This window comes from Pelecanus crispus, chromosome 1 (genome assembly GCF_030463565.1).
Source record: "Pelecanus crispus isolate bPelCri1 chromosome 1, bPelCri1.pri, whole genome shotgun sequence".
NCBI lineage: Eukaryota > Metazoa > Chordata > Aves > Pelecaniformes > Pelecanidae > Pelecanus > Pelecanus crispus.
This window is the reverse complement of record NC_134643.1, coordinates 80340660-80484802: the sequence shown is the minus strand read 5'-3', so window position 1 is coordinate 80484802 and position 144143 is coordinate 80340660. Positions and strand designations below refer to the sequence as shown.

At 41.5% G+C, this 144143-nt stretch overlaps 1 protein-coding gene across 1 annotated transcript; it reads left to right on the top strand.

Moving 5' to 3' along the window:
* The first annotated feature begins 60761 nt into the window (after positions 1 to 60761).
* Positions 60762 to 143338, top strand: KIAA0930 (KIAA0930 ortholog). The gene is made up of 10 exons (XM_075720584.1): positions 60762 to 60897; positions 99753 to 99901; positions 121722 to 121829; positions 123153 to 123230; positions 126017 to 126118; positions 126548 to 126688; positions 128562 to 128756; positions 130979 to 131141; positions 134886 to 135041; positions 138174 to 143338. The coding sequence occupies exons 1-10, from the start codon at positions 60762 to 60764 to the stop codon at positions 138212 to 138214; spliced, it is 1269 nt and encodes a 422-aa protein (XP_075576699.1). The 3' UTR covers positions 138215 to 143338.
* The last annotated feature ends 805 nt before the right edge of the window (positions 143339 to 144143 follow it).

Here is a 144143-nt window from a genome sequence, read left to right as displayed (position 1 = left end):
TAATTTCCTGTAGATATCCTGGTGGGTGTAGCCCTTGAGGTAGGAGCTGAAAGAGTAGGGGAGTAATGCCTTTCTGAAATAATTTTTTAAAAAAGCATTCCACAAGTATGGGAGATCTGGAAGAGAATGCAAAGATGGTTAAAAAAAAAAAGTTGATAAAACAGGTGATCAAGGTTTGGGAGAGTGGTGGAGAGCTGACATGGTTAAAAAATAGGGAAGTACAGAGATATAGCATTGTAAAATATCATGAAAGTGAGGACAAGTTGGAATGAGAATGGAAAAGTTTTTCCTTCTGTCCAGTCACTGTGCTACAGACATGATCTGGCAGGATCTTTAACCACCTCTACTGCTCAGTCATGTGCATCATCTGGTCTGCAGAGGTTAACTGCAAGGGAAGCAGCTGTAGTACTGTTGTTATGGTAAGGACATTTGTCCATCTGAGAGTGGCACTGAAAGCAAAAGATCTATTCAAAGAGGTTACTGGTCAGCTACTACAGACTTCAGAAGTGGTTGTTCTGGGGGCTGGTATTAGTAACAGATTGTCACGGGCAGTGTCTGGAAATCCAAGCTATCCTGGCAATGGAAACTTTAATCTAATGGTAAATAACTTTCAGTCACTACTGCACTGTATTTATATCATAAGGCTGTAGATGAAAGGGAGAAATTTCCCATTTATCCAGGGAGAAAACTCCTCACTGAAGGAGGAAGTGAAATACCTCTTATGACATTTCTCTCTCTGTCTTCCCAGAATACTTCAAGGCAGTAGAATATTCATCTCAGAAGATCTGCTGCACAAAGGCCACATGGATGCCTGGTACGGTTGTGCAGTTCTGAAATCTCTTTGATATGTCTTTGGCTTCCTGGAGAAGTATTTCTGTCCTTTGTTACCCCTTTGAATGCCACAAGGGGCATTCACTTCTGATCTTAAATTCTACACACCTGTTAACATGGTCTCAGGATTCATTTTCAGGGTCTCTCTTCCTCCTTTCCTAATAAAGTCGCTTTGCATGTAGATTATGAATCTCCAGAAGAGCTCTGCAAACCACTTTGTTAAAGAGGGACAGGTGTGCTGGAGATAAACCCCATCCTACATTCACTCAGCAGAGGAACAGACTTAAGTGCTGAGTAGGGGTCCCATCTGTGCACAGATTGGAGCAGCATGACTCACTGAGCCATTGATCTCCTTAAATTAGAAACCTTTCATGTGTCCATAAGGAAATAGGAACGCTCAGTTAGAAAGATGAGAACTTGGAACTTACTTTATCACCTGGTGACACTTAATTTTGTGCAAACCTGAAAGGTCAAGCAGTGGAAACATTAGGAAGGGAAAAATAACTTTCTACATAAGAAATCAGGGCCACACCATCATCTAATATAAATTGGCATGGCTCCACTGAGGTATGTTTCTTACGAACAGAAGAACCGCTCCTCCTTGCATTCCCCTCAGAAATCACGTATAAGATCTTATCACTGCAGTAAACCCCGAACAGTCGCAGAACACTGAAACATATGCAGCTTGGAGGAGCCAGGGGTTAAAACAAAAGGCCCCTTTGTTACACAGAACTTATTGTTTTCTTTGCTGAGGAAACGTCTTGCTATCTACAGTTATCTGCTTCAACTTTCATCTCATACTGTTAAGAACCACTAAGAAGTACTTGTTTTTATGAAAGTTGTGGGCTTACATGATAATATAAATGTCCGTAATAAAAGCAGCCTTCTCGGAACTGCCCCTTGTGATGGATTATTTGTGCCAGGCAGGTCAACATAGGTTGGTCCCACATTTCTTCACTTACAAAATGATAATATTTTCCTACTTCAGTGAATCCACTGTTGGTTGAGGGGCTTGTTCTGAACATCAGTTATAATGAGGAGTCACAATGGTGTAGAAGAGGAAGAAGAGAAAGTATCTTTGGTAATTCAGAGTGGTTGGATAATTGTGTGTTATATCTATGACCAAAGTAACATGGGTTTTGATGAAGAACTAAGCAAAGATGACAGGGGATGGAGTTAATTTTCCGGGCTGTGAACTGGCTACATTCCCTAGGCTGCAGTTTCTGTTAAGTGACTTCATGCAAAAGTAACTTGACTGTTGGCATGACGTGGGTCAATGCAATGACCCTTTCCCTGGCTGATGTGAGGAAGCAGGTCTCCCTAAGCAGTGGGTGTAATCCCTCACACCTTTGTCCTCAGGTAGCTCTTGATTATTTGTATAATGGAGCCCTTTTAATTTAATTTTACCAGGTAAATAAAATTTAGCTTTCTGAGTTTGCAAGCAAGAGTGAATTTTAATAACATTAAACTTGATTAATGTTTGAGGTTTGAGAAGGATCTCTCTGTAATGGCTGAAGAGTAGGCTCTTTCCTCACAAAGATTTTATTAGGGCTTGGAATACATCTCTAAATCTAGAGTCCTGAAATACCACTTTATGGAGCCAGTTTAATACCCTTGAGACTCAGCTGAACTTTGGTGCGATAGCTGTGGTTTTATATGAATGTGAAGTACAACACAACCAGGCTCCTGTGCTGATCAGTGTGCCAAATTCCACTGCAGTCAGACCAGGGTAAAAGTTTTCTAACAAAATGATGAATTAGGTCCATAATGTTGTAAGTAAAAATGGAAAAAGCTTTCTGTTAGGCCTTCATTTACTCACTTAATTGTAACCCACTAGCTAATTCATCGTTCCCAGAAGGACAAAAAGTGTATGCTAGTCTTTATGTTGTAGATTAAATGCTTTACACTACATTCTGATAGACACTGTTTGAAGTTAACAACCAGATAAAAAACCCTAAACCAGAACTACCCCCTAAAAAGAGGTATATGAATCAGATGTTGCTTAGTCTGGATCCTCATTCTTCAGACAATATCACAGAAATGCCCTGTTCATTTGCCTTCCAAGAGGTGTAAAAGGGCTTTGTGAAACAATTCTGATACACAGGTCCCACGGCATTCATATCCATGGTTCTAGCATGCAGGAAGATGGAGTAATCTGTAAGGGTAGGTAATGAATGCCCGTCTGCTGCTAGTCAAAATTTATGTTCTAAACAACATCCATATTTCTGGTTACTTCTGCTCACTTTGTTTGTTGTTTGACAATGTAGTCCTCTCTAGAATTTGCATATATTCCTACTGGTAAAGTTTAAATGGCTCTGTTTCATCTCTGTTTCTCTTCAGTATTCAAAGTACTATATTATACAAAATATGCTTCAGAGGAGTGACTTCTTGTTCAACTCTTAATTGAATAGAAGCCATGAGAACAGGTCAAGCAGGAATGCTCCCAGCCCTGTATTGACTTATCTCTGTAAGTCAATGAGAAGCATCAAAAGATTGCTTTTTCAAGGAGTTCATTCTCATGGTCTGAGAACATGATATACAGCAACTTCTCATCCACAAATACAGTTGGAATATGAGTAGAACAAGAGATTTGGGGGAAAAAGGATCCTGATGTAGTAAATTGCTGTGATTCACAGCTCAGTTGCTCTAGGAAAGGGAGAGAAATGCTTGACTCGGCTGTGTTTCTGTGGTTTGTAGTTTAACATGGCATTTATAGAGTTTCAGTTTACAACAGGCTGAGATGCTTCAGTGTTTTTCTACAGCTTCTTTGAGATCATGTGCATGGTGGATATGCTTGGCAGTAAATAGCTTTGGTCAGTGATTGAAGGTGGAAGAAAAGTCAATCTGATGCTGTAGAAGGCATTTGCAAAAATGCCTCCCAGAATAATTTTTTTTTACATTGAAAAGTGAAACAACCACTCAAGAAATAGTATAAGAGGAAGACAATATTTCTCCTGACTCATACGATTCTGATGTTCTAAGCTTTCAGCTGGTATTAGTGGCAAATGTAAGTTAATAATTGCTAATAAACAGGCAAGATTCAGTGTAAATAGCTGCTGGGAGAGGGATGAGATAGATAAAGCAATATTAGAATTTCAGCTGTGCAGGTGTGAGTTTCTTTACAGTGAACAGATTTAAACTTAGAGCCCTGTAAAGGGAGATAAAACTGAACTAGTAAATCCAATTATATTCATCATAAAAAGATTATATGAAAAAACTAAGCATTGCTGTGACCAATGTCTAAATTGGGAAACTGATGCATGGTAAAATGCAATGACTTGACCAGAGTGTTACAGTAATAAAGAAAGCCCATGTCTCAGCTCTCATGGCTCCTAGTCCAGCATCTAATGGACTGAGCTGACTCCACTGTAAGCTTATTTCAGGGGACTTTATGATTAGATATTTTTACTTAACCTGGTAGGCAGAAACTTGGTTTTTCTTATATAAAGCTATTTAAACCTCTTCTTTCTCCTCTCAAGGCACTTTTAGTGGGATTCAGTGAGAGACATTTTGTTGAAATCTGTTTTCTAAGCAGCTCAGTTCCAATCTTATCCTTGTTTCCAGCCTGCCTACCACTGCAGTGCACTTGTGTCAGCTCTCAGTTGTTAATTACTCCCTTAAGGAAGAGTTGTTTTGTGATTAGGACCAGTAGGATGAAGATCCAAAAGATTATGTACAGTTAGTGGCTCCCTCTGAAAGCAACCTATTTAATCTCTGTTTTTCAGCTGCCCACTTGTAAAATAGGAATAAAGACTATTGTGCTATCAGCTTTTGGTGTTGTCCATTCAGACTATATGTGTTTGGGGAAAGATTATTCTTTATTAACTATGTCCATGTATTGGTTATTTTAGCCTTTAAAAGAAGAATTGTGTAATACAACTCACTGGTCAATTTTGGGCAGACATACAGTACAAACCTCAAACTCACTTTCAGTTTCCAAGCATTTATGCACAGAACCTCTGGAAAGAAAGTCCTCACTATACAGCTTGCCATATGTACAAGCTGTTGAAATATTTTAAATACATTTGGCTTCCAAGAATGAATTTCATATGAACACAGTCTAAACAGATATTCCTGCTCAGGAGCTGAGACCCAACTGGTTGGGTTTTTTTTTTTCATACACACAGAATTTTGTTGTGTGACAGGGCTTGGTTCTTGAGCAATTTGGTTTCAGTACTGCTGCATGCCAAGAGCTCAAACTCTGAAACTCAAGGGTTAACCTATGTTTATACGGATATGCACATCCTCATAGACAAGCTGCTGAACAGCAGACCAGGTAAGTGGACAGCAAGGTGGACTGAATGGCTGGGCTCAGAGAGTTGTGATCGGCAGCATGAAGTCCAGCTGGAGGCCAGTCACTAATGGTGTACCCCAGGAGTCAATACTAGGATCAATACTGTTTAACACCTTCATTAATGACCTAGGTGATGGACCAGAGTGCACTCTCAGCAAGTTTGCAAGTAATAAAAAAAACGAGAGGAGTGGCTGATATACCAGAGGCTTGTGCTGCCATCCAGATGCACCTGGACATGGTGGAGATTGGACCAACAGGAATCTCATGAAGTTGAACAAAGGAAAGTGCAGAGTCCTGCATCTGGGAAGAAGTAACCTTATACAGCAGTACACAATGGGGCCAGTTGGCTGGAGAGCAGCTTAGCAGAAGAGGAATGGGGCTCCCAGTGGACAAAAAATTAACCATGAGCCAGCAATGTACCTTTGCAGCAAAGGTGGCCAACAGCATGTGGGGCTGCATGCAGATCATTGCCAGCAGGTCGAGGGAGATGATGCTTCTCCTCTGCTCAGCCCTGGTGAGACCACAACTGAAGTGCTCTGTCCAGTCCTGGGCTCCCCAGTACGAGAGAGATGGAACTACTGGCATGAGTTCAGGGAAGGGCAACTAAGATGATTAAAGGATTGGAGCATCTGGCATAAGATAAGAGGCTGACAGTGCTGCAGTATTTTAACCTTGGAAAGGGAAAGCTCAGGGGGTACCTGATCAATGCATATAAATACCTGATGGGAGGGATCCTGTAACAAGAAGGTAGCCAAAGGAAAAAGCATGTGGAAAGACAGGACCAAATGGAGTTACTGTACTCTGTACAAAGGGGTGCCCATGAGCAGTATAAAAAAATCAACTAACTAGAAAGAAAAGGTTTTCTCTAAAACTCATTCAAATGATTTAGAAATGCTTTGTCAGGAAGGCTACAATGCAGCATGATGTGAATTTATTTTTAAGTATACTGCAGACAGGTTAATCAAACAAGTCAGATTAGAAAGTGCCCATGTGAAGCTACGCGGACAAAAACTGCTGTAATCTAGATGAGAGACCAAGCAGACTACCTGGTTCACAAAGTCAGGAATAGAGCATGTACAATTTTATTTGAAAACACATGTTTGCTCATCCTTGTCCCTCATGCAAAGACAAGAATGAAGTCAGATCCTCTGTGCTGCTTTTGGTGATAAAACAAAAGCAGATGACTTCTGCATCTCATTTGCTATGCTGCTTTTGGGATTAATAGCAAACATTCATACACAGTGCCTGCTAAGTCCTGAAAATGAAAAGGAAAAGGTACTAAATAGACTGTCAAATGTGCAAGAGCTTTGTCACCCTCTTTCAGTCTGGCTGCAATTCTCGTTCTACCAGACAGGCCAGAATGGTTCATTGCTGTCTTCTGCATTTTACATTTTTAAGATATTTTCCCCTATCTTTGTTAAATATTCAAGAGAAAAGCATAGCTCCAAGAGACCATTTCTGTTTGGTAGAATTATTACATTTCAGCAGAGATAACTCTAGAAGTCCAGCATCCCAGGTCATTACAAACATTAAGGAACGATGTGCTATTCCAGCCTTAAATACTTCTAAAACTAGGAATGAAATAGACCCAATTTCTTCTTTCACAGCAGCTCATATGACAAATGTATTACCTGGTGACTGCATAGAGGTAATCACAGGTAATCAGTAAGCTGCTGTGATTTACCAGCTTCCAGCTTGTCAGCTGAGCCACATGAGCTGGATGTATGTGAGTGATCTCCCAGGCCTTTGCAATTGTGGGGTAAAATGAGTTAACTTAAACCACTTAACCTGTCATGTTTCATTACACATCTGCAGCAGTGTAAGAGCACATTACATTGCCAATTATTCTGTATTACTGATGAATAGTAGAGCATTAAAATGGGGAAATTTGATCATTTGCAACTATCTATACACACAGATCACACATCAATCCCACCGGTAGCCTGAAGTGAAAAGTTTGAGCAAGCTTAATTCATTTCCTAGTGGTTCTAGCTTAAAAAAGGATTACATTTAGCTTAGCACTCATCCAACCTAACAACTTCCTATCGATAGCTCTGCTATTTCAGTGCCCTGTCTAGTAGTGGCAAGACTTAGGCAGCTACAAAAACCCCAAAGCTAAGCTCCACACTTGTACTAAGATCTCAACGAGGCAAAGCTTAATTTATGTCCTGATGCTTATTTCACATGGCAATCCTTTTATTTGTTCACCTACTAGAGCATTGCATTTTGGCTCCTGTTATCTACACGTTTTTTACTCTACTTTCCATTATTCTCAATTTTTCTATTAACAAAGAATTGTACATCCCAAGGAAGATTGCTTATTATAGATCTTTGTTCCATCAAGGTTTCCGTAAGTGCATTTATAGCTCACATAGGCCTAAAGTCTCCTCTTTAGAGTCAGTTCTCCTAAATGCAATGGATGTATGGGACACAACATAGATATTTAATGAGAACCATCCAGCAGCTCAGTCATTTGTAGCTGTGTTACACAGCCATAGTCCTGCTTGGTCAAAGCAATTTTTCCACTAAAAGCTGACTAGTGATACTGACATGGCAGAATTTGGAGAACATTTCTAACACAGGCCTAATGTTATCATGTGTGGCTTTCTACATTAAATACTAAATTACCTTGCTAATCAGGGCAGCAAAAATAGATTTTAAAGTATATAATCCATCTAGTTTTATAACAAGTCATTGCCACCATCCCAGCTGTATTACCACATAGCAATGCATATCTATCATCCAGGAGGACAGCATCATAAATCCAACATCATAAACATGAATACCACTTAGAAAACCAAAAGGAGCTGAACCCAATGGAGCTACATGGATTTATACCAAGTGTTATAGCTGTAGTCTCCTCCAAGCAGTAATCCCTCTTAATTGATGGTAGTCTCTCTTAAGTGTTCTGCAAACAATGGGAGGGAAAGACACAGGGAAAGGGAAGGGAGAGCTGTATTTCCTCTAAAGAGAAAGGTTTGATGAAAGATGTGATACAGCACACATGTGAGGGAGACAGATTTCTCAGCCTGCATAACAGAATTCCATGAAAACTAATGGCTGTCAGAAAATGAACTTCCTTTCATCCAAGAACACAGCATATATAGCACCATATATATAAGAAATGCAAGCAAAGCCTTCCTGAAATAAAGCATTACTCTGTGTGCACAAACCTTTCCCTGGGGAAGGGGTGAAAAAGTGAATGAACTGCACATGCCAGATGTTCCTTGTGTTCCTCGATGCTGCCAGTAATTCTTTAAAAAGGACTGTTGAATAGGAGAGGAGAGAACAGAGCTGAAGAGAAATGGGGGAGAGAGGGTGGTGGAACAAAGATTTTGAAAACACAAAGATGAGAACCAAAGCAAAAAACTCCATGACGTCAGAAACAAACAAACAAACAAACAAACAAAAAAAGAGACAAAGCTTTCCATGACCAACGTGAAAAGAAAGCCAGCACATACCAAGCCAAACAGTTTTTCTCGAACTGTTTGTCAACAAATTACCTTGCGTATCCCAAACGCAGGGACTTGCTCCTGAAGCAACAAGTAGAAAGCAGAGGAGCAGCAAAGACCTCCTAAGCAGCATGCCTGTGGCTGGCACTGCGGTTCCCTCATGTCCCTTTCCGCTGCCAGGAAGCAGAGAGTGGGTCATGCTGAAGCAGTGCTGAGCCTTCAGCCAGGCTGTGGGAATGTGACACATCTCAGGCAGCATTGAATAAAAACACTGCTGCTGTAGGAAGCATTTCAAACTTACAAGCTGGTAAGGCAGTAAAGGAAAAAGGGCTTTTTTGAAAGAAAAAAGGAGAAAGTCGGAATGGTAATCCACACAGAAGTAGAGAGTTATAGAAAATATTCCAGCTCACAGCAAAGCAAGTTGCAAGTGCATTCATAGCCAAGGACAAGAATTTGGAATTACATAAACTTTTAGCTTGAAACCACAATCAATAATAGAATAGAAACAAAAGCCTTGAAAGTCATTAGAAATTTTATTCTCTGTGCAGTGTTCCCAAATGTTGTACGTCATCCAGAGACATTGCCTGCCCCCTCTATCTGCCACATAGTTCAGAGATGACTTCTAGGTGCCTCATGGCCATCCTCGCTGCTGTCTGCCTGTACTCCCACCGTGTCTCAGCGTTTACCCACCAGCTGGCACTGCAAGCCTGAGGCTCAGGTGTGTCCAAAAGGTTGTGGCAGGAGTGCCCTGGAGGTAGAGCAAGGACAATGCCAATGTTTCTTTCCAAGTCCTCAGCTTTGAGATCACCTTTAGTTAATTTTAAATACAGTAATTTGTGAAACAACTAATCAAAAAAAGGTTTCTGGAGAAAAATCTAGCGTTAAAACGGGTTAAAAGAGCACTGATCTCAGCCTTAAGTACAAACGGTGGCAGCATCTAGTGATGGTGACAGGAGGGAATGGATTACAAAGTACAACACTGGTAAGCAGGGTGAAGAACAGTCTTTTCTGCTGGCTGTAAATGATGTTCCAATGAATTTGTAACAACAGGGAATTCAAACTATGTTGTTAATAGTTGAGAAATGATCATAGAATCATAGAATGCTTTGGGTTGGAAGGGACCTTTAGAGGTCATCTAGCCCAACCCCCCTGCAGTCAGCAGGGACAGCTTTAACCAGATCAGGTTGCTCAGAGCCCCGTCCAACCTGACCTGGAATATTTCTAGGGATGGGGCCTCCACTACCTCTCTGGGCAACCTGTTCCAGTGCTTCACCACCCTCATTGTAAAAAATTTTTCTTATGTCTAGTCTAAATCTATTCTTCTTTAGTTTAAATCCATTATTCCTTGTCCTTTCAATGATACTACACAATTTTTAATAGAATAATTTACTAATGACATGTAAGTGCTTTGTGGGTGCTATTTACCATTATTCTTATTATAGATCCAGATCTTCCCCCTCCCCCAATCTTACCACAAGCTAAGTTACAATCAACTTCAGGCAGACATTTATTTGAGCAAAAGCTAAGGAAGAATGGAGGGGTCCATTGTGTTGTCCATCCTTTAAGCAAAGCTTCCCTTATTCCACACAATATGCATAGAGACATTAAGATGTGCTAATAAAACATATTCAAAGTAATATTAAATCCTAAGACAGTGTGCAATAATTTAAATTGTTATTCCAACATCTAAATAATTTCATGGAACAATGAGTGCTATACTAATTGTTTAATTACATTAGAGATCACTATTGAATGTTGAGACAAAGTGTCTGGCAATGCTAATCTAATGAGTTGCATTACATTATCTGTAAACAGAAATAAACTGGTTTTGAGTCTCTTTATAAAATTATTTGCTCTCCAGCCACTCCCACCTCCCTTCCTTTTATAACTGTTTGGGAATGGTGAGTTAGATGCATGTGTTTAAGAAGAAATATGAGTTCTCTGAAATAGGGTATTGGTTTGTAGCTCTTAAATTCATTGCCTTTTGAAATGAACCTGCAGAAATCCACAGGTCATCAGAATCTCTTCTGAAGTATGGTTTTTATGTATAGGTTAGTTTGCCTAATTTCCCCTAACTGTTCCCCAAAGACTCTTGCATTGTACGTGTTTGTGTCTTTGCACAAATGTTGTTCACTGACATTTGCACATGAATGTACTGTTCTCTGGTCTGGTGATCTGAGCAGCAGTCTGAAAGTCAGGATTTGGGGAGAATCTCTTTTACATTGGTTACCTGATAACCAAAGAATATAGTTTCAAGGCAGTTTGTACTTACAGTTTCATCAGTGTAAGGGTGAATTCAACATTGTCAGGAACGTAAGCATACATTTTGTGAAGCTATATATCAGAATTTGACCTTTTGCTTCCACATCTCAGTCTGCTGAGATATGGCCCTTGTTTGATACTCTTCTGTCTTATAGGCATCCAGGGATATAAAACTAATGAAGCGTTTCATGTTGGAATTTACACTGCAACTGCAGAATAAGCTAGTATCTCCCAGGTATCTCCCAGAAAATCTCACATATTTTCTTCCAAAAAAATCTTTTCTTTGATTGAAGTAGTGACATCTGATCCAAAGCCTGCTAAAATGAAGAGAGTCATGCATCTTTAAAGAGATTAGAGTCTATAATGATTTGAAAGAAATGTACTATAAAAGGTGAACTGTAATTTATCTTACCAGCAATATGAAAAGCCTCATCTAAAGAAAAAAATAGTTTGAGGAAGTACAGATTCTTGTTTTTATAGAGCATGTTAACTGCACTGACCCTTTTTAAAACATTTTTTCATCCACTGAAATATTTATGAGCAAAGTTAACATCCCCATTAACATTTAATATTCTTTTCCCCCCCTTGCACCAAAATACCAGATGATAGATGAAGTGATAGCTTGAGGGCTGAAGACACAGGGCTTAGTGATAGCAATCTCTCACCCTTATATAGCACTTTCTCATCCAGACAAAACTGGGCACTAAAGCCGACTTGCTTTACAAGCTAGTTCAGAGCTCTTGAAAGTGGTCAAGGTTACAGTGACTTAAAGAGAATGGTTTCTGTCAGTCCTAATTTAAGAGTGCATTTGTGCGTGATCAGGTGTATACACGCTTATTTGCTCTTATTCTTCAACATGACCTGCAAGAACAGAGTTCTACTGGCTGGCTATATAGCTCCTTTCAATCTTCCAGCTCTTTGACTGAGATCTAAAGTCATAAAAACCTGGACTTCTAAATCTATATTTACACTATTTTAAGGAAATACAATAATTATATTTGTAGCATGAGCTAAATGGATAAAATAATTCACTTCACATATAAGGCTTAGTTATCTAAGCCAGACAATTTTTAATCTGGCTTGACTAGAATTCTATAATTCTATTTTGGACATGGAATGAGAGTTAGATAAACTTTGAATTTTAGGATGAAAGTCTTCCTATAATGAAATAGTATTTATGAGACAGATATATGGCACAGAATACAAATATTATCCAAGTACCATGGACGGAAAAAAAACCCCACACTGAATAAAATAAACTGCATGCAATTCTCCATTATGTATGTCTTAAGTTGCTGCAGTTAATATTTATCTTTCTATTATATTTCAGCTGGACATAGAAATCCTATGAGAGATGCTGTCTTTAGTGTGCAAGTCTCTATACAAACATAGAAGAACAGCCTCCACCTTGAAAAGCTTGCAGTGTAAGTAGGTGAGGAAGGAGAGAGACATGCACAGAGTGTACTTGCTGCCAACAAGAGCATCATTCTTTGAAATACTGTTATCCCATTACTGACATTACCAGAAAAGCTCTGGATGTCACAAAGTGAGATTTGTTTTCCAAATGACCCCTCAGATTTACAGTTTGCTTTGTATACTGATTTCTGAACAGTTTGACCCACGTTCCTCCTTCCCCATTGCAGTATGGTCTGTGTCTGTGGGGGAACCATGCAGGCAGCGTGCCACTCCTTTTATGCAGTCCAACTCCATTATGCCCCACAGGAAGACAGGGTATTTTCTCCTTTTCCCCAGAAATGCTTTCACTCCAGTGCAAGCTTACGAGTTACTCAGATTAGCACAGAATGGCTTTACACCATGCATGGATAGAAACATGCAGGCTTCAGAGTCTCCTTTTTGTGCACAAGAGAGCTATTTTATTGATCCAATCCCTGATTTCAGGCGTGACCTTATTAATCTCTCTCTTCCTGAGGACCCATCTCTCCTGTCCTTCTGAATAAACCCTGTAGTGATCTAGCTTGGAGGATAGTACTTGAAATTGCTGTTATTGCTAAGAAAAACAACAACAACAACAAAACAAACCCCCAAAAAAACCCAACAGAGAAGGAGATTAATTCTGGTGCTGGGATTCTGAGAACAGGTGTTTCTAAATTGCCATTTTTCCATCAGTGGTGTCCTTTCAGTCTGTGGGTGCATACTTAAAGCCATACACAGTGACTTGGTGGTCACAGCTAATGAATGGTCTGCTTGTTAAAGCTGCACTTGTGGAAACAAAGCACTTCAAGCTTCTTAGTGTTCCTTACAGAGTTTCAGACATAACACATTTAAGAGATGTGGAGCAAAAACTTGGAAGGGAAATTGTCTTCAGATAATGAATATCTGGTTAAGAACTAGGAAGTGGAGCACTAAAAAACATAAAGCAGAAGTTCCTAACAACCAGGGCTGTTTCAGCATTGCCTGATCACTGCACTTAAGTGTCTCATAGTTCTGTCTCTAACTAAGTGTAAACCCTGATATAATACTGTGTTACTAATTGATATTCTACTGTAACTACTATTGTATTTGTGCAACATTTTGTATGATATGGTTTATGTTCACTAAAGTCAATGTGTAGGCTTTCCATGGCTGATTAATTTGGCTTATGTGAATATCTTTCAAGATACCTTACAGGGGGGAAAAAAAAAGTCATTGTGCTTACTCATGTTGAGGGGAAGTGAGAAATGCAGCACATGCTCACTCACCAGGTCAGAGAGCTGGGAGTGAAACCAGTAAAATGTTTACTGACATTATAAGCACTTTGTGAGTAGGATGTCCATGACATTAATAGCACTAGCAATTCTAGAAAGGGAGGACTAAAAATTTTCTAGTGAAGATAAAGAAGAAATATAGATAAAGAGTACTGTTACTACCCAAGAATGACCCCATCTTTCTCTGGCTTAGATTTAATCTAGCATGAGACACCTACCTGTACTGTGTTTGCACTTTTAGATTGCGTTGCCATTGCTGAGTCCATGATGAAGGAAGCTGACATTTTTCAGGGGGATTAGGAATGGTTGGCTAAATAAACATTGCATATAGATCTACATCTGAAAAAGACATTTTGGTACATAGTTTCCAGTGTCACTCACTGTAAGAACCCAGCTGCTGATGTACCCAGATATACAGTCCACAGATAGCATTGTCTGGAAGTCCCAGAGCCAGGGGTGGGTTTGTACTCCAGCTGTGTGAGGCTGAGAAGTGATATTCCCATTTTACAGCTGTAGAGCTGGAGCAGAGTAAGTTGACAGGTATATGGGAGGACTGAACAGGAAGGAGGGGGATGGCACAGGAACTGAACACGTCTCTCTTCCATCCTTCATCAGTTGTGTGTTGAGTAGGCTGACATGCCAGAGTAGATCTTTCTGCTCAGATGAGTGGCTGGCATGACGCTAGAAGCCCAGAGGGGCTCTGAGATGTTCCCAAGCTGTTTAGATGAGAGGTGACAGCTTGCCTCCGTAGGAGGCAGCAACTTCAGCAGAGTTGGAAACTCAAGGGGAAACAGGAGCTCACAGCCACTAACTTGCACTGGTACCTCTTTTGAGATATTGCAGGTACCTGGTCCTCGGCCTGCAGTGGCCACATTGTGACATCCAAAAGTCAGCCATGTGCCAAGTTTGGCATTGAGGACAGAAGATCCCAAGCCCTTCGCTGGAAAGGTGGCACCCTTTCCTGGTTTGAATCTGCGTAACTGGGACAGCTAGAGAGAAGGCTGCAAGGTCTGTGAGAAAGCTAATGTTTGGAGCAGACTACCATCAGCAGCAGATTTCAAAGGGACTTCTGCCCCTCATCTCTGCCTGCTCAATAGGGGCAGGATGAGTTGCAGCATGCATAGACGCTGTGGGTACTCCTACCCAGCCACCTTTTCTATTCTCACTTGCTTTCACAGCAGCAAACTTTGCACTGTCTCTAATTCCAGACTTCACATCATGGGGCATGGCACAGGCCATCTGGTCCCTCAGGCCAGGAGCCAAGGGGGCACCACAGCCAGCAGGGCAGGGTCTTCACCAGGCAGGGCCCATCCCATAGCCCCTGGTGAACAGGGCAGGCCTGCGGGTGCAGGGGAAGCAGCCAGGGTCCAAGCCATGAGGGAACGTTGTGGTGATGAAGCAGGTCCAGCATCAAGACAGGAAATCAATTTACAAGTCAGGATCAGGTCCCATGATGCTAACCAGGGTCAGACAGATCCCAGTGACCACCAAGCAGATCCATGGTGACAAGACAGGCGTGAAGTCAAGCCAGAAAAATCAGCCCACAGGTTCAGATCAACAAGGTCCATGGTCAGGCAAGGGCACAGCCACAGCTCAGCTAAAGACCAGCACTCCTACCACACAACTCAGACAGGGAGCATAGCACAAGGCTGGGCTTAAATAGACCCCTGAGCCCATGCCAGGGGTGTGGTAGAGGTCCCAGGTGAGGCTGGTCAGGAATATTTAGGCCTATTTGGTGCCCTCAGGGATTTGACACTTCAGTAGAGTTGCCTCCATTTACAAGGAAATGAAAGAGCATTAAGTTTGAAAGATGTCATGCTGGTATCATACTCTCTATAAATGGCTCACTTCAGTGGTTTACATAACAGAAGACAAAACCTGTATATTTTAACTGAAAGAAAAATATACATTTTAATCTGTGCCATTTTGTTTGCTGACTTAAAGTTGCCATGAGTCTAGGAGAACAAGGGAAGAGAAAGCCCATGTCTCCCTTGGAAACCCATATTCAGTAAAGTGGGAACATTTCAACACATGTAATTGATTTATACTTCAAGAAAACGAATTATTTTTTTTCCTCCCCACTCCTAAGCTGCTTGATTGGAAAGTAATTGCTCTGCTTTCAGGAGGCAAGGAGAGTTACAGATCCAAGGCTTACGTCAAAGCTGGTAGCCTCAATGCCACATCAAAGCCACACAAAGGTGGCTGTGAGTGAAACCAGATAAATGCGGTGATAGTCAGTCAGCGTGAGCACTGGCCAACTGAGACAATATTTATACATCTGCAGGGAGTGTATTTTATTTAGTGTTTAGAAGGTGGTCATTTGATCAACCAGAACTTGAGTTTGTTTGGTGGGGATGAAGGGGCGGGGGGGCTGTGAAGGTCCAACCAGATGTGCTGGTTGAAGACTCTAGTGCTGATTTCTTACTCCCTGTTGCCACCTAGTGAATTCAAAGGTGATTTCATGCCTGCTCTGCATTTGGGTTTTTTGGGGTTTTTGTTGTTTTCTTCGTTTGTTTTCCCCATTTGAGATTTTTTGTTTATTTTGTTTTCTGAGGCAAAAAGAAAATAAAAGGGAAGCCCAGAAAATGTAACCATTGCTGGGAAGGAGTAGAGAGCACCTTTTCTGGTGCATTTCCAGGTCTGATATTCTGCTGTATGGCCAGATATAGGCAAACTCAGGAAAGTTCTCATAAACTCCCAGGCTCATGAATTTTTACTCATGATCCTCTAAGTGCACGTTGGTTGCCTGGTACCTCACCATTACAGTAGGATATGTTGTTGCTTCTTATTCTCCCACTGCAACAACAAGCTTCCTCCTCATCAGCTCCTGCCACTTGCTCATTTTGGCTTCTTTCTTCTCCCTCTCCACTTCTATTTCCCCTGTCCTTGCAAATCTTGGTCTTCATGCTGCCTCCCTCCCACTCTCCCTTACTATGAGCAAGACACCTTCTCCATGTTGTGTTTGGGAAGTAAATACCTCCTTCAGTCACTGTCATGTGTTTTGGCAGGAGTAATGAAACTCCCTTCCCATAGGTCCTAATTCTGCCCATCATGGCCCTGAAACATCAGGAAGGGGGTGTGATACAAGGAGAACTTCTGGCTAAGATGCTAAACTGGGCCTTGGGAACTCCAGTTCCTGAATCTCTTCTAGCTCTTTGTGTGACTTTGGCAAGTGACTTAGTTGTCATATGCCTCAACTGCTCTATCCTGAGAATGCCCCTGGTCTTTATGCTTTGTGAGTCTGCTTTTATTATTAAAAAATGTGGCAACATGAAACAGATATCACATAACGTGGCAACAGATAGAGGGTATCACACTATCTGATATATAATATTCACCCCTCCACACTAAAACAAAGCTTGGTCGATTTCTCTGTACCTTTGTTGCCATCTGACTGGCCTTCCTCATTTATTCCATTATTTTCCTTATACTTTGAAGTTCTCAAGGGCAATATGGAGTACAGAGTAAGTAAAAACCCTGGATTTCTGCTTCTTAGTAAAGTAAGAGTTAATAGACTCATCATAGTTTGACAACATTGCTATTGCAAATAGCAACCTTATTGATTTACATATACCCAGACAATTCCCGAGCAGCGATCGCTGCTCCCCCGCCAACCCCCCCCCCCCCCAGTTTATATACTGAGCATGATGTCATATGGTATGGAATAGCCCTTTGGGCAGTTTGGATCAACTATTCTGGCTGTGCCCCCTCCCAGTTTCTTGTGCACCTGGCAGAGCATGGGAAGCTGAAAAGTCCTTGACTAGCATAAGCAGTACTTAGCAACAACTAAAACATCAGTGTGTTATCAACATTCTTCTCCTACTAAATCCAAAACAGAGCACTATGCCTGCTACTAGGAAGAAAATTAACTCTATCCCAGCCGAAACCAGGACAGTACCTAAGAGATTCTTTGAGAGACATTGCATTTTACACATTAGTAATTTGATCAACAAAAGAAAGATCTCAACAAGGTAATGCCTCAGATAAACATCCCTTGTTCAATTTAATACTAATTGAAGCAATAAATTACAGGAGTGAAACACTTGAAAATCTCAGAAGCAAAAATAATCGCCCCTTGGAAATGTCAAACATTGATTTAACTGTATCTTTGGAGGGGAAAGGTTTGGCTGCAGAGATGCTTCATTTTGAAATTGCAAAAGACCTGCTGATTAGAAAAGCCAGTAGAATTAAAAGATCATTTTCCTCAAAGAAACCACACATTTATTTTAGGAGAACAGTCTCTCTGGAATAGTATCTAGGATCAAACGAATTTATTAGCTGAGGTCAGAAAATTAATTGGTGCTTTCAAACTTTGCAGTTCCAAGGCATTTTACAGCTAAAGATTTCCAAACTCAATACTTACACATGGTTGAGTCACTGTTACATATAAAAACAGCCTGGAACACATTCAGCTTCAAAAAAAGGTCTGTAAGGTACGTATCTTTGATGCACACCAAGGACATCCTGTAAATAGGAGCATTCCAGTTATGTGTAGGTAGTTATTATCAAGAAGTATATAATAGTTCTATAATTTCATTTGCACATAAGAATTTATTCCCCAGTGCCACATAAGTGCTGCTGACAGTTGCGTAAAGGAAAGTAGCAGAAAACTGTCATTTATGACAGGGAATGGACACTGCTGATAAAATTGCAGGTGACACTAAAATCGGCAAAAAGGTGTATAATGGTAGAGGTAAAGCAACACACAAAGTGACCTTGAGAGCCTAGTAAAATGAATAGCCAGATGCAAATATTACATATCTGAACAAGGAATGTAAACCTTATCTATGGATAGGGGAACACAAAGCTTCAAATCAGTCCCTCTGAGAAGGACTGAAAAATCACAGGGAGCAGTGAACTAACCCCAGAGAGACGACTGCCATTAGGATGCTGAGATAAAAATGACTCATGTCATTCTTTGTGAGTGGAAATTGGGAGGTATTTTTACTAAAACAATAAGACAACGTGATGAAGGTCACTGGAAGCAATGATGTCTGCATAAAATTCCATAAATTTCTTATGACAAAGGTTTCCATTTGTCCAAAAATAATGCATGAAGAGAGAACTTGGTTACAGCATGTGAGAGCCTCTGCAGGAAGAAAAGACCAGGTACTCTAATCTCCTACTTTCATCTAAGAGATACACAGGAAGAAGCAAGGAAGGAAAATGAAGCCTGCCAAACACAAAGCCTGGCAAAACCTTGTCCATGAAAAACTGAGAGTAACTTTTTAAGCATAAACATGAACTAATTGAACAAGCCATGACAAATGATGCACTAATGAATCATTGGTGAATTCAAATCATTATTGGATAACTGTAAGGTAGAATGCAGAAGTTACATGGATAATGCAGCAGTGGTTCAAAAGTCATGTTCCATGATATGCAGGCCTGAGACTGAATCATTTAGGTTTAAATTGTACATTCTGAACAAGAATGATTTTCAGATTTCCTGAGAACAGTAGCGTCTAAACCAGTGGCATATCTTTTCCAGCCATCTCCCTGTGTTGGAAGAGTTACAAAAGTAGAGTTTATACTAGTATTGATATTATTCTTCAGGCTTTAAAATTTAATATTCAGGATTTATTCTCTCATAATATAGGATCCAATTCTGTTTTTACTTAGGGGATTTATTTCACTTTATTTCACATCCATTACTGTAACTGAGTTACTTCTGAGGTAGGCAATAGAATCATAGAATCATTGAGGTTGGAAAAGACCTTTAAGATCATCCAGTGCAACCATTAACCTACACTACCAAGTCCACACAATCGTTGGCCTTTAATGACAGTAATTTTTATTTTCCACTAATTAAGAATTTTTGGAGGTTTAGACATTGTCTAACAAAATAAATTACTATTCATCTCAGTTTTCAAGACATACCACCTTTGATTGTAGGAGAATTCTTCTAGTTAAGGTTGTAATGTATTTTTGTAGGAAGAAAGGGAATACTCTGCATCTTGAATGCATTACATGTAAAAATGGACTTAAATTGGATGGAAAGAGAGAAAAAGAGTCAAAGTCTCAAATGAGAGTGAGGTGAATAATGTAAGTACAGAAGAGCCTAGATGTTAATGTTACTCTTGTATCCAGTATTCATCTGACTGCCGGCCTCTCCGAAACTCTTTCTGCCTTTTATCCTGCCTTTCTTTCAAAAGCAGGGGAATTCTGTGTCGTACAGAAGAAAATTCTTGCCTGGGAGGACATCAGAAGACAGTTACTATTCTGTACCAGAAACTGTCTCCTCTGGTTGGTTTTGGTGAAGGAGCTGCTAGCCGAAATGGAATGGCAACGGCTCCCTCTAGTGAATCGCACTCCAAGAGACACGCAGGTGTGCAACCATGGGGACGCCCATTTCGTTTGCCAGAACATCTCCAAAACTCTTTTTCAGATTCAGTACTATCACATACTAATTGCAAAACAAAACACGCAGATCTAAATCATTGGGACTTTAGAAAAGCTTAAAACGCATCTGTATCTAGCTATATGAAGCTGTAGTCCGTATTCTGCACCGGGCCAGTCAACCAAACCATTCTCCTACAGGCAGGATGAGAAACCATTGGGCTCCTTGGACTTGTGCTGATAAGAACAGGCTTGAGGAGCCATCTGTGGGTGCTCCAGTTAAGCTCCTATTTTGCCCTTCCTCACAAACAACAAAGGGTCAGGCCCAAGGGACCTCGGTTTCCATTTCTTCTCTGGCAAGGAGAAGAAATAGGAGTTCTAAGAAGTATGGAGGAAAAGGTTTTTAGCAGAGGCTGTCAAGCTGTCATGCCTAACCATCAGCATCTTAAATATTCCTCTGCCTTTCAGATTGTTCATTTCAAGTGTACAACCTGTTCTCTTCTCTTATGCCAGCTAACACTGCATATTTTTTTTTCCTCTTTCCGAGCCCTGAGCCTCACCTCTCTCCTTTCACTCCATTTCTGCAAATGACAGGTACAACAGTAACAAAAGAGAACTGATGTTTCTGTTTGTCCTTCAAGATAAAACAAACTCCTGAAAGGAATCACCAGTTATTCTAAACATTGAGATATGAACTGTGTCTCCATGGTTATTACTATTTGTGCTGCATAAACCCCTTGCAAAACCTTTTAGTGCAGCTATAAATACAGAAATGTTTTCTTGTCCACTAGTTGTTTTATTGCTTTTCCCTTCTGAATTGATATTAATTAATCAAGATTGCAGGCTGCAAGGTGCTGAATGACACGCTCCATTTAAAGCAGCCATTGAAAGCAAGTTTCCCCTGACTGTGAACAGAATAAGACAGTAGCTGAACTGGAAATAATATTCCTCCAACTTAATTCCTGTGATGTCTTAGATTAACAACATAATTCTGAGCTTCCTCCGAGAGAGGTATAAATGTCTTTACTGCCGACAAGCACTGTTCAACAAATGATTTTGTGGCCATCTTTCATAAGTGTGGCACGATTTGGAGTGTGAATGCAACTATGGGCATATAGCAAGATTCACATATCCTTCCTGTGTGGCATTGGATAGAATTACGCAGGCTGAAAATTAAAGTTTCCTGAGCTGCCTTACCCACTGTGGGGTGAGGAAGATATTTGGGAGTGGTGGAAGGGAGTCTGAGAGCTGAGATTCCAGAATGTGTTGGTCTAGATTACATAGTTAGTGCTAAACTAGGAGTGAATTAAATCAGCCATAATCTTGGTCATATTCTTAGTGCATGTGCAGAGTAACATCTTTTCCCTCGAATTGGGTAGTAGACTAGCTTGCATTAAAGCTAGTGAGGAAGGAAATAAATCATTTTATGAGCAGGCAAAACAAGGGGTGCTGCCATCAACTTCAAAAAGACTGCAGAGTCTGCAGAGGAAAAACTGAATTATAAATCTTCAACTCAAATGTTATTTCGCCCTTTATCTTTGACTATGAAACCTGGAAATCCACCAATGTTCTGAAAAATCTCAGAATGCCTTTTGAAGGCAAGTACCTCAGGAAAACATTCGTTAATGTATATAATGAATTCTTAGTAAGTGTCGAGACTGTCACATAACCCATCAGCTTTATCCAGAGAAGATGGATAACTATATGAGACACAAAGGAAGTGAAGCCAAAGTATCTACTGTGACAAGCATGCCTTTGGGCAGTCCAAGAATAAAAGGAAAGAGGTCAATCAAAAGAATCCCTCTGCTGAACAATACTGAGGAAGGGAAAGTGTATTGATTTTAATCTAGAAAATATGTAAAGCATGGCCCAGGATTAGCAGGGATAGAACGTTGCTCATGACCTCAGCAATGTTCATCAGGCTGGAGAGAAGTGAACGAATAATGTCCTAGTTTTAGTAACCACATTTCAACAAATAGAGACCTTCAATAGCTTTGATTTTGATTTTGAATTAAGAAGGCATTATCTGGGGAAGTTATTTCTGATAGGAATGATTAAAGGTGACATTGAGAAAAACTACTTGATCATTCAGATTCAGATTCAAAATAATTTTGAATGCTTTCTCTAGAGCTTTCTGTAGTAGTCCATCCTGCCTCCACCAGCATCTCAAACCATTTCCACAACTGGCAATGGAAGAGGAAATTCGTAATGGCTATCTTGTTTTTGCAAATAGCTGGGTGCAACTCAGTTGCGCCCGGATGTTTAGTTACAGATATGGGTACTTTGCACATCATAATAACTTCCCATATATTCATCTTATGCAGCCCAACCAGTTGTAGTTTTTGACTGGTACTTCAGCTGATATTTCTATATTATCAACTTTCACACCTTAAAATTGTGTGTAATATGGATTAGTTGTGGGTTTAAGGGAAACCATATTGAAAAGAGTGAGTTTGTAGTCGTTGCTGTATTCCTTTGACTTTTATTTCTTTGTGATTAAAAAAACCCAAGTATTCTCTTTTTTTCTAGTTTTCTTCCTGTCCTGCTTTATTTTTATCCCTTTGTTTTCACATGTTCTTACTCAGCTCTGACACTTCCCAAGCTGTTGCTCCCAGAAGTCACATGATAATATGAAGCATCTGGGTTAGGACAAATCATACATTTTACTGTCATTTGTCCTATTAAAGTGATCAGGAGTGTTTCAGAGAAATGCAAAAGGACTTTGTAATAGAAGTCTGAAGAGTAGCAGTCTGATTTCTGCCATGGAGAAATCTTTTAATAGCAAAACACAGAAGGAACTAACAGAAGTCAATACGGTGTCCAGATTTTCCAAAGGACAAGCAAAATTTATTAATGCAAGTCAAACCTGGTTGATTTGTGAAATAAAATTAAACCATCTATTTCTGTGTGCCACAGGATCATGTGAGGGGGTGAAAAAAGAACAGAATAGTCAGATTTTATATGGTGATGTGTAGTACTGGTTGCATTCTCCTGTCTTTCAGAGCATGTAAAGCATGCAAAGGTCTTTTTTGTTCATCACTTCCTGAGAATGTATTTTTAATTATCATGTATGCACAGATTAAGAGTGTGTTTTAATGTACAGTCTGAGCTGAGATCACAGACAGAAGGTGGGAGAAGAAAGTGACTCAGTAAGGCCTAAGAAAGAAAAAAAATCCCAACAGACCAAGGAAGTCAGTAGAAAAGTCAGACACCAGATTCAGGACTGCAGGCCCTCCAGCAAAGTATTCTCTGCACTGCACTGGATATCTCTTTAAAATGGGACATTTTATCCTTAATAGAGAAAGCAAATGTAATTAAATGAAAAAACAGGAAATGGCTTTTGATAAGTGATTTGCTCTAGGGAATTGTACTCTGGCAGACAGAGAGAAGCTTCATCTTCCATGTTGTAACTGACACTTTCTAGTTTAAAGAGAATTTAGGAAGATGCTTTGGAGAACAATCAGATAATGTAGAATGAAAGGTACTTGATCTGTGTTTGGTAGTATTGTGCAATACCACAGAGATATTACTGACGGATATGAAACCTCAGAAGGAATACATAAATGAATACAAAAATGAAAATATCAGTGAAAACATAATAGCTAGTGCTTTGCATGTTTCAGAAAAATTACATATATACTTCTTAAAATAGCTCTAACAGCTTCTAGAGCAGGTAGACATGTGCCACAGCATGCCGTGATTTCAGATGAGTGAAGAATAGTTGTTGAGGAATTGAATAACAAACTAACGTATGGCACCTTTAATAATTTCTCAAAGCTTAATCGGGCTGTATACCAATAAACATGAAATATTTCTCAATGGTAATGGCACATTCAAAAGATTCAGTGGATTTCTATAAAACATCAGTTAGTTCAAAAAGTAAACACAGATGCTAACCACAGGAAGATGTCAAAGATATTACTGAGAACACAATACACGTTTCTCTTAATGTACAAACCATCTGTAGTATGCAGCTAAGGGATATTTTGAAGAGGAGGATTTCTATTATTTTAGGTGTGAAGAGACTGTTTTGTCAGCCTGCAAGTTTTATTCTTTTTTTCCCCTCTCACGGTGTCGTGGTTTAACCCCAGCCAGCAACTAAGCACCACGCAGCCACTCACCCACTCCCCCTGTCCCAGTGGGATGCAGGAGAGAATCGGAAGAGAAAGAGTGAGAAAACTCCTGGGTTGAGATAAGAACAGTTTAATAATTGAAATAAAGTAAAATAGTAATAATAACAATAATAATATAATAATAACAGTAATAATAATATACAAAGCAAGCGATGCAGAATGCAATTGCTCACCACCTGCCGACCGATACCCAGGCAGTTCCCAAGCAGCAATCGCAGCTCCCCGGCCAACTCCCCCAGTTTATATACTGAGCGTGATGTCATATGGTATGGAATAGCCCTTTGGGCAGTTTGGATCAACTATTCTGGCTGTGCCCCCTCCCAGTTTCTTGTGTGCCTGGCAGAGCATGGGAAGCTGAAAAGTCCTTGACCAGTGTAAGCAGTACTTAGCAACACCTAACACATCAGTGTGTTATCAACATTCTTCTCCTACTAAATCCAAAACAGAGCACTATGCCTGCTGCTAGGAAGAAAATTAACTCTATCCCAGCTGAAACCAGGACACACGGCTATAAACTGCACAATGTGACAGCAGCAACTGAATTGGGAGATGAAAGACAAGAAACAATCACTAATCAGCTGGTTTAGAGAGAAAGTCTTCTGATGGACAGGTTATTTGTGATTTTTCTCAATGGGCTTCTTCCCAGTTTCTTCAGACTGGTCCTTTGAAGCCAGACTAAATGACTGAGGAGACTAGTGGTGTGAACTGAGTGGACAATTCCTAGTGCATGTGCTGACTGTCTGAGGTGCTTCAAGCGCCTCACACACAAGAGTGCAAAATATTGCTAGTTTGTGTTCAGAACAAGGATATTGCTGGTGTTCAACAAATGACTAATATCCAAAGAAGTTTCTGTTAATGGAATGCTGAGTTTAAGGAGAGGTTTTGCAGAGAACCAGGCAGATAAGCTCAGGCACTGTGTCATGTTAATACTGCGATTTGGCTGCCAGACGGGAGTTGGCTCATCTTTTGGGTGACTTGGAGAGGAGGTTAAAAACCACACAGCTATATATGTTCACAACCACAGTGAGCTAGCTACAAAAACTAGAAGAGAGGCCACATGCCTAGATTTCTAGTGCTGTACCAAAATGAAAATAAAAAGGTTTTGTGATTGACATGTAAGATATTAATATATCTTTATGTGTGTTAATGGTAGTTAGTGCTTTGATGGGTATATCACTGCATATTCTCAACACAAAAATGATTGACTTAAAAGAGAGAAGCCAAACCAGAAATCAAATTATGTGTGTCAACCAGCTGTTGGTAAGCTTCACTGGATGCATCTTCTGAATTGGCTCATCCTCAGGCTGTCATGAGCGCGTGGCTGAGAACATGCTTGAAATGTTTACTGTTCTGGCTTTTACATTTAAAGACGGCTGATTGAACCAGCTTAAGTATTAACCAATTTTATCCCCATTTTATCTAATTGGAATCTCAGTAATGGATCATCCCAGCCCTTTCACATCTTGTTATGGAGACACGTATTTCTGGCACAGCTGGATGACTGAACTGTTGCTCAAAACAGCCGTTACGATATTTCTGTCAGCTTCTCCCAAAGAATTCGGGGGGGCGGGTTTGCCTTGTTTTCACGCCTGAGTTGGCATTTGGTACTTATTCTGTGTACGTGCCTTGCCAAACTGTTCTTGTCCTCTAATCCCTGAAGTGGCTGATGAAATGTGTTGTCATTGCAGGGAGGTGTATGTGCCACGGAGGCTGCCCTCTTCCCTTACTTGATATACTGCAGTGTCAAGACTAATGACTGAGTTTGGTTTGTAAGGAGGTTTCAGCCACTTGTACTACCACTACATACCTTTTCCTAGTCAGTGGTTTCCTGAGCAGACTCTTGCTTATGACTTTGTCCATAGCTATTTGCCAACAAATTCCTCTGAAAAGGCCTGAGGGAAGAGGCCCATGAGCCAGTGCTCTTGGGGGATAGTCTCATCTCAAGCAGTTATAAAGCTATAAAGTAGCTTATGGTTTTATGCATCATATAAAGGTTCACTGTGGAAATCAGAGTACCTCGGTTTCAAATGCTCCCATAAACAGCCCTTTCTTGAAGTTTTTCAGTGTACTGTAAGTCCAGACTAACTGCTTCTACCATGTTTCTGCATTTGTGTGTGAGATCAACCTCTTCAATGCCAGAAGAAGGAGGGACAGGAGGGCATTATATGGTCTTCTAAACTAAGCCTTACTGCCTTCTTTCTATTTGCTGAAGCAATACAGTTGTCAAGGTAAAGTAAGACCTCTCCTAAGGAGGAAGAGTCCTGTGATGCTCCCTTGTCCTCTACTGCCTTCTCTTTGCATTCTGTGCTCTGAACAGGGTAATAGCAGGCTCCCATGCAAGCAGGCAGCAGATGAGGCAGTGGGCAGGAGGTGGGAGCTGTAACAAGAGAGTCACTTGCCTACACAAAGGCTGCTGAACATTTCCTGTCAAAACTGGTTTTTGTGGAAAAGTATTTGTTTGGTGTATTTTTTATTTAATGTAAGGTACTTTTTTGTTGACAAGTTACAGAGCTTCTTAGATTATCTGTGTTCAGGGCTGATGGAAAGTAATTTTTCTCCAAAAGACTTCCCAAGCTATTTTTATGAGCAGCTCTAGTTTTCATATTTGATAAGGAAGTTGACTGAGCTTACTGTATGAATTAAATATATACATTTTCTAGAAAGAAAATGTGGAAAAGTTTGTATCATGTTGGAAGTTAGAAACTGTGGAGTGTATCACTGACTCTGGGAAGAGAAAGTGGGACATAGCTGGAGGTGAGATAACCTACAAAAACATGTTTAATACTTCCAGTACCTCTCAGCAGGTCTGGGTCTGACTTGTCAAGCCTAACAAATGTTTTTTAAGTTGGCCCAAACTGTCCCTGCTAATGAAAAAAAGGAAATTATAAGAATTTAAATTCTGTTCCTTTACTCCAAACAGATGGGACAGAGTGCTAGAAAAGGGCTGTAATCTTCCCATTTCCTTCTAGGAGAGGAGTCATGCTGCTCAAGACATACTATTCCTTCTTTGGAGTATGTGTTATCATGGTGAACATGTTTACCGGTTTCTGTGATAGCAGGTCTTTTAGCTTGGACAGAGTCATACAAACTGCATAATTTGAGACTAGGGACCACAAATGCAGTGGTTTTCAAGGTCATAAGCTCAATCATAAGCTTGCAAACTATCCCAGCAGAAACAAATTAAGATACAGGAACACAATAAGATAGCCATTCTGGCAAGCAGCCTGCTAAAATAATGGGTTTTCTCTTGGCAGGCATGATAAGCCTGCAAAAGCTAACTGCAGTGTTGAGAATCCTTCATTTTAAAGACAAAGCAAAGTAGATTTGAGGCATTTGGAAAACTGGGTGCAACAGTGAAAGTTATGAGGTAGCAAAAAATGTACAAATGTTTTTTCAAGACTGTTGGAGGAAGCTAACATCAGTGTTCAGGAGCTGATAAAAGTCATTGGCAGGTGACGATAAAATTGTAAATTTTAAGGGAAGCAAAAGTCAGTATGCCTAGCATAAATTATGGCTTTCAGAACAGAGAAGTGTTTCTGATCCAGAAACCAGCTAACAGCTGATTAGACCCGCATGAAACACCGGCCATGACACATGCAAGATGAATTGTGCAGTGGTGAGCACTCACAGAGGGTGCAGCTGAGGTAGATGCTCACTGGTAGAGTTGCCTTCAGATCCTGACTGACAGCGCTGCTGAGAGGATCATCTCCTCACACTGGAGCTCCACTAACAGTTCAAGCTGGCATAAACCAGTGCTGTAGCTTAAAGAGGTGTTCCTCCCCTACATGCTATCTGTCCCTGTCACTGCATGCCTGTCATCTCTTGTGACTGTACAAACATTTGTGAAGGTGAACAGTGAATTGCTTCTTGTTAAAATCAACCCCCCTGAAAACAAAAGGCTGTAATTAGTCAGAGAACTTCCCTGAGAAGGTTCATTGCAGAAACCCTCCAGGAATGTCTGAGCGTATACAGGTGCTGACATGGAAACCAGAAGTATTTCATGTGTGGTAACATTTGAGATTAAATTAAAAAAAAAAAATACATAAATCCTCAAATCTCTAACATTTTACAGAGGGCAAAAAGTTAACATAGAAGCATAGTGAAAGGAATATAAAATTGAACCAAAAAATGAGATAAGTTTTGAGATGGTTAGACCAGTACAAGAAATCAGCATGGCATCTTTGCTGTGTCAATACTGAGGAAGCCTTAACAATTGCAATTGTTTTCTGGACAAGCAAATCTGTGAAGACACATAAAGCTGTGTGAAAGAAGACCTGCAAGGTGAAGCTAGCATCCATGTCTCAAAAGTGCCTCCAGAAAAAGAAGCGGCCAAAAAAACCCTGTATAATATACATTGGGAAAAAGCAGTGCTAGGAGAAATGAGCAAATACATGAACTAACATTATCACAAAAGCTGAAAAAGCTTCTGAAAGGAAACAATGCAAATCACTTAACTAAGGAAAGCAGAGTTCTGACTGGCAAGTTTATATCAACTGGAACACCTGTTACAAATGAACAGAGGAAAATTTTAGAAACAGAAAAAACCCAAGCCTATGGACAAATCATACTTAAGAGATGGAACACTGGCAAGCAGCACAGAAAACCAATGATGTTGACAAAGGGATTAAACAGAGCCAAAACCCAAATAATTTCACATCACAAACAAAGCTGTGAAAAAGCTATATAAGACGTAAAATCAATGCAGTTTCAGGTAAAGATGAAAAGCTTTAAAAGAATCCAGTCACAAAAAGCTGGAGTTGGTAAGGTTATCAGTAAAATCACCAAACTGCTAAAAAAACCTATGAGATCAGGAGAAGCTTTTACATCAACGTGAAAACAGCATTTCATTCAAAATGCCAAAGATGACCTAAGTGTATGCAACAACTATGCAGGCTCCAGGGTCCCTTCAGTCTTCCACAGGTGAAGACAGTACTGACTTAAACAGAATTAAAGAACTAAGGCAAAAGTAAAGAAAGAGCAAGACATATTTCTTTCCAGAAAACTGTGTGCCCACCAGATTTTTACCCTAAGAATAGTCATCAAAGAGATAATTGAATAGCAAAAGCCACTCACAAACCTCACATATTTTAAGAAAGCTTTTGACAGGCTTCAGCATCAATGTCATTCTGGAACATCTTGAAATGTTATGATATCCAATGAAAATAATAGACATCAAAAATTTTATAGCAAGGCTTAGCTTTATATTTTAAGTAAACATAGTTTCAGTGAACAGTTTAACATAGAACTCAGTGTTAAGTGAAAATGTCTTCTCTTGTTTCGTCTTTATGGAATTGCTTGCTTCATTATGAGAAAGTATTTAACATTTGTTGTATATAGCACCAGATACTTTAACAACAATAAGCTTAATTTAGGTTTTGCTGATGATCCAACCAACGTAGTTATAAAAGAGCTTGTCCTACACTAAGCAAAAAGTAGCCTTAATAATTAGCAATGACAAAAATCTAGGGAGAACTCACCAACTTTCAGTTCCAATTTTCTGAAAGATGTCATCAACAGTGATAAAGGTGTTACCAGAAGGGGTTTAATTAGGCAAGACAACAACAGCTTTCCCCAGCTTAAACACTTACAGCTTAACACTGCTTGGACTTGCAGGCATATCAAAAGCAGTATTCCGTTCAGAGCTCTATCTGCTCAATAAAACCTATTCATCCCTGGGTAACAGTTACGATATGTACATTGCATATTGAATGATGAACTTGCATTTCATATTCATTACACTGAAATAATACAGGCTTGAGAAATACATTCCACCCAAAGAGTCACACATTGACTTCCTAAGTAGTCTGAGCTAAACGAAATTGAGAAAGAGCTAGAGAGGAGGACCTGGGTGGCAAGATACTTTTCCATCTGATTATCTTAGGAATGTTCCTTAATTTGGTAAGCAAATAATTATTTAGTTGTTTAATAATGCATTATATACACATTCCCATAGCTAGGTGTCCTGGTTTCGGCTGGGATAGAGTTAATTTTCTTCCTAGCAGCAGGCATAGTGCTGTGGTTTGGATTTAGTAGGAGAAGAATGTTGATAACATGCTGATGTTTTTAGTTGTTGCTGAGTACTGCTTATGCTAGTCAAGGACTTTTTCAGCTTCCCATGCTCTGCCAGGCGCACAAGAAACTGGGAGGGGGCACAGCCAGAAGAGTTGATCCAAACTGACCAAAGAGCTATTCCATACCATATGACGTCATGCTCAGTATATAAACTGGGGGGGGGTGGCCGGGGAGCAGCGATCGCTGCTCGGGAACTGTCTGGGTATCGGTCGGCGGGTGGTGAGCAATTGCATTGTGCATCACTTGCTTCGTGTATCATTATTATTATTATCATTATTATACTGTTACTATTAGCATTACTATTTTACTTTATTTCAATTATTAAACTGTTCTTATCTCAACCCAGGAGTGTTTCTCACTCTTACTCTTCCGATTCTCTCCCCCATCCCATCGGGGTAGGGGGAGTGAGCGAGCGGCTGTGTGGTGCTTAGTTGCTGGCTGGGGCTAAACCACGACACTAGGTCTACAGTATACTTTAAAAAATAAAACATCAGCTGTTCCCTTGGTATTTACATGAACATATGAACACAACTGTTGAGACTACATGAAGGAGAGGTTAGGCCTCCGGTAGGTGCTAAACATACTTGGACTCCTCCATGCAAACAGCGTGGGTAATTGGAGAGTTGGACTAAGAACAGCCTTGGGCCTCATGCTTAAGTGTCAGACTAGGGTACTCATGGTACTCCTTACTACTTCTGATTTTAACAGAAGAGAAATCAATCCTTGAATGTGAAATGAAAGTGGACTAACCTTTTTTCTAGGTCAACATCATGACATGTAGACTTTAATTTTGCAGTGGTAGAAAATAAGCAAAAGACTTGATTTCATCTTTCAAGAAATGGTTGTCCTATAGTTTCTCCCTAGAAGACAAACACAGAATGGCTTCTTCTAATTCTGCTGGCTATCCAAGATGAACTTCAGCCAGCTCACGAACAGGGAATCAGTTCTGTGGGATTCATGGGATTAATCACTACCAGTCAGTGGGCTTGAAATGTGAAAGTGTTTTTTTAAAAACTTTCTGCCCAGCATTAACACAGAACCACAGAATGGTTGAAGTTGGTAGGGACCTCTGGAGATCATCTTGTCCAATCCCCCTGATCAAGCAGGGCCACCTAGACCTGGTTACCCAGGACCATGCCCAGATATTTTTTTAATATCTACAAGGATGGAGACTCCACAACCTCTTTGGGCAACCTGTGCCAGTGCTTAGTCACCCTCACAGTAAAAAATGTTTCCTGATGTTCAGAGGGAACATCCTGTGTTTCAGTTTGTGCCCATTGCCTCTGGTCCAGGCACTGGGCACCACTGAAAAGACCCTGGCTCCCTCCTCTTTTCACTCCCCCTTCAGGTATTTATACACATTGATAAGATCCCCCCAAGCCATCTCTTCTCTAGGCTAAACAGTCCCTGCTCTCTCAGCCTTTCCACACACGAGGTGCTCCAGTCACTTCATCATCCTTGTGGCCCTTCATTGCACTCTCTCCAGTATGTCCATGTCTCTCTCATACCGAGGAGCCCAGAACTGGACACAGCACTCCAGGTTTGGCCTCACCAGCACCGAATAAAGGGAAAGGATCACCTCCCTCGACCTGCTGGCAATACTTCGTCTAATGCAGCCCAGGATACCAGTGGCCACCTTTGCAGCAAGGGCATACTGCTGGCTCACGTTCAACCTGGTGTCCACCAGGACACACAGGAGGTCCTTTTCTGCCAAGCTGCTTTCCAGCTGGGTGGTCCTCAGCATATACCGGTGCCTGGGCTTGTTCCTCCCCAGCTGCAGGACTTTGCACTTCACGTACTTGTTGAACTTAACGAGGTTCCTGTTGGCCCTGTCAAGGTCCCTCTGGAGGGCAGCGTGACCCTGTAGTGTATCAGCCATTGCTCCCAGTTTGGTGTCATCTGCAAACTTGGCAAGGGTTCACTCTGCCCCGTCATCCAGATTGTTAACGGAGATGTTAAACACAAAGATGCTAGACTTATTGCTATACTAAATATATTCTTTTACCCATCAGTTTTCTGACAATAGTCGTCTTCTGTGAAATTAAAACTAAGTAAATATTTGCAAATATTGTTTTTATAATGGATTACTTTTGATCAGAACTAGATGACTAAGAACTAATTCTCAGAAGTGTGGGGTAGCTGTATTTTCAGTTAATATGAGAGCTCATGACTACTTAAAACTGTACTTCTCATGGATTTAAACAGTTCTTTCTCTTTAAAACTCAGATGCATTTCATGCCATTTCATGCTCTGTTCAACTGGCAAGAGAACAGAGTTATATACTCATATTTTTATGGTGTGACTCAATTAAAAAAAAATCATTATTCAGGTAATGTAACATAATGTATTCTAGAGATTCTGCAATTAGAGAAAACTGCTACCACTAAAATGTCATTTGAATAACACCATATTAGTGTCTTTCACTTTAGTTCATTGATCCTTAGGCTGCTTACTTCCAGCAGTCTCACCTGGGGATTCTAGCTCACAAGGTAATAATGAGTTTCAAAAATGCATCATTAATATCATCCTTTCTTTGTGATAAAGGAGAAAAAGCTGGGAAGAAAGGGGAAGAAGAACCTGTTTTTTTCTTTTGTTCATGGCAAACAAATACTGCTGATAATAATACTGCTGATTCAGGGTCAACTGTAAACTGCGTTAAATAGTCTGAGATTTTCTGAAGCTGTTGATTGTCTTTCTCCTAGTTCATGGAGATGACTTCTCCCCTCTAGCCCATGACACTACCTGCCTCACACTGACATTTCAGCTTTGGTGAAAATATACCCCAGTTCCTCGAACATCCACCTGGTTTATCTGCAGCACTGCTGTCCTGGTTTCGGCTGGGATAGAGTTAATTTTCTTCCTAGCAGCAGGCATAGTGCTGTGGTTTGGATTTAGTAGGAGAAGAATGTTGATAACATGCTGATGTTTTTAGTTGTTGCTGAGTACTGCTTATGCTAGTCAAGGACTTTTTCAGCTTCCCATGCTCTGCCAGGCGCACAAGAAACTGGGAGGGGGCACAGCCAGAAGAGTTGATCCAAACTGCCCAAAGAGCTATTCCATACCATATGACGTCATGCTCCGTATATAAACTGGGGGGGGTTGGCCGGGGAGCAGCGACCGCTGCTCAGGAACTGTCTGGGTATCAGTCGTCGGGTGGTGAGCAATTGCATTGTGCATCACTTGCTTTGTATATTATTATTACTATTATTATTATATTGTTATTATTATTATTTTATTTCAATTATTAAACTGTTCTTATCTCAACCCAGGAGTGTTTCTCACTCTTACTCCTCCAATTCTCTCCCCCATCCCATCAGGGTAGGGGGAGTGAGCGAGCGGCTGCGTGGTACTGAGTTGCTGGCTGGGACTAAACCACGACAACTGCTTTGGCTTCATTTGGGTAGGTACTTCTACAGAAATCAAAAGCATCCCTAATTTGTCAGGCTCAGTGGAATTAATTCTAAGTGGCAAAGAAACTCAAAATTAAAACAATGAGGTTTATTCAAACAAGACAGAGCTAAATTTTCATTTAAAACTGGAAATAACAGCAGGAAACACAGATTTTGAGTATGGCTAACCTTAGGCTTTGGTCCGGGATTGTCTGAGGCACCTCTTCGCTGCAGTCACCAGGGCTTGACTGAACAGAACTCAGCCTCAAGGCTGCTCCCCAAGGCTGCTACCTTCCCGTCTCCATTTATATCCCAGGTTTCCTGATTGTTCTTAAATGTCAATGATGCTTCAAAGTCCACCACAAAAATCCCTTATTTTCAGAGGACCTCGCCTGAGGTGCTGCCTTACACATCTGAGAGATTGCTGCCAGAATGCCCTTAAGCTCACCTGAGAATGACTGCCTTAGAAGAGCAGAGGGATAACTCAGGAAGCCCGTTCCTCTCTTCATGTTTATCTTTTCTTTTAGAAAGTCTTCTGAGTAATAGACTTACTCTAATATATTTTACTAATCACATGATAAGTGTGGGGTTTTTTTATTGTGCAGCAGTTTCAGTCACCTTCAGGTTTACTGACATTTCAGGGGGACCACATTTGCACAGTAAAATGAGATGCCAGTTTTAAGGGGCATCCTGTCTCAAGGTACCTGCATCTAGATTTTTAGCAATCCATAAATGGGAAGTGCTCTGAACAGAAGTTTTGGCTTTAGTATAAAAGAAGATCCATTTGCAAATTAAGTCCCAATTCTTTATAGGTCCAAGCATCTCTTGAGAAAACACCATTCAATGAGTGATATTTAAGTAATATAGCATTCTAATTTGGACAGTTTACTGCAAATTCAACTTTTGACTATTCTTTCAGTTTTTTACTCACTTCTATACCTTTTTTCAAACTTGAACAAAGTTTGCTGCTTCAAAGTTTATTTCTTAGTAAATTCTTTGCCAGCTACCCCCAAAGCAAACTTTCTAGGATGCGTGTGGGGGAAGAATCCACTTCTAATTTGGATTTTGGTGTCTGTAGCGAGCGTCATGTAGAAATCCAAACTTCCAGACTTCAAGCCCAAAAGTATGGTCAAATGATGCATTTATTCTCTGCAAATGTACTTTTTTGTCATAAAAGGATATGTTTAACTGTATTTTAATAAAGTATCTGTTCCATTCCAATGATGGTATTGTTGTTAGAAAGGGTTTAGTAGGATCCCCTTACTCAGAATCTGAAGCAATCTGATGTTTTGTGGTAGTGTTAGCAATGTCCCAATTAGGCTGTAACATAGAACAAGACTCCTGCCTGCTCACTGTTGTCCGTCACTGAAGACCTCACAGAACTGTAATTTCTGGAGCTCTGGCCAACTTTCAGCTGAGAGAATTCTGTATTTTGCTCCTAGTAATTCAGCCTATGTTTTCAGTTGCAGAATCCTTACACCTCCCTTTCTGAACTGTAATGTTACAATAAGTTATTACATAGCTGGTTTCTGCACCCTGACAGCAGCTGTATTTTACTAGTAAACCACATACTGGCAATAGAGTTTTCATCTTCCTTTAAGAGATATTCAAAACTTCAATAATGCTAAAAAAGGTTTTTTGAAAAGTCTTGTTGAAAGACATAATACAAACAAAATATTTTTATTCATAATTGCTATTATTTGAGTCCCTTTTTATTGCACTATGTGTTTCTCCAGTAGGTGAAAGTCAGTCATTTATAGAGTGCTTGGAAAGCTTCTGAACTGTGTCTGTGACAGGACTGAGGAATAGGTAATGAGAAACCTAAGGGAAAATGGGCTTTGTGCAAGAGCAATCCACAGCTTCTCTCTTTCCCTTCCAAACAAAATCATAACATCAGCACATCTACTGCTCACAGTATAAAATAATTTCTTTTGAAATCACCCTTTTCTACAGTGCTTCCATGTGAGCTGTCTCTTTTGTTGTAATAAATTAACAGTGATACCCCTAATGAGAAGTGCTGCACATAGCAGCGAGATCTGAGCCTTTGCTTGAAGGCAGTGGAAAATGAATTTTGATATATAGCAACCTCTCTGAGCGTGGTGCTGGCTGAGGTAAATTGAGATGACTAAGCTGTATTGATTAGAAACAGTCTGAAAGATTAATGTTTTTTAGGGGAAAGACAAATTTAAAAAGCCACTTTGGGATATTGGAAACTTACTTTCTTTTTAGTACACATATTGTGTTCAGGACAATTCAGCATCCATTTTGGCCTATTTTAAAACTATTGGATTAAGTTATTGAGGATTTTTTTGAAGCAGCAATGCAATACAAGGAATTGAAATGTAAACATAGGGCTGGATTGCAGTCTGAGGTATGTGCTGTCAGTGATAGCCGGAAACAAAGTAGTGATAAGATATGAAGAGTTAAATATTTAGCAAGGAAATGCAACAAACACAGTACTGTTGACCATTTCTGCATTAAAGTCCACCTCTTCTTGGACCTTGTCTTCATGGGAAACTACTGTGGAATACACAATGGTTTGAGTATGGGTGCAAGAAGTATTCTGCACAAAACTTTTTCTCGACACAGTTATACATCCCTTCTATTCTTTTTTTAATTCTGCTTGGAATTAAACTAAGTTCACTAAATGACCCTGCAAAAAGCACCCTTGTATTACAAAAATGCAAGCAGGTAGCTAAGGTGAAATGGCTGCTCTGCAGTCAGCCTTGTTGCATACACATGGGCCAACTGCGCCGCCCCGCCCCAGGCTAAAATGTTTTGAGTTAGGTTCATAAAACCTCAGTTTAAATTTAGCATGAAGAGGTTTCTGGAGCCTAAAAGACCTTTTAATATCTGGCCCCTAAATGAATAGCTCAGTCCTTGAAAGCCTAAGCACCTTAAGCATTTCTCACTGACTTAAATATGTTCCATAGGTCTTCTGAAAATCAAATCATAGTGGGCATGCCAAAATATGACTTCAGGGTTCAAACAGTACTTCCGTGTTTTCAAAAGTGCTGATAAAAACCTGTAATATAGAATATCTCTCTTCTGAGAGGCTACCAGTACTCTCACAGTCCATACAGAGAACGCACTGGGTGGTCTATCCCAATCTCTCTTTCTAGACCTGAGCACACTACATGCTGCGCGTACCCAGGTATTACCACAGGTCAGTGATACTGTAGCTCAGAGGGAGCAATGCAGTGTCTCTACAGCCCACCATACAAACCTTGCAGGAACCTCAATTCCCAGCTGCTTTAAGTGACTGTTCTTCCTGCCAGGACACAAGCGTATACAGGCTGGAAGTGGGGAAGGGGTTAAAGCTAATGCCTTTCTGTCATTCAGGTCAATCCTTTTATAGTCACACTAGGCTTCATAAATTCACATTCCCCTTTGTGCTAGGCAAGGGGAAAAGACAAGGTGATACATCTTTAAGTACTGAAGATGAGATCATCTTCTTTTTATAGAAACTGAAATCATCCAAAAGCTGCACAGCAGCAGGCTGAGTGCGTTTCTCAAGCTGCATGGAAAGAGCACTATGTGGGAATTTCTTTCCAGATGAAAAGGGAGCACATACCTGCCAGATCTTATCTTGAAATAGAACTCCTAGACACTGCTTTTATTTCTTGGAGAGAACTGAGGGTTTGCTGGTTTTATGTTATTACTTCCCCAGTCATTTAATTCCATCCTTACAGTCATGAAAGTGAAAACCAGGTCTTCCGTTTTCCACTGGGTACGACTGCGAAATCATTATAACACTTTGAATCTCATCTCAGAAAGGAAAAATCTGTTGCAGTTATGGAGCTATTACTGGTCATGAAGATAAAGCAATAAAGCCCACATAGAAAAGTATCCCACCTTAATACTCTCCATTATCAGATAGGCACATAAGAAAGAGTGAATATTGTTTGTGAAAAAGACCTTGCCCCCCCCGTCACAAGCACACAGGTAAACTCTTGTACAGACAAACACAGACACACTCATATAGTCTGAGTCATATGGGGGTTGAGCATGGCCAGGCAGAGGCCAGAACTGGGATTCCTGCAATAGTGATGACAACATCATAGGGCACATTTGCAGTCATGGCTTACCCCCTATAAAATCTCCAAGAATGTATTCTAAAATTAGCGTACCACAGGTGTATCCATAAATCAAACTAATGCCTGCATTTAGCCACACATTGTGAACGCTGAGCAACGTCACTTTTTTTTCCCCTGACTGTTCTGTACTTTGCATTGCTTAGTGTAAGTCATGCTAGAATCAACTTTTCTTGTGGTTCTTAATTTTAGTAAAGGTTTAGTAGTTTTGTGCAAGAACTGAATATATTGTGAGGTTTGTCTTTGACTGGTTTCATACACCATAGCTTTGCCTGGCAGAGGAGAAACAGCCCTTAAGGCTTAGTGAAAGCTCACACAGATGTGAAGTTATTTGACCAACGACATGTTGCATCAGTGGTGGCCAGAGGTCAGGGTCTAGCTCCCCAGACTGGCAGTCTGGTATCTTGTTCACCAGACCCTGGTGCTTCCGCATGCCAGTTCAGAGGGTAGGGTTCAAACAGGATTTTAATACTTGGTGTAAGTGGGACTGGAGGGGGTGGGGAGTGAGATGTGTTGAAGGTCTGTACTTGCAGTAAAGGGGCAAGGAGATGAGGCACTACTCTGGTGTTCAACGGCTTAAGTCTGGATCCCACCCCTCTCTGTCAGATTCCCTGAGGCACAAAGGAAATAAGATGGCCATGTAGGGTGACAACTGTAAGGAAGCGTTTCTCTTGGTCATTAATGAGCCTGGACTGTAACAATAAAAAAAAAAACCACAGCACAAGGATACGTACTGGGCTGCTGGATCCTCATACAGACCAGGAGTCTGTGCAGCTCCTTAGCCACATCGAGTTCAGGCAACCTCAAACTGCTTCACAGCTTAGAAGCCCCCTTCCACTGTGACCCGAGAGTAACCAGTGGGACAAGCTGCATGCAGAGACCTGGCTGTCCGTAGCCATCCTGCAGCACCACCAGCTCTGAGCCAACAGAGCCTCACACTCAGCCTGTGGGAAGGCAGAATTATACAAACCATGTTGCTGGTTGGAAAGCACTTCAAAAACCAAGTCCTGCATGATCTTTTTGGAGAAGAGTAAAGCAAGGGACTGATGAGAGAAATGACCTCACCTCATTTTCAAAGCCAGTATGTGTGTGTACATGTGCACTCCTCAACAGACATTACTTCAATTTATATTTGCTGAGTTTTACTATGGAACAGGCAGACCACTACAGTATAGTATTACAGTGTAGGGGTCCTATTAGGAATGACATAGATCAGAAAAACACAAAAAGAAAAAGGCAATTACAGTAGAATGTGAGCTTCATTTCTGAAAATGTGTATTATTTTATAGCTGGCCTTTCAGTTTTGACTTTCATAAGCCTCTTAGAAAATCCGCTGTGAAATTTCACTCCACCTTCATTAACAACCAAACCCCAAGTACACTGCATGCTATGAAAAGCAGATAGTCTATCCAGGATAGTAAATACCATAAATTTTTAATATTACTAACACATGGTCATATCCTTCGCACTTGTAGACTGGCACAGCTCCATTGGTATCTAGGCAATACATCCCAGCTGAGAAGCCAACCTTCAAAATCTTATCCCAAGGACAGTCATAGAATAGTCACTATTAATTTAAAGAAGGTTTGTTTTTTCTTCCTTTTTTCTTTTTTGCCTATTTTTTAATCAAAGGGAAAGCTCTCCTTTTATCTGTTTTTGTATGAAACAGAATGTATGTGATGGTTTTCCATTCGATTAGTTTATTATAGTTGCATTCTTGAAGTTTATTTATGGCAGGAGAATGTATTTTATTTGCAAAAATATACAGAAATGTTCAGATTGCAAAGTCAGTCTTTCATTGTATCTTATTTTCATTTTAACTTGGGCCCTAAGTTAATTCATAAAAGATTGATTATGACCAGTAAATTGAATGATTACTGATACCTTGTTGTATCTTCTGTAATCATTGCCTGACCCTCTGTCTTATTATGATGAATTCTAACTCGTTCTACCATGGAATAATCAATAATCTTACAGACATTCTTAGTTTTCATCATAACTGTATCTCATTTCAAAAACAATAACTGCATTTTCATACAATTTATGTGGGTGATAAATACTCATTTAACATTGGAAGGTCAAGGCACAGAAAGAATCAAGTAAAAAAGTTACACTCATCTAGAGTACCCCATATGAGAAACCAAGAACTATGTATTTTTCACCTCTACTGCATTTTGTGCCATTTGTTCTAGGCACAAAAAGCATGGACTTCAGTTTCAACCAAGTTGATCTTCAGGAGACCATATTTACTAGATGCATTCTTAGTTTCTGCAACATCTGAAGCAGAGATATTGTAGACAAGCTAGCTCTTTACACAATCCTAAATCAACCCAAGAGCAGCTCCAGGTTGGGGGTCAAGTGTTAGAAATAGATGCATAAAGTGACAAAGGCTGCTTTCAGGTTGCACAAATTGTGTTAACACAGGCATTACAGAATTTCTGAATGCTTGAGTTGTGCTATGTTGGTTTGTGCTATGTGCATAGTTGTTTTTCTCATGCTTTTTTTATGCCACCCGCAACATTTTAAAAATGTTGACCAAAATTATTTAAAATGATGACCAGAACCCACCAATGTAACTATGTAGTTTTTAGAAGTCATCATCAGGTTTAGAACATCTTGATATGCTGCAAAGAGCTCTGCCACTTCACCTGGAAGGAGGATCACCACTGTAGTCAGTGGCCACCCCTCATACAGACCTACAGTTGGCAGGATAATACTGTTCTTTGACACTAAGTTCAACAGTATTTGTTTACAGAGAGTGGAAAAAAAGGGCTGAAAGGAGTGGGACCCACAAAGACAACAATACAGCCTTGCAATCACAGACAACCCTTCTGCTCATGTTCATTCAGCCATCATGATATTTCTCATTTTGTTCCTCCAATTGCCCAAAACCAGCAGAAAGATATTCCTTATAATTCGCTAAACAGGCAAAGATAATGACAATTGCTACATCTGTGTGATTTCTATACCTTCCAGTCCATTTTGGTACTTAGGTGGAACCCTGGTCAGTCTAAGGTCTGTCACTACTCAAACTGCAGCCCACTTCCCAAGTCTTTGGAAAACTGATGTAGCCTTTAAATAAAAGCATCATTCCACTTTTATGGTTACCACCCAAACTGAACAGCTAAAGCTTGAGTCATATATAACCAGGAAACCAACCTGAATTAGAAGAGAAACCTCAAGTTGGATAACAATGACAACAAGGAATGAGTATATATGTGTGCATGTACATGTGTGAGTGTATGCTTAAAAGGTTTTTGTATGTTTTCATTGACTTTTCCTAAAAACCAGTCATTCTACAAGTTACATTATAACTTTAAAGCAATTATTTCAAAGATATTCTGTTAAATAGTTTACCTTTTTTCTGCTGTCCAGCTAAGATATTGGCTATTCTAAAATTAAAACCAATGTCAATAAAAAGAATGTACGGGAATACATATGGCATCTTGCCACTGAACAATTTTAATACCTCTAAAATGAAAAGCTCTGGCTTTCTTGTTAAGGTTCATTGTGTTGCACAGACAGAAGTTAAAAAAAGACAACACAAAAACAAAGCCCAGCATGACTGATTTTCTACCTTAATTGTGTCAGGCTAGTAAGAGCTGAACTGCTGTAGAGCTATGTGCTGTAATTCCTTTAAAGCCATGCTTAGAGTGCAGTATGCATGTCATTAGGCAATTATATACTGCTCTGGGCTGCTTATCATACCCGTGATATCAGAGCAGGAAGAAGCACTTCCTGCACTGCCCACAGGCTAAGCTTATAATATCCTGTTAAGGTGTGAGACAAATGCTGAACCATCACTGGAAGGCAGCCATAGACTGGAGCTGGATACAGATGACAGTAGAAGAGTTAGTGTTCTAACTTCAACTGCAGTGCCAAGAGAGCATGTTAACTTCAGTTTTCTTTGACTGGTACAGAGTAGGAAAAGATAAAAATTATCCCTTTAAAATGTACTTATCCAGAGAATAAGTTTGGTCAAGTCCTGGCCTCAATTCTTGGTAATCTTGTCATGTTGTAAATTCTAGTTTTATAAGCAGCTAATATGAGAAAACATGCAGAGCCATTGTCCCCTTTAGCAAGATAAATGCTGTCCGAGTCTGAAAAGTTCTCAGCTGTACAGGTCTGGCTACATTTCAGTGAAACACATGACAGAGCAGCTTCCAACCTAGCATAAAGTTTGGGTGAACTTGCCTAGGCAGAGTTTCCTGCTAATGCTGTCAAGTCTGAACTAGCTTATTTCAAGCTAGTTGTGGTATTTCTACACAGTATACACTGTAGACATATGGAATTCTTGGAGCTAGAACTATAAGCCAGATTCAGCACTGTTCTTGTATAGTTACTCAACCAGTGCAGAATAAATAATGCAACCATTTTGATTTGTTGCTATTTTCTGTCAACCTTCCATAATGGAAAAATGTGCACAAAGATGGTAAGTTATGTCTTGGTTTCTTTCAGTTGTTTGGAAACCACAAACAATCATACATTTGTCTCTCAACATGTAGGAAATTACTGTTTCCCAAATAGCCAAAATTCAGAGTTGCGGGTATATCTCCATTTGAATCAAATACTGATGTAATCAAGAATATACATGCCTTAAGAATTTTGTTTATTCACAAAAATTCATCTAAAAGTCTGTGAAAGGATACAATGGTTAACCATTTCTTTGATCAGGAAGAAAATCAAATGTGCTGCTTCATGTTTCCTCATGCTTAACCAATACTTTCCCAAGCTTTCTGCTGACTTTCATAGCCTATTTTATATACACTTAACTTTTTCACAATCCACACAGCACTGTCTTCAGCAGACCTTTCACTGTGTGCAACTGTTTACCATGGGGAAGGAAATATTTCTTCTTTCTTTTTGCCTCTTAGTATATCCATTACTTTGATTACGCTTGCTATAATCTTTGCATCAGATTCACCTAATGGCAGCTATTAGCATGTTTCTAATTTATTTCATTACTGTAATGAAATACATGAGTATGTTATAGCATAGAGACTAAAGAAAAACATATCGACTGTACCATGTCACTGAAGAACAGAAAACCAATTACTTCATATTTTTTGCACACAGGATATTTACTTCTCTGCAGAAAGGTTCTTATGTCTGTGAATCAGTAGAAATCTCAGTAAGCCCTTCAAAATTTAACCAAATTTTCAGAAGTGCTGAAAGATCAGTTTTATCTGACCAACACCAGCAACTCCTTATATTTTTCAGAGTTCAACAACTACAACTAACACTTGTGATATTTGTCATAATTTTTTCAAAACAAATCACTGGCAGATGTACAGAATACTTTTGAAAACCCCACTTAGCTGTGGGCATTGAGCTACTTTGAACATCCTAGCCAAACAATGGTTTAAGCAGTGTTCTGTGCAGTGGCTGACTGTACTGGTGTGAACTTCATGTACAAGTCACAATCAGCCAGAGACTTGATCTCCTCCCAAGTTTAGGATGTTGATTGTCCTACCGAATTCCTACATCTCCTTCTACACTTCTTATTTCCACAGAAACATACTGAATGGACATAGAAATCCATAGCCTGGACTGGCTAGGAACAACAGTAACATCTGTATGGACAGTAAGTGTAGAGGGTGAGGATATAGCCCTGAGCACTAGCACGCAATTGTCCATACAATTAAATTGTTAGTATGGTCAATTTGCATGCTTTCAGCCCAGACCGGCAGCCACCTCTCAGACATCACGACCAAGTTAACACAGCTCCGACCATTCCTAGTAGGGAAATTTGGAAGTGCCCATATTTGAATGGCAAGACAAATATTTCATGATATGTTTCTTTTTCTTGATGCAAACCAAGCACTTGAAATTAGAAGCACAGGAGGATTTTTGCTCACTTTCAGGAGTCACATTGAATTATTGCATGTATTCTCTGGCCATTTTCATGAGGAAACCGTGAAAACAATGTCCTTAAACACCACTAAACTCACAGTTGTTTTAATGGTAATTGTGTGGTTACACATTAGAGGCTCTATTCAAACTATCACCATCACTAACAAGGGAGTTTCAGTTCCATCTTTGAAGGACACAAAAGGAGCCATTTCACTTTTCTTTGGTCAGAGCCAGGTGAACTGTAGTCCTTGCTGCTTTTTCCTGTGCAAGGGAAAAAATGACTGCTCTTCAGTGGGTTTTTCTGCCACTTTCTTCTAATTATTGTCATCCTATCGACAGATTCAAGTCACTCAGCTTTTCTGATTTCATATACGCGCAAGCAAGAAGCTCTCCTGTTCTTAGCCCCTTTCTATCCCTTGAACTTTTAGGACTTGCAACAGGTTCAATCACTCATTTAAAACACTGAAGCATATAGTTGAAAACACTGCAATGTCTGCTAAAAGGTCTATGTCTAGCATCATTCTAGTTAGGCCCAGCTGATTATAGCAATGTACATTTGACAAGGTAAGGGCTGGGAACAGTTTCTGCTATCTACAGAACTTCACATGCTCAGCAGCCACATGAAATTCCACTGTTTAATCTCACCTTTAAAGTAGTTGTATGACTGGCTCAATTTCTTAAATATAGTAGATACTATGGGTTAAAGATGCTGTATCTTCATAGGCCTGTTAGGACAAATTCCACTACCACACTGTTTCCTGAACATAACCACACTAGAACTATCAGTACTTTCTTTGCTCTCAAGTATTATGTGCTAGGTAGTGGGCCAACATGGGAAATCTGAATAGTCATGCATCGTGGATTGCTCCTGAATACCTAAGACATTTCAATAAAGTTAACGTCACAAGCACTGTGCTCATTTCCCCTGTTTCTAAAGCCTTCCTCATTACAGGAGTGGATACTAATGAATGATAAATAACTCCAAGGTCTTCTACCTCAGAACATCACTTCTCCTATCAACTGTTTTGGAAACAAGTGAAAATATCATTAATGTGATCCATTCTTGACTCCAGAAATGGATTGAGACATCTGGATGCGGTTGCCTAATATCATTAACATCACTTTTCATTTTGACCAGATCATAAAGACCTAATATAAGACAAAGCTTTTTTTTTTTTTTTAAATACACTTTTGACAGTGCTGTTCCAAATCACATTCTTATTGGCAATGGAAGGAGCCAAGTCCTACTCTGCTGCTGGGCTGAAAAAGCTATATCATTTGCTGTCACTAGATTTGTCCTTCCAGACCAAGATACAGATATGTTAGTAGGACAAGTATGGGAAAGCTTATATTGAAGTTCCCCATACATACATATCATTCACTGCTTAAATAGTGAGCTTCCACCTTTTTAGTATTAATATTAAGGCACTGCAAAATAAATCACTACTTACTGTCTATACAAGTTTGACACAGAAGAGGTTGGACAGGGAACAGAGGCACAGTGGTCTAAACTGACACATTCAGGACTGACCAACATGTCAATGGCACAGCTGGGAGCAGAATCCAGATTTCCCACATTTCTCACTTGCAAAGGTATTTCTGATCTTTGCCATGTATGGATTGCAGAGCCTCGTTACCTTGCTGTAATGCAAGGTAGCAATCACAAAACACCCAGAACAGCACATGCTGCAGGGTAGCCAGTAATACCTTTGAAGACCAGAAAATTCTCTATTGCTGCAACAAGTGCCAGCATCAGGTGCAGTTGTGTGGAAGGTGGAGTTTCTGCAGATTTAATGAGGAACAATCTGTGAATTCATCTGCCCTGAATGTTTTTCAGCCTATGCTAATGACCAGAGACTACCTGACAGCAACTGTAAATTCTAGTGTAGACAGTTCTGAATGCATTGGAAATGTTTCTGTGATGACCATGCTACTGTTTGGTATTTTGCTGTGCTCTTTTCATCTGTATCTGTTCATTTTATCTTGTTTTAGGGCTGAATCATACATTCTTCGAGGAATAGTTTGTATTTCTGTTCTGTTTGTACAATACTTAGCACAAAAAGGATCTGGGGATAATAATTACCATTATTATGTAAAAATAACAGCATTTTTCCATTATAGCCAGGAAATTGGTGTGCCTCACAAAACCATTTTTTTGTTGTTTTTCCTTTCTTCTCATTTTCCTTACATAGCCATCCATTTTAGTTGTTTATAAAAGAGCTCAGGTTACCTCTTACCTAATTTTTCCAGGTATTATCTCAATCTGTGAGAGAAGGACAATCTCCGAGATGAAGACATATGTTTTCAGAGTGCTCCTTAATCCCTGGTGCACATGCAGGGTGTGTCAAAAGCCATGTGATGGAGCTATCACCATGGCAGAAAAATGTTGAATAGTTCTCCAATAGAAAGTTGTTTTATTGATTCTCCCTCCTCCTGAGAAAGAAGGGGAGGAAAGAAATAAGGGAGTTTCTGTGAAGTGTCAGCTGTCCCAAATAGTCCAGTGCAGCTATATATATAATTTTAGTTATCAAGAGATTTTGGTTAAAAAAGGAATATATTTAGTTTGAAAATAAAGCCTTCTATGGAATTGGTAACAAATATTTCAGTTAGCCCACACTGTCATGGCATCCCCTTGGGGCTGGACCATTTGAGCAGCAGACCCACACTCCTCTACACCAGTGTTAGTTCCAAAACAAAGTGTCCTACTTTCAGGCTGATGTATTTTACCATCAAAAAAAAATCTAAGTCAACATTCACTGTGGCAACCTGCTGTCATTATCCAACCAGCAATATTAGATTGTTACATATAGTACCACATGCAATAATAGCTATTATAATGCAAGATGATGACATTTGTTGCAACACCACCAGACCCTTGTGCTCCTGAGGGCTAAGGGAACATTGCACCAAAGCTTCTTTACATTGGCACACGTCCCTCATGATTGAAAACCTCTCCAAGATCACATGCTGGTGAACGACTACCAAAAGTAGCTCTTGTCAGGGTGCTGAGGCAGCTGGCTGCTCTGCAAGAGGAGAGCCATGAGCTGGAAGGAGATCCCTATGGGGCTGGCAGTACAGGGTCCTCACCCACTGGAGCCTGTCCCACCAGCCCCAGCCAGGGAGCAGAGCAGATCTAGGGGGTGCCCAGGGGCAGTCCATAAACCAGAACATCAGGCAAGATCATGGCAACAGGCTGGAAAGCCAAGACCACAGGTCTGGGCCAGAGTCCAGGTCAGCAAAGTACATCACCAGGCGCAGGCATGGCTGCAGCAAAGCTCAAGCTATTAAAGGTGCCAGCCTCAGCTTGAAAGCAGCTCCCAAAAGTAGTATGAGGAGCCCCCACTGAGGCTTCTCAGCAGATATGTTCAGGGGGAACCTCTGCTGAGGCTCCTTATCTTTCTTTCAAGGTTACCAGCTACATCAACTCTGGGCTGGCCTTGAGCCCAGGCTCCCAAAGTCCCAGGGCTCTGACAGCTCTCCCAAGCAGCTTTTCAACATTTTATGCCACATCAGCTCTGCCTCTTTTCAAGGCTCTGCTTAGTCATATTTTGTTCCTTTGTGAGCTGTTAAGTCTGTTTACATTTTTATTATACCTCTAACATTTGAGGATGTGGTACATGGTGCTTGAATTCAACGACAGCAAGTTTCCCAGCCTGAAGATGCGATCCCCTGATATTTTCCTGGTAGAGTACCTTTCAGTAAAGAGGCTTGGGAGACATGTCCAGTAGATCTTATTGCTCACTAGTTTGAGCTTCCCCTACTGAACTTATTTTTACCCTGAATTCTTTCTGAACTCTTCTGCATCTTCAGTGGCTAGCATATCAAACAGGACAGAGACCCTTCTCTGTCCCCTAGACAAACCGGCACAACTGATGTGCAGACAGCTAAACTCCCTTGTCCTGCAGGACAAGGTGTAACCACCACAAGTCACTGGCCTGTGCAAGCCCCCAAACCACAGCTGGGAATCATTTCCCCAGACCAAAGCTGCACTAGTGACTCTTACCAGTATGGAAGGGTTGTGTGCCATGGTTCAGGGCCAGTCTCACATCTGCTTGGTTTGCCAGTAAAGACGTGGTAAAACATTTCAAGAGTGAGCAGACTGAACTGTAAACAGTTTTTCTTTCTCTCATGGGTTGCAGGATTTATCTAGGTTTGACAAAAAGGTTGGAGAATGGGGGGAAAAAAAAAACAAAAGAAGAAATGGGAGGGAAGCTTGCAGCCATCTACATGGAAGGCAGATTTCTGTGGCTGAAATGTCAGGTGACATCCAAGTTATAGCAAAGACCTGACACTTTGAGATGCTTTCGTTATGACAATTTCTTTATCTTAATTGCTGCCATAGAAGACTTTCAAAAAATCAGACAACATCTAATTTCTAAAGCTTTCTACGTAAGAAAACTAGTCTAATCTCTTCAGGACAGGGACTCTCTTCCTTTGTGCATGCATAATAATTAGACCTGCATAATTTAGAGCCTCTAGATGTTGCATGGGATACTGGAGCATTCAAAGCTATATGCATGGTATTTTTCATTTAGTTTAATTTGAAAATATGACTCCTGTTCTTTTCATACTGCCCAACAAATGCATATGATCTTCCCAAGTGGAATTGTCCCTTTCTGCCTATTGTAAAGACTTAGAGCTGTGTTTACACCTCTGAACATGTGGGCCTTACAATGGGAGTTCTGACCCAAGCTTATCTGCAAAGGTGCAAGCAAGCCACTATAATAAAGCATGACATCAAACAGCTCATTAAGAGAAACTCTAGCAGTTATCAATTACACTGTTGAATGAAAGCATTTGCCAGAGCTAATATACAGCCAGGCATCCATGAACAGACAATGAAGCACTCGCTAATTACCTACAAAATCTTTCCATTTACTTGATTGAGTTTGGCAAGTAGATACAGCATGTGAAACCACAATTCTGCAGGGACTTAATGCTTGCACTTAGAGACATTAGCTCTTCCTGACGGGAAATTGCTTTTCTCCCTTAATATTTCCACAAAGAGCTAGTAAGATGCAGGAAATAATTCTGTGCATTTGGCATCTGACATTCATAAAACTTCAGCAGTCCCTGTAATCAGCTAGGACTAGACCTAAGAGTTGGCATGCACAGTAAAGCCTTCGACTCAAGGCAGCCATAGCAGCACCTCTTGGCACTCCTGACATGCAACACTTATTAGATAAAGGATTTTCCAGGAGAGAAGCTGACAACCACACTTTCGGTGGATTGAAAAAGACATCTCTGAAAGAGGAAGAGACTTTGCAATACACTGTTGCTTTTGGCTTTAGGAATCAAATTCATGTTTCAGGAGTGAAAAGTTTCCAAATTCACATCAAGGAATCACTCAATGCTCTACAAGTAATTAGATCTGTGAAATTCAAATTGATGTTCCTCAGCTTATTTATGTTAAATATGCTAAGGGAAGCCTTCTTTCAGTGGAAAGAGGCATCTCACCTCCTGAAGCTCCTTAACTGCCTGTTTTTCCATTACACTGCATCAGTGAAAGAAATCCCATAGCATTCTGCCCAAGAGAAGCACATAACAAGCTCCCTAAATCTAGCAGGTGTCTCCACCTTTTAAACTGATCGGGACAGCACTTTTTTTAGTCTAAAATATTTGGCTAAGGAAGAACACCACTACATGTAGGAGTGCTGTGCTGGTGGAAACACAGAAACCAGGTATGACCTTAGACTCTGCTGATGACATAAGCCATCTCTTTCTGTTCTGACTGCTTCAGCCTGACATCAGCCTCGCTCCTCAGCACTAGTAGCAAGCAGAGATGAAAACAAACTGTTAAAATTTCACAACAATCATGGCTGTGGGAAAGCAGGGCATCTCATCTCTGATAATAAACAACTTGTAGATATTTGCTTTTGCTATTAACCCTGGCAAAATAATCTTAACATGTAGTTCCTAGAATAGGGTAACTCATTCAAGCCTAGCATTCCCTAGGAAAGTATGGGAATGTACAGCTGGCCAGTGAACAACCTGCCAGGAACAGAAAGAGCACTAGACATCTCAAGCCTTCAGATGCTTCAACTCTTTACTCCTGGTGTGACCCAAGTGCCTTACAGCAGAGCATAAGCTTGTCTACAAGCAGTATAGAATCATAGAATGGTTTAGGTTGGAAAAGACCTTTAAGATCATCCAGTCCAACCATTAACCTAACAAGACCAAGTCCATCACTAAACCAATTAAGGGTAGAGTAGAAATTTCATGTTTCCTGGCTTGGTGGCTGGATTATTTTTTAATGAAAGTAAAAACTAGGAATCATTAAGATTGGAAAGGATCTCTAAGATCATCAGTCCAACACCACCATGCCTACTAAACCACGTCCCCAAGTGCCACATCTACCCATTTTTTGAACACTTCCAGGGATGGTGACTCCACCACCTCTCTGGGCAGCCTGTTCCAATGCTTGACTACCCTTTCCGTAAAGAAATTTTTCCTAATATCCAACCTAAACCTCCCCTGGCACAACTTGAGACCATTTCCTCTCATCCTATCACTAGCTACTTGGGAGAAGAGACCAACACCCACCTCACTACAGCCTCCTTTCAGGTAGCTGTAGAGAGCCATAAGGTCTCCCCTCAGCCTCCTCTTCTCCAGACTAAACAATCCCAGTTCCCTCAGCCACTCCTCACAAGGCCTGTGCTCCAGACCCTTCACCAGCTTCGTTGCCCTTCCTGGACATGCTCCAGCACCTCAATGTCTTTCTTGTATTGAGGGGCCCAAAACTGGATACAGTATTCCAGGTGTGGCCTCCCAGTGCCGAGTACAGGGGAACAATCACTTCCCTGCTCCTGCTGGCCACACTATTCCTGATCCAAGCCAGGATACTGTTGGCCTTCTTGGCCACCTGGGCACACTGCTGGCTCATGTTTAGCCGGCTGTCAACCAACACCCCCAGGTCCCTTTTTGCCAGGCAGCTTTCCAGCCACTCTGCCCCAAGCCTGTAGCATTGCATGGCGTTGTTGTGACCCAAGTGCAGGACCCAGCACTTGGCCTTGTTAAACCTCACACAGTTGGCCTCGGCCCATCGGTCCAGCCTGTCCAGGTCCCTCTGCAGGGCCATCCTACCCTTGAGCAGATCAACACTCCCACCCAGTTTGGTGTCCTCTGCAAACTTACTGAGGGCACACTCAATCCCCTCATCCAGATCGTTGATAAAGACATTAAACAAGACTGGTCCCAAAACAGAGCCCTGGGGAACACCACTCGTGACTGGCTGCCAACTGGATTTAACTCCATTCACCACAACTCTCTGGGCTCAACCACCTAGCCAGTGTTTTTTACCCAGCAAAGAGTATGCCCATCCAAGCCATGAGCTGCCAGCTTCCCTAGGAGAATGTTATGGAAGACAGTGTCAAAGGCTTTGCTGAAGTCCATGTAGATGACGTCCACAGCCTTTCCTTCATCCACCAGGTGGGTCACCAGCTCATAAAAAGAGATCAGGTTGGTCAAGCAGGACGTGCCTTTCATGAACCCAAAGTAAAAGAAACTTTTACTTCTAAGACATACAATCCCTCCAAAATACCATTTTGGGAAGTTTTTATGCATTGTGAAAGAAGGCTAGAAGCCCAGTTAAGATTTATACATGTATCTAAATTGCCTAAACAATGGAGAAAAACACACATACACACTTCAAAAGTAAAACCATAATGTCCAGCCACAGAAAGCTCTACTGTATTTCAGATAACTTCTGGTTTACGTAAACTACCAACATGCCTATAGAAAAATGGAAAACTAAACTAATTTCACTACAGTTCAGATTGGTGGACCCTTGGATAAGACATTACATATTCTAGACTTATGCTTTTATCAACATACTTTTAAAAACTCCACTCTCCTTTGGGTTTATTGAGCTTAGTGCAGGGTTTATTGCATGAAACATAATGGCCTGTGATGTATAGACAGTTAAATGAGATGAACTATTGGACCATTTTGTCCTTAAACCTCTGTACATTGCTAAACCTATAACTACAGAACAGCAAAGTGAACAAATAAGAGCAGCAAGTCTTCTGCTTGTTCAGCAGATGCCAGTTATTTATATTTCCAGGTTTAGCCTTTATCTTTTTCATCAAAGCATCCTTATGGTGAACATGTTTACCAATCAAATGACCATGCTCATGTGCACCCTAAGGAGATGAAATAAGCCAGTATTACTCAAAATTTGTCACTTTAGCCTGGTCATTGTTTAGTAGTTGATGATTAAAGCTAAGCACTTGGGAAAGCATATGCAAAACAGGTGCCCTAGGGCAAAGGGACCCAGGACAATCAAGTTCAAGAAGCAGGACTGAGAAGAGAACAGTGCTTGGAAAGAAAGAAATGACACACTGATAGAAGATGCAGGGTTTGAGGAGTTAGATGCGTGTAGCTTTCAGAAGAGGGAGCAATATTACCTAAGAGTAAAAGGCCAGGGTAAAAGCAACAAAATGGAGACCATAAGGAAGATTGATTTCAGTGATGGCTTGAGAAGCACAGGGAGTAAGAGGAAGAAGTGAAAACAAAGATGTTATCTTGGTATTTAAAAACACTTTCCTGTAGGTTCCTCTGGAACATCAGTAGACAAGGAGAAGTGACAAAGATTAAGCCAGCCATTAATTTTATTACTCTAACTTTCATGATTTAGGGTAGCATTTTTTAACAGTCTGGACATTTATTGAATGTGAAAATGTTGAAAACCTGACATTTTAATAGATCCTGAAAGCATTAGTTCCACTCCAACTCCACCGAGAAGTCTGGCTGCATATGCAGCACACACTTAAAGGTAAGCTGTTTCAGAAAATCTCAGCTTAGTGTTGCCCCCAGCTGTAAATACCAGGCTGATAGGAAATACTAGGAACTTAGCTTAGATCTGTTCATATCAATAGGCAAGGAAGAGTTAACAGGTGAGAACAGGCCATGCAAGCCTATTTCAATTGACACTGAATGTTTACTTCTAAGTTCAGAATTTTTTAAAAAATATTTCTTTTCTCTCAATAGCCTGCTTCTGCTGAGAATTTCAAAGTGCCAGCAACCATTAATGAAGTATTCAATTAGTAACACCACACATGTACATGTATGGGGAACCCAGAGCTCCAAAAAAGGTGGGTAGCACTGAACACTCTTGTCATTATGATTTGTGCAGACATGTGGTTTGTCAGTGACAAAATGCAAGAATCCTTATACTTTTTTTTTTTGCCTCCAAGTCCACTGTTCTAGCTCTTTCATAAAGCTTATATCCTTCATTGTCACTATTTACACCTATGTAATTAACTCAGGTCTGTGCTGAAATATACCTACTACTCTTCAGACTCCTTCTACCAAATGCAGGTGGTCTTCAAAAAGGCTGACTTAACTTTTAGTCTAGGTTTTTTATAGCCATTACTAGAATTTCAAAGTTTTTTTCCATCAAAATAAATTGTCTTTCTGCCTCAGAATAAGCCAATCAAACCAATAGGCAATTTGTACCAGAGGCCAGCATAAAGCTTCTTGCACTTTTATACCTTATAGATTTAGTGCCAACCACTGAGGTACAATTAGTCTAAAGTAATCCAGACTAACATGGTAGTTTAAGTGACATCCTAATTCCTGTGTCCATGTAAAAAACCCAAACCAGAATTATACCAGCTAGAGGCTTGGCTAAGCAAGAATTTAAGAACTAGTGCATGGTATCATTAGAGACACATTTGTCAAATGTACTGGTCTGGGAGGCTAGGCGCTGGCCTTCTGGCAAAGCAAGTTCTTGGTTCTGGACTATCCCTGACCTCAAAAGTCACTGTCCTTCCCTCTGCTGCAGTTTCCCTTCTCACTCTTAAGTTTTGTGTTTAGTAAGGACCAGCATTTTGCAGGTGTGTACTCTGCTTGGATTAGTAAGGTCCAAGGCTTCTTGAAATACCCAGGCCTTACCAGGATTTAAGTCTTATTTTCTTATGTTTCACCTTGTGAGGATGAACTTGCTTAATTTTATTAAATATATGTTAATTTACAGAGATACCAGTGATTCAAATACAAGGCATAACTTTCCAGGCATTGCTGTACATAAAACTTACTGTGTAATACACTAAAAGTACAATGTGTGACTGTCAAGTTATATAGTCTGAAACTTAGGAGGTAATTGTTTGTAATTAAACTGGATGAACAAGAGTTAGGATGATTTGAAGCGATCACAAATTGTTGTTGAAGTCACTAGACGGGTACCAGTTTAATACATACAGGTATAATTTCTGTAATTTTCTGCAAGAATAGCAGATCCCATGATTTACAAAAAACTTTTATTGAAATGAATATGGCTAAGTTGTCAGAAGTCATGATCACTCTGGGCACTAATAAATGCTTTACAAGCCACTAAACCATTGAGACCATTTTCACAGCTGAAGGCTATAGCTACCCTAGCTAACTGCATTTTCTCAGTTCACTGCTGGTGAATCATTAGCACTGGTGGAAAAGTAAGATCTCATGGAGACAACCGAGTGGGCTTAATACCTTCACATCTAACCTTGAGCTAGCATGGAGAAAAACGCATAGTGTCATCATAAATGAGATACTCAAAATCACCAACATACTGTGACAGTTGGAGAACCATCTTCAAAATAAAATTCCTGTTTTCACAGGTTTCCTTCCCCCACCTCTGGCCAAAATAAAGATCTTTGTGTTTTGACTCTTGAGCAAAAAAAGCTACATTTCATATACTTTCCTTGAAGCATGAGTAGTACCTTGAGCCTTCAGCTTCTTTGTTTTGCCTTACAACTTGAACACAACTTCTCCATCACAAAATTAGAGACTGAGCTCCTTGCACATGTAAATGACTTAATACCTTTGTAAGAGACATTTACTATCTATATTCTACAGAGACATAAAGAAAAAGCATCAAGTAAGTTTAAAAATCATAAGTTGAAGTCCCAACCTCACTGGCACCCACTGGCATCTTCCTTTTACCAGCTTGAGTCAGTTAGGCCAAATCTCACCCAAGATCTTCCTGACAATAAAATTGTTTTTTCTAAGCAGGAAAGAATTTCTCTAATTTGAAACTTTATTTCCCTAATTTGTCTATTATATAATATTATATGTATTTATATGAGTACCAAAATGTTTTGCAAAGGTGAAGAAATATTCTGATTAGATGTCAGCAAAAGAAGAGGGTCTGAGCAGAATTCAGCCAAGTGATCTGTAGATAAAACCTTTGTCCTAGAGGTAAAGTGTTGAAAATTACCTGAATTGTCTTGGATGTAGTTGACTCACTCTGAATGTTTGTTTAAGTAAAGAAAACACACCATGCCAAGTTCTTTATCTAGGGCTGCTGCTTGTGCCATTTATTAGAGCAAGCCAGCCTATAAAAGCAGATCTTCTGGAGAGTATTTCTTTTGCTCTCAACTCACAGGTTCTTTCTTATTTTGCCTGTTATTTAAAATACTAATATTCATTAAAACTAATACTGAAATACTAACATAACTATATAATATAGTATAATCAACATTAAAAACAGCAAAATAAAAATACTGCTCCATTACAAAAATTGTAAGCTTTTCAAATACACTTTGGTTAGATATTTCTAAAAAATAAAAGATTCAATCATTACTACTTGCATTCATACAATTGTTATGCATTCTCAAATTTTATTTTGCCCCAGGATTTCTAGAAGTATATGGAAAAACTCAAGACTTTAAAATCTCATTTCCAATATATTTAGAAATTACTGCTGAAAATTCAGTTTATTTTTGAAAGTTATCACACATCTTTTTCCCAAATATACATTCTTTATAAACTGTGCATGATTTGATCACTTCTCTGAACAAGTAATTTCTTTTATACCCTCTATTACTGTCTGCTAGGATTTAACTTTCCCCTTAAGACAGGCTGAAACTTGTTCTTTGTTGTTACAAACAGATCTTGCATAAGCCTTCAGCATTGTTTGATGTGAACAGCAAACATGCAAGATCCCAGCAGCAGCCAGATTGGTGCAGCTTGGTGTTAACACAAGGTCAGTTCACAACTCCCACTCATCTTGCTGAACCACTGCAGACTCACCACCCAGCTGTCTTCAGACATGTCATCTCAGAGGATATAGGTAATACTTGAGCACTCTTTTACACATTCACAGTTCAGAGATCCTGTGTCCCTAGGAGGTGAACTACATTTCCTTATCTGTTACTGCTTATGCACTCAAAGCTTGCAAATATATATATAGGCTAAAGAGCACAGATTCATAGAGACAAGACAGATAGCAGAAGGTAAACACTTCAAGGAGCTTGGCAATATATTAGCATCAAGTAACACTCCAGTGAAAAGCAAAGCTAAGTTTGTCACTGCTTTGGACAGACTTCTCAGCAGATACTTGGCCTGTACAAGCTCCATGTTACCTCTGCTGTCTGAGGCAGCTTCGCAGGCAGTTCAGTTTTTTCCAGCAAAATCCTATACCCTGAATGCAAAGCCATACCCAGACTGGCAGGGGCTGCCTTCCTGCAGTAGGCTTGCCTTTATCAAGGGACTGCCCAATTTCCTCTTAGGCAAGAGCTTAGCTATATAATCAAAGAAATTAATTCCTACTTCAAATTTTCTGAGCTGATGGAGAGCTTGGGGTGGGTTCATAAGTAGTGAGACACTTCTGGATATAATACAAGTACAGCTCAAGGAAAATGGTGAAACATGGAGTCTGTGCAAGCAGCTTATAAAACCCAGGAGCCTGTTATCACAAAGGCTACAGTTCACCTCTCAATCCTATTAAGATAATTGCACTCTCAGGAACAGCACAGAAGCAACCTAGGATAAAAGGCTCAGGTGCAGAAGGCTTAGTGGTTTTGGCTGCAGAAGAGAGGGATCAGGCTAGACTGCAAGCTATTCATACAAGTTCAGACATATGTTTCTACTCCTACAATGCAAGACTGAGCATCTCTGGCTTCCATTCAGCATATCCCATGGCAATTGAATGATGAAAGAGGTGACAGGATGACAAAAGTAGTACAAAGAAAGGGGGAAGGACAAAAGAAAGCTAAACAGGTAGAACACCTCTAACTTCAGAAATACATGACCTTACATACTCTGCTGTGCCTTCAGAGGAATAAATACAAAGGATAATTTTAGCTGAAAAAAAGTCTTTACCTTTCTATAGATAGAATTTTCAGAAGCTTTAATTGTAGTTTAAATCTTGGGAGGAGAATTAGTCCTGTGCTGAACACTGGAAAGTTCCAGAAGTAACTTTGAATTCTCTTTCAAGCTGACCGATTTAACACAATTTATAATGGGAGGCCAAAAACCTCTGTGTCCTAAGTCAAAATGCCTTGATGCTGTTAGGGAAGCAATTAAGTAAAAATTGCAGAATTCATCCTTGCATATAAAGACAGACATTAAAAAAAAATTAGTGTATTTTGCATGCTTGTAACAGGTTAAATAGGACTTTCAAAGCTTCAGAATTACAAAGTCTATTCCTGCAAAAGTTTATGCACGTAAAGAGCTTGAAGCATATAAGTAATGCTGATCTCTTTGACAGGCTATAAGTAGCTCCACAAGTTTTGGTAGGGTCACTACAGTAAGGCATATATAGTATGGAACTTATCCATTAGAAATACATTCAAATGCATTAAATGAGTCCATATCTGCTAACTTGCTAACTCATTTTAATTGTTAGATATTCACACACCATGTGGTCTTATTAACATGCACTGCAGACAATCACTATTAGCTGCTACTAAAATAAACATAGTAAGGAAAATATAAACTTCATATAAATAACTTGCTTAACTTTTGTGTAAGCATAGGAAAGCTTGACTATTGTTGACTAATTCAAAAGACATACTTTGTAACATTAAGTCAGCTGTTTATTTAGGATGAACATTAGTTTTTGCATGCCTTAGGTTTCTGCTGTATAGAATACACATCCTAAGTTAAAAAGATGCATCTAGCCTATCCTCTGGCCCACAGCCTATCCATCTTGTTGATCAATATACATATTTTACATCAGGACACAAAGTGCATTATTATATAAGAAAGCAGAGGGATCTATTGTCAGGGCACTGGGCAGGCTGAAAGCTCCCTGGGGGCCAGGGAACTGGCAGGAGATTCCCAGGTTGGCAGGGCCCTTGGGGGCCACAGCTCAGCACTACAGAATCTGAGCAAGGGAACAAGGTAAATCAGAGCCTAGGTCAAAAGGTACCTCCACGGTCCTGAGGCAGGTCCATGGCCAAGCTGAGAAGTCAATCTGCAGGTCAGGGTCCAGATCAACAGCATCCCTAGCTAAACATAGACACAGCTACAGCAGAAGCAAAAACCAACACCCCTGCACCATAGCTCAGGCAGAGCCTCAGGGCTGAGATTAAAGAGTGTGTGTGGAGGCCCCAGGTGAGGCTGGTCAGGGCCATTAAGGCCTATTAGTGCCCCCAGGGCCCTAACACCTATTACCCCTTTGCAAGATGAAGAATTTATTATTTTGTGTGTAATTGAGTTCAGTGAGAGCATGCATGGTAGGATAGGGCTCTTGGTACCCATTATAGTGATAACGTAGTGCTAAGTGTCAGTGAAGAAGACCTTTAGGAGCAATATGTAAAGATAGAATACAATCCCCCCTCTCCATCATGAGTTTGGCTAGACAGAGGGGTTTGTTGTTTTAAAATGTACCATGGGATCTTTAAAAACCAAAACCAATTAGCATTTCAGATTTCTAACCGATCCTAAGGGTACTCAATCAATAGTCCCTTTAAGAAAACAGACTTTATCCCTCTATCTTCTGATCAAGAGCTGTGATCTACTAGGATGTGCACTTGGCTAGAGAGGCCTACAAGAAGAAAAGTAACTGGGGATTTTGTCCGTGGGCCTGTTTTGGCAGAAGCCAGAGAAAGTTGAAGGTAGGACTAGGAACTGAATAGGGGCAGGAATACCATTTCATTATACAAAAGGCCTGGATGTGGCAGCAGAAGGTTTGATTAATTGCATTTTTAAGCAGGGTTGCTGGAACTTTAGGGTGAGCGCTCAGGGCTCAGCAGAGGGGCTGAACGGCTGGAGGCTCTGGAGGAACTGCTGCAGGGTTGTCTACTGGCTGGTGACACAAGTGTCAAGTATTTCCATGTACCCCTAACATGATAGTGGTGTTGGGATCAAGCAGTAATCTACCGGGGAAAAATGCCCAATCCTTAGCTAGTACAGCATGACGCGAGGTAAATAAGACCGTGAGCTCTTCTGGCAGCAGAGAGATTCCTTCCTCCTGTCTCAAGTGTCATATCTTGGCAATGTCAGGAACAACTTGGAGGCTAACAGTACAGGACAGTCGTCTGCTGCTCTTCCCTGTTGTAAGCCCATGGGATAAATAACTCTAAAGCATGCATTTACAGGGCCAGCGTGTGACTGCAAACCTTCATTCTCTCTGAGGAACAGAACTATCAGATTTACAGTGGAAGAGGTGCCTAAGTCCTGTGATTGTATGTCCATGCTTTCCATTGCTTTGTAAAAAACTAGATATTTTACTAGCGAAATGCTGCGTTGACTTCAAATTTCTCTTACGTGTCTGATTCAGCATAGGGGCCTCCCACAGAAAATACTTGTTTATACCCCTGTAATGGGAAATCAGTATATGGTTGTAAATAGCATTCAGCACGTGTCTGACTTAGTTTATTGGTGTCAAAAGTTGACATGAAACTGAAATTTAGCAAATGTATGCTATTTTGGAGGATGACATTGCAGCATGTGAAAACTTTTCTTTCTTATTAAGCCGTAGCAAAAAGCCCATCTCTCAAATGATGTCAACTCAAGTCTTGAGTCCTCTGTCCCCTTCTCTCCTTCCCACCACCGTCTTCAAGGCCTGCTAAGTTTCAAACAGGACTTCAGAGAGAACAAAAGGCTGCATAAGCCTTACAATATTTTTAGGAACTGAGGAGAGCATAAAGTAATATTATATTATAAACAAAAAAATGTTGCACAAATTATTTGCGGAAGAACTGGGCAGGCAGTTGTATTGCTCTCCATCTGTGGCTTAGTGAATCCTTAATTTATGAGCTGAGGAAGGTTTGGCTGTTATTGGTATCTGCTGGGGACAACCGGCAGCAGCAGCAGGGCTTGGGGTCCAATCTCTGCAGCACAAGCTGGCTTATTCCCTGAGATCACCCATTCCTGATTTATGTTACACTGTGCTAGCGAGACATGCTAACGCTAAGGGGGAGGTGAGCCGGCTCTTGGTAGACACTTCAGGGGATGCCTTAGGTTGGGTTTTGTCCCCATAGTGCTGTACACATATGGTTACGGCTGGCAGGGGCCAGGCGGGCAAGAAGGAAGCAGCAGCTCAGGAGATTTGCTGTCGATGGGGCAGGCAGGAGAGCTCTGCCTGCAGTGGCAAGAGGCTGGGGTCAGATCTGTGAGAGGGAGATGTGAGAAGGAGAGGGAAGTGAGAGGGAAGGATGGAGAGGAAGGTGTCCAGAAAGCCTGACTGGAAACAAAAGATCTTTAGATGAGCGGGACGCAGGACTGCGTGGACTGCCCTGGATGATGGCCAAGCGTGTGGCTCTGCTCTCCTTGCAGACCCTGCCTGCAGGTGGATTTTCTTATCTTTCTGCTTGGCCTTGTGGGGTTACAGACCACCCGAAATACCGTTTCGCATTTTCTGTTTGGACACGCTCGGTTCTTCCTGCAGGAAAAGGTGTTTTTTACCAACGTAGCGCGTGAAAAGCAATACTTGTGGGTGGCAGCATGGGGTAATGAGCCGGGGGTTTAACCCTGGGCGAGAGGGCTCTTGCTGACGCCCTCAGAAGCCCAACCCGTTGATGGTGCCGCTCTGGTTTTTCTTAACGCTGTTTATAGTTTCCAGAGGAAGTTTTTCCTTCTTAACCCCTAGAGCTGAAGGTGTGCTTGTGCGGCAAGGAGTCAGGTCTCCAGCAGGCTTGCGTCGCAAAAGGCCCGCCGAAATATTTTAGGTTTATACCCGGGAAAACCCTGCTGGGGGTGAACCAGGAGCCGGCGGGGCGGGGCCAGGAGCCGGCGGGGCGGGGCCAGGAGCCGGCGGGGCGGGGCCAGGAGCCGGCGGGGCGGGGCCAGGAGCCGGCGGACCCGCCCCCGTGGCCGCTGTAGCAGGAAGCGGCGGAGCGGGGCCGGGCAGCGCCTGTGGAAACGATCGCGTCGTCCCGGGGGGGGGGGCTGCCGGCGACGCCCGGGAAACTTTCTGAGGGGAGAACCGGGTCGTCTCCTCTCGCCGTAGCCGCAGGAAGCGGAGGTCGAGGGTTTCTCCTCGTCGCCACCGGGCGGTCCCCGGCTCCGCCCGCCGCTGCCGGGAGAGCCCGTGCGGGCGGCGGGGGCGGCAGCGCCGGGTGCCGCGGCCGCCTCCGCGGGGCGGCCTGACATGAGATCATCGCCGGCGGCAGCGGCGGCAGCGGCGGCATGGCCTCTGCCAGGAGCGCCGGGCCGAGGGCCGAGGAGGCCAACGGCGACCTGGACCGCTCCCTGCAGCAGATGCTGCGGGCGATAGCGGAGGAGCGGAGCCGCGCCGGCCTCCGCCAGGAGATCAGCGGCCTCGGTGAGTCGGCGCCCGGGGCCTCCCCGCCGGGCCGGGCGGCAGGGGGAGCGGAGGGGCGGGGGGCGCGGCGCCCCGGGGCCGGGCGGCCCTCGGCGGGAGCGGGAACCCCCCCCCACCCCCGCCCCCGGCCCCTCCGCGGCTGCGGGCTGGGTCCGTCTCCCGGTTCGGCGTGTGCAGCCGGCGGGGGTGGCCTGGAGACCTGTTGTGTGCTGCCGGGCTGCGCCGCTGTGGCGGGGCTGGGCCCTTTTCCCTTCCCAAGTCCCTGAGAAGCGGAGGGAGCCGCTGTCTGCTCCATTGTCTGAAACGCCCTTGGAGAAGAATGGTCAGAAGGCACCACGCACATAAGCCGATACATTTTTTTTTTTTTTTTTTTTGAAGTATAAACTACATCACGTGTTTTGGCATACAAACAGAACGCGTTTTTTGTTACTTGTGCCAGTGCACGCGATCGTATGGCTCTCAAATGATCTCTGTAGATTTTTTTCCTCCTCTGAGTCAGACACCTCCCTTCTCTGAGTAAATGCCTTCACGCTCCTTGCAGTGGTCCAGTAAGCGTGTAACGTTGTGGCTCTTGGTGGTCAGTTGATTTTTTCAATCGTGGAGGTTTTCTTCAACTTTCCTGCTATCTTCTTTATTTACATCTCGATCGATGCAAATTTTTATGTGGCACATCTTTATTTAGCTTTTGGCAAAGCCTACGCATTGCGAAATAAAAGTTTGAAGTTGAAATTCAGTTGCCTTTAGGTGACAGAGTGGTATGACAGCTCCCTTAACCAAAATCCTTCGCATCAGGAAACTCTTTTCCCTATGCTAATGAACAGAAATAATTCATCTTTATGTGTAGCAATAAAGATCACAGAAGTTTTTGATGTCAGGATTGGTTTCTACCTTATTCAGAACTTTTGTATATCCTGGACTGGACCTGTGGTCTAAGGGGATGAATGCCCAAAAGTCTTTGCAGGGTTAGGGCTCTAAATTATGAACGCTGATGTGCTGTACTTCTCTTGTTTCTTCCCTGTGGCCTTTACTAACAGCTTATCCTTCCTCAGCTCGTTTATAAGGTCCTAAAAGTCTCTGTTTCTGAGTCTTCCTTATAAACTCAGAATGCGTTTTTATTTGAATTTTACTGGTTTTGCGATGTGGATTGGCATGGGAAATCTCTCCGGTCTTCTGACCTCTGTGCATCAGTTTGCCTGCCAGTGCTTTCTGTGGTCTCCACAGGGAGGAATGGGCTCTCCCTTCTTTATTTTTGCCTTGCGTATAATGCAAGCTTGTGCAAGCAAAGAGAAATTATGAGTCTTTCTTCTTTCTTTATGCTTTTTTCTAATGGAATTGGATCACCGGGCTTTACTGTAGTGTAAAAATGTTACAGGGCCAAATAAACTGTTGTGTCAAACAAACTGTAAACAAAACAGAAAAAAACCCACAAAATCTAAATGCCTGTGAGATTGCATTCATTGAAAAGCTGTTGTTAGCTCATGTTTGGCCATATCACATTTGAATGAAAATGAAGACTTGCAGGAGTAGAAATATCACCATTGCTTTCTTTTACTGAAGTTGGAAAAGGAAAAACTGTGTTGGCTGGTAAGAACATAGAAATGCTTCCTCTCCACTTGTGTTTGAACACATATCCACAACAGCTCATCACGAGAAGCCCTGCTGTGTAACTTGGGGATAATCACGCAAGTAGTAGGACAGTATTGCACCTCTCTTCTACCCGATGAAGGCTTGAAAGGAAAACCTCAGGAGAACTGCTTAGCTCGTTGCACTGAGGGGCTGATCCTGGGTGTGGAGATTTGCCTGTGTATGTCTATACCTGTGTGGAAATAGGTTATCTGTCACCACAGGAGTGCCTTGGATCTTCAGTTTTTATATCCAGGGAACACAGCTGAACTTTCAGCTGAGGAGTTTAGTTTGGGAGGAACGTATTGGGAAGCTTCCTTAAGGCCTAGGAGACAGAGAACCTTGCTGTGCTATAAATCTCTACTTTTGTATATTGAAGGATTTTCCAAGATCTGCATTTTGTTGTGTGCTGCATGCTACCTGATACATAACATTGTCACTCCCAGTGAATGAGTGCTCTTTTTTCTGATTCTGTGATTTATTACTAGGAAACTAAATAGCTTAAATACTTGTCTTGGGAAAAACACTGAGCTTTTGGAGCGGTGCTCGGTAGAAATTGTAGATGAACAGATGGGTTATCAGGTGTAATCCTGTGGCTTAAATTTATGCGTGTCTGATCTGCACTAGCAAATGCTGTTGCAGAGCATGCAACATGGTCGGAATAGCCATAATCCAGCTATGCTGGGCACTAGCAGCACAGCAGATGTAAAGGCTTTTCCTCGAGTTCAGTACTCATGAAAGTAATCACAGTCCCATACGGGTTCAGGTGGCTAACACAGAGGTTTTGTCTGCTCTTTGTGTCTAGGTGCTGATTCAAAACAGTCCCAGTGATACAGCCTGTGGCACATCACCTGTTGGGCTGCAGGACGAGCACCGCTGGTTTTCTGTTAGTGGTGTTTCTTTTTGTAATGGCCAAATCCTTTTCAGCTGTGTCAGGAGGTTAAACCTGTTGTGAGTTTTTCTGAGTTCTCTTGAAATCAGCTGGCAAAGACTTTGACCACATTAAATTCTGGGTTTTCCCAGAGTGCTGTTAACTCTTCAACAATAAAATGGGACTCACTGGGTCATAATTTAGGTGGCCTCTCTCTTTTTGTGTATTTCCATTAAGTGAGCCCCTACTCCCCAGCCTAAGGAGGAAATTGCTGGTTTTGCTGACACTGGGTTTTGGTGAGAGGAATTGCTTTATTTCAGGAATATCACATAAGCATTTGCACAAGTATTGTCCAAAAATGTAAATCCCCTTGCGTGGGATTTTCTGCATTGTCCTGTTTGTGTAGCGTAGAAAATAGAGCAAATCTGACATCATGCTTCAAAATAATGACTCGTACATGACTCCTTACCAAGCTGCTTAGGGGGAAAGGATGATGCCTCTCTGAGAAGATGTCTCGGCTGGATGTTAGTGTCATCCAGTTGTGCAGAGTATTACACTAGTGTTGTGCACAAAGCTCGCTCTGAAACGCCGTTTGTCAGAACATTGCTCTGGAAAAATAGTTCTCCTTCTCGGGGAATGACAGACTTGCTGTATGTCTCCTTAACCAGGCTGCGCATAAGGCTCTGAAGTTATGTTTTTTGGCCAAAGCCCTGAACTGGGAGGGTTTTATTTTTGCCTTGTGCCTGAAATTACTGTGTAATGTTGTCAGATGCGTAATTTACCTGTGTCCTTCTGTCATCCAGTGACAAATTGCCCTGCCTTTAGTGTAGCACAGTGTGCTTGGGTGGAGGTGTGACTTGGTGCATACTGGAACTTTCAATGAGTAAAAAAAAAAAATAGACAGGTAGATCTGAATAATGTCTTGAACCGTGGCTGATTGGTAACGGAGATGTGTAGCCAGGCAAAAGGTGGAGAAGTCGTAAGGATCCTGAGAAGCAGGTGGCTGCCCCGTGGGTGCAGGAAATTGGGAGTAAACAAGCAGTTGAAAACTGCTGCCACCAGGCATTGAAGGTCTGTCATGGTGGTGGTCACAGGGGCCAGTGGAGACGACGGACCCTGCAGAAAGCCCAATAGTCTTACCAATAATTAAATGTTTGTTCTGTTTGGTTTCCTGGTGGTAGTGGAGGTGTTCTCGTATTTGACCGACTGTTGATGAGAGGAGGGTGTACTTGGCATAGGGACAGCAGAAGGAGGAACGTTCATCCTCAAAGTCTGAGGATCGCTTGGACTTGTTTGTGCAGCAGCGCACCTCAGGGCTTGTCATGTGAGTAAAGACAGTGGGGATGATTCATGTGCCAAATTATCTTGATGAATAAATCCTGGAAATAAATAGGTCTCTAGCCTTCCTGAGGGAAGGAGAGGTGAGGTGGCATAAAGTAAGTGCTTGTGCACGTGAGTGTTGTGAAAATATGATGGAAACGTAAAGACCCAAGTGGGGAAACGTGGGTAGAAGAATGAAGAACGGTGGAAGAAATTTTTGGAAAGCAAAAGGGGTTAAAATGAAGAATGAAAAAGAAGAATGAATACTTTGGATTTGAAAGTACTAGATTCAGGCCTTAACTCCATCATAGTCTAATAACTTAATTAAATTATAATATTCAAGAAGGATATATTTGCTTCCGAAACTTTGAAGAAAGTGTAGCCACTGAGTAGGTGGAAGTGTCTGCTGAAAATTTGCTGCAGTACAGAACTGGTTTGACAGGAGTAGCTTTCATGCAGAAACAAAGCATATTCTTCATTCATGGTTCTTCCTGGAGTTAGTTCAGTGAGTTGTCCATTCAAAGGTGAGAAACTACAAAGGCTGGGAAGCTTTGTTTTCTTTTGATCTATGAATAACAAAAAGGTAAGAAAATCACATCTGTCCTGACAAAAACTTGAGGGACATATACAAACAAGTTCACTAACTACAGGTAATGTCCCCTGTAACAAGTTAGTTTTAATATACAGATATGTTGATAAATTTACTTTCTTTTCATTCAACACATTTAGAAGGATTTAAGTTTTTATTACTTGTACCTTAATATTTGTACAAGTTCTTTTGTCCTATTTATAAAATGTTTTGCAGCTAATGAATATGAAATAATCAATAAAGATGAATAGTCAAATACTGAATAGAAAAAAAAAGGTACTAATGTAACTAACTTACAAATAGTAAAATGAAAAAAATGTTTATGGAATAGCTTCCTAATCAGTAAAAAAAAAACCAAACCAACCAAACCCCCCAAAAAACCCCTAAACCCCCCCACAGTGTTCCAGCAAGGAATAATCTGTATTTTGTTCCAGGAAAAGTTCTAGAAAGTACAAATGCAAAGCAAGATCAGAACAGATTATTTAAATCAGAGTTGAAGTAGGTACTTTGAAGTCAAAGTGATTTAACCAGCTCACCCTGGGTATCAAACCTCAGATTTGTGTTGGAGAAAGATGAGCAAATAGCAAAGACATTCCAGTGCAAAAATGGGTATAATGTGATTTTCTTTCTTTTTTTTTTTTTTTTTAAAGAGGTAGAAGGGGAAGAGGATTTTAAACTGAATTTTTGGGGTGGGGTGGTTTTTTTTTTTTTTGGCCTTGCATAGAAAGCTGTCTGAGAGAAATTTCTGAAACTGAGCGTGCATGTAGACATTTGATGCGTAGTTGAGTACTTGGATAGGGTGCTGTAGGAGAAACCACAACTGGAGCCAGTTCTGAGACCCAGTGGGTTTGGTCATGGGATGGGAACGTGTTTCTGCTTGTCCAGCAGCCCTGTGTGCAGGACTGATGGGGTGAGGGATGTGCTTGCTAGGTCCTGCGAGGGATCTGTCTTGCTTTCTATCCCAGCAAGGCGCAGGGGCCAGGAGCAGTGCTGGCTGTGCTAGAGAACAGAGGATGGGAGAGAGGAGCTTCTTATGCTGGTCTGGGATGGGCCTCAGCAAATAGTGCTCATGTGAGGAGTACTGCTTGTATTCCAAGGACATCAGACTCGGGCAAGTTCAATGGAGGGTAATTTTGCACGCTTGTATCAGCGCTGGAGTGGGTATTTTTAAAGCCAGGGTGCAGCGCCAATTTTTAGGGTAATGTAGGCAAATTTCCTTTCTGGCAGGGCTGTGCTAGGTGGCATGCTTTTTGTTGATGAGGTGTCTTTCTGTTGGTATCACAGAGCAGAAGAGAGTCTGTGATTTTGCTGTGGTGTGTTTCTGTGCTGTGGTGGTGGGGACTGAGGGGGACAAATCAAATGAGAATCTTACGTTGGGACTGGGAGATCTTCAGATGTTGGGATAGGATTGTGTAGGATTATGGACAGAGGCAAATAATGATCTTTAATATGAAGGCTGAAGAGAAAATAACTGGTGTCAGAAGCAGTACTGAGATCTTGTGCCCTAGGATCCTGTCCTGATGCTTCTGCAGTCAAGCATAGGATATTTAGGAATATCTGTGTAGGATCAAGTCACGGAGAATGGCAATCTGGGGTAAAGTGTAGGGCTGCAGCCCTCCAGTGTAAATACCTTTTTTTTTTTTTTTTTTTTTTTTTTATGGTAGTTCATTTAAAATTCCATTTTCATTGTTTATTAGGACCTTGTTCATGCTGTTGTCACTAATGGTCAGGCATTCCGTTACACACCAGTGTTTTCAGGGGATTTGTAATTTGGCTATAAAGGTTAGATTCTGTCAGGAGCTTGAGAGACATCATCCCAGATCAATAATATAATGCGGTCTTTCTTTTATTACATCTTTTACATATTTTTTGAGCAGTTGGGTTGTTGGTTTATTCTTTCTTTTAATGGAGATGAAGCTTTATGGGATTTTCATGTCCTGCTCAAGAGTATACACGTTCAAATTATATGAGTCAGACTGGAGATGCTGAAGTTGCTAAGGAGTCAAGATGTTTTAAAAAACAACAAAAAACCAACGCCAAAACCCCATCCCAACAAGAAAAAACATAATACCCTTCAGAAACATTGTTGCCCCAACTAAATACGCTGTTTACTTTTTAAAATGAGGCATGCTGCTGTTCATTTTTGGATGCAAAAGTTGCTAGATACCCATTTTTTTTGAAAATGAGTCCCTCAGGGCTGAATTATGAATCCATAAGCCTGACAATGGGAGCAGTCGGGATATTTTAATCCACCCATCTCTTATGTATGCAATACTGTAGCTCTAGTTGATACCTTAACTGGTTTTGTTGTTCTAGCAGTATACTCTCCCAATCTTTAATAGGATACTAGACGCAAATCCATTTTGAAGTCTGGGTTCTGTTTTGAACTTTAAGATGGATGGGAGGTCTGTCTTAGGGATTAAAATACAGCTTACGTTTACAGTTCAGGATGGGTCTCCTAAGGATTTAACAGTGTATCTTGTTGCGTTCTTTCCAAAGAAATGAAAAATTGAATTTCCTGAAGGATGAAGCATGTTGGTCTCCCCTCTCATTGTCTGTGTTCAGGATGCTGATCAATAGAAAAAGCTCAGAGGATGCTATCTTTTCAATGGTTGAAATACACTGTGTCTTATGTTCCAGCTACATTTTGGGAAAACCAAAATCCTGGTATTAAATAGTTAGTACTGATTGTTGCATCTGCTTATCCTTGTAAATGAGCTAAGTAGGATCAGGGTAGCAGCTCGCTGATACTGAGAGTATTACCATGAAGTGAACGATAAGGTGTAAGGAGAAAGTCTGTACAAAATCAGTTCATGGTCTCGGGAGCCCACTGCATAGTGAAGCTACTCTCTTCCAGTCAGTATTCAAACGAATGTGAAACAAGCTGCTTTTGGTCTGTTTGCAGCCCCTTGGGCTACACAGGGTGAATGTCAGAGAATCAAGGTTGCTCTTTTTTTGTGTGTGTGATCCCAAAGAACATACTGATTACTTTCTCGATGCAGGAAATAAAATACAGTCAGGATACAGAAACACCAGATACAGCATCATACTGCTCCTGTAGAGGAGTTGCGGTAACAACTTCAACACACTTCAACAGCAGTCCTGTTGGCTGAAGTTAATCAGATGCAGCAGCAGTCCTAAGTAATTTTTTTATCTGAATTCTTACTGTTTAAGGCATGAACACTGCATGTAAGGATTTGTAGGGTTTTCCGCAACCCCATGTTAGAAACAAGGCTTTAAAACTGAAGTTCTTGTCATTTTTGGTTTGCTTGGTCTCTAGTACTGTAGTACTGACTGTGCTAGTATTACGCAGAAGTTGAACCCTGAAAACAGTAAGATTCTTTATCTTCCTTCTGTGGGGGCTCCTTAAACATATTTCATTAGGGGTCTCAAAGTTAAATCCCTTTGAGGTGAATGTATTATTTTGCAGGCAGATGGGGTGTTGTGACATGAAGAGTGATTCCTTTTGGGGTCGTGTCCTTCCTGCCACTGCAGAATGAGGAAATGGCTGCTGGTGCTCGTATTTAGGCTGTATCTGGTGTTTCAAAATATTCTTTGCATAATTTTCTGACAGACCCAGTTATAAAAAAGAAAGCATAGGGCATGGCAGGCAATCAATAGTCCTTCACGTTAGGACCAATTTCGAAGCATTCCAGGGTGTTTCCAGGTACGAAAGTGTGCTGGACGTGCAGAAGTGCATTTGAGGCCACCTGATCTGTTGTACTGTGTCTGGTTTCCCTCATGGGAAATTGCATCATTGGACTTTCTGTCTCTCCCCTTTAACCAGGATGTGCTCAGTGAGTTGGGCTGAGGCTGTCCCTGGTTTTGATGTTAGTGTTGGGGTGATGAAAATCTTTATGGCTCAATAGTGACCTAGCTTTTTGTAAGCTGACACTCAGAGGAGAGAGGCACTATATTCAGTAATTGCCAGAGGCTGCCTCCATGCATGGTTTCTCAGTTTCAGGAAATTTGCCCTAGGTGTTGCTACCACTTTATCAATCCATTGGGGCTGCAGCGTGTAGGGTCTTCTGTAGGAAGATTGGCAGCACTTAGTCTACTGAACACTTGGGTGGTGTTTCCCTTGATCAAATGGATGTAGAAGACATATTACTTCTGATTATCTGTATCTGGAAGTAATATTAGATAGTTTTAGCTCCAGTCTCTGTTTGCAGGTCTAACTACCGAGCTTGGATAAAAAGTAGTGAGTTGGGAGCTCTTGGTCCTGTCTCACAGGGCTCCATGTGATCAGCAGGAACTTGAAAGACTAAAATGCCAGTGAAGCTTGAGCTGTCTTTGCACTGTGAAGAGTTTGATTTAACTGCCTTGAGATGCTGAAATATAATCAAGGTGAAGGAAGTGTTTTGAAACAGATTTATAGTATTCTGCTAAGAGCCATGAAAGATTTCACCAGAAATTTTATTCCTCTGCTTTTTCAGAGAACAAATAGAGCAGTTCTTGAATGTCTAGCAATGTTATATTTTCAATAAGGAGTACGTTTACTTACCTGCCCTAAAGGACCTTTAAGAGGTGGATTTTAAATTTCTGTAAAACTCAGTGCTCCATAATAATACGCAGGATGTTTAGTGTGATTTAAGTAATCAGTCCTGAGAAGATGAGTTTATTGCCTCGTAAGGGTCACTTCTGCTTAGTTATTGCCTGAGCTCATCCTTTCGGAAACAAAGCAGCAAGCTCATTGCTTGGAGATAAAGCTCTTTGTAAGCCCAGTGGCTTCCTAAATAATCGTGATCTAGCTTTTTTATATATTTCATAGGTGTGCTTAAATACTTTTTTCCCTTGCTTTTACTGAGAAGTTTAATTCTGCCTAAATAATGAAGATCTGAATGGATGACCCATGTTTTTCATAACAAGGGTGACTAAACTTTAGTTAAAGCATCATGTGAATTGTTAGTAAGCCATGTTTTACATGAATAAATGGGAACGAATTTCATCCTCTTTAGTATTACAAGCATAGATTACATTATGCTGTGTTCTTTAGTCTGACTCATCAGATTCATACTGGATTGTGTTTCATAAGTGACTTTTTTCCTTTCAGTTAAAAAAGAAACAAAGATGTAAAGGTGTACATGAGGTGCTTTAAAAATGTTCCAGGATCAGAATAATTATAGTGAAATTTTTCACTTTCTTCTGTTCAACAATGTCAAGCTAACTCATTTGTTTATACATACATATGTATATATATTTAATTCAGTGTATTGATCCTATGACAAGATAAAACTATTTTTTTATGGAAGAATGATGCCTTTGGTACTTGTTCCATGTTTGAGTGTGCCTAGTTGCTCCTAGAAGCCAATGGGGAAAAAGTGATTGTAAGGCTAACATGACAAAGTAAAAAAGCAGACAAAATGTAAGATCCAAAGTATGCTGTTTGCTACTTTTAAAATTTTGCTGGTTTGCATTTATTTCTAAAATAACATTTCTAGGTACCTCCAATAAAGCTCAGACTTGCTTGAAATCCTGTCTTGAAGCTGACTCTAATGTTTTGCTCTGAGGCTTTATGATTTGGCTTTTGTAGATGGTACTAACAATGTAGGTGTTGCACTCTGAGAAGACTGGTGTCCTGTTTCTGGAAGCTGTGCAATCCTCTACACAAGAGGCAGTCTGCCTTACATCCTTACTGTAGCATGGCCAGGAGCACTATCATGAAAATTTTCAGGTGTTGCCAGGATATAGAAGACTGTCATCCATCTGATGCTTGCCTGAGACTTTGAGTCCTTAGTCAACCTGAGGTTTAATTGTTCGTGGTTCTTTTTACTGGATGTTTCTGGCACTACAGAAGGAGGGGGAGGAATGAGTCACCCTCTAAACTGGAACACAGTTGAAGTCTATAACCCTGCATGCATGCACTGAGGAGGGATATACCAGCCAGTAATGCTGAACTTCAGAGATCTGGATTTAGTGTCTGCTCTTCTGTGGATTTCTTTAGTGATTTTGGGCGAGTTGCTGGCACTCTTTGCACCTGTGTCCCCCGTCTGGGAAATAATAAGCCGTTACCTCAAAGGGAAAACTCTCCTGTGGTTGACAACTCTACTAATACCTTAGGGACAAAGGGTGAGTGGGAGCTGAGAGCTCCCTCCACAAACAACATCCCAGAGAAGTGGAATAGCATAGCCACAGTGGAGTGCACCAGGGAAAGCATCCGCCCAGTGTGGACTGTCCTCTTCAGTCCCAAGCTTGTTGGCTTGGCAGAAAGATTGAACAAATGAGAACAGCAAGGAAAATGGAAGACTGACAGTTCCTGTATTGCAGTGTTAAGTGATTTAATGGCTTTGTTCCCTGACTGAACAAAACTAATGCCTGTAAATAGCATAAATTTTGCCCTATTAACAAAAACCATAAACACAGAGTTGTCTGTGGGTTTTTTGGGTCAAAACTTGAATTCTGAGGTCCTTTCCAACCTGAATTGTTCTGTACCTATGTACCTGCCAGAGATGAAGAAAACTCCAGGTTCAAGTTTTTCATCATGTATTGTTCTGAATGGGGCAAAAAGGGGAAATCAAGCATAGGCGTGTCCTTCCTCTTTCTACTTTCCTGGCAAGAAACTTCAAAAAGAATCACAAATGTTTCTTCTTCAGCAAAATGCTGTGAAAAATGCAGCAATTAAAATGTAATGCTCACCTTTTACTTGTTTGTCTCTTAAACCTGAGGTTGAGGGCATTTTCTAAAATTTACAGAAAACAAAAGGACAGAGGGGAAATGGGAGTTTCTGTGGCTGTATCTGAAGCCTTTATGCATCTCTTCAAATGTAAGATGTATGCTTCAGTGCTTTGATGATTGAATGGAAGAATATTAAGATTTATATTCTTGACTTCAAAACTCTAGTGGCAACATCAAAAGGTAGTAAACTATGTAATCAAAATCACAGGGGAGAGTGTTCATAAGCCTAGTGGTGGGGAAAAGCAGAAAAAGACACTGCTTTCTTGTGCTCTTGCTGAGGAATTTTCTAAATAAGACCTTTCTTTCTCAACTCACATGTTCCTACTTGAGACCTTGTAACTGTCATGAGATAGAGGTAGTGATTTATCAAAAGATAAAGGCTGTGAATCTTTCTGCTTTTACAAATCATATTTTGTAATGATTTTTTAGTCTGGAGAGAGCGACTGGGTGGGTGGGAGAGAGGCCCAGGGAGGGAGGGAGAGCAGAAGAAGCAGAGCTGAAGTGTCAAACTGTAGTCATGTTGTAGGTTGGAGGCAAAAAGCCAGAAGTCATTTAAAAATTTAGTCCAATATCACATTCCCTGTGCCAGTTCACTGTAGTACACCCATGTGCAAGCCTTCCAGATCTGTAGGGATTCGTAGCTGTGCAAGTCTCTTTGGAGGAGAAATTGGAGTAGTGATGCTGGTTACAGATGGAAAAGGATGTCATGTTTTCAGCAGCTAAGGTGTTAATGGTAGGCTAAACCTCCATTTATGAAAGCGAATAGTGGCATTGCAGTAGTTGGTCCCTGTCTTACGGAGCAGGGTGCTGCTGGCTTTAGGGTAGTTGTTTTGGGTTCTTTCTGACTGAAGTTAGTATGTAACGGATGCTGCTAAAATTCCTCTTTTTTTTTTTTTTATCCTTTATCTCTTTTAACCACTAATGACTGTTTCCCCAGAGAGCCAGTTTTTCTTGTTTTCAATGGTGGAAATATTTTCTTGTTTTCTGTTGTGGACTAAATTAAAATCTTGTGCTTTACTTGAGGCTGTCAAGGAACGATACCTTTCCTCACGTGTACAAGATGCCTGCAGCACAAAAGGCTGGTGTGCAGTCAAGGGGATTGATGGTCTCCAGATCAGCAGTTCTGCAAGCTACATGCAGTCCAAGGCCAGCCTGTAGGCACTGGTTTCTTGTCCCTTTGACGGTTTCACAGCGAAGTGATAAGCTGTTAGAAGAAACACTCTTCTTCCTTGTATGACTGTGGTTTGTTTAAAGAGAGGGGCGTGGTTTGCAGTAAGAGGAGGTTTCACTGGGATATATGTGAGTGGGCAGACACTCTTCATTTTTATTTTCAGCTAAACAGCTGTATTTGTTATCTTAGAAGCCTGTGTTAATAATAATGGAAATGCTAGAGGGAGTGCTACCTAATTAACTGAAATATCTAGGCACTGGCAAAGACATTCAATTTATTGGACATAACATTAAGTACCACTTTGCTTTAGCCTGAAGACTTTAGAAAGCAACCCAAAGTGGGATTTTTAAAGGGCTTGTTTTTTTTAAGAAGTACCTCCTTCGGTAGGTTAGTCTTCCTATGTATGCGTGTCAGGTTGGACACCCAGTTGAGCGATGCAGTGTCAAACAGGTTTTTTTAAAAATCTTTGCCGTAAGATGGATGAACATGTTGGTTGTCAGCTTCTAAAAGCGAGTGGGTTTGTGGTCTAGGAGGTAAGTGAGAATTACAACTTCCAGTGTGAAGTTGCCAAATGCTCAGTCAGAAAGCTGCTGCCAATGTTTCTACTTAGAACAAAGAAACTGAATTTGGAAAATACCAGTCTGTGATAGTAGGCATGTGTAGGAAATAGCTCTGCTTCCCTGAAAACTGCTGTTGTAATGATTACTCCTTCCTTCTGCCTTGACAGCATGATGCTAACTAGCAGCCTGCAGCAAAGATAAGATGCTAGGGGAGGTACATACACGAAAACATCAGTAACAACCACACTCTAGCTAGTTTTGTAAGGCTGGAGTTCTTCCAAAATGTGATTTGCTGGTTTTACCTGATCTACCACAATAGTCTCTCAGATAGTGCTTTGACAGTGGTATTTAAGTGTGAAAATAGAGACATTGATGTCATAAATTTACAGGACTAGCAGTCTTTGATCAGAGTGACTGCTTTGGCAGAGAACAAAAATAGCATGTATATATATAGCATTGAAAATGCACATTTGTCCTGCTACAGACAAGTTTCTGCACTCCAGCAGTGCCAGCATGCTTCGTAAGTTACCAAGTGATCTTTCCAGATTGGATTTAGGTTTTGGAAAGTTTGGGGCTGTTGCTGGTAGATCCTGGAAGCAGCAGTAGGGAATGTGTAACCATTTGTCCCTCTTCCACTGGGTTTAAAGTGGTTGCATCCAGTGGAACTAAGGTTGCCTCTGTTAAGGGAGGATGGTTGCACCTGCACTGAATTCCCAGTTATGTCAGTTAGAAAACACAGAAGCTTTCTGCATTAGCTTCTTACGTGAAAGGCATAATTAGGTGACTCCTCTGGTGTTATTGTAATGAATAAATTAAATCTGTGGAAGTGATGCTTCAGTCCCTTTTGGAATTGCACATGGGTTTGAGCGAGGTTTGGATGCAGCTTCTGGGGAACTGAACTAACCACGTGCTATGAGAGGCTGAAGTACAGCAACGTAGCTGATGACTGTTGGATGAAAATGAGTTTATTATTTCTGTTCAGTAGCAGATAATTGTATCCTGTTAATTGTGTTGACCCTTGCTATGATTAGGTATTTAAAGTAAACTGGCAGATGCCTGTAAGATGCTGTCTCGATTTGGTATTTGATACTGTGGTGGGTTGACCTTGCCTGGATGCCAGGTGCCCACCAAAGCCACTGTATGACTCCCCTTCTCAGCTGGACAGGAGAGGTGGAGATAAAGACAGGCAGAGGTCGCTCACCAATTACCAACATGGGGAAAAACACACTTGACTTGGGGAAAATCAGTTTAATTTATTACCAGTCAAATTAGAGTAGGGTAATGAGTAATAAAACCAAATCTTAAAACACCTTCCCCCCCTACCCCTCCCTTCTTCCTTGGGCTCAACTTCACTCCTGATTTTCTCTACCTCCTCCCCCTGAGAGGTGCAGGGGGACAGGGAATGGGGGTTGCAGTCAGTTCATCACACGTCGTTTCTGCCGCTCCTTCCTCCTTAGGGGAGGACTCCTCACACTCTTCCCCTGCTCCAGTGTGGGGTCCTTCCCGCAGGAGAGAGTCATCCATGAACTTCTCCAACGTGGGTCTCTTCCACAAGGGTGCAGTCCTTCAGGAGCAGACTGCTCCAGTGTGGGTCCCCCATGGGGTCACAAGTCCTGCCAGCAAACTTGCCCCAGCGTGGGCTTCTCTCTTTCTCCACGGGTCCACAGGTCCTGCCAGGAGCCTGCTCCAGCGCGGGCTTCCAACAGGGTCACAGCCTCCTTCGGGCACATCCACCTCCTCCGGCGTGGGACCCTCCCCGGGCTGCAGGTGGATATCTGCTCCACCATGGACCTCCATGGGCTGCAGGGGGACAGCCTGCCTCACCATGGGCTTCACCATGGGCTGCAGGGGAATCTCTGCTCTGGTGCCTGGAGCACCTCCTGCCCCTCCTTCTGCACTGACCTTGGTGTCTGCAGAGTCGTTCCTCTCGCATACTCTCACTCCTCTCCTGCTGCAGTTGCGCAGTTCCACTCCTCCCCCCTCCAACCCCCCCGCCAACTCCTTAAATACATTATCCCAGAGGCGCTGCCAGCGTTGCTGATGGGCTCAGCCTTGGCCAGCGGCGGGTCCGTCTTGGAGCTGGCTGGCATGGGCTCTAAGGGACATGGGGGAGACTTCTAGCAGCTTCTCACAGAAGCCACCCCTGTGGTGCCCCTGCTACCAAAACCTTGCACACAACCCCAATACAGTACTGACGTATGATATTTAATTATTTCTCTCTAAATTTAACATCTAGGATTGCTCTGCCTCAGAAAATATTTCTCAAATTATTTGTGATTCCATTTGAATTCCACTTTTTTGAAGTGCTATCTGTAGATGGTGCACAGTAGTTTATGCTTTTAAATCCTGTAGGCTTTGATTCAGTATTAAGTGTTAACTAAAATGATGGTTTCCGCAGTGTATGTAGTAATAGAAGACAGAAGACTGACAGGTAGAGGCATGATCTTTAAGAATACATTTTACGATTTTTTTTTCTAGAGGAGGTTGTATTTGTGTTCTCAGCCATGATTACATGCAGCAATCTTCTGCAGCAGGAGAAGAACAAGTGCAAATGGAAGTGGAGAATTGAAGCAAATGCGGATGAGAGAAAGTAAGGTCTCCCCCACCTTCCCCTTCTGAGTAATAAAGAAACCATGCCAAGGAAAATAAAGGAGAAAACCACAGTGCGCAGGGTCCAAGCACTGAGACTTCTTGATACTTTTGTGTAAGCAAACAGTTGTTTTCCTTCAATATTCTCATTACCTGCATGAAATGAAGTAACAAATGAGCAAGATCTTTTTTTTTTCTTTTTTTTCCCCCCAAGATGGGAGGAATCAAAAGAGGTTCCAAATTTGAGGAAGCTCTAAAACCCCAGCCAAACTTTGTGGCTAGTGTTCAAACTCAGGCGTGTTCAGTTACACCTTTCTCTGTCACTGTTAGTGGTCTTTCAAAATACTGCACAAAAATTTGTATGCCCATTGCATTTTGCTAGCCAGCATCAAATGTATTACAGGACTGTAATACATGATACTATGTGGCTGTCATGTAAAAATAACCATTTTTCTTAATATTTATGTTGCTGAGTACAGGTATTCATATGCTTAGAATATACTTTAGCATGAGTTGCAGGATCAGCCGAGCTGTTCTGTTCACATGACTTCCACACAAAAATGCTTTGAGGTGTTAGACTTACATAATACATGAACTCGTGCTAGACCTCTACAAAGGTAATTCTGTGTTCCTCTCAGTGGGAGAAAACAAAGTTAAAACAAGTATGATAAAGATGATCAAAGTGGCAGGTGATACACAAAGTTTAGAAAGCAGAAATCAAAGTGCTCCAGAAACTGAAGTTTTCTGAGGTGACCAGAAATACTTTAGAATGCAGCTGAGGATGTAGATAAGATGCATTATTGGTATCTAGAATGGTGAGGTGAGTACTGGGCAGGAAATCTTAGTTTGGTAAGAAAATAGGAAGGAAAAAAAAAAAAAAGCAACCCACCAACAAAACTACAAGAGGATGCTTACCAAATTTAGTATTTGAACCACAGTGTCCTTTCTCTCACAAGGTAATAGCTCTTCATGGGAGTTGTTCTACTGGCTTTTAGCTGTTTTCTGTATAAGGAGGTGTCCAATTTGACCTAGCAAAAGCAATTCAGCAGTCCATGAAAGAACTTCTCTTTGTGTTGTGTATTGTTCTCCTTTCACTGTACATTACAGATGCGCTTAAAGCCACACTCAGGATAACTTCTGTGAATCACTTCTCTCATGGGTGAAATTCAATAAAACAGAAAATAGTGGAAGAGAATGGTTTGATTTCAGAAACAGCTGTACAAGATCCTAAGAGTAAGAAAGCAACTGAGAAACATGTTTTGTTGGTTGATTGCTCTTCAGTTCAAGTTCCAAGGGTGTTCCTCAGGTGGGTGGAATTGTTTCCATAGCTGATGCAGTGGGCTTTTATGAATTTAATATTGGAAAATGAAATCAAATTAAATATTGAACTTTCCTTTTTGTTAGGGTTCTTTTCCTGTGTTACATATTGTTGATAGAGGCGTTCAAACCAAAGAACTCTGGGCTGAATTTCCTTAATACAAAGCTGTGCAATTTCATACTATGGTTGTATTTTAAGTATTGCCTGTGGAGGCTGTTATACCCTCTTCTAGGCCTCTTAATGTGTCCTCCTGTGCAAGAACACATTTTAAGTCTTGATTGTTGTTCCTAGCTGTGGATGAGGGTAGATTCTTTCCTCTAGTCGTGCTAGAGCTCTGCAATGAGAAGATAGTTTTGTGGAAAGGCATGTATGTGCCCAAAAACTGGTTGCATTAGAAACTCTGCCACGGGGTTTAGCTGACTTACAAACATTGTGTTCACAGAACAAGTTGGTATTATGGAACTATTACAGCTCCAAAACCAGGTAATAGTTTCTCTGCTCAGTGTAGTCAAAAGAGGAAGTCAGGTGTTAGAAGTTATGAGGGAAGGGGTGCAAATCAGTGTTTTGTCACAGAACAATTCCATGGCTCATGCTTATCTTTAATACTGTAGATTTGAAAAGGTTCAGAGAAAGTCAGCAGAGGTGCTATGGGGATAGCTTCCTTACAGGGGATGTTTCACTCGTGGGCTAGGACTTGTCAGGCTGGAAAAAGGATGCTTCAGGTCTTGTGTGTGATGGTGACTTGTACAGTGGGTGGCATGAATACAGTGTATAGGCAATAGTTGCTCACTGTGTCTTCCTGTGAAGAAAGCCATTGCCTAAAATTGGAAATTGTAGGTTTAAAAAAAAAAACAAACAAACCACAAAAACAACCTCAAACACACGACATATGGTAAAAGCTGTGGGGTTCATGGGCATGGGCAGTTGTAGGTTGTAAAAGCTTACGTGGGTCCAAGGAGAACATGAACAAGTGAGTAGAACAGAGATCCAGTGGGAGCTGCCACATACACAGGTCTTTGCCACAGAAGGTCACTGACTGGTGAATTATTGGGGGCTGTGAAGGTCCTGAGGAGAAAGGTAATGCACTCCTGCCTTTGTCGTCTACTCCTCCCTGTCCATCTACATTGCCTACTGTGTAAGGCATGATACTGGGATAAACAACCTTTGGTCTTGACGCACAGTTCTTATGTGCTGGTTTTGTATTCCTTGAAATTGAGAGGGAAATGTTCTCCAAGGAATGCCCTGTAATAGCATTTCACCAGGTAATGGCTTAATACAGAAAGAATTTGAAATATTTCTTCTTTAATTTCATACGTTACAGTTCTCAGTTATCTAATTTAGCTTCTTTGTGCTATTTCTATGCTGTTCTTTTAGTAACTTTATAGAGTTACTGGATATTTATAACTTTGATCATTAAACCCAATGTAAGAAATTGTGCTGCAGAATAATACCCCAGTGTTAATCCTAAGCAGCTAGTAAGAGATAAGAAAAATAAGCTCTTTTGTGTCACTGTTTAATTAACCAAGGCAGATCAAAGTACTGGCATGGAGCTGGTTTAGGAAGAGGTTAAACTGCAATTTTGTGGTGTCTTGTTGGTACACCCAAAGTGGTAGTTCTAGACAGTTGATGACAATTTCGTTGATAACTGGCGTCTAAATAGATCTTTGGTATCTTTTCTATGTTTCCATTGATGCTCTTAGGCTCATCTATGCTTATGCTACTTTGGAGTCATAATCTACAAAACCAAGAGCATTTTTTACAAAGAATAGCTTAAAGCATGTCTGTCTTTAATTACAAATGAAATACTTGGAGGAGTTATTTTATGAACTGATCTGTCTCCATAACAGGATGAAAATATTGCCTCATCCTGACAGATGGAATAGAGTCAAGCAGGGCTGCTAAGTGACTTACTCAAACCGAAAGAGTTGGTGATGGGGGGAGACAAACATCTTCAGGTGTTTTTTTGACTTGAGCTTTTTTCTGGAATGCTAACTTTTTCAGTGAAATCTTGGATTCATATAAAGGGCAGCATACTGCATTCAACACCTCCATTAATGTGTTTATGAAGTTTGTTTGAAGTTGATGGATTGATTTTTTTTTTTCCCTCTTTTTTTTATTTTAAATTTTTTTTTGGTCAGCTTTGCAAAAGTTCAGTAATGTTATGCAGGCAATCCTGAAAGTGAGGATATCGAGGTTTTCATGCCTCTTACACAAAACAAGATAATTTGGGAATACTTCTTTTTGAACTTAGTGTCTAAATATGTGAAAGTGCTCCTGAGAAATGGTCAGGTGCTATGGTTATAGCTCTCTGACTCTGCTCCCCACTGTTTATCTCCTGATTAGACTCTTTTCTCTTATGATTTAGGTGTGTAGAAGTGTTGTGCCTTTTTCCCCCCACTTTGCTACTGAGGAAGTACTGAAACTTTTGGGCCCTAAAATAAATGTTGAAAAAGACCCTTCAGTCACTGAGTTGTTAAGCCCTGCTCTCTGCTTTGCCCTCTACTTTTTCGCTCCCTGGGGAGGTTTGCAAGACCGTAACTTCTTTTGGTTGCTTTTTTCCTTCCTTGGGGCCCTTTCCCAGGTGAGCCAGAGCTACCTCTTACACTTTTTTTTTTATCCCGAAGTACTGCATTTTGTTGTTGACAACCTGCTGAGACCTTCCCTTTCCCAAACTGAGTGCTGCAAATGGTAGAATTGCTACTTGGGTCTGAGGATTTTCTTTGCCCTGTGCCTTCCTCTTCCTTTTCCAAAAGTCTTTGAGCCTAGTAGTAACATTGGGGATGAATTAAGTCCTGACATGCATTAGACATGCATTAGCTGTTTGTGTCTTTGACTAGAAGTGCTATCACTGTGTTCTTATGCACACTATTAATGTACAGTATCTAGAAAGATGGCATGGTATTCTATTAATGGATCTAGAAGCTGTGGTCTGGTATCATTTCTGTCTAGATGCACAGAAAGGAGGCACTTTCTGTAAGGAGGAGGAGAAGAAGAGGTTTAAACAGTAGGAGCTGCAGGAAGAGGAGGTAGGTAAACAGATTGTAGGTTTTAGAGATGGTTGTAGGGTAGCAGGACCAACTTCTTTAACTTCAGTAAAAACATTATTTAAACATAAAAGGCAAAGTAACTCAAAAGACAGCACCTGACATACGAGCTGAATGTAGGAATTACTTTTCTAGTAATAAACATTTAAATGGAATAACTGGGACAATGTTTAAAAAGATTTGCTCTAGAAGTCAGGATAATAGCTAGTTATACCCGGTAACAGTCATGTATAATTAGGTGCCCAGACTATATTTAAGCAATTTTATACAAAATCTGCAGAAAGTGGTGGAATAAATATACTACCCGCTTTTTCTGTTCCTTGTACAAAATATTTGTTTTGCGAAAGTCTGCAAAGAGGAGGAGGTCAGTGCTTTCTCTGTATTTGGTAGATCATTACTGATACTGTTAATAAATCAGAAATAACTGACAGATCAACAACCTAAATGTCTCCTTTCTGCTAATGCGATACTGACACAGATGAAAGCAGCTTCACAGAGGAACCGTGCTCTGATCTTGCAGCATTGATTGTGTCCGTGCTCCTCTTCCTGCTTGCCAGTGGCTAATTAGGAGGTTGCAAGACAGACCCCAAATGCGTTACAGAAATACTATAATTACATTTATTAGGAAGTCTGTGTAGATGTGTTAGATTAGCACGAGCTAGCCTTGTCTTAATTATTTGATTTTGTTAATTCTGTTCTGCAGCCAAGCTTCTGTTAATCAAGGCAGATTTACACAAAGCCCTGGCGTAATGCTTGACTATGGGAAGGCAACCGGGGGTAAGGATTTTGGTGTTCGTGCCTCCTTGCCGGTAGCTGTTTCCAGAAGGGGATGGGGAGAAGCAGGTTGTGTGGCTGTTGGGGAGCAATGCTTTGGCAGCTCCCCTGTGGAGCCTGCAGAAGAGTCCCTTGTCGTGCTTGGGTAGCCAGGCTGGTTGTCATGATGCCCCAGTCGCTTGCAAGGGCTTTTCCAAAGGCTTATGGCAAGAGCCAGAAGCGTGTCTAAAACAGACGAAGGGATTTGATGGAGGATGGCAGCGCAGGGAAATTTGTGTGATAAACCTCAGTGTGACATCTCACGGAAGAGGAAGGTAGTGCTGTTTTACCAAACCTCTCCTCTGGTTTGTTTTATGCACCCATGCGTTAGGCTGACATAGTGGCACTAAGGCCGAGGCGGGGATCACTTGTGTGTGACACAGAGGAGGAGGGATGCCACCGGCCACGTCCTTCCCTTGGCTCTTGACTGGTGAGGAAGGACTAACTTTTGGGCCTGTGGGTACTTTGTGTTTGTTTTTCCAGGCGGATTTGGTGGTTTGTAAAGGTGAGTTTAAGCTTCCTCCTTGCCCTGCACCGGAGGCATTGAACAGAGAGTTTGTTCGTTTTGCCTCTCTGTGGCGCTTCTGGGTAGATGTTGTCTGTGGCACTCCCCTTCCCCAGCCAGGCGTGGTTGGAACTGGCCCAGGGTTTCGGAAGGCATTTGGGGGGGGGGGGGGGGGTTATGGTGGGAGATGTGCGCTCTGGGGAGCCTGTCCAGGGGCCATGAAGGCAGAGGGGTCTGCAAGGAGAGGCTGTGGAGAAGGGGCCGGCTGGCAACCGCGGGGTCCTGTGCGCAGGGCTGGAGGCCGTGCTGGTGGCCGGTGTCACCGTGCTCGTTGGCACGTGGGCGCCCATTGGCTGCTTGCGCCATTTCCCAGGAGCCTTTGCTCCCCGGCTGGTTGTCTGTGGGGCGGGCGCGTCACCGGGGCCTGGGCCGGCAGCTGCCTGCGCTCCTGGAGCGACCGCAGAGGTGGGAGGAGGCGAGAGAGGCGGCTTTCCCGTTCCCGCACCCCAGGAGCTGGCGGAGGACTTCCACGCCTTCCGCGTGTCCCGTGGCATTGCTGCTGCCACGCCTGTGTCTCTGAGGGGCCTTGGTAGCCATGCTGCGTCGGGAAGGGCAGAGGAGCAGCTGCCCCAAGCACGTCCGGTTCCAGCTCCCCACCAGGGACTGGCGGGAGGAGTGTGAGCGTGCGAGGAGGGAGGCTGCTGCCGCCGAACTCTCAGCCCCAGCGGGTCCGTCAGCTGGTTCCCCGTGTGTCTTCGTGGTGCCTGGGCAGATTGACAAGGATGGCCAGCCACCCAGCAGGCAGCAATGGTGGAGGAGACTTCTCGTTTTTCTGCGTGGATGGAGCAAGCCCTGTCAAGTGAAGACAGCCACCTTGGCACATACAACCCCGCTGGTGAACACAGCCCCCTGGGAGAAGGAAACGCCTTTTGCAGAGCCTGTTTATTCTAGCTTTGATTTATTTTCTTTGTGTCTAGTTTTTGAATGTATCTAATTTCACCTTTTAAAAAAAAAGACAAGCATGCATTTTATTTGTTATGTGACAGGCATAGAGAAACCCTTCTTTGCCTACTGTGAAACGGTTCTTGTGGTACCTGTTGTATTCATCTGTGTGTTAAATAACCAATAAAAGAAATTTCTCAGCTAAAAGCCTGGCCAAATAAATCTTTAAAATCAGCATGGTGGGGGCTCTCATCTACTGAGAACAGAGCAGAGCTTTCTCAGATGCACTGTTAGAAAGGAGCTGTAAGAATAAAGTGGTGGGAATAACCCGAGTTTGTTTTTTTTAGGGAGTTTTTTTGTGAAAATCAGTCACCAGGAAAGTCTGATCTTACTTGCAGTAATTCAGTCACCGTCACGTTCAAAACAAGAATTTTATAACAGCACTTTGTTGTTGTTTTTAACTAATTCGCAGGTCTACCTTTGGGCAAATGATCATTTTAAGTGATGGTTTTGAGTCGATGAGTACTGCCACAGTAGTGGAGAAATGGCTATTTAATGATTAACTGGTAAAACCAATGAGCGATGGGTTGGTGGTGGCGGGCAGAAGAGAAGGATGGCAGGCCAGGTAGGGACCAGCAACATGGTAGCTGTGCTTCCTGCTCTTGGGCATGGCCCGTGCTGCAGGGCAGGGAGGAGGAGGAGGAGGAGGAGGAGGAGGGGAGCGCTGCCACGCTGGGTCCTGCTGGTGACCGGGGGTGGTCCTGCTGCTGTTGGGGTGGGCCGGGTGGGAATGTCCTATGGCTCTGGACCAAAGTCCCCTCCACGCTTCAGGTGCTTGGTGAAGGCAGTGGCTTCCTGAACTTCTCTCCCCTGGGTGCTGGGTTTGACCAGTGGGTCTCCTCTGGTGTCTCGGAGGACCTTCCCCCAGCCTGGCTTGCCATGGCTTGTGCTTATGTCGGACATCTCTGGCCTAGGTGTCACATGGGACATCTCGCCAGATAGACCCCTGTACCGGGCCTGTCTCGGAGGAGTTAACTCTCTTCATAGCAGCCTGCGTGGTGCTGTGTTTCAGATTTGGGACTAAAATAGTTTCCAGTGTGCATTTCTACTTCAAAAGGTCTGTAAAATGTTATGACTCCGTGAAGTACAGTATCCCTGATAACCCAGTTTGCTTATACAGCTATTGTTTGAAACTAATATATATGGGTTAAAGTCGACATGTGTGGGTTGAAATTGTTATTTTTACTTTTGAAAACGTGTGGCTTTTTCATGCTTTGTGATACATTCAGAGATGCCACAGAAGCAGCATCCTTGGGATTTTACATCGAGCTCGGTGTGCTTTGCCTGGTTCCTTTTGAGCTCAGCCCAGGACACTTTGAAGTTTCCCTATCCCGGGGGTTATCCCAGCTGCTGGCAGGAGCCGGGGCCACTTCCCTGTCCCGGAGGTTATCCCAGGCGCTGGCGGAGCCCCCGGGACAGGGAAAGGGCCCCGGCTCATCCCGGGCGCTGGCGGGGCGGGGCGGTGCCGGGGGCCGCTGTCCCTGGTGCTGGCGCGCAGGGGCCGCCCCGCAGGCGAGGGCCGGCGGTACCTGACCAGGTTTCAAGCGGGGGTTTTGGGGGTTTTTTTTGGTTTTTTTCTTTTTTTCTTTTGTGCTTGGCTTTCCTACCCCCTCTCTTACCGGAGGATAAAGTGTTTAGTGAGAATGAGGCGGCAAGGGGGAGATGATACGTTTTCTAAACTGTTTTGTTCAAGTACAGATGATGACAGCAAATCTACTTTCAACTGTTTTCTAGAACTCTCCTCATTGCTGTCACCTGTGTTTTCTACAGTGATTTCATGCAACTGTTTGTGAAGCTTTTAATGCAACTCATCTCAGGTTTTGAAACGGCTTTGCCATTACTGTTGGGAACCTAAATGCCTGTGATGCCTTGAACCGCAGGGATGGTGAGGATCAGCAGCCTGAGCAGGAAAAGATGTAGGTGGCATCTTATGACACTGTATCTTTCCTGTCTGGTGCTGCAGGGCATTGGAAAAATCTTTGGTGACGGGTGGATGCATAAATCTGAGAGGAATGTGTGTGCTCAAACATGCCAGTTCATGGCTGTTCTTGGTGGAGTTTTGGGAGGCTGGAGGGACCTGGCAGGTCTTCTGATGCGATGTCTAGGGGATGAGTAAAAGAATATGATCTCAAAGAGGAGGAGATGGGGGGACATTGAAAATCATCTGAAGGCTGAAGAAAAGACAATTGATACACTTTTTCGATTAGGCAATTGCTACTTTTTTAGACACTTAGTCTTTATGCTGCTGAGTGGAGCAACATAAGAAAACCCTTTGAGTTCTTCAGTATCTGCTTCTCTGTAGTGGTACTTTCTGCTGATCTCCTTTCTGTTTACCTCCATGAGGTTGTTTAGTGTCTGAAGCTAATAAAAAGAAGGAAAGAAGTTCATCTTCCTAGACTGAAGTGAAGGAAGGGGCGGCTGATTGCTTTCTCACTTCTGTGAGGAGAGAGGGGACAACTTCTTCCCATCCTCATTCTCTCCAGATAATTTGATTGGCATCAAACAACAAACTTGGTAAGAGGTCACTGACGCTGTGGGATGACTTCCTGAGTTTATAACTACACAGCTTTATAGCACAGTTCTAGGTATGGATTTCCTTGAAATCAATATTTGTTTGACTGCAGCCAGGTTACCCACCCTTTTATGGATTTCTTGGCTCATCTTCAGCTGTTTTCTGGATAAGTATTAAGCTAGAGATCTCAATTTTTTTTTTTCTGGGATAATACTGAGTCTAATTATTTTATTAGCACAGTGCCTTTAATGTGCTGTCTTTTCTGTGGGCTCTAGAAGGCAGTTCTCCCCTGTAAGTGCTACTGATCTGTGAGATTACTGGCTTGGGCTTCTAGAGGACAAATACCTGGAATTAATGTGAAAAGACATGTAGTAGATGATCAGCAGGCTCATGCTGAGAGGATTTGAGAGGCTGCCAGTCCCAGCTGTGTCCGCCCTGCTGTCTGCTGGAGGTGACTGCCTCCATAGCAGAGGTTGCAGAATGGTCACTGGGTCTGTTCCTCAGGTGCTCACAGCCTGGCAGACTAAAAAACCAAAAAATCAATGTTAGCTCATGTTAATGCTCTGAACTGCAGCTGTTGAGTGCAAATTCAACACCTGTTCTGCTGTCCCTGTTCCAAGGGCAGTAATTTATGGTGGAAGAAGGAACCATCAGCCACAGATGACAGCCTTTGAATTTCTTCCAATATATATTGTGTGAGTGTATTTGGAGTCGCCTGATGCACATAGAATCATAGAATGCTTTAGGTTGGAAGGGACCTTGAGAGATCATCGAGCCCCACCCCCCTGCAGGAAGCAGGGATTGAACCTGTGAACTTGGTGTTATTAGCACCACATCCATGGTGGAAAGGTGATACTTCCATGTGTTCCCTCCTATCCCCCAGGCTACTTGTGCTAGTGTCCAGGATTTGAACTTTAGTTTATCCCAGGAGAAAATCTGTGATCCAAATACTGAAAATAGCTTGGTGCACTAGGTGCTATGCTAGAGGTGCTATGCTGTGCTTTTTCTTCTACTTTTCTTCATTACACATCTTAGCCAAGACATTCATCTAACTGTAAAAAATTCTAATATATGGAAGTGCTTTCCTCCTTGCAATTTATTGTCCTGACACATCAGGTTTAGGAATAACTTTTTCTGTATTCCAGATTTTACAATTATCCATGTTAATATTTGGAGGAGAGAGAATTTTGTAATGAACTTGTGATTTATTTTTATTTTTCTTTCTCCAGCTGGGAATCCTCTTTCACAATGATTTCTGCTATTTTCTTTTCTGTATTTTAATTTGACAGAAAATTTCTGACAAATGCTTTTAGTGCTTAAACAGGACGACGGTAGTGCTGTGGCAGTGATGTGAACGTTAGTCATCTTGACAGCCTGACAACTGATACACTGTGAAGAAAGCTCAGTTTTTTCCTGCAGTAAGAAATGCATATGTCAAAGGTATCAAGATGTCAGATTTCCTACACAAAAAAGAAAGCTGGATGGGAGAGCAGATACGAATTGAGGTTTTTAATTCATGAAGTACAAGTGCTGGGTCTCAGTGGTAACTCTTCCCCCCCCCCCCCCCCCCCTTCTCCCTTTAGCAAATTGGAAGCTGTTTATCCCTACTCTGTCATGCTCCTTTTGTTTCTTCCAGTTGCCTTACATGCCCAAAACACTAGCCACCCACTCAGCTACATTTGCGTAGGTGTATTCTCTAATGGAATGAAATTCTTTCACCAGAAGCAAGAAAGATTGGGGTCCTTGTTAGTAAAACCAGAAATATTTAATTTCTCTTGTCTGCTCAGCACATGCCTTTCAGGGAGATGCCTGGCATTTCTAAGCTTTGTTGAAGGACTGTAGAATAATTGTTATGTATTTATCATTTTTAATACTAAATCCCCTCCTTTTTTTTCTTGCTTTGATCTTTCAAATGTTCTGTATCTTAGTGGTGTTTGGCTGAGAACAGTTGACTCAAGAAATGCATTCCTTCTGAGTAGCCAGAAGTATTTGTGTCAAAATGGCATTCAAAGCCTGATGGTAGATTCCATATTTTCCCCAAAACATGCAGGAACATCTTTTGGTGCATGGTCTCAGGTGGTACAAAAACCAGAGGGAGCTGGATGTTGGTATGCATGGAGGGTAAATGAATGCAGTTTTCACTTTGCGATGGTGCCACAAATCTGGGCTTTATGGGAAGAAAAACAGCAAAATGAAGTTAGAAGATATAAGATTAATTGTTTTACCCTTCCTTTTTATTGTTTCTGTTGTACCCTATCTTGCTTCTTTCACTAAGTGTAAGTTACACTGGTTCTAGGGCAACTTAACAAAACAGATGTTGCTGTGCACTGTGTAGTCCACTTTGGCTACTTGGCAAACAGGCTTGTGTTGAGGGCTCTCCCCTGTCAGTTCCCTGCTTGTTGATGTCACCAGAGTTTTTATTTTATTCTTACTCTGCTTCACCTTTTCTTGAAGTGGGCCCAGGTAACACTCAAGCAGTGTTCAATAAAATCTCAGTAGGGTTTAGATATCAAAGCAGTTATGCATACTAAGTTTGGAAAGGCAATTTGGTTCTGGCCCAGTCTCACAGCTAGAAGGCTAAAAAAGAAAAAGGAAAAAAAAGAAAGAAAAAGTTAGGATATAATTTTGTATCCTTTGCAGCCTGAGTGTAAGGAATTTTAAGATATTCAGACTGTGAAGAGCTGGCATGTAGCTGGTATCACTGTTATGCTGCGAATGGGAAACAGTATTAGCATGTCCTAGCAGCCAGTGGCAGAGCATGCAATCATCCCCATGTACATGTGCCTTAACTTGGCATGTTGTGCAGTTACTGACATCTGTGTGAGTGTCGACTAGAAAGAGGTGTATGAGGTCTTGAAATAGTATCTTAAAGTTTACGGAATGGGACTAAAGTAGGGATGGGGCACGTTTCAGTTTCATCTTGGTTTTTTTAGTCAGCATAGCTTTCATTGCCTGTATTATTATAGTAGTGGAGAATTCAGAGACCACTTGAGGAGTACGAAGACTGGGAAGGGAAAAACAAAATTTAAAAAACAGCTGTTTATGGGTTTTTTTCAACTTAAAGAAGCAAAGCTGACCACAGGAGAAAGCATCCCTTGCCCAGTTTCCTCTCAGGAAAACGGGGTAGCTTCCCAGGGTAGCCAAAATAGCCTGCAACAGAAGCCAAAGCAAAAGCAAAGTGTCAGCGAGTGATGCAGTCCTTGCTGTGATGGCAGCTCTCCTTTGTGCCACCTATTGCTTTGAAGTGCTCTTCCTTCTTTCCTTCTGCATGGTTGGTTTTAATGAGAAAGTAAGATTGGTATGAATGAGAAAATAGAAAGTAGATTGGTGTAGTCTTTTGTTAGCATTGGAGAGCAAAATTATAACTGCTACCTTCAGTTAGCTGTTTGCTGTAAAACTAGTCTTTTTTTCCTCCTGAAATGTATGGATGCAAGGATTTGTAAGACATAATCGTATTCTACCAGGATGTTGTGGTTTTGGGTTTTTTTTACTGCTTGCTACCTGTGAAAGCTTTTTTTCAAAGAAATACTCCTGTTTACTGAAAGAGCTATTTCACGCATGTCTTTTGCATTACATTTTATAAAACATTCAAGACTTCTCAACTCTAGTTTGATCTTGTGATGTAGGTATTTACTGTTCAGTCATCACTCCCAGTCCCCATGTGCACTTGCAACAAATCACAGTCCGTTTGAAATTCTGGTTTTGTAGCCAGAGGAAGTATATCAAATGTAAGAGATTCAAAAGGTTATTTTTTGCTATATTGAGAATAGTTTTCTGTTATTATCTTCTGTTCTTAAGTGACATATATTTTAAGTATGTAGCTACTAGGATAGGGCTGGAATTTACACCAATTCTGGTAATGATGGCAGCTTGCAAAATCTGGCATCATTTGTGGTAGGCTTTGTCTTGGCTTAGTAGATCTGTTAGCATTTCCAGTAACCTTTCCCTTCTCTTGATTTAGCCCTTCATTTTCATCCCAGATGCTTTTGTTTGCATTTAAAAAAAGAAAAAAAAATCTGTTCATTTCTTTTTATGGAAAAAAGCTTAAAATAAATCATATTTAATGGAGAAATTCAGAGCTTTGGAAGAGGAGAAAGTATTAATTTCCAGGTTCCATGCATGAATGTATTAATGTTTCAAAAGATTCTATGCACTTATCTACTGTCTCTTAGTAAGCTGGTTTGATACCCTGATTTTATTCTATTTATTGTGTGTCTTCTCAGGGAAAAGGAGACATACAATGGGAATTTTGAAATAAAGCCAAGGGATAGAGCAGAGGGAAATGTGTATAATATTAATAACAATAATAATGTCACATAATAAAGTGGCACTTAGAAACCCAAGTCCTTTGACTTTCCATGAAACTTACACTTCAAGTGCTTCCAGTTGCTTGGAAATGGGATCTGGATTTCGAAGTTAGATGTATTTTTAAAATATTACCATTTTCCCATGATAAGTGCATTTTGTTGTCTTTGAGAAGCCTAGTATGTGCCCGGATTGTACTTGCTTGTGTCAACAGGCAAATGGCTATGTGTAGCAAAACCACCTGGAGAATATTTTGGCTGTACTCTTAAAATTTGTTGTGTTTGTTCGTGGTCATTGCCCTGGAAGTGATACATGTACCACCTGTTATTAGCAACCAGGAGCTAGTATTGCTAATCCATTCCTATGACAATACGCTTGTTTCTTGTAAGCTGCAAGAGGAGTTTTATCTTCCTCTAGGAATGCTCTAGCTGGCTGTTATGCAGTGTGGTTTTTTTCCAGAAGTGGCAAAGTTCAAGTTTTGAAATAAGCCGTACCACTTTTTCTATTATTCCCCTCATCAAAATTAGCTCTACATGTTACGAAGTATTAAAAAAAAAAAAAAAAACAAAAACCACCCACAACAAAACATCCCACCTCAAAAAAACCCAAACAACCCCATCCAAAATTCCACAGCTCTCTACTTAATTAATAAGAATTAATTAAAGAATTAATGAATCGGGTATGGAAACCTGCCTAGTTCAGAGAAGAATTCCTATATCCATTAGATTTTTATTGAGGTGAATTGGGGTAATTCCAAGGTTCTAGAAAGGACAAAAGTCTTCATATTTCAAGATGCAGCACAAGCTCCTGCTGCTAAGCATTAGTGTGAGACTTGTGTGTGCAGTGGGTTATCCCAAACGTACCTGTTGGCAAACACTTTCTAACACTAGTATGAAAAAAGTATTATCTTTGATTTCACTGAAAGCAGTGCATTATTACATGATACTGGTCTTGAAACATTTGAATTTCTTTAGAATTTTTTGTAATGTAAGAGAAGTTGGTCACTGTCATCTTCAAGTGATTTAATTGGATCTGCAGGTCCTTATCCATGAAATAATCACTCTTCATCGTGTAACTTCAGTATTTATATCCTGTCTACGCTGCTAAGTTCATCATTGCAATATTTGACCTGAAAAGTCCAGAAAGTACCACTTGGAAGCCTAATTTCAGTAAGCTTTTCTTGCCAGTAAGTATAGAACACCTGCTGATTGTTGATGCATATAATGTTAATTGTTCTTTTTTACAATTGGGGGTTATTGGTAGCATTAGAACACTGAGAATTGATCCGTCAACATGCGGAATTTTCCTCCCTGCTATCTTACTGATATGGGTAAGAGCCAAGGCAATGGATGACCAACATTACTAAGTTTGCACCCTTACAGGCATAATGGTCAAGTTCAGTGAATTCAGGATTTGGCCTTCAATTTGTAACTGTTAAAAAGCAGGTTTCTACAGGCCCTTTCCAGAAACATGGCATTGGTGTTTTCCTTTAAAAAAACCAAACAAACAAAAAACCAAACCAAACCAAAACAAAAAAACAGAGGGGGGAAGGAACAAAACTAATTTTTTTTTTTTAATGTCTTATGGGGCATGTTGCTCTAAATTTTAGGCTGAAAGCTGTGTTGAACTTAGGTCCAGTTATTTCTCTGGAAATTATCATCCTTGCCTTTTATTGCTGTTGGAATGCAAGCAAACAGTCAATATTAGAAATGTCTTCTGTGTATAATACACCTTGTACTATTTTCTTGAGACCCTTCAGAGAAGAAGGAACTTTTAGCTAAATGATAGATGGATGTAAATCTTGTTGTTTGATTCTTGTCTGTCTGCATTCTGTTGGGTATTTTGACAAGGTACATTTGTGGCATCAAAATTATTCGTGGATGATTCTTAGTTGGGAAGAATGTGCACTCCTAACAACCTTGGGAGATATTGGGAAAGTTTAATTTGCATGAATTGTTTTCTCTCCTAGGCAGAAAGGAAGAGCTTGTTTATGATACCCAAAGTGATGCTGCAATATAGATGAACTGTTTCATATTTGCGAGGGAGGCAGGAAACTGGTTATAGTTGACATGCATGCCATGTTGAAGAAGGTAGTAAATCGTGGTAACAAAGATAAACTGTCTGTGAAGTGTCTGCTGTTTAGATGTTTGGAAATTGTGCAATATTGAAACCAAAGCTTTCTGTCTTAAAACCTATGGTACAAAACTATCCCATCCAATGAAAGAGCAAGTAGCTAGGTAGGGGTATGGTTATGGTGCAGGGAATCTCTACCTCCTTAAAAGCCATCTCTGCGATGGATGTCACTTGACGCATCAGCCTTGCCCCTGATTGTATCACCTCTGTGGATAAAAGAGAAGACTTCAGAATCTAGGCAAAGTCTGTATCTAATTATATGAATGAAGATGCATTGTATTAGGGTTAGGGGAGAGTCCTGAGGGGTCAGGAGGAGCATAGGGCAGTGGAGAGCCATCACTAGTGAATGTCAAATATACTTGAAGGTTATACTTTGGTCCTCAGAATCAAAAGTTTTTATGTTGTGGCATTTTCCTTCTCTTTTTCTGGAGTGATAGAATTCCATCACTTTGCAAGTAGAGGATAGGTATGGGATGTGATTGACAGGTGCTTTACAAGTATGGACCATGAAGTTGCATCGCTACAACCGTGGCTTGTATACAGAGTTTCCAGGTTAAAGCTCTGTGGTATAGGAGGGAAACTATTGCTGGATAGGGTAAACTGTGATCTTTAGAACGGAATTACATTTTATCTGCTATTGTTTAGTTCAGCATAAGACTTAAGCACAACTTCTGTTTAGTCAGCTCTGAGTCATTTCTGTGTTTTAGGAAATGGAAGTTATCATTTGAAAATGAGCTCAGTTTCCCTGAATTTCAAGTGTTTTGGACCTATTATTTCATTGAATTGTCCACAGGCCTTCATGGAAGACTTTATTATCTGTTCCTGAACATAGAAATGTGTTTATCTTCCCCTCTCCACACAGAGAACCACGTTTGTCTTTGATCCAAGCAGCGGCTTCTGGTTTATGTTATTTTGGGCCTTTGAGTCAATTATCTGGTGTGAACAGGCTTTAAATTTAAGGTGTGTACTGAAACTGCATATTGATTCTGGGGTTTGTAATGATGCCTACCATTTAGTTGTGCATGGAGAAGGTGATAAATGTGAGACAGGTGATATAATCTATTGGCAAATAAGTAAATATGGCACAGCAGCTGTAAGAGTAATTGGCCTAATGTTTTTCTCAGCCTTTTAACATTGATGACTCAATGCTTGAAGCTCAAGTTTTGTCAGCTCCTTTATAGATATGCTATGAAGCCAAGGTTTAAATTGCTGTAAAAAAGTCTAATATATGTGTGCAAGTTTGAAAGCATGATAGAGGATATATTCTTAAAATGCCTACGGAAAGAAAGGAAAAAGCAGCAACATTTCTATTTGGTTTAGACTGTTCTTCATTCAACTTCAAATGATCTTCCATCCATCCTCCTTGTAAATTACTGTCTGTTAGTAAGGAAGCATGTGCCGTATTTGTTATAGAATTATTCTCTCATCTTTAGTTATATTCTGCTTATCCTCTTCATATTACGTTAATGGCTGTGTGCACGCAACACATGATGGGGTAGGGAAACTGCTACCTCCATTTTAGGGCGAGGGAAAGAGGAGGGTTGTGTCTGCGGCAGAGTAGGACTGTGGCATCTGTCTTGTCCCTGTCACTGCTGTTACCACGATGCCTTCCTTTTCTAGCTAGAGTTCTGCCAGGAAAACTTATGTTGAGAGTATATGTTGTCTTTTCTGACGGATTTAGGACTTGTCTGTTTGCAGGAGCGCACTTCTCACTGTGCTATGTCATTACAGCTGGCAGTGCTGTGGAGGTGCTCCTTTCCCAGCCCCAGTATTTATGAGAGAGGAATGTGCTGCCAGGATGTGCTCTGAGGGCCTCTCGCTTGGTAATGCATTCCCTCTGTGTTGCCTGGTCTCGAATTGTTGGTTGCCAGTGAACTTCTGCAAGTTTGGTGAAGTCCTGTGTTTGGATAAGGTCAAACTGAAGGGATTAAATGGTGTCCTTTTATGTAGGCGTGGGAAGAAGGCTGAACTTCAGACTCCTGTAATGATCTAGCTAGCTGGCAACTATCGCTGGATAGGGAATGTACGTTCTGATTTTATGCAGTCATAATTACAACTTTTTAATATCAAAGGTAGCTTTAATCTATGTGAAAGACTTCTCATATTGTCCTTGCAGAATACTTGGCTAAACTCAAACCAAAAATTAAATATAGTGTGAATCGCTCAGAACTCTGGTTTGCTTTCCATGCTGGGGCTGTAAAGATCTTCATAAGCATTTAATTAACCCCCAAACATCTAAGGATGCTCATTTTACAGATGATAGCACTGTTGCAGAATTGGATGAAATGAGTTTTATGATGTTTCACAGTTAAGAGTAGCTCATGGCAGGCTAGAGGAATAAAAGCATAGGAAGAAACCCTGTCTAGCTGAAATTATTGTTCGTCTAAGCTCCAAGTAGTACATGCTGAAAAAATTATCCACCAAATGGGAAATCTTTTCTCCTATTCCTCTGAAGCAAAATAATATGCTGACACTTCTCTTTATCCACTGATTTTTTTGAAAGCATTAATTAAAAAAAAAAAAAATTAAAATCACAACTTCTTATGTGGATCTGGAATCGATTCCCTGAAATGAATGCTCAATATAAAAATCTAATAGGTAAAAAGAAAGACATTTATTACATAGCAGCTGGCATAAATCTTGCTTCTAATGAGGATAAAATTCATGTAAATGAATCATTACGGTAAATTGTTGTAATTAGGATTTATTCATGACAAAGGTCTCATAATTATATAATCAACTTTTAGTGTATTAAGATTTATAGTCTGAACTCTTAATTCCATTTTATTCATTTAGAAGCAGAATTTGCTAGGGGAGGAGTGTTTTCAGGAAGCTGTCTTGCTACATGCTCTTGACTGTAGATGAAATTTGATTGCTTTGCAAATACCATCTAATTCTGGTGTTGCAGAAGGCTCAAATTCTCCTCTGGCAAAACCAAAACCGTTAGCATTTTAAAAGGTTTCCCCAAATACTGAAGGCAAAGCTTCAAGGGCTTTTAAGTGCCACGTGTTTTATTAAGGGCCTTCACATTTTATTAAGGGCATGCACATCTTCTGAGTGTTGTGCAAACGGCAGTGGACCACCGTGATAGAAAGCTGCCACCAACTCATGATTGTCCAGGCTATGAAAAAGTGGCTTCTGTTTTTGATCTGAGTCCTTGCCAGGTGGATAGAAGCAGTATCGGGTATAATAGCAGAGGGTTAAGGTCATCAGCAATCCAGCTGTGGGCTGAGTCTGTGCACTTCTTTGGTGGGTGGCTTGTAATGGAGACAGAGCTGCTCTCTGAGCCCTACCCCCTTGAGTGCAGCTGAGGCCTCTCAACAGGGTGCTGTGGCAAAGCCTTGAGAAATTAAGGCTTTGTGCTTTGTTCTGTCTATTGAAAAGAATAACTTTGTCTGCTGGGCTGGTAGCCTGACAGTTTCGAAACCATTACCCAAAACAATTTTAAAAGCAGTTTCCAAGTTTCTTCTTGGCAAAGCTGGAAGGCTTCCAGTAAGATGCTATAAACCACCAAAATAACCGTAAGGGTATGCCGTGCTTTTGAGGATCTAATACTTGAAGGCAAGCTTGAGTGGACATGTTGGATCTGATGGTTTCTGGCTTGAAACTGGAAAAGATTTTCCCCCCCCCCTCAAGTTTTAAGAATTCTGGATTACAATTACAAATTTTCTTGTCTCCTTTCCAAGTTAATGCTATTTAATAGTAGATTTTAAAGGCTAATTCTTCTTGTGTGCTGTTCTCCATCCTTCCTGGTTCTACCAAAATTTAATAAAAGCAGCTGTGTTGCAGTGATTTGGCTCTTTTTGGCTTCAAGAAAAGACCTTTAGCCGCTGCCATCAGAACAGTTAGAACATCCTCAGGCTGGTTTTAATTACAGCAATGTCTGCAAGTATACCTGAAGCTTGGAGGACAATTTTGCATCTAATCTGTTGCAGGTGGGGTTTTGAATTGATGACCGTCCAACATTGCTACAAGGGTTTTCAGGCTTGTTTGGTTGTTTTTTTTTTTTTTTTTTCCCCTGCATTATGCTGCAGTGCTGAAGTAGCTTCACTGCTGCAGCACTTCTGTCCCCTGGTTTTCTCTTTAGACTGATGTTGATTACATTGAATCAGTTTGTCCTGCATTCCCCAGCAAGGGTAAAAGCACACACAAAGTCCTGGTACCTGTCCTGCTTTCAGCTGGGGTAGGGTTAATTTTCTTCCTAGTAGGTGGTATAGTGCTGTTTTGGATTTAGTAGGAGAATAGTGTTGATAACACACTGATGCTTTAGGTGTTGCTAAGTACTGCTTATGCTAGTCAAGGACTTTCGGCTTCCCATGCTCTGCCAGGCGCACAAGAAACTGGGAGGGGGCACAGACAGGACAATTGATCCAAACTGCCCAAAGGGCTATTCCATACCATATGATGTCATGCTCGGTATATAAGCTGGGGGAGTTGGCTGGAGGGCAGCGATTGCTGCTTGGGAACTGGCTGAGTGTCAGTCGGTGGGTGGTAAGCAATTGCATTGTGCATCACTTGCTTTGTATAATCTTTTATCATTATTATTACTATTATTACTACTTTCTCTTCCTCTGCTGTCCTATTAAGCTGCCTTTGTCTCAACCCATGGGTTTTACTTTTATTTCGATTCTCTCCCGAATCCCACCAGGGCAGGGGGAAGGGTGAGTGAGTGCTGTGTGGTGCTTAGTTGCTGACTGGGGTTAAACCACGACAGTACCTTACCCTGTTCTGCTGTTCTCCTGCATGTATTAATGCTCTGCTATAACTACCCATAAATAGTTCAGAAAAGCATATTAACTCCTGTGCTTCATTGTGTAAAACGTATCTGATGGTGTAAGCAGCTCATATGACAGCTTCTCAGGTTTTTGCAGGTACTGCCAGAATCTAAAAGTGGTTTAACCCTTGTTTATAATGCCAGGTTTAGATAACTTGATGATTTTTGGTTTATAAGGGAAAAATATTCCCCCAATAGAAAAACATTCTTATATAAATTTAGGAGTGGCTTGGCTAGGGTTATTTTGTTTACTCATTTATGAAGCAAAACCAGAGTGGTGTACTTCTGAACACTAGAACTTTTTCAGAGATGATTCTTACAGAATGTAGATTCTTTCTTTCTTTTTCCTTTGATTTTCCTAGAACTCCAGATGAACTCAGGGCAATCCTTTTTCGCCCTTTCCCCCTCCCTCCCCATTTAATTAAGGCTGGGAATTCAGGTACTCAAAACTCATGAGATTTAATAAGTTTCTTTGAGACCATTAATGAATCACAATGAATGCATGCCCTGTTTTCTACTCTTTGCTAAATATAGAGGCGGGACTGGGTCATGGTGTCCTCGGCTGTCACTGGTACTGCATGAACCTTCTTAACCAAGTTGAGCTCTATCTTTACTGCTGGAGGGATTTTTGCCTTCACTATTCCAGCTGAGGAGGCTGCTCCTGAACTTCATGGCTTGAATGCTTAGGAATTGGCTTTGAATTTCCCGCCTACTTATGTGTCGGTGGGTAGTTTAGAGCTATTTGTCCTTGTGTCAGGGGTATATCCTTAAACCTGAATAGTTCTTTTTCTCTTCTCGGTGTTTATCTGTGAATATACTGACTGATGATAATCCTGTCCTTTCTCAGCCTGGTTTTGGGAGTCTGAACACATTTGAATCTGCTCTTATGTGGTACGCTCTCAGATACAGCTGTTTGCCACACAGTCCTGTTCACCTGTGCCCAAGGGATGGTTCAGGTGGTGCAGATGCCCAGCATCCTGTATCTGATCTCTCCAGTGCTTGATTCCCTTTTTCTGCTGGAAAAACTCGGTACTACTTAAGTGCATTGCAGATTTTATTCACGAGTGCACATTATGTTCTATGACACCTTAAGTAATTGAAATGACTTCACTGCAGCCATGCAAATAAAGCAATTGCAGTGTGGCCTGGTATTAACCTGCACTGGGAACTAACTACCTTGGCCTTTTTCTGTTCTCTCTTAGCCTTTTCATTAATTTTCGTTTTCAAATATAATCAACTAGATACATATTTTCAAATACCATCCTACTTGATGATGATTAATGTTTTCTGTGCACAGTCCATCAGTGGAACTTCATTTTGTTTTCAGTATTACTTTTGGATTTAGTTGGAGAGACCTAAGATTTTGATTTCAATCACCCGTTTGTCTGCTAAAAAATTTGAAAGTCTAATCTCCTGCCCACCACAGTAATTAAAGATTGGAAGAAAGATTTATCTTGCAAATATTGCACACACAATGAAGTAGGAAAATGTGCTGCGTTACGCTTGTGGATTAGAAGATTGATTCATTGCTTCATGAAGCCCTGAAGTTAGCCACCAGTGTCTAAGAAAAATCATGTTCATTGTTATGGTATGTGTCAGCTTTCTTGGCAATTGACTGGAAAATCTTCTAAAGCTTAATCCAGGTATTGCTGTAAATAGATGTTGCTTCTGTCTCATGCAAGATTCTTCTCGCTACAGAACTATTTCATACATGCAGTGTACCACTGGGAGGGAAACACACCAACCTGAACGGTAGCCAAGGGCTGGGGAGCGATGTGTGTACCAATCTGGCAGCCAATGTATAGCTCTTAGGGAATAAGCCACTGTAAAGGATAGATGTTCTGGAGGACAGGTTGTCAGCTGCACATGTGTACATACAACACCCCCCGACCTGTCTCGCTGTCTTGTACATAACACTACCGTCCATCATCCATTTCAGGTTTTTGCTGTTTCTCAGCAATATAATTTTTTTTTTAGTGTTTCTCTTTTCACAGGTTTTAAAACAGCTAGACTGTGGCTAACAGCCGCAGTTATCTCTCAGCAGGGCTTCGGGGAGGGAATGCAATTACTCCATCAAGGAGCCTCCAGTAGGACTGAGCAGTAGTGGAGAAATTCAGCTCCCTTGTCACCAGGCACAGTAGACACTTCTCTACTTGTCTGTATAAATTTTGGTCTCTAACAGTGTGCGAGCATTACAGCACAGAAGAGATGTAGCACCTTTTGCTGTTTTATTATAGTTAAGTGCTTTGAGGAGTTTCACAAAATGTGATGTCACCTCTACTGTGCCTCCTTTTCCTGGTGAGAGACCAACTGCCATGCTGTTACTGATGCTGATGTAATTTGTCTGTTTCCTTGAACAAGACTTCATTGCATATTCCTCTTCCCATTTTTCCCTTTCTTCACCTACTTTTTCTTGTTTAATTGGGATTCAGGACTTCAAACCTCCTCGTTTCCTTGAGGAAGAGCTGGGTTTTGTTCCTTGTCAGAGAGAGGGTGAATTACAGTCGACCCTGCACAGGTACATTCTTGTTCCTGTGTATCAATTTAAGGAAGGTATCAGCTGCTTGCTTCTGAAGCATTGGCTATACTCTCTGAGAGCATATAATGAACCTGTTGGCAATTGATGGCTTCACATCATTAACTGGAGTATATATTGGCACTACATGCCTTTCAAATTACTCCTTGAGTGCTTCTTTGATGTATTCTCACTCAGTGCGCTGGTCCTGTCCTTCTCCGTGGCACAGACATAGCCAGGATATACCCATGGGCCCTGATTTTCTATGATTCTATGATTTTGTTGTGCATGGTGGCAGACTGGTTGCTAGAAGGTGGTTTTGGTTGACGATGGCCAAAGACAGGCTGTGGGTTCGTGCCGAATGGCGGCTATGCTGTACACTGTAGAAACACTTTGAGCTGTGCAAGAGTATTTCTGCTACAGTTGGGCTCGACTGCACCATGTGTAGCAAAGACTTTGGGTGTCATGTTAAGCACAATCAAATGTGACATGCTAATTCCATAACTCTTATTTCTCCTTTCTTTTATGCCTCTAAGGGTGTTTCAAAGATGACCGTATTGTGTTCTGGACTTGGATGTTTTCAACGTATTTTATGGAGAAGTGGGCCCCCCGGCAAGACGACATGCTCTTCTATGTCCGTCGAAAACTGTCCTATGTCAGTGGTGATAGTACAGAAGGGAAAAAGGTGAGTAATGATGTATTTTAATCTGGGATATTTAAGGTAACATGGGATTTGGTGTTCTGGAGTACCTGAAACACCTGAAGAACTACAAAGCAACGATAAGGATTCTCCAGCTCTTCACAAGAAGTTATGCAAAATTAGCCTGTAGAGAAATACTGTGGTTAATGCTGTAAACATCAGCAGCAGTATGAGCGAGCTTCACTATCACAGACTTGAGGAGATCGTGGAGTTTGCATGCTTTTTTGGGAAGCTTTTTATGTTGGTCTGCCTGCATTTAGGGGGAAAGGGAAGGCATCCATGCTGATTTTTGTTTTGCTTTTCAATGATGACACTTCATAAATTGAATGTTTAAATCTGTAGAAAGGGAGGAAAAAAGGAAGATGGTCACTGCGGTATTTCTAGAAGAACCCTTCCTGAGATACCAGAGTATTGGGAATGAACACCTACTGGGTACTGAGTAGCAGAATACATGCAGCCTTCTGGAGCTGGGATATGGTAGTGACAAACAGTGAAGCAAATGGCTGTATTCTCATAATCTACACTTAAGACTATGCCCTCCTATAGAAGTAGTGTTTCTTGAAAACACATAATCAGGCAGCCTAGTGCTGCTGCACAGGTATTTTCCCATTAGAGAGCTGAGAAACTTCTCATCATTTCATGGCAGTTTTCATCTTAGGTGGGGGAAATAGAAGCAAGAGAAGTTATGGTTTTATTGGGAATTAAGGAATTGGCTGCAGAGGATCAAAAGCAGGAAGATAAATGGAGGAAGAAAAGACTGGGATTAACTTCCTGACATAAGTAACTAATTTACACTATTGTTGAATCACAGATACACGTGCACGGTGTATGTGAGAGTGTTTTTAAACAGATATACCAGAGTTCTCTTGGTTTAAATGTGGTGCCATAAAGAACCATAGTTGTCAATTCCCTTGAGAAAAGGATCCCAGAAGATTTTCGCATGTTTTTGTTGGGGATACAGGAAATGGGCAGAATTATCTTCTCTCTTCTGCCCACACCTCCAAGTTCTGTCATGACAACCACTAAGGAAAAGATGGCAAAATACTGTTCTTCCTCTGTCAGATTAGTGGTTTAAAAGTCTTTGGCCAGTGTACTTCGAGCTTTAAGACTTTTGGAGGAAACTTTCATCCTAATTGTTTAAATTACTATAAATGTCTTCCTGTTTCACATCAAACAATACTGTGGCTTTGTTCAGCCTAATAAAAGCATGGGTTGTTTAACCTCTTATCCTGGCCAACAAAGGAGGTGAAACTCAGAGGAAGCCTGGTCACTTAAATTCATTCACAGCCCCCTATCAATATGTTTAACTTCTTAATCAGTTTAAAGTGTTTGAACCTCTCACGGAGAGGAGACAGTGAAATAAACCCTTGCATTTGCTCTCAGAGCTTTATTTAAGCCTCCTAAAAGCATCATAAATAATTTTGTGAGGGGATTTTGTAAGTGGTAGTTATTACAAAATCAGCATTAGTGAATCACTTGCCGTAACAACTAAGATGGGGAGTGTGCCGTATAGCACGCACAGTATTTTATAACTCCCCCTTGACTATTTGCATTTTGCTCAGCCTCTGAGAAATGAACCTTTCCTGTGACTTTGAAGTACTTCAGATGCTTTGTGAAGCTTCATAGTTTGGTGATTCTTTGGTATCTGTGCAGCTCTTCCCCTGTTCAGTTTTAGCTGACTGCTTTGCAGTTCCAACTCCTCTTGTATCTAATTTTTGAGCCTGTCCGGTGCAGTGAGACACCAGACAAGTAGCCCTACTCTTTGAATTATGACTGGACAGCTTTTTATTTTACGTTGTAGTTTTGGCCATTCTCTCTCGAAAGATGGTGTCAAAATACCAAAGTCATATCATTAAAAGGGGAAGAAGCTAGAGACTTATATTTATAGAAGCCAAATATAACTTCAAGCATCCCTGCCACCCACCAAACTGTGTGCTCTCATTTGCGTCCCCAGAGGTAGACTGAAAAGGTGGATGAAGGGGAGAGGTTCAGTGTTGTTTGGGACCATGAAGGGCTAGAACTGGAGCTGCACTGTTGGCTTGTGCCTTGTGCCCAGGCTGCGCCGAATAGTCTGGTGATGATTTCTCCATGGGCCTCTCAGAAGCTGACTATTGGGTAACCATAGAAGTGAGTCTCTGTAGCTTGGGTATACAGTGAAGCAAGTTCACTGTAGTTCTTCCACAGACACTATCTATGTGCTCTGCATTTGCCTGGCAACTGTAGGTTTTGACTGAAGAACGCTGGCAGAGACGCGTAAGGTGAGTTGTTGTCCTGTGACATCTCAGAGCATTAGTTTGTATTCATGAAAACGAGATCTGCACAGCTTTGAGCACAGTAATCTTCTGTAGGACTGATGACAACAACAACAAAAACGGATTGAGTGGGGAGGGGCTGTTTGTCTGAGTGCTGACAATGGTGATGTTTGTTTTCTGAGATTACAAGCTAATGTGGCATGTTTGCATCATTTGCATGGCATGGTGTGATGATTCATGTCAGAGAGAAACAAGCGTTGACTTATCAGTTTTCAAGTTTTGATGGCTGTCCTGCGTGTTTAAAAGTTGTTCCTGCTTGTGAGGTTTTTTCTGTGCTTACTGGAGCTGAAGAGCGTCAGCAACAGCATTTGATTTTAAGTTAAGTTTTAAGAATAGGAGATAAGCAGAAAAAACCTGATAGGATCAAGATTAGAGGTTCTGTTCAATTTTAAGGCTGAATGAGGAGGGCTTTGGATGCAGCTTAGTTACAACAGCTTGAAGTAATAAATCTCACAATTTGGTGTAAGTGATGATGGTAAACTGCTCTACCATCATAACTTTTATTTTAAAAGGCCTTTTAAATCATCTACTTTGTAGACCCCCTGGTCTAAGTGACTTTCTGTTTGCTTCTCTTTTTCACCCCACCAATTTCTAAACTGCACATGTATTGGTGAAATAGCAATTAAGCTCTTAATACGGTCTATGTCAGGGCAGAACTGCCATATCGAAATCTGGGCTATATCTGTTACACAGTCTTGGATGCCAGAGAAGTGCATTCAACTTCATGTTTCCTTGGCCTGTCACAGTAACACTCTTGCAGTTTTTCTTGCCAAATTTTGAAGATACTTCTCTCAGTGTCTTTAAGCAAAATCACAGACTCCATCTGTCAGGATCTGTGCAGGCAGGGCACTGTGGAGCATAGCTCTTCTCAAGGTTAAGGGATTTAGAAGGCTTTTTTAAGGTGGAATCCCTTTGACTTGTTGCCCTTTATGTACCATTAAGTTAAGACTCAAAAAAACCCCTTTGCTGCTGCCTGACACACAAGCTGATGTGACCTACTGGAAAACGTAAGCCCTGATCCTCACTTACAAAGGGTCCTGTACATTGCCAAAACCTACAGCTTTAAAAGGTTAAAGTGGTTGGACTTGGGATTCTGATTTCAAAATGGTATTAAATCAAGATTTAATATCTCTGGCTCTTTCCAGTGCAAAAAGCGTTTATAAAGGATTATGCTTTGTTACAGCTGCAAGCTTCTGATCTTTCTGTAGAGAGGAGCTTTACTTTCTTGTGGGACTACAGAAGATGCTAGTATGGTGTTAAGAGAGAGAACTGCTGAGTAGGGAAACAAAGGTAAAACCTCAGTGATAGACCAGCAGAGCTAGGTTGTAGTAGCCCCTTCAGCCTTGCATCATGCTTTGTCAGCTGAAAAGGGTCCTGTATTTATAGGGCAAAGCAATAAAAAAGATAAATTTAAGACACTGTTGGTATATGTTCTGAGCTTGCCTGGATTTTGGAGTAGGTCCTGTTTTCTTCAGCATCCTGTAAATGTGGAGCAGTGGAGTTGCTGCCAAATGCATGGGGTAGTCATTCAGGCTGTTAAGTCTTCAAAAAGCTTAAGCTACTGATGTTGTGGCTGCAGCTTCAGAAATGGAACTAAACAGGAGCCATGGTTTACATGTTTATGTGCATCTGGACCTGTGACACAACAAATATTGGCTGTGGTGGGAGACCAGTTAGTTTCCAAAGCTAAATGACTTTAGGCACATGACTCCCACAGAAAATCACAGGATTTTCATAGCTGAATCTCTAATTCACTGTCGCGCTCTGTCTGGCTGGAAGATTTGACAACCTGAACTCAGCATCTAGCAGCAATGCAAGTTTAAAAAATCTTAGGTTGCTGTCTCTGTGTACCTTTCAGAGGAGTGCTTTTTGGTTTTTTTTAACATTGTAAGCAAACAGGATGTCTCCAGAAAAGCTGTTTGGTATCATTCATGGCAGTGTCTCCCATTACCATCTGAATGCAACAGAGAAACAAATGACCAAAAGATGCATCTTTTTTGCCAACTAAATTCTCTCCTTGTACGTGGATAGTATGTGGGGACAAACAACGATTGCAACGTGTGCAAGTCAGTGCAGAGAGGCAGCTGTTCTGCCTCAACTCTTTGTTGTGCTAAGTTAGTGGAGGTGTTGCAGTGAGTAGGAACAGTGGCTTCTGTGGAAGAGGACAGCATCAACGCATTGCTCTCACTTTGAAACATGAAAAAGGAACACTGGCATTATCAGACTGATATTATGATTTCCTGTAAGGAGCTCAACATCTTAAATGCAAAGATTTGGCTTTTCTTTTACAATCATCCTTCTGAGGAATTCCTGTGCTTTCTTGTGCTATTTTGCTGATGTTTGGTTGTCTAAATACATGAACATAAAGGAGCTGCTGCTTGATAGTCTCTGCTCATGGTGCGTCTTTTGCAAGACCATCTCCATTTCCTACATGTGCTGTGACAGACTGCTTGGCAAAAGCGAAAAGAACCCTGCCACAGGTGTGACAAGAACATCTCTTTCCCACACAGAACTGGATCTGGCTGTCTGTGACCTGGAATATGCTTGTGACATACCTGGCAGGCTAACGAGCATTTGGGGTGGAGATGTTTTCATATTTTGTCCTATTTCCAGAGTAAATTCATGTGTGAGGCAAAGCGAGTGTACAGCCAAAATATCTTCACAATATCACAGGCAGTAAACTCCTGACTCAGGAAGGGGGTGTGGGCTGCAGGGGCATTTTTAATGAACTGCTTTTTACTGCTTCCAGTCTCTGAAGAACTCTTCTTAAGCAGTCAAATAGGGTGACAAGAAAGCCAGGATCAGAAGTGAATTTAGTATGAATTGCACTGAAGCATGGCAGCCTTGAGTCATGTGGCTGAGATGATGCTCCATTCTCTGCAGCAGAGAGAAACTTAGTTGGGAAGAAGCCCAGACCCAGTTCCCCCATCTGATAGAATTGTAATGAATAATTCAGTACTGCAAATACACCATATCTGAGTCACTAGGGGGTTGAGGGACTGAAGAGCACTGCTAGGCTGGGCACCCCGGAAAAGGTAGAAGTGTCTGCTCCCTGAAAGCCTCATCAGGCGACTAGTTCAGCAGAGCGTGTAGTGCGTTTGATCTACGGGCTACACAGTGTCAGCTTGCTCATTAGAGGTATGAAAATGCCTGTTTTCAGTGTCAAAAATCAGTATGCAATTGAATTGAAGCTCTGGAATATCGTAATCAAGTCTCTACTAATGCTAGCAGTTACAACTTAAATGTCTAGTCTATCCACCAGGGTTTTTTTTCCCCCCACGTTTTCTGGTCAGTAACCCAGTTTATGCATTTCCACATCCAACAGAGATGATTTGAAATATGATGATTTATTAACACTCCATAATCTTATTTCTCCCATGTCTTTGTCTGCTGCCTTCATTACTGATGTAGCATGCCTTCCCTTGTTTTGCTGACTGTATTCTGCAGGAGGCACACTACATGTTGTTTCAGGCACTCGTGCTTTTCTGGGGAGGCCTTCAGAAAGGCAGGCAAATAATATTACAGGAATAAGGTAACAGTGAACAACCTGTTACATCTGAAAATGAGTTACTCTGTGGTCTGGGGCCGTGTTTGATAGTGCTTAAATAGTCACACGGGTATCTATACTTTCAATTTTTGAAAGCGGATTTAGCACATTTGTGGAATGTTTGAATTGGGCAAGGAAAGTTGATGTGACTCACAGAGTGCAAGTGTCAGGTAGCAGCTAGGATTACTTTGTCAGTATCTCAAATGCAGTGATTTCTTGCCTTGCTGATACTGATCAGCATGTTTTAAATCCCAGCCTTGTCTTGCTTAGCCACAGTTACAGTGGCTTTCTTGGAGTGAGAGCTATGCTGGGGGAAAACAGTTTCCACACCCTGTGTGTCTGTGATTTGCATGTTGTTGCTTCCCCCTCATTTGTTTGATGAGCATCATCAAGCATTCAGACTGTTCCAGTAATTTGAACAACTTGCACTTTCTCATTTTTAATCTTTTATACCTCTTCTGCTATTGCCAGAATTGCAAAGACAGAACTAGACTTGTTGGTTTCTTTTCACATAAGTAATTTCAATTATGGTTGGTTTAAGTCAGCTTTTAACTCTGTGCGTCCCATTAGCTTTTCTCAGTCTTATAAATTACTCGTTATTCTTGTCACTTTAGATTCCGCTTCTTCATGTGCAATATACAGATACTGGAAACAGCTTGTTAAATCTTTGTTTTCTATGACTGTGACTTGCTGATCTGGAAGGAATGTCTTGTGCTTATTGAAAAAAAGAAAACAAAGTACGTTTGGTAGGAATTCCTTGTGATTAAGAATTATTTTTGCAAGAGCTATAATTAATTTGAAGGCGATTTCTTTAATACTGAGGTAAAACGTACGTAACAATGAAGAAAGAAAATGAGAATTCAGTGAGAAAACACAATCTCAAGGCAGTGCAGGATCTAAAAAGCTAGTGTTTGGTGTGTGCCCTCAAATGAGGGGGCAAATAATGTTTTTTGCTACAGATTGATGAAGTGCAAAGGTTATAGGAGGGTGTTTTCTGTCTTTGAAAAGGGAGGAAGCTGCTGTTTCTAGCTGCCAGCTGACGCTGTAGATTCCCCTGTGTGCCTTTTACTCTTGTCTCATTAGAGATAAATGGGGTCTGACTTCTTAAAGTTTACTGTTCAGTTCAGACCTAGTCATAGACCAAAGTCTGTTCTTCCCCCAGAAGTGCAGTTGGGTGGAAGGAGAGGATGCCAACGGATCAAAGTTGGGGGATGTTTGCAGTGATGCCTTGTGTTTTCTGAAACGGGTTGGGATGATGAGCAGCGTAATTAACCTTGAATTTCAGGGGCTGGACTTCACAAGTCAGAGCACTTCTCATTTTAAGGTAAACTAAAACGTTGACTTTAGGGCAGTTGTATGTCATTAAGCCATCATCTGCAAACAGATTCATAAATGACAGGAGAAAGATTAGGTTGTAAGGAATTACAGTAGCACTGAAACCCATGTGAGCCGCAGGAATAGCTTCTGAATATCAAGAGGAGAAGAAATGGGAGGGAATAAAGGCTACAAGTGAGCTGACTTTGCTGTTTTCAAGCTTAGACTGCAACTGCGCTTGTTCAGTGAACAGGCAATGAGTCAACTGGTCTGTGGGTGCAGTTACTTCTGGTATCCCCAGCCTGAGCCTTTCAGCGTTACTGTGCATTAGGCTATGGAAGGTACAAGAGGGTTGTATAATGAAGTGGTGCAAGATGAGAATTTTAACATATCTTGCTCAGAGCTTTGTCCAAGAAACAAAGCCCTGCTTTGCTCTCCTTCATAGGTGTATGAGGCTTTCTCCCTAAAAGCTGTTGGTTAACCCAAGAAAAAGTTCCCAAGCCATCTAGTTCATGATCATCTTATTCCCTTAATGATTTAAAGCCTGTTTGATTGTTAGAAGGGAGAGTAGTCAGCCTAGTCATCTTACTCTCTTTAAAATCACAAATTAACTATGAGAAGAAAGCATACTTCTAGCTCTTTCCCTGATAAAAGCTAAACTTAAGTGATTGGGAACCATGCTGAACCAGTGAAATCACTGCCTGTTTTAACCTCCTGAACTTAACCTCTTAATCCTCTTAACTAATATCAATAAAAAAATAATATTACACATCATGCAAATCATGCTAATGATTCTCTTTGTAACGGCTGTCTTTCCCAAATGTATCTGTCCAGTTTCATAATTGCAAGTGGAGTCTTTAAGTGACAACAAAATGTAAATATAAATTAAATTTTTATAATGCAATATTTTACTGCCCTTTGTATTTTTGTACTGTTGCTTTATATATTTCCTACATGAAGGCTAATAAACCTTACAAGGTCTGTGGCTTTTAGTGATAGGACTGCAAATAAGTCTATAAATCCAGCAAATTACTTTGGTCCAAAAGAAAAGGTCGTGTGTGGTGAATCTTCTTGTTAATGAATGTTATATGTAATTATTCCTCTTTGGAATATGATCATAGTTACAGTGGTTAGCCTGGTTTTTAAACATTTCAATCTAGACTACTGTAGATACACCAACGTCAAATTTACCTTGAGGTTATGTGTGTATAAGTTACAAATACTTGGAAAATCTTGAGGTGAAATCCCAGCTCCTCTGAAGTTGCTGAGAATTTTGCCATTCACTTCAGCGGGCAAGAATTTCATTCCCGTGAAATATAGAGGGTAGAATAAACTGAGCTGCAGAATAATACAGCCAGGCCTATGGATATGTCTGATCTCTTGTAAAAATTGCCTTCAAGTAATCTTGCTTCTCTTCTCATCTGCCGTGCCTCCATTCCTGCAGTATTCCCTGCGCCCTTCCACAGTACAGCTCATCTCCCCGCTCTGTCCCCAGGGTCCCTCCAGCAATGTCCCATGCCTCTTAACCTGTGTAGTCCTTTTCTGTATTTTTGGATACCTCCAAGGCAAAAGGTAGCTGGTGCTGTGGGTGGTTCATGACAAATGGCGTCCGAAAAAAAAGCAGAGCTTCCATGGCTTTTCTTCAGCAGTAGTAGTAACGTGGAGGTGTTTGATTGCCGATTGTCACGATGATATGATCCGTGAGACCTCTGTCAAGTTTGTCTGAAGTTGGCCAACACATTTGAAAGATGGGTGGGAGTGGGAAGAAACTCAGTTGTCTAAGTCCCATTTTCTTAAACCAGATGTATTTTTTTTTCACCATTATATGCACCATTACATCAGTAACCCTACAGCTTTTTATGCATATAGCCAGTTTGCTCTAAGAGTACAATTGTCTGGTAATCCCACATTCACATGAAGTGATTTCTGCTGTTGTGAAGTCCTAAATACATGCAAGAGATGTGAGAAAGAGGACAGGAAGGGAGAAGACATTTTGCAACAAGTTCAGATGCTTATTTAAACTAACACAGCTTCTTCAGGATAGGAAATACTGCAGCTATTCTTGCAAGCTAGTCTGGATGATTTTGACTTGACTGGGTCTCCCATTTGCAGATAAGTGTGACAAAACAGAATGAATTGTTTGTTTACATTTCAATATAAAAAGCATGCTTGCTGGTAGCCACCTGTGAACCTACTGTTCCTGATTAGCATGGGCTGGAGTAGGAACAGTGTCTGTTGCAGCAACACCTCTTACATGTCATCAGCTGTCCTGCAACTTGGGTAATGAAAGAGGGTAATCCACTGCCAAGGCTCTTATTCCACCTGCAAACACCCTCCTGTGTCCTTGCCTACAAATATGCATAGCATTTGCAGTAAATCTTCCAAGTTGAATGTTGAAGCTAAATGCTGGCATGGTGTTGGCAGACATAGGGCGTAAATACTGCCTTTTGGAATGAATGGGGCTGCAAAGTTTCTCACCTGCAGGTCATGAATTGAGAAGCAGAACTTACAGTCGCCCAGCATTTCTCATGCCAGCAAATGGAAGAGGGAGTCCAAAGCTGTGAACAGACTCTCCTGGGTAACTGCATTACAGAAAAGATGAGCGACTGCTGTTGGGCACACAACTTGTCCCATTTGGACCTTCGAAGGAACCTCTGCAAGACACTGGAGTCTGAGATATCTTCTTGCTCTTCTGATTTATCCAAAGACACTAGAAATTAGTCAGCTTTTTAGGTCATTTACTGCTCTCTCTGCTGGTTTGGCTTTTGATTATACAAAGTGGTTGTAGGGAGAGTATGCTAAGTAATTAATATTAAAGCAAATTTTTAGAAAATGGATTATTTTGTCTGTAGCTGAACTTTGCCTCCTGCACAAAACAGTTCACAGTCACTTTATTGCAGTGGGCTTTGTTTCAGCTTTAGAGCTAAGGTGGGTGTCAAGTTGCCATAGCTACTGGGCGTTATGCTGCCTTTATGTGGGCACCAGAGTGCGTTCCAGGAGGATCAGGTGCAACTTCTAAATAATGAATAGTATCTGGGAAAAGGGAATTGGAATTTTGTTTTGGAGGGCTTTCTTGTTGTTGTCCTCTACAGTTACTGCCAGTGAAAATGACAGTAGCAACAATCCTAAGAAAGCAAGCTCTGTATGACATCTGAAAGAATCTTTCTTTTTCATTTTAGTATGTTGTTGCCTTGTTGAATACAGTTGTCCCCTTTTAAATATTATCTTGGATATAAGTACTCTAGGGAAAGCTTATAATGTAATCTGTTGTCAATGTCATTGTGCCTTCTGCAGCTTCTCTATGTGACAGGACTGGGGATGCACCCTTCTCATAGGGCTTCTCTGCATGCTCCAGAAAATACCAGACTACTTTGATTTTCTTCCCATTTAATAGAGCCAGGTCTGTCGATGCCGAGTGGATGACTGAGCAGATGGGTTTTCATGGGTGACTTGGTTAGATCAGTTCATGTTGTCTTATCGGGTGTATATTCTACAATGATGCTTGGCAGCCTGTTACAAAACACAAAAACACTGCTTCAAATTTGGACAGGCGTAGTCTTCGCTGGGTAAAAAACTGGTTGGGTGGCCGAGCCCAGAGAGTAGTGGTGAATGGAGTTAAGTCCAGTTGGCGGCCGGTCACGAGCGGTGTTCCCCAGGGCTCTGTTTTGGGGCCAGCCTTGTTTAATATCTTTATCGATGATCTGGATGAGGGGATTGAGTGCACCCTCAGTAAGTTTGCAGAGGACACCAAACTGGGTGGGAGTGTCGATCTGCTGGAGGGTAGGATGGCCCTGCAGAGGGACCTGGACAGGCTGGATCGATGGGCCGAGGCCAACTGTATGAGGTTTAACAAGGGCAAGTGCTGGGTCCTGCACTTGGGTCACAACAACCCCATGCAACGCTACAGGCTTGGGGAAGAGTGGCTGGAAAGCTGCCTGGCTGAAAATGACCCGGGGGTGTTGGTTGACAGCCGGCTGAACATGAGCCAGCAGTGTGCCCAGGTGGCCAAGAAGGCCAACAGCATCCTGGCTTGGATCAGGAATAGTGTGGCCAGCAGGAGCAGGGAGGTGATTGTCCCCCTGTACTCAGCACTGGTGAGGCCGCGCCTGGAATACTGTGTCCAGTTTTGGGCCCCTCAATACAAGAAGGACATTGAGGTGCTGGAGTGTGTCCAGAGAAGGGCAATGAAGCTGGTGAAGGGTCTGGAGCACAGGTGTTATGAGGAGTGGCTGAGGGAACTGGGGTTGTTTAGCCTGGAGAAGAGGAGGCTGAGGGGAGACCTTATGGCTCTCTACAACTCCCTGAAAGGAGGTTGTAATGAGGTGGGTGTTGGTCTCTTCTCCCAAGTAGTTAGCGATAGGACGAGAGGAAATGGGCTTAAGCTGTGCCAGGGGAGGTTTAGGTTGGAAATTAGGAAAAATTTCTTTACGGAAAGGGTGGTGAAGCATTGGAACAGGCTGCCCAGAGAGGGGGTGGAGTCACCATCCCTGGAAGTGTTCAAAAAATGGGTAGACGTGGCACTTTGGGACATGGTTTAGTCTAGTCTACCCTTGACTGGTTTAGTGTGGACTTGGTAGTGTAGGTTAATGGCTGGACTGGATGATCTTAAAGGTCTTTTCTAACCTAAACGATTCTGCGATTCTATGAAATACAGGTTTGTGTTACTGCGACTTCTCACAGCTTGTTAAATACACGTGAGGCCTAAGTCTTGGGAGATTACAGTAGTGACCTCCGTGCCATTCGCGGTGATTTATTGTTCTGAGAAAATCCCCTATGTCTGTGTCAGAGAGTCCTTCACGGCTCCTGGGATACTGTCTTTTCCTCCTGAATTGCATCATGTTGTTGATACGTTATAGTACACAGGCAAGGAAGCAAGGAGTGACCTGCGTCTCAGTGGTCTGGAGGTGGAGAGTTTTTGCCCAAAGAAGCTAATGCTGTTGTAATGGCAGCTCCATGCTGTAGGGAGAGTTTGGACATGTTCTGGCAGATTTTTGGCAGGTCGGTCTCTGTGCAGCTAGCCTTGCTCCCATGAACTGAAGGTGCTAAAGCCAGAGACACTGCAAAGATTTCAGCATTTGTCACACAGACCTGTATTGCTGCTGGGTTTCAGGCAGCGGTCTTACTTTCCATGTTTCCTTTTTTTTTTTTTTTTTTATGAATTACCTCCACACCCTCCCCAAGAGCAGGATGAACAGGGATCAGTGCACACAAGCCCTCTCTTCTGGTACTGGGTAGCTTTGCCTCAGACTGAATCTACCCTCTAATACCTGCTAATCTAAGACCTGACACCTGCTGGTAAAAATACCATAAAATGTTCAGACCAGGGTAGAGTGCTTTGCATTAAATCAAGGTCATGGAGCTTATTGATTTCTTTTTTTTTTTAATTTTTTTTTTAGATGCAGAAATCAATATAACCCTTCCTTTTCCCATCATCAGTGTATTAAATTAACTTGAAACATTTGTGAGGCTGATTCAAAACTTAGGGTTGCTACATCTTTAAATTAAATAATATTCTGAAAGTTATAAGGGGATGTGCATGTATTTTTTGCTTTTAGTTAACATTATTAGGAGAAAGCCTACTGGGATTTGAAGTGTTTCAGAGCTACAGTGAAAATAAAACATAGAAAGTAAATGCCCTTTATCATTTGCATTCTAATGTGGGTCCAGTTCTATCAGAGGACCTGGATTGTTCTCATAATGACTTTTTTAGGACTCTTCTAAGCATTCCGATAGCTTATTACAGCTTGATTGCTGCTTCCAAAATGCATTTGTATCAATGATAGGCTTGGTGACATCAGTCATGGAGATGATGCAGAAGTCCACGAATATACTGGGTTTTGAGAATCCATTGAAGGTACTGTATTTTCAGGTTACTGGAGAGCTGAAGTTTGGGAGTGAGAATTGATGTCTTTGCGTAGGTTGGGGAAAAATAGATTAGTTTTTGTGGCAGAAGGAGCCAAAGATGACTGCTTATGCCCCAAAGTTTGTTCTTGCTGTCTAACCAGTTGGTTCTAATTAAAAGCTGCTGTAGTCACAAATTCTCTCTCCTTCCCATCCATAAACTGTCTTGCTATAGTAGCACTACTGGTGCTGTATGAAGTGTTTCAAGTTACTTGTAATGTATGTGTTCAAAGGATCCAGAAAGAAAAGGGGTTTTAATGTTCTGCCCAGCTTGGGGATACAACTAGAAGTTAAATTAGCATTGCAGTTATAGTTAAAAATAATTTTTTTTTATCCTGACATTGCTTGATGGCTCCCGTTTAGCATTTAGCACCACTTCTTTGTTGTACTTTTAATATTTTCTCTGATTTTTTTTTTTTTTATTTAAGACATCTTTCTTTCCCATAAGAGAAAAATTTTATTGTTATTGTTTACGCTGGTAAAAATGTAATCTTCTTTCACAGTCCAAATTTATAATTAAATGCCTTATGCTGTGTGAAGCATGGTATGTATCAATTATGTACGAGTCTGATAAGAAAGCAGCTGAATATCGCACCTGCACGGAGGGGCTCTTCTGATGCCCTGAATCCTAGAGAACCAACATTTCTGCTCAGAGAAGGTCTGGATGGGGTACGTGTGTGTCTGTGACTGCTTGCAGACTGTGAAACGACTCCTTACTTCTAACTTCATGCTGTAGCAGCGGTGCTGCTGCACGTGAAACTGCTTAAATGGAACAAGAAAGCCTGACGGCTCGAGTTGCTGACTTGTGCCAGGCTCATGCTGTTGCAGCTACATCCTTTGGTACCGGTACCAAAGCTAGCCGGTTTCCTACTGCTGTAGGTTTAGTTGCTTGGGTGAGGGGACAGGATGCCATACAAAAATCCCAGCTATGTGATTAGGTGCTTAAATAAGTGCCTGTGGAGGTACCAAATTTTAGGTGTCCAAGAGTAAGGTGTTGTCAAGAGATATGCAGTGCTGCTGGTAATACCAGTTTGCTCTGTTAAAGTCCATCTGGGTTACACAGTTTACTTAAAGGTACATCAGTACTGAAGAGAGATTTTTAAAGTGGGAGGAAGTAAAGCAAGTGGCGGTCGGATAATGCACAAGAAAAGAGCAGAACAGACTAGGACTGTGTTTGGGGGTGAATCTGAAGCATGGGAGAGAAGGACATTAGTTCCTTTGGTCAGCGAGTTTAGAAAGACCATTTAATTTGGTTAGTATTTAAGATGCTGTTTGGGAATTACACCTTTTGCTACAGGGAAGACTAGTAAAAGGAAATAGTTGGATAAATGTGAGAAAGATGCTTCTAATGTTGAAAGCCACTAGGCTTCACAATAGTTGGATGCACTGTGTGATGGGGGCTTTTAAAACTGTGTACTGGTGAGCACACGCTGGGGGATAATTCTGCTTTTGTAGAAGATGGACCGGTTTTTGAAAGTAACTTTTTTTCTTTTGCTGATTTTTCCTGATCTTTTGAACCAAACCTGTCAATGTAAAATCCTAAAAATCAAATTTTAATCTCTGTATTGCATCTGGCTCTCGAGACAGGAGGAGTATTTCCCTGCTGAACTTGTACTGTGGAAAAAGTCTTGAATTCTGTTCACTGTATCTTCTTCCTCTCCCTTTTCATGTTCAGCCTCCTTCCCTTTACTGTTTTTCGGTGAATGTGGTCTGAAAAAACCTGAAGGGTGATGCTACTACTAGACAGACCTGTAAACCCATTAGACTTTTTTTTTTAAACAGAAAACCAGAATCTGCTTTTTTTGGATGGCTTCTGAATGCCAACAAAATAGGGCTTCTTGTTAACCCTGTTCTTATTACCACATGCTTTCTGTGCTGCACAGCTGACAGCCTGTATTGATTTTGGTTGTAGATTTCTTTTCAGGAGTTTTTCAAAGGCTTGCATGCTAAGCTGTGCAAACAAGGTGGTTTTCAATTCACATGGGTTTTCATCAAACAGCTCTAATGCCTGGGGAACTATGTGGAATTAATGCTGTCCTGAGTGAGGGTGTTTTGGAGGGAAGAGCCTAAATATCCCAGTGTTCATGTTACTAATACCAGTTTAAAAGATTGATTGTATTCTGGAAGTTTTGGGGAGCAAATAGGCAGGTTGGAAGAAGTTTCCAGTTTATCACAAAGATTTGAAACCTAGACTGGGGTCTCAGATGACTTTTTCTGGGTTTTGTGATTAAAATGTTCCAGCTGTCTGTAAGTGTGTAATGTGACACGTGTTATGTTGGCTTCCAGTACAAGATCTTGTATGGCTTGAGTTCTTTGTAAAGATACCCAGTCCATATGTGGTGGGTTGACCCTGGCTGGATGCCAGGTGCCCACCAAAGCCGCTCTGTCACTCTCTCAGCTGGACAGGGGAGAGAAAATATAACGAAAAGCTCATGAGTTAAGGACAGGGAGAGACCACTCACCAATTACCGTCACGGGCAAAACAGACCTGACTTGGGGAAATCAGTTTAATTTATTACCAGTCAAATTAGAGTAGGGTAATGAGAAATAAACCCCAAATCTTAAAACACCTTCCCCCCACCCCTCCCTTCTTCCCAGGCTCAACTTCACTCCTGATTTTCTCTACCTCCTCCCCCTGAGCGGCACAGGGGGATGAAGAATGGGGATTGGGGTCAGTTCATCACACGTTGTCTCTGCCTCTCCTTCCTCCTTAGGGGAGGACTCCTCACACTCTTCCCCTGCTCCAGTGTGGGGTCCCACCCACGGGAGTCAGTCCTCCACGAACTTCTCCAACGTGGGTCCCTCCCATGGGCTGCAGTTCTTCATGAACTGCTCCAGCGTGGGTCCCTTCCCCGGGGTGCAGTCCTTCAGGAGCAGACTGCTCCAGCGTGGGTCCCCCATGGGGTCACAAGTCCTGCCAGCAAACCTGCTCCAGCGTGGGCTCCTCTCTCTCCATGGGTCCACAGGTCCTGCCAGGAGCTTGCTCCAGTGTGGGCTTCTGACGGGGTCACGGCCTCCTTCAGGCATCCACCTGCTCTGGCGTGGGGTCCTCCCCGGGCTGCAGGTGGATATCTGCTCCAGCGTGGACCTCCATGGGCTGCAGGGGGACAGCCTGCCTCACCATGGGCTTCACCAGGGGCTGCAGGGGAATCTCTGCTCTGGTGCCTGGAGCACCTCCTGCCCCTCCTTCTTCACTGACCTTGGTGTCTGCAGAGTCATTCCTCTCGCATGTTCTCACTCCTCTCTCCTGCTGCATTTGAGCATTGAGGTTTGGGTTCCCCCCGCCAACTCCTTAAATATGTTATCCCAGAGGCGCTGCCAGCGTTGCTGATGGGCTCAGCCTTGGCCAGCGACGGGTGCATCTTGGAGCTGGCTGGCATTGGCTCTAAGGGACATGGGGGAGGCTTCTAGCAGCTTCTCACAGAAGCCACCCCTGTGGCCCCCCCGCTCCCAAAACCTTGCCACGCAAACCCTGTACACCATAGTATATACATCTCTAAAAAGGTATATTTCTGTCAATAAAATACATCAGTGTTAATAGATGATTTGCTGCAGCTGGAAGTAGCTGTGAGGCTCTCCACGACCTCTGGTGTCACTCTAGAGTGGGCACAAGCATTGTGGCATCTGGCCCATGCAGTCCCAGAGACGGACCATACTAGTATGCAAGAACTGTGCAAGAAGATAGCCAGAACATTTGCCAAGCACGGAAAAGAAACGGGCTGAGGAAAAGCAGGATGATGGTGGGGTGTCCTGGCTAGCAGGAGTGGTAAAATGGAGCGGGCGAAGGGGGTAGTGACCTCAGGTGGAGGTGTTTGTAAGGGGGCTTTGCAGGGATCAGTGACTGGGATTATAAAATTACAGTGGATTCAGATTTGCCCATGACACACATTGGTGCTGCATAAATTATCAGGGCATGACCATCAGACTGCACAGCCTGATCCCTAGGGAACGTGGATCCATTTATTAGTATAGTTCAATACTTCAGTGTCAGGAGTGCACACAGGCTCTGGAAAGGACAGGCGAGGCACAGAGTGCAGGTTATTTAGTGTGCAGTCGTGTTGCTGTGCAGAAAAAGTGTGACCCTGAGGGAGTAGTGAGAGTGCGTACACCAGTGCTGTGCCGGTACCAAGAAACTCCAGTACTGGTGAAATACTGAGAGCATGAAAAAGGACCACAAGTTCTGCAGAAGTGCCCTGCTGAGAGGCACGGAGACCTCTTAAAGGAATTTTGTCTGGTGTATCTGGAAGATTAACAAATGGGGGGGGGGGGGGGGGAACAAACCCCCCAAAAAACCCACCAAACCAACCCAAAACTGAGCATTAAAGAGCTCCTCAATATACTGGAAATAGGCATGACAAGAACCAGAGGCTGGCAAAAGGAAAGGAGCTGAATTAAATGAAGTTGCACACTTTCAGCCAAGAGGATGATTAATCATTGGAACGAGTTCTCAAAATAAGGTATTTTCCCAGGCACTGTCTAGTCAAATGTGATTAACTGGGTTTTGTGAAGAAGTAACAGTAAAATGTCTGAGACATGTAGGAGGTCAGCGTAGCTGATGTAATTCTCCTTTACAGCCTTAGCTCGGTAACCCTCTGAAAACTTTATAAAGGTGGCATAACAGATTTCAGCTTGCTGAAACTGTAGAAGGGTCATCATCTTGACTTGAATGAGCAAATATCCAGCTTGGCTTTTGGATTTAATTGGGTATAAATAATCAGTATTTATGCAGTTCTTTCTATTAATAAATTTTCACGCTTGCAGGAAGGCACATCTAATCTAAAGCCAGATGAACAAGCATATTGGTGAGGCATGGCCAAGTGAATCAGCAGCAGACCTGGAAAAAGACCCAGTGTCTCCTGGATCCTCGGCTGAGACAGACTTGTTTTCTTGGGAGGACTCAGTTGTCTGAAATCCAGCATGTTCTCCAGTCCATATCATTTCTTAACTCCAGAAGGCCAAACATGACAACATGAATTAAGCCTAGAATATCACAAAACAGTGTTCTGATGAAAAGCATGAACTATACTAAGAAATTATATTTTAATTTTTTATTTTTATATATATATCTATATATTATATCTATCATTTTATATATATAAAAAATTAGGCTTACGTTTACCATGTGATTTCTATGTAAATATAAGGCAACAGTTCTATATGGTAGGTGTTCCCCTTCATTTAGGAAGCACTGTGCTCAGCGCTGGCAACACTGACTTACCTAAACTCATGTAATGGTTTCTATTACTGGGAACTCATTGAGATTTTGACAGCACTCCTATTTGTTGATGTCTGAGCACTTAGAGGTCAGAACAGCTAACACATCAGTCTGCTGTCAATCCTAAATGTCTACATTCACTTGAAATTATTCACTTAACTATAAAAGGTTAGTACTTACCCCTTGATTTTTGGATTGGGACTTAAATGAAGAAAATCCCTTGGTGACAGCTAATGTAGCAACTTCTACAGTATTTATGTGATCTTACAACTGCAATTCTTTTGCACATAAGGAGCCAGAGTAACAGGGCTTTCTGAGGCTTCAGGTTTTGATTTTAGGTTCTTGGCACATACGCTGTTTGTACATAGTACCAGTAAGATAAGCGTACAGATGCTGAGCAAGCTTCCTTGGGACATGGACAAATTAGGTCAGCCTGCCAAGAAATCTAGATTGCTGATTTTAAACAGTAGTGATTAAGATGTATGGAACGGTGAAAATTTGTGTTTAAAGTTCTTTATGTGAGGTTTTTTAAATTTTATGGATTTTTTTAATGATTCATTTGGATGTCTCCTTTATGGGCTAATGCTGAACAAGTGGCTGCAGGGTCTGAATAGAGTCAGTCCCAGTCTTTCCTATGTCCTTGGCCCTGCCTGAGACTCCACAGTGTGCCAGTGCCAGTGGGATCATTTGCTACAAGCTGAACTGAGCCTGTTGATTTATTTCACATAATATCGCATGGCTGCCTTCACATGTCCAGCACCGTGGCAGTAGAGGGTAGCTGAGATTAATCTGTGAGCTACAGCATTTACATGGGAAATAGAGCCCCCAAAAGTGTTGTTTGTTTTGGCCAACCCAGATTTTAGCACTTTGCTTTATGCCAAGGTACCGTATGGATGCCTTTTTGTTATTTCTGGAAGAATTGTTTAGAAATGACTAAAAGAGATGTTGCAGATAGAGGTGTTTATGAGGTAAGGGGTGAGATTTTTTTCAAAAGTGACTTGTCATTTGGGTGCCCGCACTGTGAAGCGTATTACCAGTCAGACGGGGAGCAGTGGTGCTGCTTGTTATAGCACCCTGGCGAAGGTTCATTGTGTTTTATAAAGCAGATCCTTTGGTGGTGTGGCAAGCAAAGCATCTGAAACTACTGGCTGCTGTAGCAAACGCTGACTTCTTGGTGTAACTACTGCCCTGGGTGGGTAGGGCTGGTTTGTTCCCCAGACGCTCACCGAGGACGCTTATCTGGGAATGAGCAAGAGCTGCAAAACATGTCCAGCAGATGCCAGCGCCGTGGAGAGCATTTGGAAGTCTATTTTCTGTCTTTCTGAGGTCGGATGAGTGGTGCCTCTGTTGCTTCTGGCTGCTGATGGCTCCTTTCTCTCTGAGAGGAGGTTGCCCTTGTCCTGCCCAGTTTGACCTGTTGAACAGAGATCTATACCCTGTGCGCTTTATTGCCTAGCAAAAAATTGAATTCCTTAAATTCCCTAAATTAATTTCCTTTGGAATACAGTGTGGCTTAAGCACTTGGCTTGGGGAGCAGCTGTGGCAGTGATTCGTGGTGATCCACTGTGCCCTAACCCACGGGTTGTACCGCCTGGGAATCCTACCCTAAATTAATGCATAGAGGAAAAGTGATTAAAGAAAGGCCCTTTTTCTGTCATTACCTGTGACAAGGTTGGGGTTGGGCATTCCATCAAAGAGTTGTTGTGCAATGGCTTTGTAATTGCTGGGGAGAAGTAGTTCAGTGTATGAATTAATTTCACCAGCAGAAAAAATCAGTGGCTGACTTTTGCAAAGGGAGGTTTAAACTTTATCGTTAAGAGATGATTAAGCTCTGCCTGGATTAAAATAAAGGCTCCACAGATATGGAGGCAGAAGAGACTGAGGCGGTGAATGCAGAGCACTTGGTCTCACTTACCCTGGCATTAGTTAGAGCTGGAGTTTTACCCTGCCACTACTCAGTCCTGCCTTCACCCTGGTCTCTCACTCTGTCTTTCCTTCAGAGATGGGATGGCTTTTGTTTCACAAGGTATTTCTGGAATCTTGCAAATGTGATGTGTCTGTGCTTTTAGGCACAAAAGTGCAAATGCCACCTTTGTTTATTTGGAGATTAATTTAAATTAGATTATTTCCCTCAGCTGCTCACGTCTTAGTTTGTTACAGTAACTCTCATTAGTTTGTGTGATTATATTGCCAATAGAAAAATAGAAAAATTCATGGTTAGGAGCTTTAGAAGAAATGAAAACAAAACAAAGGAATGATGATATGTGAGTCTATAGGCGTTTTTAAAAGATATTTGTAAGTAAAAAAAAAAAAAAAGATAGAAAACAGTGCATTCGGTTTTCATGTTAATCTGATGATGGTGTCAACCCTGAAATATTGTACTGTTTCACTCTTCTTCACTATATTTTGGTCTTTAAGCTTTATGCTTCCCAGATGAGTTGAAATCAATACACATTTACTATAGGGCTTAATCTTAGTCTTTTTGATTTCATTTACATATTTTGACTTTTATCACAATCTGTTATCTAACGAATCAGCTCTACCCTTCTTTCTCTGCCTCAATCAAAGCAAAAAAAAGTTTATGAATTGCCCTGTTTGCAGTGATGTCAACTGGTCACAATGTTTCAGATATTTCTTAAACATCTGTTAAAGTATGTTACTGTGTTAACAAAAAAAGATACTTGACAAAGAGAAAACAAATGCTTTCCAGGTATTCTGTCAAGGTAGCACATGGCTTTGACATCTGTTAAGTGTGCAACTTGTCTCTCTGTTTTGTGTTACACACCAGTTCAGAGATTAAGCTGTGCTGCAGATTTTTTGGTAAAGTGTCAAATTACTGTTTAACTCTGTGTACTACATCAAGTCAAGTTTTATATTTATCTCAGTTGCTTCACTATGTTAGCATTGGTAGAGTTGTTTCTGCTTTCTGGGATTATTTGGGATTTTTCGTTTGCTTGTTTTTAGTACACTGAAAATCTGACATGTAGTTAGGTCCAGTCGGTACTGTCAGTGTGAAACATTTAGAAGAGGGGTTATCAAAAATGTCCCCTGTGAGGCGTTAATTAGTGAACAGCTTCTTCCCAGAGTCTCCCACCGCACCTGGGAACAAGCAACAGCTACCAGCTAGACGATGTTGAGCATTAGCCTGGTGACATGTTTCATTCGAAGGGATTGTGTTAAGAGAAGTATATACATGTGTGAATGGCAAATTTTATTTATTTCATTTTTGTTAAAACACACGCATCATAAGGAATAAATGAAGCTACTGTCCAAAACTGAGATTCCCCTGCGCAGACCTGCCTTTCTCACCTGTTCTCCTTCACATCCCCTGTCCCCCAAGCTTCACTTCCATGCAAAGCCTTCCACGAGGGCTGACCTTCCACGGTCAACAAAATCCGATCCTGACAGAAAAATACAGCAGGAAGCTACACAACGTGCAGCCTCTGGTGTCAGCTTTATGTATGCAGTTAGGTACCTTTAGGTAATATTTTTCAAGGACATGTGATATTTTCTTAGCAGGTTGAAGTTGAAGTTTACCGGAGAGATTCTAAGAAGCTTCCTGGCCTGGGAGACCCTGACATTGACTGGGAAGAGAGTGTCTACTTGAACCTCATTCTGCAGAAGGTAACAGTGATGCTTATCTAATTTTCATGGGCTGTTTATGCTAGAGAGGTTTCAGGGAAGGCTTTGATCTGTCCCCTTTCCTCCCTAGATTGGGAGCTTGATTTGACCACTTATGGAGGACAGAAAGAAAACATGGTTTCAGTTTTGCCTTTCAGAGTCTAAATTAACGTAAACTGAGTTGTTTATTATTTTTCAGTAGAGTCCTAATAGCTTTCCTCAAAAAACTTTAAATATATCCAGTGAAGCTGGGCTGAATTTTATGCTCTGTAACAAAGTTTTGCAAAATTGAAGGCATTGCAAGTTTAATAGTTTTTGAGAGTGAACGAGACTGGTAGACAAGCCACATTTCGTTAGAGTTCACAATACCGGTGCAGCTAAGAGAGGGAACTGCTAAGTGGAAATGCAGTAAAAGTGTTATGTATTACACTGGGTTTGCTGCTCTTAACATCAGAACTTTAATAAAACTTTTTTTTGGTGGTAGAAACATGAAGCTAGCACAAATTATTTCTTTAATTAACTTATAGGTTATTTAGTTGTTTAGTTATTGCATGTGTTACTTTGGTGCTTAGGGAAGCTGAATGTTACTACAGTAATTTGAGATCCCTTAAAAGTTTTGTTGATTATGATCTTGGAATGAGAGACTGCTGGCTCATTGCACACATCCTGGAAAATAAATTGTTTTCATTCTCTCTCCTTCCTCCCAAAAGTCTCATTGCAGAACTTCTCTGCAGAGACCAGTCTCTGCCTTTATTTGGTACTGAATAAAACCAGAATCTGTTTGCTACAGTCAGAATTTAGACATGCTATTACAGCTGGGCATTGCTGTCCCGAGCTATCACGCTTGCTCCTTGCAAGTTTTTTCAGGTTGTTTGGCAGGCTACGTAAATGGTTTCTGACGTCTCTAATGTGTTGCTTGTGTTCATTAGTGTTTCTGGTTTTCCCTTTTCAAAGGGAGAGTATCTTTTCCATTTCTACCTTAAAGTATGCTTATGTGTGTGTTGTGCTTATTCCCCCAGCTGACCAGTAAGCTAGCATTAAACAATATTCACAGGAGTTTCTTTACCCATAGGTTGTGCACCTCAACAAGCATCTGTGCAAAAGATTTCAGTATCACTGAGTTAATAAACAAACACAGGCTTGCAAATTGTAGGAGTTTCAGTATAGTAAAGAGAATAAAGAAAACAGCAATACCAAATCGTCTTACTTTTTAGCCAGACAGCTAAAAAAAAAAAAAAAAGACAGAATGTGTTCTGCTTCATGCATATGAATGTTTTGTTTTTCTAACTCCAAACCTTTATTTCTCTATCCGGTTCCCTATTTTAGCTGGATTATGTGGTGACATGTGCTGTGTGCACACGCTCTGATGGAGGAGATATTCACATTCACAAAAAGAAATCTCAGGTGAGATTACCCTGTTATGACTGTGGATAAGAGGTTGCCATCCAGTATTACCTAGTCCTAAAAACTGTATCAAAACCAGGGCAGGGGTTCTCAGGCTGTGCTCTGACAGATGCATCCTTGTGAAGCATCTCAAGTCCTTGTCTAAGTGACATTTCCTGCCAGTCATCTAAATGTGAGATCTAAATGTCTTTTATAGCCCCTCTCAAAAAATTGTAAAGACTTGTGCATGCTTTCAAGATTTATATCTTTGCCTACTGGATTTTTGCGGGAGGGGGTTGCTGGGGGGAAGTATGCCCAACTGTTAACCAATCTGAGGGTAAACCTGAAATTGAGACTTGAGTTATGAGAAGCCTTCAGGGAAAGTCTGTAATGTAAGGCTATTAAGTGGTAGACAATTAACTGATTACCAGTTTATCTTTTTATTGGTTTATGAGATACTTGTTTCCTCCCTTAAACTGCTCGTTCCTTCCATCTCCACACCAAAGGCTTTTATTACTTGCTTGTGTGCAGCATACAGTTAATCCAGGGTTTAGCATAGTGGAGGAGACTGAATAGTAAGCATGGAGGGGATAGGAACAAGAAACCCCAGACTTCTTCACTCGGTTGCCAGCAGATCTTGCAACAACTCCTAGTTGGGAAAAATTCTTCTTTAAAAGGCTCCTGTTGCCTTTAAAAGGCTGTTTCTCCTAGGCATTTCCATTCCTTTAGTTCATTCAGCTGCTTGCATGGCCTTTCCTAAAATAAACCAATGCTCTTTAATCCTCTAATTTTGTTTTACCATTTTAAACGAATTGTTGCTTTGCTTGCAAACGAAACTAGCAACACTGATTATTGTACTTGTAATTTGCGTTAGGTGCGCAATTCCCTTCTTGTGGTGCTGTTGCCACATTACACCACTGAAGTAAGCCTTTTCTTTCTCATTGCTTTTTCAACTGTTTACTTGTCCAAATTTCACCCCCAGTTAACTTCTGCAAAATTCTTTTGAGAAAAATCTGTAAATATTACTTGCAGATTTGAAAACTGGGAAGATGAAGATGAGGGACCTGCCCTCACTGCATGTGAGCAGCATACAGAATAAGGAGGAGGTTTTCTGTTCCTCATTTCTAGAGGCTCATACTGTGGGACTGCTTATAAATTTTTCTTTGTCTCCCTTTTTGTGGGAGAAACTCAGTACACATTAAAACTTACCAGTACATACTAGTAATGTTTCAACATCATGAAGTTGCTCTATGGAGAGAGAAAAGGCAATTCTGTATACTGTGGAAAGCATATTTGCAGTTCGGCATTTCATTGTAACATACACCACTGAGGGTCTTAGTTTTCAATGAACAAAAGCCAACTTTTTTGGATCTATATTACTGCTCTGATGGTTCTTGCTATAGAAAGCGTACATTATCCTGTCAGTGTGCAGCCAGATGTTGAATAAGTAGAAGCCCTATTCAGGCACAGGACTTGCTGTGCTACTCCAGACCTATAACAAAGCTATTGTGTTTGTACCAGTAGAGTACCTAAGGCATGAAACCAGGGTAAAAAAGTCTGACGTTCCCCTAAATTATTTTGCAGACTACATTGATTCTCTGCTGGCTTGACAATAAGATCTCGACAAACTGTATTTTCCTCAGGTGTGTCTGACTGGAGATGAGTTTGTGGGGTTTTTTTTGCTTTACATTGGATAGCATGAGAACAAGGATGCCTGGAAGATGTCCCTGTTTCAGGCATTGGTGCAAGTGTCATCTCTGAGGAGTCTTGTTGCTTTCTAATGCTGTTTCTTGTCATGAAGCAACCTTTCTTTTTAGTAATCTGTATTTAAATGTGCATGTAGGCTTCATAAGTACAAATAAGGAAAACCAACCCTCTCATGAATATCTAATATCCTACCCTTAGTCATGTTGTGTGTTGAATGGTTTGTAGCAAGAGTATTACAAGCCTGACAATCTGGGCAGATTCGGAGCTTTCAACACATTCAGAGTGGGCTAAGATTTGACAGGTTTCTTTAATTCAAAGCTTGCTTTGTAAACAGAGGTGGAAGCAAAGCAAGTTACTTGGTATGAATTCTTCTCCCTCTTTACCTGCTTTTTAATCTTGTTGGAATGATAAAATCTAAAGCCTTTAGCTATTTAAACATAGGTTGTTTTGAGGAGTGAAGTGACCAACAGAGTTCAGGAACTGCTTCAGAGGGAGGAACAAGCAAGAGGAAGCACAGTGGATAGAGAAAGCAACAGAAGCAGAAGATGAGGATAAGAAATCAACTGCTTGTCCTCCTGAGGGCCATGCTTCCCATTACTGAGTGATGTTGGTCTTACTGTGGTATTAAGCAAACAATAACAATGAAATTAACTGTACAAGCAAATAGTGTTAGGTCAGCTACTCCACAGTAACTTTCTTGCTGAGTGTGCTTTTACTTTGCAGCACATTGCAGTAACTTAAAGGCAGCTCAAGGTGGTTTTCCCTGTTAATGAAAAGGAGGATACCTTAGCTGTACCATAGGATGGTGAGAGGTCAGGTACACACAGGGACATCTACTGTGGAGCAACTAGTATTTGATAACTTGCATGTGAAAACTCAAGGATTTCACAAGTGTTGTCATTATTGCAAAACAGGCTGTAGTCAGAAAACAGCTCTGCTTTGCCTGCAGGACATCCAGCATCTCTAGCGTAAGTGCAAATGTTGGCTGACTGAGCAGTGTTGGACTGTAGTGTTTTGGTATTGCTTGCCTTGTATTCAGTGTGTCCATTCCAGAGTGCATTTAACTGAGAAGATGTATTTTTTCTCCATATCTTTCTCAGCAAGTGTTTGCATCTCCTAGCAAACACCCAATGGACAGTAAAGGAGAGGAGTCAAAGATCAGCTACCCCAACATATTCTTCATGATTGACAGTTTTGAAGAGGTGAGTTCCTTATTGTAGCGGCAGTTTTGTCCTATTCTAGTCTTATGTCCTGATTACCTGTTTTCTGGTACCTTTTGAACAAATGTTGTTGGCTAATTGAGGGTTATCTTCCAGTAGTTTTTATTTTATTTGACCTTCCTTTTTAATGTTTGAAATCTGAGCTTAAACCTGGATTTTGGCATCCGTCTTTACGATGGGCTAAAGCAAGACAGGCTGATGTGAGAGCTGCTTACCTCAACACATGATTTGCAGCATGCACTGCCTGAAGTCTGTTTTTTTGAAGGCTGTGGTGGAGCATACAGCTCTCTTGCTTTCTGCCATTTACACTGAAGCTGCCTTGGGCCTAAGGAGAATCACGGGAATCTGAATATATTTGAACTTTAACAGCTGCAGTTTGCCTTGAAGTGTTTCATCTCGCATATTTGGCAGGTTTTCAGTGACATGACTGTGGGAGAAGGAGAAATGGTCTGTGTGGAGCTGGTGGTCAGTGACAAAAGCAACACCTTCCAAGGGGTGATTTTTCAGGGGTCCATCCGCTATGAAGCACTCAAGAAGGTCTATGACAACAGGGTAAGGTGCTTCTGAAAAAGTCCTTTGCAACAATGATACTCTGACCACAGTTTTTCTTTGCTGCTGAGGCTGTTACCTTTTGTCCTGTTAGATCATCTGCATCGTAGTCTGTCTTTTTTGGCTTTGAAAGTTACCTGAAAGCTAATGCTTTTGGCTCAGACAGCTGAGAGTATTCAGATCAGGATATATTACTCTGGTGTTTGCCAAAAGGAGGGAAGTTGATAAGTAGTCAAGAGTGCGACACAGGAATGGATCTGAATAGCAGTTCTGTCATTTTCTTGAAAGGTCATAGATATTTCTAGTTAATTCAGAGAAGGCATATTTTGCAGGGAGACCTTAAACGCTGATAACTACCTTGCTATATGTAAAACATGTTTTTCTTAATGTGTTTTGTGCTCATGGCTATTTTCAAAAGACCACTGTAGTTTCAATGCCACAGAAAGAAGCTTTCTTTGCTTTCCTTCAGAAACATGAAATGCCAACACTTTCACGTTCAAATTCAGTACTTAGTACTGAAGTAAAGAGAGTGCAAGAGCCAATAACCTTCTCAAACAGTTTGTTATGAAAACAGTGCTGAAAGATTTTAAAAAAACAAACAAAAAATCCCCACAATATCTACTGTGACTGTAAACTTCATTTCCCTTTGTTCCTACCCTTGTCAGGAGAGGTCCTGAATAATTTCCCATCTCCCCGTTTTAAATGTGAGTAGTTATACTCTTCCAGCAGCTTTTTGAGAGAACATGAAACTGAAATTGTTTCTCTGACCCACCATCATCTTATGGCCTCATGCAATCAGCAGGTGGGTTATTAAAATACATGGGAGAATGCCGAACCACTAAAGACAATGTAAGAAGAAAGCCCTGCAGTGGAAAGACAAGATTTGATGTGGTAAAGTTACCTCATAGCCTAGGAATGTCCTTTTTGACCACACAGCTACTTTACATTGCTTTGTTAGATGAAATAAAATTGTTAGCTCTTCAAATACTCAATTATGGCCGAAGGCAAAACTTTAAATTTGACCATTCTTTTAACAGGACAGAAGCAATCTCTCCATGCTTTTGAAGGTTACTTGATTTCAGTTGCGTTTGCATTAATTCTCAGTACGAGTTGTGTTACATGATAAGCATCTTGGCCCTTTCAGGCGATAAACTGCTGAAAGTTGTGATAAACCACTTTAAAATTATGGATAAGTCCTACGTATTTCACTTGGCAATACCTTGACTGTTTTCATATTGGTCTGTTCCTTTTTTCAGTTCTCAGTTCAGTTTTCAGTTCAGTTGTGTTAACTGGAAACCGAGCCCTTCTGTTGAGAGGGTTCACAAGCTATCAGGGTTTTGCAGTGAGCAATGCAATGCAGGTCAGTTGAGCATGGGTGCTGGTTCTTTATGCTTTGGCCTTGACAGTGTGGACACACGAATGTCCAAATTGACTTGCCACAAAGTAGTGACAGAATTGTGCAGTGCGCTTTGCTAGTTTGAAGCATCTCGTGTGTGTGTCTATTGCTTTTTGGACTTAAATGAGTGTCCCTGCACAGGCTGCGTTGAGTTGTGCAGGGACACCCGTGCCTGCTTGTGCTCTGGTGTGCCACGTTGTGTGGGTCTGGATAAAAGTCTTTTGTTTTATCTCAGTGTACCATTGGTTAACTCTGCCTTTTGGATAGCTGAAAGAATTGATTCTCTGAGCCTCTGGTTTTGTATGTACTTCCCTTTTGGACATCACTTCAGACTGTGGCTTAAAATGCTTCTTAAGAATCAAGATAATGATCATTATCCACTATGTTTTTGACTTCCATAACTGCTTTCAGAGAATGTTATTTTTTTGAAACATGGAGATGATATTACATGGTTTTCTCTCCTGTCTTGATGCATTGTAGGTGAGTGTTGCAGCTAAGATGGCTCAAAGAATGTCTTTTGGCTTTTATAAATATAACAACATGGAGTTTGTCCGAATGAAAGGGCCACAAGGGAAAGGACATGCGGAGATGGCAGTGAGTAGAGTTTCTACTGGTGACACTTCACCGTATGGGACAGAAGAAGATTCAAATCCAGACTCCCCAGTGCATGAGAGAGTAAGTAGCAGATACAAATACTGACTTAAGGTTAAGCATGAACATGTTTTGTTCCAAAGCCAGTAGACCGACTGAAGCTGGGATTAACTCACATCAGTGTTCTGAACTTGGGTTTGCTTGTGCATATTTTGAACATACTCAGTATATGCAGATGGATTTTTAGCACAGTTTCCCGTGAGCACATGCTGAATACAGAGATAACTGTATGATTCATACTTCTGCAGGAATGTTTTGTTGAAACAACACCAATGTTGATGCCAGGGAAAATGATGATTCTGCCTGTTTTCTATGAAAATTAATAGACTCCATTTCTGTACAAGATGGGATTTACCTAGAAGCGTAGAATATGTATTGTTGTGTAGGTTGCTTGCTAAACCTCACAGGAAATGGTACCGTTAGGAGATTGTGTCACTGATGAATGCTGCCAATATGAAGCCTGTATAATACTAAAGCAAAGATTACGGATCTAGATGCAGTACCTTATTTATGTATATGCTTAATTTTAATGAAAGTGCAGTAAAATACCAATAGAATCAGTCCACAGATGCTATTTGGCCATTATTCAGTCCTAAGCCTTGTTTTCCATTAGGGCATTTTACCTAGTTAATGGGGATTAAGCAACATGTCTTCAAAATACCTGCACAGATGTGTCCTGACCTGGGCTGGGAAGTTCCTGAGGGATTCTAGTCTGGTTTCCTGGGTAGCATAGCTAATCTGTGTAGTTCAAAGGTCTGCAGGACTGCTTCTAAAGGTCTCCATGCAAGCTGTGTGATTTGTGTTTGTGGCTTCCTGAAAGGTGAAATGAGCTGCCAGCACAGAGCTTGTTAACTGGATGTGCCTGCTCTCTACAATAGAGATACAGCCTGGAGAAACCAGGCCTAGAGGGTCTTCCTGATCTTTTGGCTCCAAGACTTCCAGTGTCAATTGGAAAATGACAAAATACATGTGATAGTATATTATCGTTGCTTTTTGCTAATGGTTTTAATGGTGATTTGTCTGTTTCTGGATTTCCCTCCAGGTGTGATATGAAATGGCTTCAGAATTAAAAATAGAGACAAGCACAAATTAGAGACCAAGTGCACTAAAGAGAGGATCAGTTGGGTGGCAGAATGCTTCTGGTTTTGGGTTTTGGTTGGGGTTTGTTTTGGTTTGGTTTGTTTTTTTTACATTAATGATAGAGGGATGACATAGAGTGTTAATGCAGTGTAACACCAACCTGGCTTGTCTGTCATCCTCACTCACATGTCACCTCCCTCCTTATTTGTATGGACAGATGGGAGGAATATCAGATCTCATCTCAGGAAGAGTTATGGGATTATTAAATTAACTTTGTGAAGAATGAGAGATAGAAGTTGCTCATCTCCTTTAGCAAAGTAGTTATCCATATTTTTTTTTTCATTTGAAATGAAACTATTAAAATATTACTAGCAAAAACAATACATAAGCACTGCATTTCAATTCTTTCTGAAATAGATATGGTTGACTATAATTGTGCTTTATGCAAGAAGGATGGGTGTCTCTGTAGTTTCATCCCTAACGTGTTTCACCATAGACAATTATATCCTTGTATTTGTCATCACTTAGACTAACCAAATCATCAGGGGCCTCTCAACTTGTTTTTCCCCATCCCATATTGAAATATGATATAAATATAATTGTACGTTGACTTCACTTTTGCATCAGCATCTTGGGTTAAGTAATTGCCATGTAACCCTGCTTCACAGACACCATGACGTTTCACAGTAATCCCATGTGGCAGGGAAACTACTGCCTTGTGTTTGCTAAAGAAATGAAGATGTACAATTGTAGTATGTCCAGAACAATACATTGTTAGCCTATTAAGTCTTCTGAATTTCAACGTGCAAAAATAAGATTGACATTCTTGGTGCCTAAATTATTAATCTGTATTTTGTTTCTTTATGACTATAAATCCTTGTTAAAAGTGATCAGCTGAGGAGAGAGGTTTTTCATTATTCACGTAACAGGTGAGGGTGATGATATATCAAAGTATTTTCATCTTGATGAGAATCTTGAAGCCGAGAACTGTTCAGTTGACATTCTCTGGCCACTCTGATAAAACTTACAGCTAGATACTAGTCATGATTCTGATTTTTACACGTGACTTGCCTCGTGGCACATATTTGAGACTGATTATTTCTTACTAGAAGCACAGAACTTTTTAAACAAAACTTTCTCTAGCATTTCTTCTTTTTCTCTTTCAGGTCACTTCTTTCAGCACACCGCCAACCCCAGAACGCAACAATCGCCCATCCTTTTTCTCCCCATCCCTCAAGAGAAAAGTGCCCCGAAATCGAATTGCTGAGATGAAAAAATCCCACTCAGCAAATGACAGCGAGGAGTTCTTCAGAGATGATGATGGTGGAGGTGAGAGAAGTAGTATCAGCTAAACAGACTTGTCCGGAGAGAGCACAGAGCTATGGAAAGGGATCCCAGTGCTGGATTTTCCAAAAGGTTTGCAGTGTGAAAAACCTAGCTCCACAGAAAGTCTAATGCCAGTGCCAGTCTGAAAATGGGGTTATTCACAGGCTTAGCATCTTTTTGAAGGCTGGACACCAACAAATCCTACATATGTTCAAAACTTCTCTCTCCCTTTTATAGACACATTTGAGAGAAACTTGAGCAGGAAAGATCCTCCCCCTTTCACAGATACCACATTGTCAGGTGGCACTCTTCCAGATACCACAGTGTAGTGGGGTAGAGCATGCTCTCAAGGACAAGTTCTCTGAATTCCCTGATTAGATTCAGAGTCGGTTAAAGTTGGTGAAAAGGCATTTACTTCAACTGCCTTTGGATTAGTTCTGAACTCTCTAAAAATAAAACCTAATGGGGTTTTTTTTATATATATATATAATGGTTTAATGCCTTACGGAACTGTTCCTTTGAATTCTAGTTACTCAATATTAAACAACCAACAAGATAAAAAAATTGAGTCTTGAGTCTGATTCAGAATACAGTGTATAAATCCAGTTACATCACAGTTTTATTAGGCAGGAAACTCACAAATGTTGAAGTCCAAACTGCTTTTCATATGTTTAAAAACAATTCAGTAGAAAAGCCAAAAAACCTAACTATCTGTTGGCATGCTAATAGATAAACACAAAGGTAATTTCTGGATGACAAGTTCTGTTTGTAGTAGCGAAGGTATTACCCATCAGCGGTACTGGATCAGCTTAGCTAATGAGGAATTGCACATTAAAAAACAAGCTTAAGTGATAGTATTTAATTCAAATTCTGTGCAACTTAAACTGGTTGTAACTAATTTAGGGTTCCAACAATAGAAACCTTTCCTCATCTCTTTTTCCTTAATCTGCCTAGTCAAAACATCTATTATTTCAAATTAGATGTGTTTTAGCATGTTTTGCTAGGCAAAGGGTAGGGCTTGGGTCAATTACTGCATAGTGTGGGGAGAGGTCTGCTTTCCCAGATGGAGTCCTGCTTTTGGTATCTTTCTCCTGGAGGGTGCACAGGATAGAATGGAGTTCAAAGCATTTATCCAGCAGCCTTCGTAGGTGGTGGTTGTGACTTCTCAGTATTGTTTTGCAGGGCCTGGTAAGTAATCATAATGATGAACGTTCTTCTTATTTTCATTTTCTTTTCTTTCTAATATATTTATGGAGGTGCACTAGTCCTGGTGTTCCAGACATTTTATAGCACACACATAGAATACCGAGGAGAGTGGTTTCACTTAGTTATAAATCTTTTGACCTTATTGTTCCTGGTCCTAAAAATAAATAGAGGAATATTTTACCAGCTTATACTAGGAAGTTTAATTTATTCAAAGATGAGATTTCTACAAGGAGAAGTAACTAAAATGAGATTTCTTTACAAAGTTCAGAAACCTGAGTATCCTACCAGTGTTCGCTCAGGAGCTGCAGTGGTGAAATTCTCATTTCAGAGTGGGAAAGCTAACTTCAGTTCATAGAATCATAGAATTGTTTAGGTTGGAAAAGGCCTTTAAGATCATCCAGTCCAACCATTAACCTAACATTACCAAGTCCATCACTAAACCAATTAAGGGTAGAGTAGCAATTTCATGTTTCCTGGCTTGGTGGCTGGATTATTTTTTAATGAAAGTAAAAACTAGGAATCATTAAGATTGGAAAGGACCTCCAAGATCATCAGTCCAACCATCAACCCAACACCACCATGTCCACTAAACCATGTCCCAAAGTGCCACATCTACCCATTTTTTGAACACTTCCAGGGATGGTGACTCCACCACCTCTCTGGGCAGCCTGTTCCAATGCTTGACTACCCTTTCCGTAAACAAATTTTTCCTAATATCCAACCTAAACCTCCCCTGATGCAGCTTGAGCCCATTTCCTCTCATCCTATTGCTAGCTACTTGGGAGAAGAGACCAACACCCACCTCACTACAGCCTCCTTTCAGGGAGTTGTAGAGAGCACTAAGGTCTCCCCTCAGCCTCCTCTTCTCCAGGCTAAACAACCCCAGTTCCTTCAGCTGCCCCTCATAAGGCCTGTGCTCCAGACCCTTCACCAGCTTCATTGCCCTTCTCTGGACACGCTCCAGCACCTCAATGTCTTTCTTGTATTGAGGGGCCCAAAACTGGACACAGTATTTGAGGTGCTGCCTCACCAGTGCTGAGTACAGGGGAACAATCACCTCCCTGCTCCTGCTGGCCACACTATTCCTGATCCAAGCCAGGATGCTGTTGGCCTTCTTGGCCACCTGGGCACACTGCTGGCTCATGTTCAGCCAGCTGTCAGCCAGCACCCCAGGCCCTTTTCAGCCAGGCAGCTTTCCAGCCGCTCTTCCCCAAGCCTGTAGCGTTGCATGGGGTTGTTGTGACCCAAGTGCAGGACCCGACACTTGCCCTTGTTGAACCTCAGTTGGCCTCGGCCCATCGGTCCAGCCTGTCCAGGTTCACCTAGTGATGGGGTTTTGTAGAAGCAGTTATTCTGGGGCATCTTGGCCTTGTGGGTGGAGGATAACTTGCTTGTCTAAAGATCAGCAATGTCCTTCGTCTGGCCAGTACACGAGCGCCTGCTTCACTTGCTTTTGCTGTGTGCAAGCATGACACAGCAGAAGAATTCTACTTATTCCGGCTACTGGAGTCAGGTCCTTCTGACCTGATAACCACAGTGCTGTTGGCATAGTGGTAACGTGTGGGGAGAGGGAATAGACTGCTTGGCTGTACACATTTACAGGGAAGGAGGGAAAACAAGATGCAGATTCTTTTTTTTTTTTTCTCTTTTTTCTTCCCCCCTCCCACATTGTCATGCATCTTGCTAGAGTAGCTGCCACTATGTATTTTTTCCTTTGCTAGGGCCTGTTTCTGTGGATCAGGACCTGCTTTTAAACAAACGAGTCCCAGAGCTTGGGTTGCTCTGGATCAGAATTGTTGTGTTCACTTCAACATCTGCTTTTAGCACTGTGGGACGGGGCTGAGTTTTACAGGGGAATGGTGGGAAAGTTTAGAAACACTCAAAATATATGGTATGTGCATTCCTGGCTGTGGGAGAGACCTGCAGCTGTAAAAAACACCTCTAGCCTACAGTGGATTCAGCATCCTTTTGTTTTAAAAGTTATTTGTGGACCTCTAAACTAATTATGGGAAGAATGGCACTGCTGAAGGGTCCCAGCTTTGGCTTGGAGGATGCAAGGAAATTTGCAGTAAACTGGCTTACTAACACTGACTCTCCCCCTGTCTTGTAGATGTCAGTTTTCTTCATAAGATACAATTTTTCCTTCTGTTACACTTGTGAATTTCTGCATGAGTAACTACTTAATTGTAGGGATATTCTATTATTTTGTATATGAGGGAAGGCTGGGGTAGGATTCTGCCTGTGCATTGTGGTAGCACAGTTCCCTCTCTTGGCTGGTCTGTTAGTGGGTAATGGTTTACTACTGCTGCCAGCTGCTGACATAATTAATTAATTTCAATGTAAATGGTGAATTTTGTGCTGGGCAAGATCTGAGTAATTTAAAAAAAAAAAAAAATGTAATAAGTGTCCTGCATGTGATTGCTCTCTAGACAATGAATACTAGGGTTGTTTTTTTTTTTACTTTCAGAAGCTTTCATTGGGTCTTCCAATAAAATGCAGAAAGTGCAATCACTTTAAGCTTGCTGTCTTCTACCTTTACAGATCTGCACAATGCGACAAATCTGAGGTCGCGGTCCTTATCTGGAACAGGACGGTCTCTGGTGGGCTCATGGCTGAAGCTGAACAGAACAGATGAAAACTTTCTACTCTATGCACACTTAACTTACATCACTTTGCCATTGCATCGAATTTTAACAGGTGAATTTTAATGTGTATTATGCATAAACAGGGAGTCATTGATTCAAAGACAGCCTTCTGTGTTGTGGGATTTTGCTGTTAAGATAGAGGATCAAGTATTTCTCTGTAAGGGAAGTACTGTAGCAGCAAATCAGTGTGAACAAGTGGAATAGTGTCAATCTGTTCTCTGGCTTTGGGCCAGTTTTGCTTGGTGAAGATTCAAACGAGTTGGTAGATTGTTGTAACAAACTTCCAGAGGAACACTAGTTGCTTTAATACTAGAATTCAAACTTCATCCATCTCATGAGTGTAAGACAGCTAACTCATTGTGAGCCCATCCACTGACAGCAATAGTTGTAGCAGAGACCTGTGACTGAGAGGGTTACAAAAAGGCAGCTCTAGAATTTGGAGTGACCTCCTTTGCCAATTTTGACTCTTGGATTTTGTTTCGATATAAGTTGCTTGGACTGATCAAGAGTGCCCACACTGATGCCCGTAGATCTGTCAGGTGTCCGGTATCTTTAACTAGACATAATGATGTTTGTGTGTTCTACCATGAATGATCAGAGTCCCCCATGCTGCTGGTCTAGCTATGCCAATTACTACATTGATGACAGCCAACTCTGCATTTGTTCAGCTGGGCTAGGATAGCACAGTAAGTTGGGTTTTACAACCTGCAGGCAGTGCTGAATTTTTGATTTTCATCCAGATAACTCTTGTCTGCCTACAAATACAGGTGGGCTAGAGAAAACTGCTCTTTTTGAACTCTATCCATCAGGAAGCCTGCTAGCCTTTCAAGGATACAGCTAGCAGTATGAGGGTGCCCATGGGACTCCTGCAATATGCCTGAAAATTGAGAAAGTAGCAGTGGTTAAGGACTCTCTCCTCCATCTAAATGCAGTGGCAGACATCACTAGCGTTGCTATCCATTCTTTTCATTCTTCCAAAGTGAAGCCCTGAAATGCCTTCTTATTGACCATTGTGGGCAGAAAGTTTGATCCAGCTGCACAGCAGTGTCTTAGGCAAAACTATTGGTCAACTCCAAAATCTAGACCAGAATAAAGTTATGATCCAGGGCAATGTAAAGTCCTGTCTCTAACCTTGGAAGATCCTTACAACTGTTACTTCCTCTAAGAACTTATCTTTTTCCTTCTCTTCCTATCCAGCAGATGGGATGACTTCTGAATAGGTTTGTCTGGATTGTGGGCTGTTGATCAGTGCCTGCTTTTTCTTGTCTGGGTGTAATCTCTTACACAGTGGTTATTTCCAGACTTTTCCTGAAAGGTAGCTAAGAGGAAAGGAGTTGGGAAATCTGTTGTTAAACAGGTGAATCTGCTGCTAAAAGAGATGAGAGCATAACATGGGTATTAATGTCATCAGTTCTACAATGCTAGTGTAATAGCTGTAGTCTTCTCATTTGCAGGCTGAGATCTCACAGCCTGTTGCAAAAGTACACTGGCTCTTACTCTACAGTGAAGGAAATTGTAGCTGATAGGGTAGAGGTGGAAATTATACTTAGCAAAGAGGTGTTTCTACATTTGCCCTTTCACTGTATGTAGGGATTGATTTCAATTTAGATGAAATTACGGATTCCAGTAAAAATTGATCCTCTGTAATTAAGGGTGGATTTTGACCAGTGTTTCAGCAAAATATGTAATTATTCCTTATGATAATTGTGTTGATAATCTGACAGCTAGTTAGCTGGAGTTACCAAGCTCACTCACTCTCTCACCAGAGGCATTTTGGAGTTCACAGAGGATGTATTGTTCCTGCTGGCATTTAATACTTGCTCAAGTGGGTGGCATAAATGCCTCCACGCTCAAATATTTGCTTTGAGCTTGAACATCCTTTCTGAGACTTAATTTGTTTAACGTACAATTGCAGGAGTTGGTGCATATATTGAGATGCACAGAAGCGGGACATGAAATGTCTGGGCTGTAAGGCAGAATTTTAATCTGCTTTTTTTCACTGCCCACGTTTGCTTTAGCTTGGCATATCAGATGGGGCTTGTTTCTAGTGCCTTTTTGTAATTAATGCATTTGTGCCAGTGGCAGCTTTCCAGCAAGCGGGAGCATTACACGTGGGGCAGAGTGAAGTGGGAAAGGTGCTCATCTCCCTTGGGTAGTTTAGGAAGCATGTACTAAGAAATTAAAATCCTAGTGATAGTCATCAAAGTACATTTTAAAATGCCTGCAGTTTATACATATTGATAAGACTTCCTTTACTCTGAGCCTTCTCTCCATACTAGATAGTCCCAGTTCTCTCAGCCTCTCCTCATGTCAGATGCTCCAATCCCTTAACCATCTTTGTGGCCCTTCACTGGACTCACTCCACTGTGTTTCATTCTTTACAAGTCTGGGTAGAGCCCTCTGGAGCTGTGGGTCAATTTTTACTCATGTCATCTTCTTTGTGCAGCTGTGTGCGATCACCCTCTTAATTAAGTGTGTGCTCCCTTTTCCCATGTTCTTTGTTCTGTGTGCAGCCTTGAAAAGGACATAGCAGCCCAGTTTCCAGATACTTCTACGTACTGCCATGCCAGCATGCTGGATTTACTGTCCACATTTGGAAAGATGCCCATGATTATGACAGATATTTTACAGGTTCATATTCTGTCACATTTGGACAATATGGAGCTGAGGAGCCAACAAAAGGAGTGGTTTTTGAGTGCAGAAATGTAGACTTTGGGCTGTAGAATGGATGAAACAGTTGAATTATTTGTGCCCACATCTTCAGAGTCAAAAGTCTCTTTAAGGGTCCTGGGGATGGTGCATTTCTCCCTTCAAGAAAGGGAAAACCCTTGGCATCTCCTGTAATGGCACTTTCACTTGTTTCTCTGGAAGATTATGCCACTCTGACACATGTTGCTTCATCCCACTATCAGTGATACTTAGTAGATCAGCCGTCATCTCTATGCGATGGGATACATTTGTGGCTTACCATCTCTCAACTAGGATGCAGCTGGGGAGGAATTAAATTGGACTTAATAGGCAAAGTCTCATGCTTGTTGTGTTTTAAATTCCTTCAGCGGCCTAACAGGGGGACTGTGCTGCAGTCCACAATTGCATCTCTGGTTCTTCATGCTTTCTGGTACTGTGGCTACTTTCAGGAGCCTCCTAAGTTTGCTGTACCTCTTTGTTTCTCTCCCTTGCACAGATATCCTGGAAGTGCGGCAGAAACCAATTCTGATGACATAGCAGAGAGCGGGCACTGCCTTGGAGCCTTGTTGCCAAGTGCCTAACCACAGCGGTTTTCTGTGCTAACACTACCATCTAGTGTCAGGAACATAAACCTCCGCAGGAAAAAGGGAAGTCCAAGAATACCAGCCGATCAAAAGTGCCTCTTTCTTCCTTCCTCTGCTGTCATACACCGTATGCACACTTGCAGTACATCGCTTGAGTGTTTCTGACTGGAAGAGGACTTTCAGCAAGATAAAACGAGAAGGGGCTGTGTTTAAAACAAGTCAACGCTTTATGGACAGTTTGTTACTGTGTTTACTTTATAACTAAGAAACCAACAATATGTACAAAATGTGTTAAACTTTATATTCTTTGAGAGTAACAACCTGAGAATTTCATAATGATGTACTAATGAACGTCGTTCCATAGACTCTCGCCCGTACACTTACCTTGTCGGTTTGGCTTAATGTGTGTGTGAGCGCGTGTGCGTGCGTGTGTGTGGGGATTGAAAGGATGAGAGAATAATTTCCTACTGAGGGAGGAAAAGGAAAAAGATGCTACAAAGATACATTGCCATTTCGGTATGTGCAGCGGGTCAGGTCAGAGCTTAAAAGAGGCTGAAAAAATTCCTATTTGTTCGTGTGTCAGTGTTAGGACAGGTGAACTCTGCTGACAGATTTCCGTATCTACCAAAGAACAGCAACATTTTTATCCTCAAGAACTGGCTAAGAAAATGAGCCAGTGAAAAGAAGGCTAAAATGTGCTGCTATAGTAAAGCTGAGGTTCATATCCAGTACTAATGCTGCTTATCTCTCTCTGTTAGCTGAGTCGATACAAGTTTGAGTCTGAAGTGGGAAAAATAGGAGGCCGTAATCAGACTCTAAAACCTAAAAACCTACCAATAACCAACATCCTCCTGCATGCACTGCACTTCAGAGTACGTAGGGGTAGCATTTGTAGCCAAGGAGGGCATGAGAGCTGACTAATGGTCAGGCAGCTTGCCTGGATTCTTCATCTCCTGGTGGTGTTTTGCTGTACTGTTACATGCCAAATCATGGAAAGTTTTCTTGAAAGTCAAAAGATTGAAATGTAATTCTGCTCTGAAAAGTGACTAAAAATTGCATAGTAGGTCGTCTGAAAATTGTGTGTCAGGAGCTCTCAGGAAAAAAGCCTTATGTTTACAGGTAAAATGCAGCTTTCTCTAAATAGCAAAACTCTGCTGTCCTTGACATTTGAAAGCTACATGATTGAATACTGAGACTACTGCAGTCTGATTCACTGTCTTGATATGGGAGCCGGTCAATACTTCAGTTTATTTATGACTGCATAACTGGCACAGCAATGGGTGGAGTAGCATGTCGCTTAGAGCATGTGAGACTCCAATACACACACAGAGGGAGCGCGAAGATGTCATTTTTGTCACTTTTCAGACTCTGAGCACCTAAGCTTAACGCTGTTGCCAGTTACCAAATGGCATGCGCTCTGAGCCTGGACCTTTGTCTCCCTCGTACCCAGCCTTTCCCAAAGTGCTTTGTTAATCTCTCTCAAGAGCATCTGATGACTTAACCTCTAAATAGGACTTTCTGCTTTTTTCCTCAGGCCAGGTTCCATGGGAATAGCTCCACTTCAGCATAAAGGTAGACTAACTTTATCATTCAGCCCAAGATGGTGAATCCAGCATGGTAAGGAGGTCTTTTTTCATTTGAGGCTAGGCCTGGAAGCAATCAGCTTAGTGCAGAGTGATGGCATTTCTAACACCGGCAGCATGAGTGCATGACAGGGACGGCTGACCGGTTTTTCGTTCGCTCCGAATGTGTTGCAACAGCATTAGAAAAACATTCACTTTGTCATTACCAGCACAGCCACTTTTCACATTGCAGCCTTTGAGCTTTGCTCTGTGGGAGCGTGCGGCTGTGCCTGTGTGTGTGTGTGTGTGTGTGTGAGGGTGTTCACACGGTCTAACCTGAGGCATGTAACTTGGGTGCCTAGGCTTTCCTCCTGAGCCGGGGGAAGAGGCGGAGTCCTAAATCAGCAGCTGAAGTGCCCTCTCAAGGAACTTGCTAGGCAGCCTGGGTGCTTACCTGAGATCCCTAGGTAGCGTGCCTAATGTCAGTCAGTACAAATATTCTTCCTGTGCCCATGCAGAGAATGAAACCAGCTAGAAGACTGGTCCTATGCTGAAGCCTCTCAAGATGCTCCTTATTCTGCCCTTTCATACTGCTGGGCTGTGGGCAAATCAGTGCTTGGTTTTCCTTTAAATATTCATTGGGGGAGGGAAGGGAGAGAGGGTTAATATTTGTACTACTAGTGACAATTGATACCTTTCAGTCAAACAGCCAGAGGAATAACACACGTGAAAAGGAAATGTATCCAGATTGGAAGACGAGTGGTAGGTGCCTGAATACTTCTCAGTTGACAGTAATTTGTAATGCTTTCTCGGTATCGTGTGTTACGTTTAGGTAGCTTAATTTCATGTGATCTGAAAGGCTGAGCAAATCTTGCTGCATAAGATTTCAGAGCAACTGAAGAATGATTCTAAACTAGTACATTAGTATAAAGGCAACGTTACAGAAAGTACAGTTCAAACCCACATCTATTATGCAGGAGGTATCGTCTGCTTTGTTAGATGTGTGTGGGTGGATTTTGATGTCTAGTTTTTGAAGGGCTGCAATGTAAACGTCCTAAAAAAGTCAATTTATTTCTTGTATCTTGCTAGTGGATATGCTGTAAGTACATTGAAGACTCACCTTTTTTAGCAGAAAAGGGCTACACATATGCCCGGATGGACATCCATAGAAAACAGAGGTTACAAAGTCTACTGAATGTCAATAGTGCTTTTTGGAAACAAGTAGATGTGCCAGATTCTCAGTTATTCCTTCTCTAAACTTAGACTGCTTATGTCCCTCGTTCCCACTTTCTGTTATCAAGTGGGGGAAATGAAATTCTGCATTTTGTTCTGCTTTTAAATAAACCCTGAAAATTATAATTTATTGTCATCTTATAGACAGATTGACAGGGAAGATGATAGAAGTTTTGCTTGGGTCGAGATGGCACAGCTGGGCCCTTAGCATGCTATTGCACTATACCAAAAAAGAAAAGGGAATGTTAATAGGAACCTCCCACCTTTTTAATTTGGAGGGGTTTTTAATTCTGTAGCTCCTAAGCTGTAAACCATTTTGAGCCTCTGTTGGCCATTTAAATAACTGCTGAGGAATGAATTGGAGTGTTCTGCATGCTATAATGGTTGTATGGCTGTCGATGTCTTAACTGTTGGAGCACAGTGGTTTTCATTAGTTATCTTGATGCTTGAGAAAGCAGCACAGTTAAGAAATTCGGGAAGCTTTGCAAAACAGCTTCATTTACAGAATCCCACCATACCTCATTACTCCGTTAACTTCTTTCATCCTTCTGCCCGTTCACTCCCTCTGGAGATCGGGGCTTACCACTTGAATTGTCCATAGATGGTGTCTATTGGTAGATGTCAAACGCAAGGATGTAAATCTTTTCACCCTTATCAGGTTTTTCCACTGCTATCAATTTAACAAGTAAAAAGCCTTTGTTTTTTAAGAAAGCTCTTAAATCAGTTATTTTGTATTAGCAGATTATTGTTCTGCCTTAGAATCCACTGCATATGTGAAAACACATTTTCTTACTGCCCGCCAGCACAGGGTGGGTTCCAAGTCTCCTTGTGAAAGACGAAGCCATTTTTAGAAATGCCACAGATCTTTCAGCTGTCTTGGCTAATCCAGTTTGTGTGGGTTCATGTTCCTTCTCTTTTTATTTTCCCGGTCTTCATTGTTTACAAGGCTTGAGCATGCTGGGCTCTGGATCGCTGTTACTCAGTTTTCCATTTCTGGGCACAGTGTGCTTTCCTGAAAAGAGAATTGTTTGCACAGGTGACTTTTCACAGTAAAATGGTTTTCCCAAAGTATATTCTTACACCAAGTTCTAACTTAAACAGTGAAGTCCTTGGCTCTACAGAGAGATTTTTTCTGACAGACCCTCATGTAGGGAGTCCCATCTGGTCACTGAGGTTCTATATGTCTGTGAAGTCCACATAAATAGTCTATACTTCTAGACTATTGACCTCCTTCTTGCCAATCATTAATTTTTCCCTTTCCAGATGATTGCTTGTCCTGTATCTTGTAGTCTGAAGCTTCCCCTTATTAAAGATAGATATAAGATGAAATCTTCAAAAGTGCCTAAGCCCTGTTGTTATCCAGTGGGGTTTAAGAACAAATTTTTATTTAGGAAATTAATAAAGTAGTCTTCAACTCTATCTGTGTTGTGTGTAGCAGCATCAAGAAATGACAAGTTTATAGTTCTCGCAAGAACTGGCCATCTCCTACGGACTCGTCCTTCGTGGTTGAAAGACTCTCATGGTCTCCTAAGGTTGTGGCTGAAAGCTCTGGAAAATGGTTTTCTTGTGATAACAGCAGTCAGATATCTGCGAATGCCTTATCTTGTTTTGTGAGGTATGACTGAAAGTATGTGGCGCTGGTGTGTAGAAATTCTGTGTCAAAAATAGGTGCGGTAGAATCGAGTTAAAGGCATTGTGAAATAAGTAGCTTTTACACCAAACCTTAAACAAAAGAGTATTTTACACCAGAATGTAGCTGTTTGGATGCTTGGTCAAGATAATACAAGGCTGCAAGCAGGTTACAATGTTGAACGTTCTCTGTGTAAATATATAAATATTCTCAGCCTAATTTTATCAGACTAACACATGTTGCATGGTTTGGGTTTTTTTTGCCTCATTGATCATCAGTGTTGATTAAAAGATGATGGGTTGAAAATCATGCTGGCGCTGTACTGAGCCCTTTGAACAAAGAGCAAGGAGAACCTTTGTGCACCAAAAATGGAGTTGACTTTACGTATGGCAGCAGTGCAGAAAGTGTTGGACCCTGCAGCCAATAAACAGACCTCTTAAACGACCACGAATTTTGTTAATAGTGTTTTCTCTCTACTGTGCCTCGTGGTGTTGGAGTTTGAATGTATTCCTTACTGGTGGCAAGTGTAAATGGTGGAATAATGCTCTGTGGCGTTCATGGTAAGCATTGCCAAATAGACAGTCATGAGGCAAACTAGCCTCTTTACTCTTTGTTCTTATTTCACTTTGAGCAAAGCCCAACTTCTGACTCTGCTTGCTGAATCTTTCAGTGATCAGCCTCTGACAACTTGACATTGTATAAGGGAGAAGAATGTAAAAGTCAGTGTACTCCTGAATTTGTTTAAAAAGGCTTTTTGTTTTTTCCTTTAGACGCTAGCATTAAAAAACAAAAACAAAAAAAACCCCAGCCCTTCTAAACTGATCTGTGTTTTGTTTTAAACTTAATTATGTAGTCATTAACATTTAGCTTTGTGCAGTGTATAATATTGAGAGACTGATGACTGTAATGATTTCTTCCTGATAAATTTGGGAGAAACTTCAATATGGGTTTGTGCAATGTTGTAAAAATGAAATTGCCCTTTAGCTCTTAACTGCTTATACTGCCTTAAATTGTGCATACCAACATTGAATTGGTTTTGGTTTTAAGACCTGCAAGGCACTGCATCCTGCCTCTCCACCTGATTTTTGTGACTAACATTTCACAGTAGGCTTATTTCAGGGATTTTTTTGTCTAAATTAGTGAAAATGAAACACTCATCAAACAATGTTACCAGCTATAGATAGGGGATGACTTGCTGACGATTCCATTTCAAAGAAACCCAGGCCAGAACTGTTTTACGAACTCATGTGTGGTGTAACAACATCTCTGCTAAGCCATGCATGATAGATTGGAGCTGTGTGGTATGTTAGGCAAAATTTAAAAAAAAAAAAAAAAAGCTTAGGAAGGAGAACAGGGTGGTTTAGTTCTTTATATGGCTATTTGAGCAGATTGTTGGCAGCATGTTCTGTGCATGCACATGCAACTGGATGGGAATCTTAACTGGTTGGGAAATACTA

Coding starts and splice junctions, on each gene's coding strand:
- KIAA0930 (XM_075720584.1), top strand. CDS start 60,762: ATGGCCTCTGCCAGGAGCGCCGGGCCGAGGGCCGAGGAGGCCAACGGC. Junction 123,231..126,016: donor TTCACAAAAAGAAATCTCAG/GTGAGATTACCC, acceptor TATCTTTCTCAG/CAAGTGTTTGCATCTCCTAG. Junction 128,757..130,978: donor ACTCCCCAGTGCATGAGAGA/GTAAGTAGCAGA, acceptor TTTCTCTTTCAG/GTCACTTCTTTCAGCACACC.